The 144,179-nt window shown below is 40.2% G+C and overlaps 3 protein-coding genes and 2 long non-coding RNA genes across 6 annotated transcripts; 2 read left to right on the top strand and 3 right to left on the bottom strand.

Moving 5' to 3' along the window:
- Positions 1-16,985: 16,985 nt before the first annotated feature.
- Positions 16,986-18,967, bottom strand: LOC143124018 (uncharacterized). Of its 2 annotated transcripts, none has more exons than XM_076285271.1 (7): positions 18,835-18,967; positions 18,544-18,750; positions 18,379-18,450; positions 18,099-18,301; positions 17,784-17,943; positions 17,595-17,682; positions 16,986-17,442 (listed from the first exon to the last, which is right to left on the bottom strand). In XM_076285271.1, the coding sequence occupies exons 2-7, from the start codon at positions 18,635-18,637 to the stop codon at positions 17,427-17,429; spliced, it is 633 nt and encodes a 210-aa protein (XP_076141386.1). In that variant the 5' UTR covers positions 18,638-18,750; positions 18,835-18,967; the 3' UTR covers positions 16,986-17,426. The 2 variants fall into 2 exon arrangements, with proteins under 2 accessions (XP_076141386.1, XP_076141385.1); XM_076285270.1 differs by having other exon boundaries at positions 16,987-17,442; positions 18,379-18,453; positions 18,835-18,966.
- A 286-nt stretch (positions 18,968-19,253) lies between these two features.
- Positions 19,254-21,423, bottom strand: LOC143124019 (uncharacterized). Its single transcript, XR_012986974.1, has 3 exons — positions 20,933-21,423; positions 19,528-19,636; positions 19,254-19,438 (listed from the first exon to the last, which is right to left on the bottom strand). It is a non-coding gene; the product is annotated as an uncharacterized LOC143124019 (long non-coding RNA).
- Positions 21,424-30,559: 9,136 nt separating this feature from the next.
- Positions 30,560-104,001, top strand: eif3s10 (eukaryotic translation initiation factor 3, subunit 10 (theta)). The gene is made up of 22 exons (XM_076285268.1): positions 30,560-30,751; positions 39,059-39,249; positions 40,461-40,597; positions 47,170-47,333; positions 49,640-49,839; positions 52,779-52,987; positions 53,434-53,605; positions 55,327-55,431; positions 60,221-60,319; positions 61,135-61,251; positions 62,250-62,435; positions 62,663-63,010; positions 64,779-64,883; positions 65,600-65,713; positions 65,887-66,009; positions 83,871-84,024; positions 89,742-89,923; positions 90,020-90,105; positions 90,190-90,698; positions 90,786-90,921; positions 91,474-91,634; positions 103,368-104,001. Exons 1-22 carry the CDS (start codon positions 30,703-30,705, stop codon positions 103,544-103,546), a joined length of 3,726 nt encoding a protein of 1,241 aa, XP_076141383.1. The 5' UTR covers positions 30,560-30,702; the 3' UTR covers positions 103,547-104,001.
- LOC143124017 (uncharacterized) lies at positions 77,858-78,857 on the bottom strand. The gene is made up of 2 exons (XR_012986973.1): positions 78,754-78,857; positions 77,858-77,971 (listed from the first exon to the last, which is right to left on the bottom strand). It is a non-coding gene; the product is annotated as an uncharacterized LOC143124017 (long non-coding RNA).
- Positions 104,002-109,286: 5,285 nt separating the features above from the next.
- Positions 109,287-113,954, top strand: emx2 (empty spiracles homeobox 2). The gene is made up of 3 exons (XM_076286495.1): positions 109,287-109,958; positions 111,397-111,581; positions 112,939-113,954. Exons 1-3 carry the CDS (start codon positions 109,568-109,570, stop codon positions 113,104-113,106), a joined length of 744 nt encoding a protein of 247 aa, XP_076142610.1. The 5' UTR covers positions 109,287-109,567; the 3' UTR covers positions 113,107-113,954.
- Positions 113,955-144,179: the final 30,225 nt, after the last annotated feature.

The raw sequence follows: 144,179 nt of genomic DNA, 5'->3' as shown, positions 1-144,179 counted from the left end.
TAGAATAGAATGCTGTTGGGTTGTGGAGGTTAGCACACTATAACATTACAGCATTACAGCTACTTGTCAATATGGACTTGTAGTGCAAGGCAAGTATAACTGTATAATTATACGCTGTTTATCTTATTGACTCCGACACAGAACCCACCACCACAAATACAATTCAATTCTGTGGGAAACACTGCCTTCCATTATCAAACCCTTCATCTTATCCACAACAAATAAATAGTCCTGTAGAATCAAGTATTGTTAGAATACTGTTGGGTTGTGGAGGTTAGCACATTATAATGTTACAGCACAGGGTAATCCTAATTTTATGCATCAAATTTATTCCAATCCAACTCAAAAGTGTTGAACGACACAAAGTGAAGGTTTTATCCAGATCAAAACCAAGAATAGATTATGTGATCTAATCCAATTTCAGGATCCTTGTTTCCCTTTGAACAACCCATTTTTAAGATTTGATCCAATCCGATAGCTGAAATCCGGTAACTGAAATCCGATAACCGAAATCCGATCACGTTTCTTTTGAACAATTGTGCCCAAACAATCAAAGCATATGTAAAACTAAAAAGCTATGCCATCATGTTCGTTTTGCTCGGACCCCGTAAATCACCGCTTGCGGTTATATTTATTATTATTATTGTTATTCCACTTTTTTGCTTTCCTGTTTTTGAGGTGGTTAACATGGTCGAAAATTCTTGAAATTTGGCACACACGTCAGGTGTCACGCAACGCAGTTAGGTACAAGAGCTTGACCTCGGGTGTGGCCCAGAGACTCGCTAGCGCCCCCTTAGGTGACTGATCCCGTGGTTGGCATATATTTTGAGGTGGTTAACATGGTCGAAAACGCATGAAATTTAGCACACACATCAAGTGGTACAGTGAATAGACAGGGATAAAAGCTTGGCACCGGGCGTTGCCCAGGAACTCCATAGCGCCCCCTTACGTCACAGTGACTTGTGGTTGGCATATAGTTTTAGATACACACACCAAATTTGGTGGGTGTATGTAACTCCCAAAAACAAACAACTTTTGTATTAACATGCCATTAGCCACGCCCACAGGAAGTGAGGTAATTGAGATTTTGTGCATTGTGGATATGATCAATTTTAACATACTCCTCCTAGACGGTTGATCCGATTCATGTCAAAGTTGGTATACATGACGCCGAGATGTTCCTGATTATAAATTGTGAAGCCTTTTTTTGATATGTTGTAATTTGACGAAATGGCGAAATTATTAATTTTAATACCCTTCCACATAAAAAATAAATCTGTCATAATTCACCATGCATGGCTTGAAATGTTTTAAATTTTACAGGTCATTGAAGACCATGTTAATGATAACATTCACATGCCCATAATGCATGTTTGGCATAGCGCCACCAACTGGCAACAGAAAGAATGACAATTATACTGATGTCACATGATCAATTTGAACATACTCCTCCTAGACGGTTTGTCAGATTCATTTGAAATTTGGCAAACATTATGCCAAGATGTCGCTGATGTTAAATTGTGAAGGGATTTTTGATATGTTATATATTTGATATGATTTTAATATCTCACCACATGAAGAGGAAATGTGTCATAAATCACAGTTCATTGAATGAATGGTCTGAAACTTCTCAGGTTAATAGATATCATGATTATGATGATATTCAGACACCCAATGGGCCTGCCTGGCATAGCGCCACCACCTGGCCAAGCAGGAAATGTGTCAGAAATGCTCTATGCTTTGAATAAATGGTCTGAAACTTCTCAGGTTAATAGATATTATGATTATGATGATGTCCAGACACCCAATGGGCCTGCCTGGCATAGCGCCACCACCTGGTCAAGCAGGAAATGTGCCAGAAATGGACAATGCCTTAAGTGATTGATCTGAAAGTTTACACAAATTTTGGATATCATTATTGTGATGATATTCACATGTCTAATTTCCATGTCTAACATAGCGCCACCATCTGGCCAACCAAAAAGTGTATCAGAAATGTTCTTTGCTTAAAATGAATGGTCTGAAATTTCTCAGGTTAATATATATTATGATTATGATGACACCCAATGGGCCTGCCTTGCATTGCGCCCCCACCTGGCCAAGCAAGTACATGTGGCAGAAAATAAAATACAAAAACAAATAGCACATGCATCAAATATGTACATTTCACAAATGAACCACGTCGGTGCTTTGTTGGATTCCGACATGTCACGGCTTGCGGCCCGCAGGTGCTCGGGCCCGCCATTGCCGCTTGCGGCTATATTTATTATTATTATTAGGGCCCGAGCACCGAAGGGCTCAAGGCCCTATTGTTTTTGTAAGGATTATTAGGGGTCCGAGCAGCGTAGCTGCAGGAACCCTATTGTTTCTGTACCGTTCATTTTTTGGCCAAAATTCTGTAAAAGTCATACTGCAGCCTAAACCGTAACTCCAAAACTCTTGAAATTTTCAGGTATGGTTACCAGTACCCCCCTCTACCCATAACCCAAAATTTGGGGTACTGCACCCAAAGGTGGCGCTATTGAAAAAAAAAGTTAATTATGCTTATTTCTCCTTACCAGATTCACCTAGACTCAAAATTCCTTCAGAATATTAATCTCTAAATTCAGATGCATCTTTTTGGCCCTGGTCTTATGGTCTACAAATGTTTACTTTTTCCACAATTTCATGGAAAAGCCAAACATTATAAAAAGTTTCACACTCTTCAAAAATAATCGAATCTTCACCAAAATTCTCACAGACAATGTTTAGACCAAGCCTCACAAAAGTTATCGCTCAGAATTTTGATATTTTGTTCCATTTCAGAGATATAGGCCAATAAAGTTAGACCACTTAGGCCTTTTTTCCTAGATCACCTATATTCCTATAAACCGTAAGTCCTAGAAACTTGACATTTTCAAGTATTGTTACCAGTAACCCCCACTACCCATAACCCAAATTTGGGGTACTGCACCCAAAGGTGGCGCTCTTGTCAAAAACGCTTATTTCTCCTTACCAGATTCACCTAGACTCAAAATTCCTTCAGAATATTAATCTCTAAATTCAGATGCATCTTTTTGGCCCTGGTCTTATGGTCTACAAATGTTTACTTTTTCCACAATTTCATGGAAAAGCCAAACATTATAAAAAGTTTCACACTCTTCAAAAATAATCGAATCTTCACCAAAATTCTCACAGACAATGTTTAGACCAAGCCTCACAAAAGTTATCGCTCAGAATTTTGATATTTTGTTCCATTTCAGAGATATAGGCCAATAAAGTTAGACCACTTAGGCCTTTTTTCCTAGATCACCTATATTCCTATAAACCGTAAGTCCTAGAAACTTGACATTTTCAAGTATTGTTACCAGTAACCCCCACTACCCATAACCCAAATTTGGGGTACTGCACCCAAAGGTGGCGCTCTTGTCAAAAACGCTTATTTCTCCTTACCAGATTCACCTAGACTCAAAATTCTTTCATCATATTAATCTCTACATTCAGATGCATCTTTTTCACCCTGGTCTTATGCTCTAAAAATGTTTACTTTTGCCACAATTTCAGAGAAAAGCCAAACATCATAAAAAGTTTCACAGGCTTCAAAAATTATCAAATCTTCACCAAAATTCTCACAGACAATGTTTAGACTAAGCCTCACAAAAGTTATCAAAAGAATTTGGATACGTTGTTCCATTTCAGAGATATAGGCCAATAAAGTTCGACCACTCAGCCCATTTCTCCTATATCACCTATATTCCTATATGAGTAATTTTTTTTCTTGGATAACAACCATACAACCATCATTAGGTGGATACCATTAACAGTGCACATTTTCAGATATGTACTCTTTTTTATAAAGCCCTTAATTCTATTGTCAAATGTATGCTAGGAATTTTCTTGATGTTGTGTGTTTGCCAACACACATTTTCACCATTTGAATGTGACTGCTCAATGTGTATGATTGTCAGTGGCTGAGTGGGATAATGCCTAGTGCTGGTGTTTGTTAGGTTGAGAGTTCGAATCCTGCTAGAGCTTTAGGCTCAAGATGCACATGCTATTGGTTATTGAAGATTCACACTATTGAACAGCACCTGAATGACATCAGACAATTAACATTCACACTCATTAGTTGCCAAGAATCAGAATGCCGACACACTCTATGACATATAGGGGAACTTCTTTGTTTACTATTTTTCCTTCATCATTAAGTCTATCATATTTATATTTCATCCATTACTGTTCTTCTCTATAAATGTCTAATTGCCCCAGAATATCCAAAAGTTTTCAGGTGTACTCTTTCAGGAAAGCCCTTCATTTTATTGTCAAATGTATACTTGGAGTTTTTCTTGTGTGTTTACCAACACACATTTTCACCATGTGAATGTGACTGCCTAATATGTTGGATTGTTAGTGGCTCAGAGGGATAATGCCTAGTGCTGGTGTTTGTTAGGTTGAGAGTTCGAATCCTGCTAGAGCTTTAGGCTCAAGATGCACATGCTATTGGTTATTGAAGAGTCACACCATTGAACAGCACCTGAATGACATCAGGCAATCAACATTCACACTCATTAGTTGCCAAGAATCAGAATGCCGACACACTCTATGACATATAGGGGAACTTCTTTGTTTACTATTTTTCCTTCATCATTAAGTCTATCATATTTATATTTAATCAATTAGTGTTCATCTCTACAAATGTCTAATCGCCCCTCCATACTTGGAGTTTTTCTTGTGTGTTTACCAATACACATTTTCACCATGTGAATGTGACTGGCCAACATGTAGGATTGACAGTGGCTCAGTGGGATAATGCCTTGTACTGGTGATCCTTATGTTGAGTGTTCAAATCCCACCTGAAGCATTAGTGTTAACATACTGTTGGGTTGTGGAGGTTAGCATACTAGAATAGAATGCTGTTGGGTTGTGGAGGTTAGCACACTATAACATTACAGCATTACAGCTACTTGTCAATATGGACTTGTAGTGCAAGGCAAGTATAACTGTATAATTATACGCTGTTTATCTTATTGACTCCGACACAGAACCCACCACCACAAATACAATTCAATTCTGTGGGAAACACTGCCTTCCATTATCAAACCCTTCATCTTATCCACAACAAATAAATAGTCCTGTAGAATCAAGTATTGTTAGAATACTGTTGGGTTGTGGAGGTTAGCACACTATAATGTTATAGCACAGGGTAATCCTAATTTTATGCATCAAATTTATTCCAATCCAACTCAAAAGTTTTGAACGACACAAAGTGAAGGTTTTATCCAGATCAAAACCAAGAATAGATTATGTGATCTAATCCAATTTCAGGATCCTTGTTTCCCTTTGAACAACCCATTTTCAAGATTTGATCCAATCCGATAGCTGAAATCCGGTAACTGAAATCCGATAACCAAAATCCGATCACGTTTCTTTTGAACAATTGTGCCCAAACAATCAAAGCATATGTAAAACTAAAAAGCTATGCCATCATGTTCGTTTTGCTCGGACCCCGTAAATCACCGCTTGCGGTTATATTTATTATTATTCCGCCATGGAAGTCTATGGCAGCCCATAGAACCGTCTGGTCAAAAGTTGTGAAATTTGGCACACTGATTGAGGACAGTCCCATGTTTAATGTCACCAAGTTTCATAACGGCACCTCAAGCGCTCTAGCGCCACAAACAGGCCAAAGTTGGACATGCGTTCACGCACGTAACTTTTGACCCGTAGGATTGATTCTCAAAAATGAGGTATCATTGGAATCCTTGGATCAAGCCGAGTTCAACGCACCCTATGACGTCATTTTCCGCCATGATGGATTTTCCGCCATATTGGATTTTATCGAAAGTGAAACTAAAGTTTCACGCCTCACATAGTTTGTCCGATTTTCACGAAACTTAGTACATATGATCTTCAGACCAAGCCGCACAAAAGTTATCCAACAGATTCTTCAAATTCAAAACCGTTCGCCCGTAATATCCAATTGAAATTGGTGGCGAAGCCGCCAAACAGGAAGTGACCTCATATCTCAGCAACCCTTTCATCTATCATAACCAAACTTAGTAAATGAACTCATGACCCTATCAGGAGGAGGCTCAAAAAATCTGGTGACCTTTGACCTCTAGGGGGCGCTGTAATTAAGAAAAAAGCCTATTGGCCTGTAGCTGCTGTTGTGCTTAGAATTAAAACGCACTAGTGGTGTCTGACAATACTGTGGAAGGTCCTTAGGCCGACCCATGCCAACTTGTGATGTCATCGTAATTGATTTGGTCGCCATATTGGATTTAATCAAAAACATGAATAAGTATTCGCAAGTCACAAATTTCAGCTGATCCTCACCAAAATTGGCAGAGACCATCTTCAGACCATGCCTTATCAGTGTATTTTTTTCTGGAACAATTGACAGAAGCGTTCGCCTGTAACAGCCAATCAAAATTTGCGGCGAAGCCGCCAAACAGGAAGTGAGCTCATATCTCAGCAACGCTTTCATGTATCAAAACCAAACTTAGTACATGGCCCTCAGGACCAACCAGGAGGACGCTCAAGAAATGTGGTGACCTTTGACCTCTAGGGGGCTCTGTAATTGGCAAAAATGTATTTTGGCCTGTAGTTGCTGCATTATTCTGCAATGCAGGTCAATGCCAGCCCATAGAACCGTCTGGTTCATCCTGATGATGCACAAATAAGTTGGTGACCTTTGACCTCTATGGGGGCATTGAAATTACAGCAAGCATGATCATATCTCAATCGATCTTTTATTTTTGATGTGAAACTGATGATAGCGAGTTCCATCAAGTTCATTCTAATGCGTGCGTGCAAGGGTGGGGCGGGGTGGGACGGGCAGTGGCGGTGGGTTGGCTGGGTGAGGGGGCGGCGACACTCAGCCCTGGTTCAGCCCCACAAAATCAGTTATGTTTTGATGTGAAACTTGACCTTGTAACTCAGCCATTCTTGGGTTGTTTGACATGGAACTTGCTGTGACTGCTTAATGCTATATGCCTGATGCCACGGCATTGAGTTGCATGGCAAATCTGGCCTGCTGAACTGCCTGCTTGGCCCCCACATTGCTGCTTGCAGCTATATTTCAATCTGTACTTCAGTCCTTTTTTAAATTCAGGAATGTAAATTCCTATTTCACAATGACCATTTTGGTCTTTTGATCCATCAGTGAAAATTTTAATAAAACCATAAAATGAAGAGGATAGATATCTTTCACTATAATTTGCAAAACTCTGATCATCAGAGTATTCCCTCTTTTCTTTCAGTATTTTTCTATATTAAAGGAATTATCCGGAGTAAAATGCACTTTAGATCGATTTCCGGATGATTGGGGGTACATACGTTGAGTTGACATCAAAATTATGTCATTCGGATGTGTTTTGAGAAAGTTCGATTGTACCGTTTTCAGTCACAACTCGTAGCCTGGAAGTGAGCGGGGCATTTCAATTGCGCCGCTACAAAACGATATTTTTATACCTCTTCTACAGTTCCAAACAACATAACACTTACGTGGTAGTGAGTAGAGGGTCCCTAAAGCCAAACCGAAGTATCCCGAGGTCTTTATGTGGTCGAATAGAGAGTCCAGAATGAATTTCATCAAGCCAGTACCTTTCCGGAAATGTTGCCATCTTGAGGGGAAAGTCCGTAGGAGTCTTATTGCTGTGCTCTGGAAATTCACAATTTCGTCGCCGTTTTAAAAAAAAAAAAACATAGTCCAGTCCATACAACTTCATTTCAATTTCGAAAGAAATACTGGACTATGTTTTTTTTTTTTTTTTTAAACGGCGACGAAATTGTGAATTTCCAGAGCGTGTTACAACACACTCAGCAATAAGACTCATGTCGACTATAGATATCATGTCGACTTTAATCTCGACGTGTTGACATTAAACTCAACATTTTGAGAATAAGTTAGTTTGGAGAGAGAACGACCGCTCGGGACGATTGAAAGGGAGGACGAATGAAACAGTTTTCTTCGAGTGTAACAATGATTAGACATAGGCCTGTAGGCCTATCATGTGGACAAAACATAGAACATATTAACCTCCGTTGCTCAGCCAAATACTTTCCTGTTAGGTCCTTATCACGGAGTTACAGGCGATAAATGGTCAAAAGTAGCCTAAACGTCATTAGCGGCTCATTTATTTATTGTAGGCCTATTATTAAAGAGTTTTTCTCATCTAAAGGTTCAACTTCATGCTGATGCACTAGACTAGGCATACTTGGCGCTCTCCCTGATTCTTAGCCTTTCACATTGCTTGTAATGGATGCAAAACAGCCTATTGCTGAATGTCTATGGAGGGACGAATTAAGCTGTCCTCCCGACCACCCCATGTACTAGGCTAGTAGCCTACAGTAGGGGAGACCGGGGCTGGTTGGAACAAGGGCAGGTTGATACACTGTTAATATCCAGGCTACTAGAGGGAGCTGCAAAAAAATTCCAACACTAAACTGACGGCCTTATTGAGTAGAGTAAACTCACGTATGTAACTGGTCTCCAGGTCATTAACCCTTTAGGTGAGAACAACTTTTTGATTTTGTAGTGTCAAAACTTAGAATATGCACCTCCCACTAAATACATCCTAGAAGGGTAATAGTTAGGGATATATAAAAAATATTCATTATAATTGATTGCTAGGGGACTCATCTATAATTTAAAATGAAGTTTAAAAACCTGAGGTGACCGATATTAGCAGGCTAACAGCATTGGTGCAAAAAAGTTTGACCTAATGTGGGCGGGGCAGGTTGGCACACTGATTTTGGGGTTGGTTGGCACATACATTCTCTATGGCTATTTTGTGACAAATCTATAAACTTTGTATTTTACATATAAAAACATCATCAATCTTTATTTTAACATTGTTATTGTAATTACTGAACATAGTTTTACATTTGGAAGCATTTCAGACATTTTTAAACATTTGAAGTAAAAAAAAATCGGTAGGGACCAAATTGGTCTTGACGGTGGGCCCTACTGAAGAAAAACACACAGAAAAGAAATCAGCAAAGCCCTACAGGTAGTGATATAGATGAGCACTTCAAACAAAAGCAAAAGGAGTACTGCAAAGGACTATAACATAGGTGTTCCAACCAACCCCGACTACATGTGCCAACCAACCCCGTGCATGGGGCAGGTTGGAACACGTGCACAACACCACTTTAATCATATATAACTCAAAACAAGGGATCATTTGTTGACATTGAATGTATACATTTTGTAGCTGAGATCCCAAGCTTTCAGTTAATCACAATTTGACCATTTCAACGCATTGTAAGACGGAGAAATATAACCGAGAGTGAAAAGTGTTCCAACCAGCCCCGGTCTCCCCTACATGCACACATGCATAAATAAAGTATAAGCACACATATTCCCTCACGGGATCAAAATAGTATATATGCTTATGCTATAGGCTACCTGTGTTTATAGCCTCCTATATTTATTGCAGGTGAGACATGGAAAAGCAGTTTTAGAAAAATGAGTTTTGCCATGCTATGGAGAGTGGGTCATGAAGGGCAGTTATTTGGATGTGCGGTGGCCTTACCCACGTAAAACAGAGTGAAATAACATTTTGTACAGAAACATTATATCTTTGGATACATGTATTATTCTAGCTATATAGCCTAAACGGCATAGTGCATGGTATTTCCATAACCGCGAGATACAGCACTTCACGATGACGGCAATGAGTAGGCCTAGTTAACAGACAAGACGCAATCTATCTAATATCTGCAATCTAACAATCTATCTGAAATAACACCTATTTGAAGCCCATTATTCAAGTAACATATTTGTGTGTTAGTGTAGGCTACATAGCTTAAACTGTGTAGGCTATTTTTAAACTGTATTGTGAGTTTATGTCAGCATGTCGACTTTAAAGTCGACACGTCGAGATTAAAGTCGACATAACATTTCAAATTTATTCTCGAAATGTCGAGTTTAATGTCGACATGTCGACTTTAAAGTCAACATGTCGAGTTTAATCTCGCCATGGCAAAAATATTTGTTTTCTTCATGTGTGGCCCTAATACTCCGTCGTAGGTTCCACATGAGGGCGCTCACGAATAAGCGCAGAATTAATGGAGGTCTATGGAGCTGTACCCCTCAAATCCACTTTACTCGGGATATAATATTTTGCCCAGAAATTTGAATGTTGCATGCGAAAGAGGGGAGAGAGAAAATACACACCGCTGAGTATTATATTTTTTGAGTCACTTATTTGTTCTAAAAAGCCTTTCACAGTGTTTCCTCTATGTTGATTTGGTAGTGGCGGCCCGCCACGGTTTAATTTTCTTCCCCCACGGTATCAGAAATGGGACAGACGCACAATAGTCGCAGTTGCCTTTTAAATGATCCTGCCGACATTATGCACCCCCCGTTGGCAGCCGCTAACATTGCAATTTAACAACAAGCAGAACTATTCAGAGGTTTGGGGCTGTCCAGTTTACCTCCACATAGTGTGTGGATGTGCTTATTGTCCAAACGTTTGCTTTCTTCTGAGTGACTCACTATTAAACAACACCTCCACCAAAAAAGTCACCGCGGTGGGTCCGTTTTAATAAGACAACGTTCAACTTGTCAGTTCTGACAGCTCACGTCCTGATATCAAACATCTGTAAACATTAAAACGATAAGTGAGTCACTAATATAATACAAATTGGAAATAGTCTATAGATGTAGTAATAGATGTAATGATGTTAAAATAAATAGTTGTGTTGTATGACACGGAAAAGTTTATTTTTTAATAATTTGGGCTACACAGACGCACAAAGGCCGCACGACCTAAACGTTTGTTACCCTTGTTGCTAAATGTGAAAATTAGCAAAAAGAAGTGCAACCATTTTTTTAACTTTTCTTACGAATTAGGCTACAGAATGCTTAGCCTAGGCCAGGGGTGGGCAAACTGCGGCCCGCCGAGCATTTTCATCCGGCCCGCCGAGCATTTCATTTGGTTATCAGGCTGCTCGCTATTTTTTTCCTGCGATAGAGACGACGTTGGTTAGCCTTACTGCAAACTGCTTTTCACTCTCCTTAGAGAACGTTCGCAATGTCAATGTCAAAACATCATGTTAAATCGAGATAACATCATGTTAAACTAAGTTAACTCCTTTGCAGCAGATCTAACGTGAACATTATGTGATCCATTTAATTGGGAAAGCGTCTGCACTCACGAGAGGGAGAGAGCCGCAGGTTCCAGCTGGCTTGTCATTGTTGATAATTGATATATCCTTCTTATAAGAAACTTTTAAAAGGAAATCATGAAGGCAACAGTAGTTCCCACTACTGACCATTTAAAAACTGTGAGAGGGCCCAGCCGTAGGTACAGCACTAGCCATAGCGGAGCAGGCAGAAGATCGATCATTGAGAAATAAACGTGAATTAAAGCGACAGTGCACAATTTATACATTTGTTAAACTGCATAAAATTAGCAGTATTTTTAAGCAATTCATATTTTAAAAGAAATACTTTTCATACTAAATTATAGGCTATAAAAAAATATATTTTATATTTTTTTATGTATGTGTCGTGGGGGGGGGGGGGGGGTTGTTTTGGGGCCTGCCCCCACTGCTTAAAAAAATCCTAGAGGAAACACTGTTTCAAATGCGTCAATGACGTCATTCATTAGCAGAAAGCTAGTGTGTTGTGGGCAACAACGACCCAACCTGTAAGAAATCGAAAGGATGTAAGTACTCGTTCATTCAACTTTTGACCTATAATCCATAGTGAGCTTGCAGAAACCACAATCAAATCTTCGATTTTTCAACGACAACCAGGTGAAAGAGACAAATTTAGCCGTCTAGCTCCATAGACCCCCATTGTTTTTGCACTTATTCGTGATCGCCCCTAGCGGAACTGCAACAGATTGCAGGTACAATGGAGTTAATAGGGAGTGATCCGGCTCTCCGTGAACGGGCACTGGCCAGACGGTGTCTTCTTCTTCTTCTTCTTTCGGTTTAATGGCGGTTACAGGCGCATACCGCCACCTACAGATCAATATGTTGCCAATGCAGGTTAAGGCATCTCAGCAAAAATAACTAAATAAAGAAAATAAAAATAAAATAAAATAATGCCCGAAAAGGGTATAACTTTTGAACGACATTAGTTACAATACAAACTTGATATCTTTTTCAGCTTAATTGATCATGGGAAGCACATAGGAATGTTAATATTTATGACCTGGTGCATCTGGACCATGGAGGTATTATATATAACTGGAGAGAGTGACTAAGTCCCGCCCCCATTCATTTCAATGGACCATGCTAGGCTAACTACTTCAGCCAAAAAAGTTTGAAATTGACCGCAGCCATCTTTACAAAAATGGCGTTTCATGGCTTCATGGTTTCAATTTCCGGCACCAGCTAGAATTAGCCTATTAGATTCCACGTTACAGACGGAGACAACGTAAGGCACAACGGTATGTCGTTGATGAAGATTGGACATTCCCTCAGAGGAAAAGAAGTTGTTCGGGAACGCGCTTCACCTTGTTATAAGCGCAAATTTATTAAATTGGTTGGGATAACATTTTGGGAATGGTGGTAGAAGTTTGCCCTGTCTCTGAAGTCCTAGGTTATTTAATGTGATGTTCATATGTGATAATAAGTCAGTGAGGATAGGAGCAGGCTTCACTCAATTTGTCTATTTCTAAACTTTAAGAGTGCTGGCCTGGATAGTTATACATACAAGAAAAATAGGAGAGAGGCCGCACTATGCATACATACTCTTTTATTTGCACATACGCGTTTCGGCGTGTGCCTTCTTCAGTGTGCAGACTGAAGAAGGCACACGCCGAAACGCGTATGTGCAAATAAAAGAGTATGTATGCATAGTGCGGCCTCTCTCCTATTTTTCTCATATGTGATAATAAACAATGCGAATCAATATTGAGTCACTTTAGGCTACACAAATAATGAACCCTAAATGCTATATTTGGACAGGTTGTATTACGCAATAGGCTAGCCAACGAAAATTACTAAAATTAAGTAGACATATGGGATGTAAGAAACTTGTGGATAGCTGAAATATTTGCTGCACCCAGTGTCCATTTGCAGCTTGTTAAACCCGGTTAAACCTAGGCTACATTTGCAGGCAGACAAAATGAAGCCAACGCAAGTTGGACTTACCGATAAGCGCACATCCCTCGGGTATTGTGGTTCGCGCAGGCAAAGAGTCTGCAACTGTTGTTGGATATTTGGCTTTTGCCTCGACTGGCAGCCTGGTCATTTAAATCAAATGCATAGCCTAATCATGTCAATGTTGCAAGAAAGCAAACTAAACTAGAAATGCAATTACAAGGAATTACCAGTGCATGAAAATGCTAAAGTTGTGATGTAAAATATCATGTATAGTTAAAACAGATAATACAGAGATGGTTACTACGGTGATGCTAGGATAGACATGGTGGTTGCATAGCTTAATAAAAGTTAGACTGTAGATAGTTTAAAAGTTGTTGATAGACAGTAGATAGTTTAAAAGTTGTTGATAGACAGCTAGTTTAATAGATAGTTTAATGATAGTTTAAAAGTAGACCGTTTAAAAGTTGAAGGTAAATAGTTTAAAAGTTGTTGACAGACTGGAAGTTTAATGAATGTTGATATTCAAATAGTTTAATGGCTGTGTATAGGTAAATATTTGACGATAACTGAAAGTTGAAATGGCTCTAATGTTTGCTAGCAGTTATGCTAAGATTTTTAACTATGCTAACCATGCTACTTAGCTAATGTTTTATAGCAGTGCTAGCAATGCTAACCATGCTACTTAGCTAACGTTTTCTAGCAGTTTTGATAAACATGCTAACTATGTTAGCAATGCTAACTATGCTAACCATGCTACTTAGCTAACTTAACTAACGTTTTCTAGTAGTTTTGTTAAACATGCTAACTATGCTAGCAATGCTAACATGCTAACGATGCTAATTATGTGACTTAGCTAACCTAGCTAATCATTTTTAGTAGTTATGCTAACTAGCATGGTAACATGCTAACTATGCTAACCATATTACTTAGCTTACTTGGCTAATAATTTTTAGTAGTTTTGTTAAAAATGCTAACAATGCTAACTATGCTAACCATGCTAACTAGCTACAGTGGGTAGGAGTCATAGTTGATGACAAGTAACAGTTACAATGGCTGAACAGTTAAAAGGTTCAGTAGTTTAAAGGGTTAAATTGTTTAATAGTGAAATATTGTAGTGGGGACTTATTTTGAAACAGTTTTTGGCAGAGGAAGCAGTTGAACAGGATGTGTAGTCTTAATAGGGCCAGTTTGTATGCTTAAAGCCTGAGACTGGCAGTTGATCCAGGTGGCCTGAACACCTGCCATAGGATTCTAATTGCTTAACGGCCGTATTATGATGTCATAATCGGCAATGTTAAGTCTATGGGGATTTTTAAAAAGTTTTTCTTTAATAGTTTAAAAAGTATAAAAGTTTCAAAGTTGAAAAGACATACCAACCTGATCTGTTTGAAGACCTACGTTACAAAGTTTGAATGAAGTTTCTAAGTTAAACTGTTCAAGAGAAATTGCGTACGGAAAAAGTGGTAAGCGGAATAAGAAGAAGAAGAAGAAGAAGAAGAAGAAGAAGAAGTTGCCTAGGAAGAACAGTACAGTGCATTTTCATGCACTGTAATAAGTTGTTGCCTAGGAAGAACAGTACAGTGCATTTTCATGCACTGTAATAAGTCATTGACATTTGTTTAGTTTTAAATCACTTGGGGAGACATAGGTTACATCCAGATGTTGTGTTGTCATGGACTCCAGGTAGGAACTACAGCCTGTGCGTTTTAAAATAGTTTTCATGCACAACGGAAGTAGGCTAATAATTGGATATAGGTCATTGCATCTGCTAAAATGTATGGTCATAGTCAGCTACCTTGTCAACCCACACATAAGGCAAATAATAGCCTAATGTGACAACATTTACATTTTTCTTTTATTAACGACAAAGTCCGGTATAATACAGACTAAACCATGTAGGCATTAAGTCAAATATCAGTAGCTTAATCCAAGTAGTTAGTTGTTTTATTTGTCGTCTTCCAGAAATCCAAACCAACATGGACGTGCGAGGACGCTCGTGCCCAACACTAAACTCGTGCATGAGCTGTCATCTACCAATCAGCATGTGCAAACTGGTGCCGGAAGTTGCAACCATGTAACGCCTTGTTTTCAAAAATGTCGGCGGCCAAATGCCATGCTAACTGGCTGATGCTAACCCTTCAAATCCTGACCCCCTGACCTGATATTCCTCCTATTCCAATATGGCCGCTGTCCAAAAAAGCAGTTTTGGCTGTAGTATGGGGCTTTACACGCCATCCCATCTACAAGCACCAAAGATGGCTCAAAAGCTATAGCCGAATCCCTTTCAGGCGATGGCCATATTGGAATGGCCACCATCTTGGTCTCAGGCACCATTGGCTCGGGCGTCCTGCTAAATCATTCCAGCATGCCCTCAGCTGCATCCGTGCCAAAGTTGGTGCTTGTAGATAAATTGGCGAAAACAATGGGGTGTAAGGCCCAATACTACAGTCAAAACTGCTTTTTTGGAGAGCGCCCATATTGGAATTTGGATGATTAAGGCATATACTGGGTAGGGCTGGGACGGTATGGATGTTTTCTTGCCGCGGTCGGAAAACAAGAAATTACCGTGGTTTCGCGGTATAGGGGAGCGCGGGGCACAAAGTAACGCGGGGTTAAATGTAACACGGACTTTTTCCCTATTTGCAGGGGGTTGATCGAGGCATGCTATTGGTCAGTTAATCACATTGATATGAGACGGTGTTCCACAAATTTTCAGTCAGTATGGACGTGTTTCCACGTAGATCTGCAGCAAAACGCCTTTTGAAGACATCAACCTAAATGTCTAGGTGGTACTTGTCTTAACATTACTGAGTTGTGGGTGCAGCTCACTGACTCCAATCTTCTATCATCTTAATAACCGTCTTGTAGGCTAAAAATGAACACCGTTTTGAAACATATAGCCAACTCATAGCAGGAGCTAGTTTATCTTATAACAAACGTGACCCAGCGGGGTTAGTTGTAACGCGCTGTTACAACTAAGCCACTCATACTGTACAATGATGTTGCAATACAAAAATATGCGCGTATTAGTGTTAGTTTAGTTAGTTTTTGTGATGTTTTGCATTTTGCCTCATGTGTTTTCAGGTTTGAGGGCTTTTCTTGGCAGGATTGACCTTGGTTAGACTCTTTGCTTCCATTGGCGCATATTTCTCATGTTATTTCTCCGTATAGAAAATAAAGTCAATTTTCGACACACGTCTGTTGTTAATTCATGACTTATGTATCATAAATAGTCAGATCCTATTCTATCATACACATTCAGATACATTTATTGAATTCATTTAATTAAAAACAGCCGTTGGGATGAGTGTTACAACTAACCCCGCATATGGGGCAGGTTGTAACATTTCACCTATCGCCACTCTCGGTGGAATTGTAAAAGAACAGTAGCTCCTACCCAGCTAACAATTTATGGTTTCCAAAACGTTCTGGGAACCATAGTTTTTGGTTTCGGAAACGTTAGTTTTTGGTTCCCAAACGTTACCCTAAGGTTAGTTTTTGAGCAAGTTTTGGTTCCCATGGAAAGTTTGCTGAACGTTCCGGAAACGTTAGTTCTTGGTTATATAAAACGTTCCCTGAACGTTCCCCTAACGTTATCTAAAGGTTGCAAACTTTAGAGAACCTTCCCCTAACGTTCCCCAACCGTTGCAAACTTTAAAAAACCTTCCCCTAACGTTCCCTAACTGTTCCCATAACGTTCCCTAACATTTAGGGAACGTTCCCTTCCCTAAATATTGCAACCTTTAGGGAACCCTCCCCTAACATTGCAACCTTTGCATACCAATTACTTTAAACAGCACGAGCAGGAATGCATTATTATATATTAGCAGGAAAGAATGAACAGGCAAAATCGATGGAACTTATAACTTTAATATAAAATTATCAAAAGACAAAAAAAAAACAATATAAAAGGCCTCACTGTATATATATATATATATATATATATACACTGTACAATAGACAACAATATACATTGTGGCAGATACCAACACAATATACAAAGACATAATACCAATACAAGTACACATGGAGTGGGCTGTTGAGTGCAAAGTAATAGTGCAAATGTAGAGTGCAAGACGTATATTGGAATGATAAAGTAAGTAATGTGCAGGTGTGGTCAAAGTGGGGATGACTCCACTTATCCACAGAGTGATAACAGTGCGAAAGAAGCTGCTCCTGTGTGTGGTTGTTTTTGTGTGTAAAAAATACAATTGCTGTAATACAAAAAAATACTATAGCTTTGATAGACAATACTATAGCTTTAATTAAAGAAAAATACAAAAGGTTTAATACAACAACAAAAAAATACAAAAGCTTTAAAAATAATTAAAAAAAAATAGAGCTCCAGTCCTTCAAGTCCGAGTCGAGTCTCAACAAGATCAGTCCTCAGCTTGCCTAAAAAGAAAAAAAAAAGTTTGATGTCATACTAAGAATGAACATGTTGAAAAAAACAAGACAAAGTGCCTTACTAACAACCCTTTTTTTTCTGATCACAAAAAAAGTAGTTTTCCCATTCCTTTGATTGTTATGAACAAATTTCAATTTACCGTCTGTGTGGGGCAAACTTCAGTGCTAGCCCAATCAGGTCCTCCGCCTCTGCAGCATTTAGCGCAGGGAAGTTTTTCTGGGCCGCAGCTATAGTAGAAATCAACAAATGAGAAAAGTTAAGTCAAATTAAAACTTCTTATCAGCCAAGTTAAGCATAATACTGATGTGAACAATAAAATAACACCTGCCTGTTAAAACCCTGCAGAGGGTTAGGTCCTGAAAGGATTTCTTGGCCTTCCTGCCCCGCAGGCTGTACTCCTTTAGAACGTTGTTGGTTGCCACCCACCGTAGCATACGACGGATGGCAGCACCTGGAGTCAACCCTCCAAGGGACGCCAAGAAAAGTAGCTGTAAAACATAGAAATACAAATTATATAGAACAACATATAGAAAGTGGAGAGCTTATACAATCTCATATTGTAAGTCAGTTCAGTTATAATGATTTGAATTTATGCAATTACATAGTGTTTATCTTAAGGGCAGGACTATGGCCATTTAATTACCATTTTGTTCCTCCTCTCCTGGTTACCAAGACTCTGGTCCAAGTCTTGCAGCTCGGTGACTGTCGAGCAGGGGGACAGCAAAAGGTCTTCAACCGGAGCAGAGGGAAGTGACTGTGAGCCCCTTAAGAGGCTGAGCACCTCCTCGATCTTGCCCTCAATCAAGTCGATTCGCTGTGCCATGCGGACCATGGATGTCCTCACAGCTATGGAAAAGTTGATAGTGTTAGTTGTTATACATTATAAAATTACATATGTAAACAAATTAAGCGAGTCTTCTTACCTCTCATTTCCATCTCGATGGCTGAGTCACCTCCCTCTGTGCGAGGAGTCACCTCCCTCTGTGCGACGTGTTCTGCTATTTACAACCAAAAAAGTTAAGTTACACTCAAATCCCTTGTCATGAAATTGCATTTAATTGGAAATGGAAAATTCAAAGCCGCTGTACCTTCAACTGGCACCCAAGTCCTGGATGGAGGGCATTTTGTTCCTCCTCTCCTGCAGCTCAGTGACTGTCGAGCAGGACGACAGCAATATGTCATCGACTGGAGCAGAGGGAGGTGACTGGGAGCTCCTTAAGAGCATGAGCAGCTCATCCATCTTCTCCTCAAATGCGTCCATTCGCTGTGCCATGCGGTAATGGTTGTCCTTATTGCTATGGAAAATGGATGGTGTTAGTTTTAGTTGTTAAATACATTATATACCTGCATATGTGAACAAATTAAGTGAGTCTTCTTACCTCTTATTTCCGTCTCCATGGCCAAGCCACCTCCCTCTGTGTGATGAGTCACTTGTGCTGTTTACAACAACAAAAAAAGTTACTTACTCTCAAGTTCCTTGTCATGAAATTGTATTTACTTGGAAATGGAAAATTCAAAGACACTGTACCTTCAACTGGGTCCCAAGATGAAGTGGCAGGCGTTATAATAGACCCATCCAGCTCTGGGCAATGAGCTGGTTGCCTGTGTGGTGTTGACTCATCTAAAAAGAAAGTAAATATGAATATTGGTCAGTTAATTTATGGTAGGTTTCTTGCACATGACATTTGCAAAAGATAAACCTATGCTGTTACATTAAACAATCGCTAAAAAGAAAAACTCACATGCAGGTGGTGGAGGCAGTGACATCTGCTGACCTAATAAAAGGCAGGAAGAGACAAATACATCAGAACAGTAACATGATATGCACTAGGTTAATAAACATGAATGTCAGTAGTTCCATGGTAGGAAATATGACTCAACTGGTTTTCTTAAATAATACATGTATAAATGTTAACTTACAGACAGGGCTTCCAGGCACACGCACCATCCTGGAATGCTTTCTTGCTTGCGGAACGGATTCATCTGAAATAAAAGACCATACAATCTGCACTGATTGCAAAAAGAATATTTGAATTGTGCAAATAATGTAGTCTGTATTTAAGAGGTCTTACCATCACGTGACCATGCACTGCCTTTTGTGGACGCTCGCATCTTCTTCCGCCTCAATGCTAGAAGTGTCCATCAGCCGCTGACATTTTTCCATAGCTTTGGTGTATGAATCTACGTTAAGAGAACAACGTTTTTGTGAGCCAGTAGTAGAGCAAAGCAGTATTTCCATATAGAGAAAACTATTATTGATAGTATTGCAGCAATCAGTCATCTGTACACAACCAGATTTTCTTGACTGGATATTTGGCCCAGCTTTTGACTTGATTTTTGTATTGTAGCCCAGAGAATTTCTAATGGGGAGACACAGCATCCATAGAAATGCATGGGCTTAGTTTGTAAAGCCAGTATGGCAGCTGTGTATAGCCTACTACACACATTCCGCCCCTTCCTGTATGCTTCCCAACAGACCTCTGAAGTTTGCCTACAAAAAGGAACCAAAACTGCCATCTTTGCCTATAAGGAGATCAGGGTGTTAATTTAACCTAACTACCTATGACAAGTTACATTGCAAGTTAGGTCTGGGGTAGCAAAAATCTAAGTTGCTGTCTTAACGTAGGCCTGTTGAAGATCACAGTTAGCCTACCACTCGAAGGCAGAGGACAAACGTGTGTTGAGCAAAATGTCTGCATTTCAGACTTCTTCGTCCCCGGGAGAGTGCAATAATTCTCTCCCCATGTTATTTTCCCATAGCAAAAATTGCAAGATAGGCTACCGGATCTCAGCTTTTTGAAGGCAAAATTCAGAGGTCTATTCACTTGAATCGTCTATCCGATCAACTGTGTTACAAAATGGCCGCCGACAGTGTACTGTAGCCTATACATTATCAGAGCCCTTCTAAGGATTATTAGACATTCTCTGACATTATCTATAGCCATCTCTATGGCTCTAGTGTAGCCTACATATGCAGGACTGTTCAGTAGGTTATACCAACTTAAAAAGCATCACCATCTCAGTATACCCACTTAAAATAGACTAGGATACATTTGGGGTTGATCACAGTATAGCCTACCCACTACAGCTAACTAGCCTACATCACAGTAGCCTAGATCCAGCTACATACAGTAGGCCTATATCCACTAGCCTACACCACTGCTGCCGAGTGACTTGCCTAAAAGGACTGACTGTACACTAAAACTAATTAAAAGAAACGGTAGCCTAGTGCTATTATTTGTAACATCAACGCGAGCAGGTTAACACGATGACACAAAACATACAATGCTGCAAAACATAACACGTTGAGAACAGCTCAAACAAAGACGAACGAGCAATGTGCTCTGGTAAATTACAAACTTGGCAGAATCGGAATATAACAAAGCCCTACAAGTGAAAGGACTTAAGGTTAAACCTCAAACTCTTGCATTACAACCACTAGGCCTACATCATGAAACTGTAACATATTTCACTTACTTTCGTGAAATCGAATTCAAGACGAGTGTAATCCATTCCAAGACTTCTTCCAGCGGCGTTCAAGAATCACGGAATTCAAACAGAGCCCGTTTTTCGGAAGTCAGGACAAGACTTCAATCGATCACCTGAAAGCAGAGGCGCTGTCTTCCCCCTACTGGCGTGGGGGTAGGCCTACGTGTAAGGGAGAGCCTGTCTGATTGAACTGAAGTGAATTGTGAAATGAAAGAAGTGAATTTTCTTAGTTGTGAAAAGTGTTCTATTGATAGATTTTTGTTTAAAGTTCACCTAATACGTAAAAAAAAGCACAAAAGTATATATTTTTTATTTAGTAAAATTGATATTAGCCTAAAATAAATATTATCTTGATATGATGTTTACCTTACTTAGATTTTATAAGACCAATCATTTGAGTGGATCTAAATCAAGTGACTGCAAACATTTTGTATCTTACTTCAAAAACTGAAATGGAGCTTGTGTTAGTATCGACTATAGCTGTTATTGTCTCCAGTTTCTAAAGCTGATAGAGGCGCAATCAATCACACAATGCCAACACATTTAACACGGCATGGAATTGGAATGAATAGAGACGCATTACCATTGACGTCATTGCCACCTAATCAGAAGCCTCGAATGCAAATAATGTAAAATGTGTGAATGTAAAATGGTAATGGTAGGCTACAGGAACAAATGAAACATGTTCTGAATGTATTCTAGTGATAGCAGAAAACTATTATAAAAATATTTTATATTTTATTTACCGAAGTATTATTGTTTGTTTAATCCAACGTGAAACTGCAATCGGTTCTGAATGCAGACCAGGCGTCTTCCCCCTACTGGCGTGGGGGTGCACTCAGAACAACCAAAAACAACCAATAACAACTAAACGGGAACGTTGTGTGAAGGTACTGTGCAACCACAGGAAAACGTTTTGGTTGGTTGGTTCCCTTAACGTTTAGGAACGTTAAGAAACCCTTAGGTAACGTTCCCTAACCGTTAGTTTTTGGTTTGGTTCGAACTACCCTTTAGGGAACCATACACTAACGTTCCCGAACGTTCCCTTAACGTTTTGTGTTAGTGGGGTACAAACAAACTTCCAGTGCATATGTGTAACAGAGATATGCATGTTGCTTGTTAAAAAGTATAACTAGTGAAACTCAAATGATTTTAGAATTATTTAGCCATAACCAAAAAGTGTTACTTTGTGCCCCGCGCTCCCCTACCCGTGAAACAAAAAAAATATCTGATTGGGGGTTATGGATTATGAATTTTGTGCCGCCATCAGCCATCACAGCCAATTAAACTTTAGACAGCCACAGCAACTTTGCAGTTTATCAACAAGGCTATCACGATTTTAGAACTGCTACATTCACGATGCTTATGCTAATGTTACAATGATAGGCTACCGCACGTTTTAATGGCTGCATCAGGTTGTAACAAAGGTAGGTCCTAGGCTATTTTTTACAGTCTATGGTCCTAGGCTAACCTAGGCCTACATGTTGCTGTTAAGTTAAATTCTTAACAAACTAGAACATATTTTTTAATTCTTTCATGGAGTAAACATGTATGACTCCTTTCTGGCCAAATTTCACAGCTTTCACGTTTTTAACAGCTTTATGTAGGCTAAATCGAGTTTGAATGGAGAGAAAAGAAAAGTGTTACGACTGTGCCAGTTCTCCCCTACTCTCGCATAGTAAACAAATGGAATGTTGGAACATTGCGCTCCCCAACACAAACGTGAAAGGTCGGGTTTGCTTCATCTTTTGATGATAATTTTTGAAGTTTTGTTTTGCAAACGGAAGGTTAGCCTACTTAACGTAACTGTGGTTCTCTGAGAAATGTCATAAGATGGTTCATCACATTACACATCACAACATTACATGCTACGTGCACACATGTGCAGGCCAGACGTCTGCTGACTGCATAGTGTTTATTTCTGAGATTCTGCTACGTTTTCAACCCAGAATTGTGCATATGTCATGGTTGAAAACGTCAGAATCTCAGAAATAATCACGTGATGCAGCAGTGATGGACTGGGATTAAAAAACGGCCCTGGCATTTTCACCAACCAGCGGCCCACACGGGGACGCGCATGCACGGGTATATATGGATATATATTAATAAACAAAAACATGCGTGTGCAAGAGGCAGAAAGCACCATAGAACAGCATAGAGCAGTGCTCTCCATGAAAAGAACAAAATTAGTTTTTGTGCTGAAAACTGCACCAATTTGAAATCACGATGGTTAGAGAACGTTCAATATGTTCAATATCCCTAAAGAAATGCATGTCTTCACCAAAAATGACAAAATACGATGTTAATGCAAATGAACAGCAAACTCTGAAATTATAGCCTGAAATGAGATGTTATCATTGAGACAACAGGGGACCAGGGGTATATAAAAACATTCCGATTGTAGCTTAGCCTACAGCAGGCGACTATTTAAGTCAAGTTTATAACGTTGTGGCACCAAGCATCTTCTGTCCCGCGGCTGCGCGCGAATGTAGTTTTGTTGGTAAATGGGAAACCCATCAGAGCAGCCGCTCCACAAACGTGTCTTAGGCCTAGTCCACACGTACCAAACCGACCTTTTTTTTTCTCCGTCTTCCCTGGAACCGTATCAAGAATATTTGCGTCCAAACGGATCCATCTCAACACGACTCAACATGTTACTTCATATCCCAGGCCTATAGGTGGCACTGTTTGTTACAGAAATTGACCAAAGCTTGCCCGCTGTGTAGGCCATACAAGAGACAGAGTAGGCTACGACAAAACTGGCTAGTGCAAGGCAGTGACGGACTGGGATTAAAAAACGGCCCTGGCATTTTCACCAACCAGCGGCCCACACGGGGACGCGCATGCACGCGCATGCATGTGCTCGCAACACACAGATATAACTTCACATGCACGGACATAACAAGTTTGTAGCCCCATTGGTGATGAACTCTAACTTTAATAGGCTATGCATAAAGACTGAACCAAGAACATGGATATATCAATGCACAACTTGTAGGCCTTATAAGGCTGTGTATTGATTTTGTGACAAGCTATGTTGTTGTAAGAATGTGAAATGAATAAATATCAGAACAAGAGGCTTTTGCACAATAGCCAAAAGATAATGCGCTTTTACTGTAGCCTAGAGTTTGCGAGGTGGAAAACAAGAGGAAATAATAGCTTTTAAAATGTCAATTTAAATTGTAGCCTTATATAATGCACGGGTGTGCATTTTAAATCCGAAATAATAAGGAATGTGAGGAGGCTGCTATTAACTTTAAAGAGTGCATCTACAATTGAAACTATCAGCCTTTGACGCAAATTTAATAGCCATGCCCGGTACAGGATGTGTGCTTTAGTTGACAGCATGGTAACTAGATTTTAATCGGTCAACGGAAGTAGCTGTCCGTTAATGTTCATGCTGATTTTGCAACTGCGAGGTCCGTGGCAGGCGCCCCACAGAAATGTTTCATTTTGCGAGTGAGATGCACGCTGCCCCCTTTCATTTCAATTCAGATTCTAGGGCCGTGACTGTGGTAAACAAACTATACAACTATGCACAATTCTTGCAGGTAGCACATTTCTTGCTCACCAGGTTTATTTTTGTATCTTCCTATATCTCCGCGGCATCATCAAAGTCCGACGCTTTGACTGTCCTACTCGTTTAGAGACTTTTTCAGGCTGTCCCAGTGCGTGGCGAGATGTGTCAATTTCCGACTGTAGATTTTCAACCGTAGCACCTTAACTGAATTTAAGCAGACATTCTCTTATGTTTCGAAGTGCATTTGGGGGCAGTTTATTAGCTTTTATAAGGGGAAAATTCAGAGGATCAAGGCATACTAGATCGGCAATTCCCCGTGCTGAAGGAAGTAGGCTAGACGCATTCGGTTTTGAAATTCCCAGAAGTCATTGCTTCATGTAGCCTAACTTTTGTAAACCAATAATAAAATAAAAGATACAGGCAGCATATTTATTGTATTCCAATTTCAAACAATGAACTTTTAAATCATTTGATTGAATAAGGTTACAAAAGAATGTAGACTGATGTAAATATTGAGGGTCACCATGACTGTAGTGTAGAGACTCATGTCTGGTATAAATACTGATCAGTTTCCATCTATGACAGCGATAAAGGGAGTTAGAGATAAATGACTTATTTGTAAGCCATGTAACACTATTGACGCTTGATCCCATACAGAAAAATCAAGGGAAAAAATATATTCACATATATGCAGCTACATCCAGCTTATATTTAAATAGATGGCTACAATATATTTAATACATATATAGTACAAGAATGTATATATGCAAGTATATGTGGGACCCAGCAATGTAACATATATGTGGATATCTTACATGAACATATATGGTGAATATATTCAATGAACTTATTTGCACACAGGCAGTGATGGGTGGGGTTTACAAAAAAGGCTAGGACCTATCTTCAACTTCAAAATACGTCACTACAAACGTACTCTAAGGTCGTTGGAATAACGGTTAAAATGTTTGCAGCTTTTTCACTACATAAGCATAACTAACAGCTACTACTAGTCCAAATGTAAAACGTTTGCTTTGGTTAAGTGGATTGGCGGGGAGTATGAGGGCAAAACCAGCATTTTGCCGACTGACTGCATTAGTAAACTTTGCCTGGACTATAGTGCGGTCAACTAGCGTTAAGCAAGTTAAACAGCGGGGGAAAATTTAACTCTGCTCTCATGTCATCCGGAGAAATAATCTTTGGTCACCCCTATTGGCCGATTTCCGGCTCCCATTGACTTACATTGAACACATGTAAACAAAACGTCAATTATGTGCAAAAGGGTGGTTGACATGACATGGCCTTTTTTTGGTCCAATGTGTAAAAGATAGGTAAATTATAAAAAAATGTCAAAAACTATGGTGATATTGTTCAGAAAATGCTGTTTTATATGAACTTACGGAGCATTCATGGGATTAATCTTCCATTTTTTCACAATTTTCAGCCAAACCAGAAAAAGCTCATATGGCGTGACTGTCCCAAGCACATTTCACAAATTTTGATTTTGAATAAAAACAAGAAAATGAATTCATTTTCTGTTTATTCAATCATATATTCATAACCCAGATGCCTACTTGTGAGTCTGCTTGACTAAAAGTTCAGGCATAATATTGTAAAGCCACCCTTAACCCTTAGAACCCGATTGACGCAAAGTGCGTCAAAAAACACACCCTTTCTTCTCTGTTACATTGCTCTGGAACGGTTCATCGCAGTGAGATGAAACCTTTATTGCACAGAGCAGAAGTGGGGCTTTCCAACGAGACTACACACTTGTCTGTACGATCAAGTATGAAAATTAAAAAAAATCATGAAATTAAATCAAATTGCATCATATTTACAGTCTATACTTCTCTGCGTTCACCTGCACACACATTACTCTAGTTTGAATTACTCGCGAACCCGTGATCACATCGATATGGCAAGCATATCAGATGAAAGAGGGGGCACAGGGCTATCCATTGGTACCATGTTTATCAATCCTTCTGGCTTATAAAACCAGACGAAGTGACTGCAAAATAATAACGTCATGTACACAAACCAACGCTGCACACTCATTACTCTCGTTTGAATTACTCGCGGACCCGTGATCGCATAGATATGCCACGCATGTCAGATGAAAGAGGAGACTCAGAGCTATCATTTGATACCAAGTACATCCTTCTGGGTTATAAAACAGACGAAGTGACAGCAAAATAATAACTTCATATAGCTGGACTTACCCCACGTTTTGTCTGTTCTTGTGGCAAAGCATGTTTATAATCCAATGCTATCATGTGTTTCTCTATGGCAAAGCATGTTCATATTCCGGTTTTGAGATCCTAGCAAATTCCTGCATGGCATCCAATTCAAGGCTCACATTGCATCCCAATTTGTTCAACAAATAAACATCTTTTTTGCCTTTACTTTGTTCATGGCAATGCAGTAAAAAGTTGAGAATTATTATGACTGCATACACACAGGCACGCAGGCTAACACGCAACCTCGGGTCAAGTCAGGTCAGATCAGTTCGTGTCACAGATATGGAGCGCAGAAAGGTCATTTTTCATCACTAAATAAAAAATGGCATTTATTTCCGTAAATCACACAGCCAATATTTCTGTAAATTGCTCAGCCCCAGAGTATCCCTCCAACATGGCAATTATATTGCCCAATTCAGGACAGTCTGCCCTACACACACATGAAATGCCTGTAGAGCTGTGAGCTTGCTGTGGTAAGATACATGTCGAAATATAAGAATTTTTATAATACACTTTTTATATTTTAATTCTTTAAAAATCAAAATAAAATCAATGCTAGTATTAATACATGAAATGATGGCAGATCTGAATAGCCTAGACTCTCCTGAAAAAAACAATATATAATATATGTGTGTGGCACTTACAATGACCAGAATAAATCCTTATGAATAAAGGTAGTGAAAATGCCCTAAAAACAGCTTAGGGTTCTAAGGGTTAACTAAAACATTTTGTCCCAGAAATGGATATCATATGGTGTGACGCCATATTACTTTTTTTAAAGGGCAATTGTTTGGAGACCTTTGGGGAGTAGGGGTCCTCCTTCTTTCAGGAGGAAGAACAACACCTCAGAAGGACACTGAAAGTTACAAGGTGAGTTTTCTCTCTTCATGTTTTAAAAAAAATCAAGTATATCCGGCACTCCTGCTTCAGTTCCCTTTTGGTGTGACACATTTTATACAAAAATGCCCAAATGAAATTACTTTTCAGTCAATATTACCTTTAAAACTATATTGTCATATTGCAGTTAGCATGGTTTTAGGATGTTAGCATAAAAGCACATTGCTTAATGTCATGCTAAGTACATGACACCTCATATGGTGTGACCCCATATCATATAGTGTGACCGGGTTTTCTCGTCACACCATATAATTTATTTGTCACACTATATGATAGAAACAGCATTTTCCTACATAAATAATGTTTTTTCATACATATGTTTAACTCATAATTAAGTGTAATATATATTTTTACATATTTAACATGATTTAACATTTATTATTTAAGATGTGCAACTATTGCATGTATTGTGAATCACACACACATAAAACACAGAAATCACCCCCCCACACACTCACTCACTCACTCTACAGCCTTGGATACAAAAGATACATATTTGACATTCTAAATATCAATAGTAGTCTGAGAAAATAAATTCTAGACAATTCTAAATAAATTAAAGAAAACAGCAATATTAATGTTGTCTTTAGCACTATAAGTAATTGCAACAATTTAATCTGATTATAATGCCGGATATGTTTTTAAATTATCTGAATAAATTGTTGAATTTGTCTTTTAACAGATATAAGGAGAATAAACTCAAAGGGGAAGTACAAACATTCAGATTGAAGCCCACCATTGAGAAAACAAAAACTCAGGGAACCCAAGAGCTATACAATATTTGGTGGCATTCTGTTTTACATAGTTGTGATTTCTGAAAGTGAACTTTACATGATATACCTGTCTTAAACTGTCTTTTGTTGCTTGTGAAATACATATAATACACATTTTTGTATTAACAGATTGTTATGTGGTGTTATTTATCATATGGTGTGACACCATATAATTTGGTGTGACATCAAGAAATTATGAAAATAAAAAGGCTTTTGGGGTCTAAATCATACAAATCTCAATGGAAAAGATAGAAAATAGGATCAGCAAAAGTCACAAGCATTTTCTTTCTTTTATATCAATGTATGTCAAAATGAATATGACGTTTATTGAAAGATTGAGGACATATGCCTTACTCTGTGTATTGATGAAGAATTATACTGTAAAGTGTAATAAATTTGCAAGGAAATGCTAGATCTTGGTGAAGTAATGATAGAAGATTATAATACATTGACTCAAATTAAAAATAAAATACTCCATTATAATTTTACACACAATAACTTTCATGTCACATCATATGACAATTTTAGTCACTACCACAACTAATTAGTGAATAAATATGAATTTCAACACAAAATATAAAAGACCATACATATTTTTGGGAATGGAAGGGTCAGTACAACAGAACTAAGTGATTTCCATGCCTAATATCTAAAAAAAAAATTCTAAAACTTTTTTTCGGCCTAACGTCAACCACCCAAAAACTAACGCCGCTGACTTATGCCAGCAACCATTCCACTTTGATAAGAAACAAAATTTTCGTACAACATATATACAGCAAAAATAACAGAATTTGGATCAAGCAACGTGGAGAAATCTCAGGAGGAAGAAAATTGACGCTGCGTGACGGGGAGTGCTTTGCATTTCCCATTGTCCATGAGTCACGTATAACAGGTTACTCTGACGGCCGTTATCCCTCACTTGTCAGAGTAATTACATTCAAAAACATACCTTCATATTACATCACAATTTATAAATGAACTAAGTGTAAAAAGAAAAACACAATATATAAGAAGGATTACACGAATAATTCGTAAGAACAAACAAGATTTCTACTGTAATTTCCTGATAAATTAAATATTTCATGGCACTGCACGACCACCAGATGACGCCATTTATTCACTGCTTGCTTTTCCATCCAAAAAAGGGCCGAAGTGCAGTGAAATGCCGCCATCTGAAATATTGTGCCTGAAATATGTAATTTAGCCCATTACATTTATTAGAAAAGAAGCAACCGTCGAATAATCTTGTACTTCCTTGTCAATTATTCGTGTTATCCATCTGATATATTGTTTTTTTCTTTTTAAACTTCGTTCCTTTATAAATTGTGGAGTTTCATTAAGGTACGTTTTGGAATGTAATTACTCTGACATTCGACATTAAACGGCCACAAATTTAGGCAATGCTCGCATAAATAACGTACTAAATTGACGGTTCAGTAGTTCTAACCGACGTAAGTATGTACTGACTATTCGGAGGCACCCTATCCAAAGATCCTTGATTACTAGCTCCGCTTTAATCCTCTCTGCCCTACATCTACATTGCGGGACTTTTATCTTGATAAACCGCGACCGTAAGTCAATCCTGCTCATTTGTGACAGACACATTTGTGAGCAGCTAGCAAAAGTAAAAATAAGTCTGAACACAACAGATATACTGCAAATACATTATGGGGAACATTGTTTTAGATGCATGTTTTACTACTTGAAAACAACAGTTTTTTCCCCCCATAGAATTTAAAGTGATGGCTCTGGTGATGATGTATTATTCAGACCCACACTCCTATTCAGAAGGTGGCGGTAATGAACCTGAAAGCTGTCTGCCAACCGCCAAAGAAAAAATGAAGAAGCAGCTCACTAGTTTGCGTATCGTTGCTCACGAAACGCTGCTCATCCAATGTATAAAACTTCCAAAAACAAATACCACACACATCAGATATGTGCATTAAACACACATGCACACACCATATGTGAGTGCATTGTTGGATAACAAAATGTCTTGTGGCTAATTATGAAATACATTTGCAAAACTCTGTAGACTGATTTACTCTGTAGACTCAAAGCCACAAACAAATGGAATGTATTGAGTTGTACACCACAATCATTTTAAACATCCATCGATCCATAGTGTTAATTTTCTTTCTTCTTTTTTTAAGGTGAATAACCCGGAAGTATAGCGATCTCACATGACCACTGGAACTGCTACTGCTGCCGCCTTGGTCGGAACTCCTCAGGACGTGAGGGCTGAACACGCGGATGGGCTCGAGTGATTGTGTATTATAGTCTTCGAGTGCCTGTTAAGATATCAGTGTTTATTCTTGAGATCGATTTGCAACCATGCCGGCGTACTTTCAGAGACCCGAAAACGCTCTGAAAAGAGCAAATGGTGAGTGATTGCCTCTATAGTTGACGACGATAGCTGACGTTAGTGTTAACTAACCAGCATGGCGGTGTCAGCCATGTTGTAAAGTTCGGCTTTTCAGACCCTATGATCTGGCGTCGAAGTCGTTGTGAATCGATGTAGAACATGTAGGTCTTAAGGCTAGACATATACGACAAAATTCAACAGTAGCGTAACGCTTATTAATAATACATGTAATTTGTATTATTTGGCCTAGTCATTTGGATGATTTTAATGTTAGCTAACATTAGCTAGGTAGCTCAGACACTCCTTAAGTAAATGCAGTCCAATGTCTCAGATTTATTAAAAAGTTATGGGAAGGGAACATATTGTCGAACGCAACATATTTGTCAGAGGGAAATTATTTTCAACACAACGCTAACGTTACTCTGAAATGGCATTGACAAGTTTTGTGGAACAAAGCTGACCGACTCATGTTAACACCGTCAACATGCCCTGCTAATAAGTTAACAGCTCATTGAGTTATGATGTATACATATTTATATCTATATTTAAAAATCGTTAACATTAATGTATTCCGACTTTATACGTTATATTTGTTGTTATACTTTTTAGATTTTTGTGCGGTTTCTGGTCATAGTATCAACCGAGTAAGGGCTAAGCTAGCAGCTACACCAGGCAGGTAACTGAAGCGTTCTGTTCGCGTTGCGTCTGCTGCAACTATTAAAGGCTGTTTTAAGCTTATTTTATGCTTCTGCGTCGAATCGACGGCGTACCCCCGCAGACCCCTCTGCGTCGACGCGAACCCCTCTCCGACCCCTCCGCCGTAGCTCGACGTGCACCTTCAATAAATTCTAACTTCGCGACCAAGCGACGCAGACCGCAAGGACTGTGATTGGTCAACTCGTCTTGTGTGTTCATAGTCAGTCGGTGTTTCAAACAGCCTACTGTGGGGTTTAGCAACATGCTAGTTCACTGACATAAGCTTTGTAAATAATCTCAGACATGTTTTAGTTACAATGACGGGGTTATCCGTATGTAAAGTGTCTATATGTCTAACGTTTTGAAATTAGCACTTCGCCGGCAAGCAGTACTTCGTGGGCAGTTGTGCTAAAGTTTGCTTGCTAACATAACATAAACTGGCTGGCAGACACCTCGCAAATAAACTCGGATTATTTGCTGGTTGCAGTAACTAGGTCAATGGATTTTACTGTGTCTATTTCTCAATATTTTATACAAAATCTAAGCAAGAAAAGGCCAAACAAATAAAATTAATATTTTGGCACAACAGTCTACGGGGTTTGGTATATCAGTACCGTTTCGGTCATACAGTCTATTGCTTCGGTGGTGAGCGACGCAGACACAGGCAACACCGAGCGTTATGGCGGTGAAATGCACCGCAATGGAAAGCAATCCGACGCAGAACCATAAAAGGGTCACAACGCTGTAGGAGTGGCGGCGTAGCTACGCTGTGGAGTTGATGCAGAAGCATGTTGAGCCCTTTATGCTTCTACGTCGAATCGACAGTGTACCCCCGCAGACCCCTCTGTGTCGCGGCGAACCCCTCTCCGATCCCTCTGCCGTAGCTCGACGTGCACATATCCAAAAAATTGTGACTTTGCGTCGAGGCGACGCAGACCGCAAGGACTGTGATTGGTCAACTCGTACTGTGTGTTGATAGTCGGTGTTTCAAGCAGCCTACTGTGGGGAGTCTATGGGGTTTGCCATTCTGAGTACTGTTTCGGTCATACAGTTTATGGTTTCGGTGGTGAGCGATGCAGACACAGGCGACACCGAACTTCGAAGACACACCCCCTATCATTATGGCGGTGAAATGCACCGCGATGCAAAGCAACCTGACGCAGAACCATAAAAGGGTCACGACACCGTAGGAGTTACTGCGTAGCTAGGCCGTGGAGTTGACGCAGTAAGCACAGTGTTTCCTCTACATTGATTTTAGCATGGCGGCCCGCCACGGCAAAATGAATGCCACTATGGTATCAGAATCAGGGCAGGCGCACAATGTAGTTGCGGTTGACTTTTAAATAATCCTGCCCAGGTATCCTCCCCCGCTGGCTGCCGCTCACATTGCATTTTAACAATAAGTAAAACTAGTCAGGTTATTATGGCCTGTCCAGTTCAGGGTTCCCGCGGATCCTTAAAAAGTCTTAAATACAACTTTTGGTTTTTAACGACTAAAAAAGTCTTAAATTGTCTGGGATGTCTTGAATTTTCGAAAGGGAGGTATTAAATTTGCGTATGGGGCCGCTAGCGAGTGAAATGTCTCCATCAGGTTTCATGTATTGAAAAAGCTATTGTATAAGTGACTATGAGGCTTTGGGAGGAAGTGTAGTGGTTGCAGAGTGAAGATGTTTTTCACGGGTGTGGTTAAAGGTGTGAAAACGGTAATAGTACAGTAGGCTATGAGAGATACGCAGGTAGCCTACGTGAGCGGGAGAAAGAGTTGGTAAGCCAGTTAGTGATAGGTTGGCCATAAGTTCGAATTTAGGCCGGACATATGGATTTTAAAAGCCCTGTTCGGCGCAGCCTCAAGCCAGACGCTCATTTGTCCTCCGTTTTGGAGTTGCGCTGGGCATCTAGAATCTTTGCTCGGACGCAGCAACGTTTCACAAACTATGGACGCGAAGACTGCTGGTCAAATTATGCACAGTGCTTCGGTCACTCGTCTGATAATTTGCTGCGCAATTTATGAAGGAACCTAGCCTGGCTAGCGCCACCACTTCTCAATGAGACGTGGTCTGGGAACCAAGCGTTCATTTTCTCGTATTTGAAAAAAATGCCCAGATCCGTTTATTGGGTGCCACGGATGTCTATCAAATGCGTCTGTGCATAGCTCATCATCATCTTGCTTTCCCCCTTGTTCTGTGATTGGTCTCCTATCTCAGGCGAAAATTTGCTCCATGGTCTCCAGGCTGCCTTAGCAGCGTGAATCAAATCGCGCGCAAGGCAGCATGGGAACACCCAGGCTAGAAGGAACCACAGACTGACATAAAAAGAAGACAAACGTTTTTGCAGTCAGGAGGAAATACTGTAGATTAGTGCTGGGCGGTATACCGGTGTATATTTTCGTTATGATATGAATTTTTAATATACCGCCGTACCGGTGTATTTGATTATACAACGTTTGGAACTCTGCACCGCGCGACAGTCTTTCAGACGACACTTGTTTTACATGCACACATGGTGCGACCCACCGAACACAGTGACGTTTAATGTTATTTCATCTCACCTTAAGAATATTCGCTGAAATTATCCAGGTAGCAAGTAAATCATGTTATAGACATGAACTGAACAATACTAGCTGGCTAGTTAGAAATGATCCTGTCATCAGTGCACCAAAACAAACTTTTTTTGTTAATGTTTTGCCTAGCGAACCGAACCGAAGCTCATGACATCCACAACCACACAATAACAATAAGGCATGTTTCTGATAGGCCTATTTGACAGAGTAAGCACATTAGCAGAGAGGTTTCATTTTCAGTTGTATAATTTTCAAAAAGGTAGAATTATTGCATGTTGCACTACTTTTTGTATTGGTTTTATACAAGATATTTGTGAAATTTGCAGAACAAAATTTCTGTATTTTGACTGCAATTGTCTATGTTGTTTTGTGTGTGTGCATAGTGTGTGTCAGTCAATCGTAGCAGTCTGCATAATCTTTGCAACCAACGTTACAATGTATCTGTAAACATTGTTGCAATGCCTCTTCATATCTGCCTTGTTTTAACGGTTAGGCTACGCTACAACAATGTTGAAGAGAAAGTCATCATTCTCAAAATGGCTGTGAGTTAAATGTTTTCATGCATGTCTGAATAACGGGTGAGCAATGTTTAGGAGACAAACAAATGACTGCACTCGTGTTTAGGCATAGTACAGGCTCTTTTTCTTTGGCTGAAAGTGTGCAGAACTTGTGCATTTACATAACAATATTTAATAAAAAAAATTGTAGTTCTTCAGAGCCCTATTTTTACTACCCCTGCTGTCTGTACCACATCCATTATGGACACTCGTAACAATTACCACTGCCATCTCCAGCTATGTTGGGCAGAGGGTCAAAATAAACATTGTATGCTTAGTGGACCACTGGACACTGTCGTATACACTCAAAGACGCAGCTCCATTCACAGACACACAGTGATTATCAGGGCCCGTCCACACGGAGACGCTTTTTAGGTTAAACGCAGAGGTTTTGCTTCGTCTTGGCCGAGCGTCCAAACGAATCCTGTAAATGCACTGCCCGAAACCGCACTTTTCTGAAACCTGGTCCCAGAGTGGAGAAATCTGAAACCGTAGCCCATTTGAATTCGTTTAGACAGCGAAACCGCACATCCTGCTTGCGTATCGATGATGTCATCGCCACACCTCAGCTGTCCTGGACTTGCACTTATAGTATTGCCTAACAATACTAGTTTTCATACATGACATTACCTACGATTACACTCCGTAAGATGAATATCACAACTGGTGCTGCGCAGCGCCGATAGCTTATGGACTGAACACTGTTTTTTCGCGGTGTTTTTTAATGCATTCTAGCTACTGTCAGTGACGCGAGAGAACTTAAGTTATTAGGAAAGTGCGGTGTAAGTTTAGGCTACATTAATTTGTGCGTAGTGCCAGTGTGATTCATTTATTTTACATGTCTTATATATACATATATACATGCATTCACAGTCGAGTGAAATCAGATATAAGCATACAAAGACGCTTAGAACTCGCGTTAAGCCGATGGTAGCACACTGAATGCAAATGCGCGATTTGATTTGATGCAGGCAAACGTATTGACTGTTACTAACGAAGGTTTTATAGCAATATTATAAATGTGGCGACAGAATAGCCTAGAACTTGGGTAAGCCTTGCGTTTAGTAGCCTAATTGTGGTGATAGCCAAAACTAATGTGAATCACGGACTATCCTACAACCAAAGAAAGTAAAGGTGATTAGTAGGCTAGGCCTACCTGCGTTAGCCAAATAAAGGACGGGACTGCACCCTTCACAAACCGTAAAATAAAGTTTATTAGTTTTACAGTTGACTACAGTTGACAGTTCACCATCAGTCCACACAAACAATTCTGGTTTCCTTGCAGTAGCCATTTCGTCATAGCCTATTCTGTCTGTTTGTAAAGCACAAACTTTGGTCAGTTTCTGTAAAGAAACAGTGCCACCTATAGGCCTGGGGTATGAAGTAACGTGTTGAGTCGTGTTGAGATGGATCCGTTTGGACGCAAATATTCTTGATGCGGTTTCAGGGAAGACGGAGGAAAAAAAGATCGGTTTCGTACGTGTGGACTAGCCCTCAATGTTAGAGGATCGATCACAATCTCCAATAGGGAGGGACTTTTAAGCACATCATATATTCTCCTTCAGAATCAGAGTAGGTGAACTACCCAATACTTCATTACACATGAAGATTTTATTCAACATTTGGTCAATTTGTGCAAAACTATGGCCTGCATCGCTTCCGCGTCATTACAAACAAATGCACATCATCTTCGTGTTTCTCGCGTGTGATCCAAGTACTTCCTGAAAACTCTGTGCAGCGAATTTGGGCTTAAATCAAAGCTCTGGATGTCTGCCAACTAGTGGTAGAGAGTACAAATGAGATTTCACACCGTACTTGAATCTATTGTCTGTTGTAATCAGTGTCATTGTTTGTCGCAATTTTGCGACTTTGTTAACAACTGAATGCTTTTGGCTTATGTTGAATCATCGTTGGCATGCTGCTGTGGTACGCCAGTTCTGCTTTGCAGTAGACACGTTGCACCTTGTCATCTTTTCTAAGTTTCAGCTTCTATCCTTCAGCAATAAGACTCTTGAACACAACTAAACTGAAAGAAAATGCAAAAAAGCATTATTTATTTATTATAATCATTTTTGTTTTATTATTTCTTCACTGGATTGAGCTAAATCCTGTAACAAAATACCACAGACATTGTTGTGCCAATAAAAGTATCTATCTAAATGATCCCAAAACTTAGGACATTCTCTGCCTTTTATGAACGGTTTCTTGGCTTTGTCATTGCACCAACTTAATTTTGAAAGTGGTGTGCGCGTCGGTAGTAACAGTCCGTATGAAACAATGATCCCTGAGCTAAGCAGGCCAAAAAACACGAGCGATTTTTTTGAGCACGTCTATGGGAATGATAAATCAGCAAAGTTACATCTAACACTTTTAAATTGGTTAAGATGTAGTATACTATTGCAAAACAAGGGGAAAATCTGTCCTTCCAAGAGGGTAATACAGAATTTTTTTTACAGAAAAATCACTATTTAGACCAACTTTAAGAGCTGTTGATGGCAGCAGTAATATTGCTAGGACAGCTAGATCATACTGCTACTGTAAATTAACACTCGTAAGTATTTCTGGGATAGAATATTGCAAAGAGGTTTGGTCACTTTATTTGTCATGCTCTCATCAGTTGTAATAGTCAAATTGTTACGCATATCATATCAAAACATGAAATAAGTAAGGTTACTACTTACATCTCAATTTAAAGAATACTTGGAAGGGTATTATCAATTTGTATTCAGATCTTGCCATAGACTGACAAAGACTATGCCTAAGTGCTTGCTTGGTAAGTCTACCGTCCATCAGTCTCTAGCAACCTTGGCTGACGAGATAACCGTGCAATCGTGGTTGAAATACTCCCGAAACACAAAGAAAATGTAACAAAATATATCTATCAAACAAATGGATGTTTTATTTTAAACAATAAGACAAGAGTCGTGCAAGGTATGGTAAGGTAGGACAGACATTTTCACTCACACGTTATTACCTCAGTGTGCAAATTTTGGGCAAAAAATATGGTTTCATTGAGAGGGCAGAGGGATATTTTTTAAATTGTTACACATAAAATACTGGCATTGTTACCTGGATTTGGGACCCATTTATGATTTGACAAGGTTTTAACAAAATGGTGGTGGTGCTGTGAAAACCTTATCTGATTTCACACGGAATGACTTGACTTGAAATTGTATATTAACTAGGGGTGGCAAGGTTCACAAAACCCACGGTTCGGTTCGCACCACGGTTTTAAGGTCACAGTTTTCGGTTCTGTACACTTCAGAAATACCATACTTCAGCATATGATGTATAGCTTAATTATCCACCATTTAGGCTACAGTATTAGTATAGTTGTATCATGTAATCTTGCACAACTGAAAGAATTGACTTGACTTTTAAGCACATCATTAACACCATCTCTGAGGAAAGGTGAGATTTTGATACAGCAAGAGTGAAGACATTGATTTCAAATTGCTTTTCATTTATTTGGCAAGTAGAATGTGTTATTGCCATCTACAGATACTTCTGTGCCTTTGTAGTACACTAAGATTGACTGAAATATTTATTTTATTTCTACACATAGCTTCGCCTTCACGAGCTATGCAAGATGCAAATATGCTACCACATAACATTGACAAGCCCTGTAAATGCATACTTTCTCTCCTGTCTGCCGAATTTGAACGCTCCTCTAGTTTCTCTCAACAGGGCTATTTTCTCACTGAAACCGAATGTTAGATCTTCCATGTGAGGAGGACCCAACATACATTGTATTGATATTTTATTTTCGAGGGCTTTTGAGATCCAGGGTTATTACCTTTCAGTAAAATTAGTTATTAGCCTACTACACGTCTGCACATATGAGAGTTCGTCAGAGCCGTGCCACTGGAGGAGGGGCCGCTCATAATAGCCTCCTACTCCCCTTAATTATTGCAAATGTGTGAAAAACAATATCCTTATAGGACAATAAAGACTATATCTTATACTAAATATGAACATGGTTGCGATTTCCAAACAGTTTTTGTGAGGGCTACTTTGCTAATATTTGGGAAACTGCAAGTAAGGGCCTGCGACCACACAGGCTAAGCTGCTAAAATGCCGTGAGTGGGCAGCAAATGAACTTCAAACAATACATTTCAACTCACAATATTCAGACCGACCCATCCTCCCGATGCTCCCGATTAGCCACTCCGGGCCTGTACTAGCATAATTATGTGTTGCACAATGCTTGCACACAGTCGCAGTTCTATCTACCGTTTTCTAAATCCAAAATGTTCGCACACACCAGACTTATGCGACGCTGGTGCATCCTCCAACTCCGTGCTGCCTATGTTATCGCTCCCACTTGCCATTTCTACACGTGACGCGCAGCACTCCACACTTTTCACGCGAAAGGGCGAAAAACTGTCTGGGGTCACATATGGGCATGAGGCTACATTACGCATGCCATGAACCATTAACCATATTTGGTATGTTTTCATTAACCTCATTGTAACCATATTAACGCAGCATTTTTGTCTCCTTTGATTATAGAATTTTTGGAAGTGGGGAAGAAGCAACCAGCCTTGGATGTACTGTATGATGTCATTAAGAGCAAAAAGCACCGAACATGGCAGAAGATCCACGAGCCAATCATGCTCAAATATCTGGAGCTCTGTGTGGACCTTCGCAAGAGTCACCTGGCTAAGGAGGGGCTGTACCAGTACAAGAACATCTGTCAGCAGGTTAATATGTTCCCAATTTAACACATTCATTCTGGGCACTTGGCTCTGAATGTGGTATGGATGCTGTAGCCACTTGTGCCACAGCTACTTCCACGTTTTTTTTGTATTTATATGTTATTGAAATTGTACTTTGTTTATGGTACGTGTGTGAAGATGTGCTATAGATCTGGTAACTTGGTTAATGGTTGATACCATTAAAAATTTAAAGGGGTGGTTCATGATTTTGGACATAGGACCTCATTTCCAAGTTAGCAAGTGTGATATTGATCAGTGGAGACCATTTTCAACACATTTCCTCCCGTCCTTCTAGTTGCAGAGTTTGCAGGTGCTAAGCTAGCGCAAGTCATCGGTATGTGTTAGTCTGCAACTAAAAACAGTCTTACCCACTCCACAGTACACCCGAGGCAAATAAATTATAACACCAGACAGATCGATGTAAATGTCTGTGTTGATAGTTTTATTTCTAACATAATTCTATCCTTGCATTTCAATGATCGCAATACATTTTGAGGGACTAGTTTCTTAGCAGCGGCGGAATTATACTTGTTCCGGTTAGTAGTACTGCGCCAACAAGTAAACAGAGAAGCGCACTCCAATGGGGATACCTAGTAGTAGCCTTGGTAATATCAGTCCGCTGCTGCGTTGCTTAAATGCCTACTACCAACTTCACGGAACAAAGTATAACTATTGCAACGTGATGCGAGGGTAGTTTGTAATTTCTTACACTATTCTATCAACACAGACATTTACATCGATTGTCTGGAATTTGCTTCGGGTGTACTTTGGAGTGGGTAAGACTGTTTTTAGTGGCAGGCTAACACATACCGATGACTTGCGCTAGCCTAGCACCTGCGAACTCTTCAATTAGAAGGACTGGATGAAACATGTTGAAAACGGTCTCCACTGACAAATATCACACTTGCTAACTTGGAAATGAGGTCCTATGTCCAAAATCCTGAACCACCCCTTTAAGGATTACAAGAAGAACAATTAACAATAAAGTCTAAATAGGCACTTTTTTGATACTAATTATTTGTATATCCTTAGCCACATGTATGAGAAGAACATGTTGATTTAAGCTGTATTGTTGCAGTATGGAACACAAACAAAATCTACATATACATTCAATTATTCCAGATTCTTTACATGAACATTTTTAGTGGTCATTACTTCTGGCTAGAGTGACTCATCATGGTCATGCAATATCCTAGGTGAATATCAAGTCTCTTGAAGATGTGGTCCGGGCTTACTTGAAGTTGGCTGAAGAGAAGACGGAGACCGCCAAAGAGGAGTCTCAGCAGATGGTCTTGGACATTGAGGATTTAGACAATATTCAGACTCCTGAAAGGTACAAACATGTTTTTACCCCTCTAGTAGGCCTGGGATATACTTGCATTTACCAATGCGTATGCTTTAAGGCTGCTACGTGTATCCTGTGTCTTTGGTGTGCCAAAATCACCCAATCTGTCAAAAGGCCTTGAAAGGATCATCCAAGGTACCAAATTCAGGGTGTCTGCAGGGTTAGTAAATCAATGTAGCATAAATTAAGGCCATTAAAAGGGGTTGTGTTTTTATTGAAGGTCGACCGATATGGGTTTTTCTATGGCAGATGCCGATATTTAGAAATCAGGGTCAGCTGATGGCCGTTTTGCCCATTTGCCCATTGCAGGATAAAATGTAACACTAACTTAAAGTGGAATGCCAGCGAAAATTGACCCAAGGGTGTTTCTCTGCATTAAAACAAATAAGCTGTGGAGACCGAATTTTTCTGTTGATCAACCACTACAGAGCTTGCTCCGGTATATGCTATAGCCCCTAATAGCATACAGTGGATTAGCTAAGGGCCATGAGCGAAACGCTTCCCAAATAGCATTTTTTTAACCAGTAATATTGTTCAAAACAGCATCAAACCTCATCAGTATCTTGCTCAGGGTCCCTACACATAAAATGAAGCACCAACAACGTAGTTAGCGAACCCGGAGTTTATTACAGAAGCCTAAAAGAACGCTTACCAACTGGCCCCTACCAGCTCCTCCCGAAGGAAAGTCCGTATAAGGCATTACCTTCCGGCAAAAAATGTCATGCTCTGTGTGAGATCTCGGTCTTCTGTGATAAAATCTGGGTTCGTTGATAGCATGACTGCTTCAAATTCAGGCTTTGTCGTAACATTAAGCCCTATGCCTTGATAGTCGTGCAGATCGAAATTTCTTAGCTCTTATGCCCATGACCGATTTTTGGTTGTTCTCACTCACACTTAATGATTTAGTCCTAATATTATTAAGCCTTGCATCCGTGTGCTGATCATCACAATCGCTAGCAATGCAGTCTGTGGCGTAAACATAAACTAAATATGTTTTGGGACTGAATCCTCTTACCTGATTCGGCGCTGCCTTCCACCTTGACACCACCTCAAGCACCAGCAAACACTCGTTGGCCCTAGGGTAATGGTGAGGCCTGAAACCTGGCGCTAATAGCCCTGGAAGCGATTAAGGCGCGTTTACTCACGGGAAGTGCTAATTGAGACAGGATTAGCGCCGGCTCGTTCCTTTTTGCACGTCTTTGGCGCGACAGTGGGAAACCTGCTAATGAGTACACTGCAAAAACTGCTTATCTAATAAAATATCCCACCATTCCCACCACTGCCATTATCTTCTGATTTGCGAAGACCGAGCCTGTCCTTTGCGCCTCCGTGGCACTATTGAAAAGACGGTGCTGTGCTGAGCACATTAAAAATTGTGCCAGTAGCATCGCCAGTTCGAATCCGGCTGATGCTTCGGCTGCCATTACAGCCGTTGTCACGCGGTCTCCCGTTCTTTGGGGGGCAGCCATGGCCTACTGGTTAGTGCTTCGGACTTGGAACCGGAGGGTTGCCGGTTTGAACCCTGACCAGTAGGCACGGCTGAAGTGCCTTTGAGCAAGGCACCTAATCCCTCACTGCTCCCTGAGTGTGTTTCACTAATTCACGCATTGGGATAAATGCAGAGACCAAATTTCCCTCACGGGATCAAAAGAGTACATATACTTATATACTTACACTTACTTATAAATATAACCAAGTGTTCTTTTGTGAGCGCGCTAGGTTAGTCTCTTCATTTCTCTCAGATTTTATTTTCTTTATTTTCTTTATTCCAGTGTAACGGTAAGTTCATCATTTCGTCATTGGGGGCCAATGGAAGGAAGAAAGTGGTCAGTCAGAACTCTACATACTTTGCCAAGGTCATTTTCACACCGTCAGGGACCCTAAAGGGGCCTACCAGCTCTCTCCCCATGATTCCGGCCCAAAACATGCCACCTCCTTGCTGACGTCTCAGCCTTGTTGGGACATGGTGGCCATTCACCAACCATCCATTACTCCATCCATCTGGACCATCTACGGTTGCCCGGCACTCATCTGTAAACAAAACTATATGAAAATGTATTCCTGAGCCCACTGCAACCGTTTCTGCTTGTGTTATGCACACTTGCAAACTTCTTGAGGATCCTAGACCTTGCGGGTTCGCGGGACTCCAGAGGCACCAACGGCTTCCTTATTATGCCTTTGTCTGCACGAACCCGCCTGTGCTCTGAATCAGTGACAAATTTCTTCACAGTACGATGATGACGCATACGTTTTCGGGAAATATCGAATGTTTTCATACCTTGTCCAAGGTAGTGCACAATTTCACACTTTTCAGCAGCAGAGAAATCCTTTTTCTTTCCCATATGTGACCCTGCAAGGCGAAACCAGTCGCTTTGGTAAAATTTACAAAATGAAGTTATTGTGCTCACATGAACGGTCATTAACTAATCTTTCCAACGATATGTATAGTAGAGGTCTGCGCGGGACTGATTTTTCAGTCCTGCTCCCGCAATATTCTGTCCCGCTCCTGCCCGCTCCCGCATAAATGTGTCATTTTTAGTCCCGCTCCCGCCCGCTAAAGCCCACATGCAGGAGGGATAGCCTATTCAGTTTTTCTTTCTGTCTCACGAAAGGAGCACACACACCTGAGAGACTCCAGATGTCAGTTTCTTGGTTCTGAATGTAGGCTAACAACTGAAGTAGGCCTAGTCTGGTGCCCTCTTCCTCTGTCATGCTTTCGATTTTTGAGTTTTGAGCAGCAGGAACAAATTGAACCCACGTAAACGACAATATAGGCTATAGGCCTGCTATCCGTCAGTTGCTTAAACCCCTTTTTTTAATGCTGCCTAACAGAACATCCAGCTGAACTATAGTTATGAACAGCACTTTAATCATTTCCATATTTAATTTTACGCACATATTTAATTTGCGGGAGTGCAGTGAATCATCGGTTTGTCCTGCACCCGCGAACGCACCTCTCTCATCCCGCCCGCTCCCGCAAAGAGCTTTCAAAAGTTGTCCCGCGCCGCACTCTTTTGCGTCGGGACCCGCAGGTTTACCGCGGGGGTGCAGACCTCTAATGTATAGTATATCGAGGGTATTGCAAAAAGTATCGCTAAGATAACCGCATCTAAAGTTGGCATGGGTCACGATACGCCAGAAGAGGAGAAAATCACCTTTTTAATTAAATTGTCACCTGCGATAGTGTGAGGACACGCCTATTATTAGCCTTACAGTAGCGTGACTTTGAAGCGGATGACTGACTATGTCCAGTTTCATCCATAGACGTAATACATGGTAATCTATGGTTTCATCAACCGAGTGAGTGTCTCTTTCTGCCCCCTAGTTAATACCTGGGATGGTCATAAGGTGTCACTATAGAGCAGGGATTCCCAAACTGTGGTACGCGAGCTGCCACTAGGGGGTACGCGAGATGAAAAGGGCAATGGCGGAAAGGAGTTCAAAATTATTAATTAATTAATACTCTAATTAATTCGTAAATAATACATAATTTCGAATCAGGTTATAATGATATGGAAATGTGAAATTAAAGGAAATCATTTGTAAACTCTATAATAGGGTATGTTTTCATTAAAAAATAAGCTACACACAATAGGCTACACGTGATTTCCTGCGGGCAGCCAGAATATCTAGCGTGTTAGATTCGTTGACGTATAGGCTAGGTAGAAGGCTGTGTAAACATGGAAAACTGGCTAAAAACAGGGACACTGTCCAAAAGGCCTAATTAAAGCGATCGAAGAGGAGAAGCGAGAGAAACCGAGCAGGACACAGGTAACGATGGAATGGGATGGGGGGCAGACTAATGAAGGTGGAGATGGAGCGCAGGGGGATAAAAGAAAGAACGAGACAGAAAAGACTGCGCGAAGAAAACGAAAGTATGATGAGGCATATAGGCCTAGGCTTCACGTGGATTGGGAGACAGACTGCCCAAAGCCACAGTGCGTGGTCTGCAGTGAGATGCTACCTAACCATACTAATGTGGTTCTCCACACTGTTTTTTTTTTATGTGAGAGCACATTTTGATTATGTTATCATGTAGGGTGGCTAATTAAACAACGATGCCTGGAATGCGTCAATAGAATGAGTTACTTTTTTATGTGTTGGATGGTGGGGGTACGCGAGCCGAGTCAGGATGTAGAAGGTGGTCCGCGGGGAAAAAAGTTTGGGAACCGCTGCTATAGAGTATAATTAATGTATTTCGGGGGAAGTGAGGGGAGAGAAAGTTCTGTGTAGACAGATTGTGTATAGGCCTACTTTTAAAATGCGCTACATCAATGGGAAACTTCTCCTGGTCTGTAAAATGACGCCAGGATATTTCTAAAAGGCAAGATTTTCACATTCACATTCGGTTACATCTGCCCAGAACGATAGAGAGCTGACAGATTGAGTAACGAGTAATGAGTAAATTTTAGCTCTACTGTAAAACCTTATAACGGCGTGGACAAAGGAAATGACTGCTAATGTGTTGAATCTTCACCTAAATAAAGTCAGGGTTTAACAGTCAAAACGTGTTTATCCGTGAAATTTGTTTACAATATGAAAGTGTAGACTGTATACTGTTGAATTATGCGAAAACGTGAAATTCGACATTTTAACCCGTACGTTAGTTTATCGTGGATTTTCTCAAAATAGCACTGTGCGCAAAGCGACTAGTTTTGCCATGCAGGGTCACACATTGCTTGAAACCTGTGGCATGCTTAATAATGTGGAACATCCTTCTTATTAGTTTGCCAGGTGAGACCAATCAAAGGAAAACTACTTATCACAGGTGTCTGAGATTGATTTTAATAATCCAAAGAGCGCTGAGACACAATACCATCCATGAGTTTAATTGAAAAAAATAAATGTTCATGACACTTAAATCCAATTTGCATAATAATTTGGAACACCGTGTACAACAAACCCATGGTTAACTGACGTTAAATTAGCCTGGTCTCACTTGTCATTAGTTAGTTAGCCAGCCAACAAAAAAAATGTACAAGGCCATCCCCCTACGTCTAGGAAGAGCTACAATTTGTAGACAGCCCACAATGCCTGTTTTCCATAGATCTCCACTCGGACACCTTGCTTCCACTCATTTATACTGTAAAGCTGCTTTTTTAACTAAGTGTGATTGATCTTATATTAAGATCAAAAACTAGTTCGTATTGTTATTGACTTCGTGCTCTCTCATTTTGACTTCATTTAAGGCGTCTTCTAGCCTGCGAAAACCCAGACGAACTTCTGGCAAATTTTGGATTTGCTCTGCAGGTCCGCCTGGCCAAGAGCCCATTCAAACCCATTTCCAATGTCCCTAAAATCCAGGCACCAATCACAACCATTGAGACGGGCTTTACACAATGACGATATAGGGCCAATGTTGAAGCACTTTTTGTAAATAACAAAGATGGCTGCTGCCGAGGAACACCGCTTGTTTGAAGCTTCTATCGCATTGGTGTTTCCCATACTGCTTCCTTATGTTGGAATGTGCGAAAATGTACAAACATTTAAAGGATCCTTATGGTATTTAGCACTTTGAGTCCCTTTTCTGGTTTGTTTTGGATAAACTAGAGTTGTGAGTGAGGAGGAGGGCCACCAGTTGCCCATCCCTGCATTAGATCAAGACAAACTTGCAGAACAGGCTGCAGGGCAACAGTCTGATACCTGCATGAAAATAAGCATAAATGATCAGCACTTGTAAAAGAGTGCAATTACCAAAGGGCCCTTGAATTGTTCTTTTTAAAACCAAGGAGGATAACCTGTAGTGATGCTAGATGTCAGCTCTGCCATAAGCCGTGACCTCCAGTGTTTACCTTAGCACATTTTGAAAATGATGTTTTGCGCTTTTTTTTGCACTTCAGTGTTGTATAGTTTGTATAGTGTTTGTTAAAATTGCATTGCATTGATTCACTGTTCTCATTTCAGTTGTTATGATGTTTAGCACTTATCACAAATATTTGTAAATATTTGTATAGTGTTGTATAGTTTGTATGGTGTTTGTTAAAATTGCACATTGCAAAGGTTATTTTGATAAATAATTGTTATGTAATTTTATAAATAATTGTTAAAAGTAGTAGTCTTTAGTCTATTGCCGTTTCAACCTGAAACTCAGAAAATCAAAAAATGAAGCAAAGGCATTGCAACATCAAGAGTTTTTATGAGCAGAAAATGGCAGCTGTGCATTCATATTAGACAAGTGGTAAAAAAAGTTAAAACTCTCAAAAGTGTTGTCACTTATCCTACCCTATACATTTGGTAGAAGCTTGTCTGTGCGGGCAGTATGTTTCATCTTATCTAACTTATCTAATGTGAATAAGCTGTGAATAAGATGATGAATTTCCCAAAATGTTGGCATGTTCCTTTTAAGTCACAGTTTTGGTCAAATCATGTGTGAGGTGTTTATATGTGAAGGATCATTTTAAATTACCAATATAGAAGTTTTCACTTATTACACATTTTTTAACTATTCTACTTTCAATTTCAAGTAATGTATTACACTGATTCTCTTTATTAAGCATCATGGAATGTATGAAGTCAGCAACCAAAGCAGCCATTCCTAAAGGTTTATTTTTTGATTGTAGTGTATTGCTGAGTGCTGTGAGTGGAGAGGATACACAGGATCGTACTGACCGACTGTTACTCACACCCTGGGTCAAGTTTCTTTGGGAGTCTTACCGTCAGTGCTTGGACCTACTGCGGAATAATTCCAAAGTGGAACGTCTCTACCATGATATTGCCCAACAAGGTCAGTGATTTCTACATCCCTTAGGGCTTCCAGCTTAATGTGAAGTGGATACAGTGTTTACCATACATTGACTAATCTGTGGCGGGCCGCCACGAAATCAACCTGCCACTACACAATAATGTTCTATGTTGTACTATTTAAATTAGGGCTGTCAAAATAACTGATTAATTTCGATTAATTAATTTGTGAAAAAATAACTGATTAAAAAAATTAGTGCAGGTTAATCGATTCCGTATGACCTTTGACCCCGAGCCGTTCTAGTCAGTAAAAATTAGACTGTAAAATGAAGGAGAGAGAAGAAAACGTGCTGCCTGGATCATTGATTGGATTAAAATAAAGTGTTGAAAATAGTCCTCTGCAATGTCTGCAGCAAGGAATTTGCATATCACCGGAGTTCATCAACTCTATAGTCGCAAATCAATGCAAAGAAATAAGTGTTGATATTGAGGGTAGTGTTAATTTATTTTAATTGTGTCCCCTAGCCTAGGTTATATCTGTGGCCTGAAATGCCTTGTATGTGAAAAAAAAAAACTTCTTCCCGAAGCACTTTTGAATTGAATTTGAATTTATTAAAAATACTTTCACAGCAAAAATGATATATGCGATTAATTTAGATTAATTAATCAGAGTATGTAATTAATTAGATTAATTTTTTTAATCGATTGACAGCCCTAATTTAAATAATTAATATATTTTTTCCAATTCAATCATTTTCATTGAGCTGCGCTTTTTACACACGCAGCCTTTCCTTCCTCCTCCCCGCTTTCTCTCGTAAAGAACCCGCTGCTTCTCTGCTGCATGTGCATTTAGAAAAACCTTCAGGATTGTTGAAGGATGGGTGTTGCCACATAGAGGCATTGCATAGAAGACTGCGTGCTAAACTGCTATTAATTCTGCTTAGCATCGTGACCATGCTGTGAAAATTTGTTCAAAACTGCAGCATTCAAGTTAACTCTGCTAACGTCTTATCACAACATAGTAGTCTACATTAGGGAGACTAAACTAAGTTATGCAATCAAGCCATATATCTAAGCTAACGTTAGAATACTGTTTGAATGTTGAGTTTAGCATGCTTAGTTACAGCTGCTTGTCAATTTCGACTAGATAACTCGTGCATGCTCTTAATTTTATTGACTGACACTACATTTTTGCAAAATCCCGATGTAAATGGAAAAGATTTCCAAGACTCAAAAGTGTTTGTCTCAAGGAGAAGTACGAACCTTTAATTTAACTAACTACGCAGAAAACATCATGAACGGCATGATTCGCACATATATCAGCAGCCTTTTAACTGTGTTAAAATTGCAAGGGTTCCCTAACGCCTTAAAGTGACAGGTACTCAACACCCCCCTAGAATTGAACAGAATTGAGCCAGATATTGAGCACTATTGTAAAGCAGAAGAGCCTGATCAGCTGGAGACTTCGCTCACTGCCTTGCACCACAGACAGACTGAGGAAGTAATTTGTCCCCAGGGCCATTAAACTGTTCAATGCTTCACTTAAGGGAAGAGGAGAGAGAGACTTCTCCGCATAATCTGTCTGCCTCTTCACCCCCTCCATGTTTGGATACTGTCTGTCCACTAGCCACTTTTTTACCACTGTCTTTCTGCCTTGCCGTTTGTGTGCTATATTAGCACATATGCATAACGCTGCCGCCCCCCCCCCCCCCCCCCCCTCCATGCCACAGCTGAATTGTGGCCACACATACCTTTTATTAAGATAGACAGATAGATAGTTTTTTCTATAATTTTTTTTTTTATATATTACCTTACTCGCTGATATGTCCATATTTATTTTATGCTGGTCTCTAGACTTTATTCTTGCACTGTTGGACTTACTCATTTGCACCATCACCATGACACTCACTCACACAGAGCACCTTACCTTACTATGCACAGAGAATCACAGGCTCAGTCCCTGCCTCAGTCATTGCAAGCGCCTCTTGATTAATCACCCACTATGTGGATACTGTTTTTAGAATTGATTTAGATTGTGTTATTTAGTATAATTTGTATTTTAGTATATTTAGTATATTCTTCATCTTCTACTGTCCTTATTGCTTAGTTGTGTTTTTTATATTATATACTTTTAATTACTTTTTTCTGCTGTTAGTGAATGTGTGTGTGATGTCTGTATGCTACTGAGACCTTGAATTTCTCCTGGGGATCGATCAATAAAGTATCTATCTATCTATCTATCTATCTATCTATCTATGACCCTATGATTTGTAGTCATGCCTCTTTAAGCTCTAAATGTGAAGTTGTGAAATGTCTGTTTCATTGGTTCTACTATTCATTACTTTGTAGCTTTCAAGTTTTGCCTGCAGTACACTCGGAAGGCAGAATTTCGCAAACTCTGTGACAATCTGCGCATGCATTTGGGCCAGATTCAAAGACACCACAACCAGAGCACTGCCATCAACTTGAACAATCCTGAAAGCCAGTCAATGCACCTGGAGACACGTTTGGTTCAGCTGGACAGTGCCATTAGCATGGAACTCTGGCAGGTATGAACTTTGTTAATTCAGTGAAGATTAGATATTTGTATAATAACTAGGGGTTTGCACAGATAACTGGCTAACCATTCACTGCTATACTACACAAATATTTATGTATTTGGTTATTCTATTATGCACAGAATCATGTGATGTTATCGAAAAAAGAATGACGGCTGTTTTTTTTGGGGGGGGGTAGGGGGGTTGATCCAGATATTTTTCCCTTTTCTTTGGTCTGTTTGATATTGGGATTTGGGGGAAATATGTAATTGCATTTTTTTTTTCTGACAGATATTGCAATATGATTTTTGAATGTTAATGAATTGATTTAGTTCAATACTCCAAATGTCTCTTTAATTTGTGCCTCACCTGATTGGTGAGCACGCCCAGTGCACAAGAAGCACAGCACCTGCGAAGGACTGTAAAGCTCACCAATCAGAATTTCTGTGCCACTCGCACACCCACCAACCAGAAGTGGCATATAAAAGTCAGAAAGTTTTCTAAATTAACTGTGCGATTATTTGTAACTTTTGCGATTGGGTAATTGTGCTGGTTCATATTGCGATTGTGATAATTGTGCAGCCCTATTAATATACAGGTGCATCTCAAAAATTTGAATATTGTCCAACTATTTTTTTCCTGTAATTTAGTTAAAGTAAATCTTTCATATTTTCTAGTTTTATTACATATAAACTAGGGGTGGGCGATATGGACAAAAAATGTGTTTATACCGGATCTGTGTTTGCATATTTAATACGTTTCATACACGTGTTTCAACACTGCATTTCGGTCGTTGCTTTTACCTTACCATTACCTTACACATGCCAGTTAAATCCATCAGCTGCCTGCCTGCAGCCTACTTCCAAAACTCCAAAGGTGGATGTGGATGTCTTGTTAGCCTGCCATGAGGTTCGGTTCGGTTCGCTAGGCAAAACATTAACAAAACAGTTCGTTTTGGTGCACTGATGACAGTCAGGATCATTTCTAACTAGCCAGCTAGTATTGCTCAGTGCATGTCTATAACATGCTTTACTTGCTATCTGGATAATTTCAGCGAATATTCTTAAGGTGAGATGAATGATAAGAACATTAAACTTCACTGTGTTCGGTGGGTTGCTAACTAACGACATCACCTACTAGCCAGCTAGTTACAGCTGTTGAACAATCTCAATAGAATTTTCGTGACGGTAAATCCCTTTCAATGCAGTATCCATTAACGTTGTTCCTTAACTAAAGAAACAATTGAAACGCCCTTAAATAAACCCCCTACCTAAAGAGAAATTAAGCCTTAAGGGTCATACTTCAGGGGAAAAAGTAGGTGTTTTGTGTTTACCCTCACTATGCCTCGCAGTGGCACCATGCGTGCGTGTGAAAAAAGTCCCGTCTGAAACACTGTCGCGCGGCGCAGCGTTCCCAAACGATGTGTAATAAAATACACCAGTATGGCGGTATATTAAAAATTCATATCATAACGAAAATATACACCGGTATACGGTGTGAACCGGTATACCGCCCAGCACTACGTAGATTCAAGGCAGATACTTGAATATAGTATAGTAAAATAGTACTATTTTTTAAGAGTGAACTAGGCTACATGAAGGCATAGCGGCAGTTTCTTAAGAGCAGCACAAAGCTACTATGATTTAGGGGAAATGGTGTGATTAAGTGGTATCTACTGTAGAGACCTTTGTAAAATTGTTGTGGCTCCTTTAAGAACGTAGAGCGAGCGGCCATCTTGTGAGAGAGGAAAAGAGAGAAGATGCTTCTGCTGTCTGATTGCTTTGGCAAAGCAGAGTTGGTGAACGAGACTTATGCATTGTCTAAACTATTGGCCATTGAATAAAGCGGTGATTTCTCGCACACTATGTCTTGCATCTGCCTGTAGCTCATGACTACAGTAGAAGTGAATTGGGCGCTGACTTTTCCCTTGGAGCACATAATGATCCAACTAACGTGACGATCTGGACTGAAATAAAGGCAGGGAAGGTAACATTTCTCAGTATAAATGACCAAAATGTGTGCTAACAAAACACTATGCAAATCAGATTTATCTACTGAAACGGAAACTCCACCAAGTTTGTTTTGTATGCAAGGCTACTTATCCCCAACTAGTGTGAAGTACAGAGCTACACTAACACACCAGTGACGCACAACAACAAATAGGCTACACTCAACTAAGTGTATGCCACATGCATAGCTTAGCTGAGCTATAATTTAAACAGAAAACCATACCAGGGTATTAGCTGCATAGATTCAACGCAGATACATGAATCTAGCTAGTTGTATGTTTCTCACTAGTTGTAAGTGTAAGACTCAAATGACTGCTGCGAGTAGGCTTCAAAACGATTTAGGGGAAACTAGGCTAAGAATCGGTGGGTGGTATCGGTGGAATTTTTATGAGTATATGGGCCTAGTATTGGCCAGATGCCGGTATCGGGGCCATCACTGTTCTCAATTAAGACGAGACACGGCAGGTGAAAACAGTTTTTTCATGCACTGGTCAATTTCGAGATTTTGAGCTAGTTTGTTACCTTAGCGTATTCTATCACACTACTACAACAAAAAAGTCCGATTTACACATTTAGGTGTTTATTTCATTAATTGTGCCTACTTGCGCCTGTATATTTATCCTAAATTCAGCAAAAGTTAATATTCTAACCTTACGTGCACTCCTGCGACCATGATCCAAAACATATCATGTGTAGTACTGTTGGAAAGCTCTGTTTTTCCTGTATCACTCTATGTGATCCATATATAGACACTTCCTTTGTATCAGCAACCAAAGGTGAGTCTAGGCTGAGAACGGAATCTCATTGGCTGTCTTTCAAGGCTGTTTTCTCAAAATGAGTTTCATCTCCCACTCTGAGCTCAAACTCAAGCAAGTGGATTTTTTTTCATGAACCGTGCCACCCCTATTACCTATCTCTATCAATGTGTCTTGTCTTTTGCAGGAAGCCTTTAAGGCTGTAGAAGATATCCATGGCCTTTTTGCCCTGTCTAAAAAGCCCCCTAAGCCTCAACTTATGGCCAACTACTATAACAAGGTGTCCACTGTATTCTGGAAATCTGGCAACGCGCTTTTTCATGCCAGCACTTTGCACCGCCTGTATCATCTTTCAAGGGAGATGCGCAAGAACCTCACACAGGATGAGATGCAAAGGTAAAATTTATATTCATAATCCACATTGACTTGGGTCCTGTAATACCCAGCTGAGAGAAAAAAAGGTTGTCTGGTTACCCTAATGACAATGCCCACTTACATTTACATAAGAGGATTTAAGGGACTTAAATCAATGCCCCATTCTATTACACTTAGATTTGATGAAATGCTGTTGGGAGATCTATTGTCTCTATCCATCTTAGTCTTTACAATTGTCCTGAAAGATGATTATGGATGACTGTCATGTTACTAGCATCGTAATGTTTTTTGACGTTTTGTTGTCCTGCTGCTGTGTAGTGTTCGAACAGGAATGTCATTCCAAAGATGGCAATGGGATCTTTTGGCTAGAACTGCTGTAAACAATTATTTTATTGTTCAATGTCACTTGTCTTGCCTGGATAAAGACCTTGCAGATAATCTGTTGTAAACATTGGTTGTTACCTTAGAATGTCTACCAGAGTTCTCTTGGCCACCCTGTCTATCCCCATTACACCTGAGAGGACTGATATTGCACGATTGCTGGATATGGATGGTATTATAGTGGAGAAACACAGACGACTAGCCACACTTTTAGGCCTCCAGTCCCCTCCCACCCGCCAAAGTCTCATCAACGACATGGTGAGTATTATTTTACCACTTCAAACAGTTGTGACGGTGAGGGTTTTTAAGTGTATTCTGATTTTTATATATATAAATATATATATCTCAGAGGAGGCTCCTTCATTGAGGAAAGGGAGGAACACCCTCCCTAAAATTTCAGAGAAAAATAAAAAATATATAAAGTGAATTACTATTCTGATGAATTACTGTTAATATATTACTATTTGAACACTTTAAATGAACAAAATCGTTCCCCTAGGTCAAAAAGCCAACAGCACCCCCTATCGCAATTGAAAATTACTGTATGGAGGAGCTTCCTCCTCAAGCCCCTCATTGAAGTCCATTATAAACGCCTCGGACCCCAGCGGCTCGTGAATCACGTCGTTTTCAATGGCCAAGGGAGGTAGCTCCTCCGTACAGTAATTTTCAATTGCGATAGGGGGTGCTGTTTTTAGCGGCAACGGTGAACTAATGAGCAGCTAGCTGCTCTGCAAGCAAGAACGTTATCTGCAGTCATACAACTAAGAATCTTGTGTTGAACGGAAAGCTTGTTTTTTTGCTCCTGAAATAAACAGTACAATGGAATCAGAGGACAAAGTCCATCTTTTATACATTCAAATACAGTGCAAGGATCAAAGCAGGAAGACCAGATCCAAAAATGAAGGATGGTAAGGCTAGTGTAGGCTACTGAATGCTACGTAGGCAAGTATGACAAATAGCCTACTCGTGACTAGCTGGTAACGTTAGCACTGGTCTGTCACAAACATGGACAGTTCAGGGATTTGGTGATAAAAACATTTTCGGATAGTTATGCGTTGTTATAATCATCCAAGTTATGCCTCAACTAAACAATTGTTAAATGATGTTCTTGTTGTTAATATGCTCTTGTTTTCACCGTTCTAACTGTATCTTTGGATGGTTACATTGTTAATGAATGTTTCAGACCGTGATGCATTCCTTTAATGACGTTTTCAATAACATTTGCCTTTCGAGTATAAATTCCCACTTGGCTATTACAACCTGTCTTTAAATAATAGCAATTTGGCTTTAAAAACATTAGCATGTTACAAATAACCACTTTTAAGGTCTATTTTTAATGGTCAATAGTTACATGGTTTTAAGTGTCTATTTTTAGTATTATAGACTTTTTCATACATAGACCTATATATCTTCCTTGACTTCCTAGACCTAAATTTACATTTATTTACATTTACATTTATTAATTTAGCACTATTATCCAAAGTGACTTGTATATTTAAATTATATTACAAAGTCTATTGTCCCTGGAGGAGTTTGGGGTTAAGTGCCTTGCTCAAATGCACAATGGTGGAAGCCAAGAATTGAACCCACAACTTTTCTGGCTACTGCATGCTAGCCTAGCTCCTTAGGTCAGACCCCCCCCCCCCCCCCCTAAGAATGTCTGAACAGCATTGCACAGCATTGCCAGTTAAAATGCTACATAGTACATTCTGCTGCTATAAATGTGTCTGGGTAGGTGGCCTATATACTCGTTAACATATGCCACTATCACAAACATTGGCCACTAACACCAATCAAGCGGACATTTCTTCCTCCGTTATTTTTTTAACCACTGGCCGCCATATATATACATATATATATATATATATATATATATATATATATATATATATATATATATATATATGTAAAATCAGAATATATATGTTTGTGTTTGTGTGTGCATACATACATGCATACTTTTCCTTTTTTTCTCCCAGGTGAGGTTTAATCTTCTGCAGTATATCGTACCAGAAGTCAAAGAGCTGTACAACTGGCTAGAGGTGGACTTCCATCCACTGAAACTTTGTGGAAGGGTAACTAAGGTAAGTCATCTCAATTACAAATGTGATGCCCCAAAGGTGGTGGTGCTGAGCGCTAGTGCTGTCAAAATGGGCAAAAATAGCATTTCTAAAACCGATAGTTCTGGGCCGTGGTTATAATAAGTTGAGTAAAGGGGACAGATACAGGACAGTCTCGCTATTCAGCCCTTCAGCCGTTGTGTTTCCATAGCTTATAAGAACTACAGGACCTACCCATATGCAGCCTTTTTTGCTGCACGGTCGCGACGCTAATTAGCTGAACTGAAATGGTACTCCTTTGCTAAATCCTTTATCATTTTGCTTACGTGCAATTACAGTAACCTAAACATTCTTACTACCTAAATTGGTCCATCCACCTTGGATAATTTTTGCATCAGCTAAGCCTATTTTACCCAAATACCCAAAGTCCTTTTAGGCATGTCCCTCCACTCGGCGGCCATATTGTAACGTGGCCACTTATCGGGCATCTATTTAGGGCAGAACTGCGTGTGCGCCACATTTCACGAATCACGACACACCAACCTCGCTCCAGCTGTGAGATCACGACACATGGTTGGCACGATGTATTCACAACATACCACACGATTGGCACGATGTATTCACTTGTAAGGGTGTCACGATTTCGTTTTTATATCGAAATCGATCGAAATTATATCTCAATCTCGAACTTCGAACTGAAAAGTAGAATCGACGATGCAGCCACACCCCCAATGTCACATCCAGCATGTATGCCAAGACGCACAAATGCACACGCACGTGCTGAACTGCAGCATCAACACTCCTCTAATTTTAGGCTGCAGCCAGTTAAAATATACACATCAACCTACCAAAATCAAAGCCCCTCTTGCTACTTTGAAATCACCGGTGTGGAAGTATTCGTTCATTCACGTCAATTAAAACTAACTTAGTCTACTCAACTTAGCAAATTGAAAAGATGATCTAGTTACAGTACAAAGTTTCTTTAAGGCTTAAAATGCACATTGATTAGTACATATTACATGAACACTAACCTTTCGTCTCTTCGGAGTGTGCTGAAACGATCAAATTATCATTCTGTGTTTCATTTCACTATGTTCACGTCTCTGTTTTAGCCTAATGTTGGTTCTGTTTACATTACAACCTCGCAGTTGGAACGGTTTCAAAATAAAAAGCGGTTTCAAAATAAAAGCCCCCCGAAACAGAAAAGGAAAAGGCCAAAAAGAGTAAACATATAAGGAATGCATTAATACTAATATTAAAAAAAAGATCGCAAATCGAATCGAATCGTGACTTTAAAATCGAAAATTGCATCGAATCGAGGTTTTTGGAGAATCGTGACACCCCTATTCACTTGTCAACTTTTGTCGGCGGAAGGGGCAGGATATGTGTAGACGACTGCCATGTTTGCGTTACGAACCAACCCCATACATTTCTTTGAGTGCTGTGTCATCATTAGAAAGTTTTATAGGGGTGGGTAGAGTATAGAAAATCTATACTCAAGTAAAAGTACAATTACTCCCTTCAAAAATTACTTGAGTAAAAGTAAATATTCCCAACTGATAAATCTACTCAAGTAAAAAAGTACTTTGATAATAAATTACTCAAGTGACCAGTTACTTGATTTTTATATATTTGATGGCCCTTTAAAGGGATACAAAAGTGCTTTTTCTCCATCTCTGTAGGCTAGTCATATAGGCAGAAATATTTTAACAGCCCAATTCAAAATATTTGACACACTTTTGTAGACTGTCTTGTCATAGCCAGAATAAGCATTAAGTGGCTATGGATTGAAAAGCGGTCATTTCCAATCCATTGCCAGATGATTCTTCAGCTTTGCTTTGCTAGAAGTCTGGTTATAACTTCACCATACAGACAATGTAACCTAAAAACACTAGCTATATTATTGGTAGACCTAGGCTACATATAGCCTAGGCATGTCCACTCAGACAGAGCGACAGAGCAGGCTATCTGTTCATGAGACGGTCGACTGTCATGTCCTGCAACATTGAGGCTACATAAACGAATGCTAGGTTTTTTCTAACTTGTGTGCTCGATTTCCAGTGCATTTGCTTTGCTTGTAAATTAAGTTGTAGGCCTACTTTCCTTGTTCAATGTGATTGTTGAACGATGCTGGCCAGAAATTAATATAGGCGAAAGTTTCCGTCTCATGTCATACCTCATCTCATTGCTACTCTGGCAGTCTCACCAGAAGATGCAGCAGCTGTCATTGCGTTAACTGAGCTGTTCGATATATTTTTGAAAACGATATGTAGTTGAGACAATATCGTAATACCGGTATTATGTCAAATAATGGGCCATTTTATCAAAGCCACTTGCTCTTCTGTGTTCAGACCATTCAGATAGCCGCAGATCTGCTCAACTGCACCCCTTGCGTGTGCACGTTCTCCCTCGCAGCACTACAAACTTTAAAACATGACGGACACAGAGTCAGATTTTGTTTACCTTGATCAGAGGTTGGTGCTAATGCCTATTCCGTCGGCACATCAATGGCTAGACTGAGAATTCTCGTTGTGAAATCAAAATCGGTTTTGTACACGCAGATTTTAAGTTACAACACTGTTTACAGCTCTTCGACTCACGGTAAAATGTAATTTTTGGTACATAGCCTAGCTAATTTAAATACACTGATGAATGCTTGCTCGCGACTCGCGAGCAGTTAGGGGCATCATTTTTTATGATTTCTGAAACCCCATTCAATCGTGCATAGGGATTTTTCTTACGAACCGGAACATGCAAAAATTAACGCATACAAAACGACGGTAGCGTCTATCACACTCTTGATGAGTCACTCAGTTACGTTGTTTAAGTAGCCTAATTGTTTAAAACTATTTTTGTTGTTGATAGCAACATGTCTAGGCCATCATAGGCTACATTTGCTTGTCATCTAGGCCCTATCAAAGCCTTACGGGTAAAAAAAAACTGCATTGTGTGACAAAACTGCAGGTTTTTTCAATATTTTCGTGCCTAAAATATTGCATTGTGCAGTACAATGTAGGCCTGCGTTGTCAGTCAGGGTCAACTTTTGGTCTTGTTATTTGCACAGCTTTATCAGAGCAACTGTAGCCTATGCCTATTGTAGGCCTATGTTATTGTTTACACTTTTTTGCACAGCTCTGTTAGACCAGTCTGAAATGAATATAATTAAAACCGGCTGTGTTGTCATAATTGTTGTGTTGAGTGAATATATGAAGCACTTTGCTCTTTCTGTTTGAAATATCAATATTGTATCGATATCGTATATCGCCAATCAGCCCCAAAATATCGGGATATCAGTTTTGGTCCATATCGCCCAGCCCTACTTCTGTGTAGTAGGGTACATAGGCCAGTCATTACTTTTATAATCGAGGGAATTGTAGCAATGCATTCTGAAGCCCTGTTTCTTTTCTCCCACGCCGTTGTGCACTGAGGAAGAGGTGCGCTTTTCTCCCTTGAGATGCCTTCTCCAATAAACTCCAATGTACTTGAATAAGAGTAGCCTGGCTAGCGCCACCACTTCTCAATGAGACGTGGTCTGGGAACCAAACGTTAATTTTCTCGTATTTGAAAAAAATGCCCAGATCCGTTTATTGGGTGCCACGGATGTCTATCAAATGCGTCTGTGCATAGCTCATCATCGTCTTGCTTTCCCCCTTGTTCTGTGATTGGTCCCCTATCTCAGGCGAAAATTTGCTCCATGGTCTCCAGGCTGCCTTAGCAGCGTGAATCAAATCGCGCGCAAGGCAGCATGGGAACACCCAGGCTAGAATAAGAGTAGAAGTACCGTTTTGGAAAAGGAATATGGAAAGTTGCCATACCTTGAAAAAAATACTTTTTTACTCGTATGCGTTACTTGTAACGCATTACTACCCACCCCTGGTCTCTGAAATACTTTCAAATGTACGGTGTACATATTAGGACATCAGATGTCAAGAGTCAGGTGTCAGATATCAGATGAAAAAGCATATGAACAGGGTCCTTACATGACACCACTATGCGTTTTCAACCCAATAATTGTGAAAGAACAGTATAGATCCTGTGTTTGTAGCCTAGGCTATCAGCCTATCGGTTTCCCTCCGTTGCTTTCTGTAGCCTAAAGGCTGATTTATGCTTCTCCGTCAACTCCACGCCGTAGCTACGGCGTCGTGACCCTTTCGAAGTTCTGCGTCGGAGTGGTTTTGCATTGCGGTGCATTTCACCGCCATAACTCTAGGGGGTGTGAGTGGTTCTGAGTCACCTGTGTCTGTGTCGCTCACCACCGAAAACGGTAGTCAGAATGGCAAACCCCATAGACTGTCGTGCAGAAATATTGATCTTATTTGTTTGCCCTTTTCTTGCTTAGATTTTGTTCAAAATACACAGTAAAATCCAATGATATAGTTACTGTAACCAGAAAATAAGTCTGAGATTATTTGTGAAATGTCTGCCACTGCCCACAAAGTACTGCTTGCTGGCGAAGTGGTAATTTCACAACAATGGGGGGCGGGGCTTAACGGCAGGTCAATTGTGAGATTTCTGAAATGTGTCCGCTTATCCCAAATTAACAAGCCCCATTCTCTATGAATAACTTAATTCTCTACACCCATTAGTGTCTGCTGATGCTCATTTTATTTCATTGTAAAGGTGTTACTTCCTTTTACATTTATTGTGGTGGAGACCATGTGATGTGGTGTTATGAAGGACGTGAAGAGCATGCAACATGGCAACCAAGATTTATTGCAGTAGTGTTGTAATTGGGCAATATTGAGAATTAATTTACATTAATGGACCGCTCGATTATGTTTTGGCCCGCATTTACATATCTTGTCTTTCTTAGGTGTTAAACTGGATAAAGGACCAAGCAGAGAAAGAGTGTGATCTTCAACAGTATGTGCCCCACCTACAGAGCAATACCATCCTTAGACTTTTACAACAGGTGAGTCTTTTATTCTTTTCCTGTGTCATCAAAACAAGTTCAAATATATACACAGTACCAATAGCTTAATTCGAGTAAAAAGTTGCAACTTTAGTGTACATTAATTTCACGTCTTACTATTTCACATGCTCTTGTTTTGCTTTCAAGGCAGCTTGCTTTCAAGTGTCACAAGTTTGTGCAAAAACCTGATCTGTTTGTGTATAACATGATGTGTGCTCAATGTGCCAGAGAGCTCCTTGTGTTGTCTCATACTTTGTCATATTTCAAGTGTCCATAAATGTTCAGGGCTGTTGAGACAAGAGGACTGGAGGAAAAATCACAATTCAACATGTATTTGTTGTCTTTGGTCAAGTAGCTTATGTGGGTCATTGCGTCAGATTCTTCTCCTGCATTTTTCCATGTTTCAGTGAAGTTGGGAAAATCTATCCACCACACAATCTTAGAATTGGCTTATTTATTTTCCGTGAAGAATGCACAATTTTAAGAACAATAACCATGTAATCGTTGATGTAATGCCAAAAACACCTATGCTCCTCATCCAAACTTCATGTGAAATTTGTTTTTATTCTGAATGAAATGGCTCAATGAAATGGCGCCCCAAACATGGTTAGAATTTTGTTCCAAACTAAATTTAGAGGTATGGAAAGACAGGAAAATAAATGTGTACAGAGCTGATTTTTCCATTTTGAAGTATGTGCACTTTGTGTAATTCTAGATACCATTTATGGTGTTCATAAAGTATTTGTTTTGCTACAGTGTCTCGCCTAAATCTTCATAATGTATATTCTGAAATATTCTCCTTTATGGTTTATTAGGTTGCTCAGATCTACCAGAGCATCGAGTTCAGTCGTCTTGCCTCTCTTGTGCCATTTGTGGATGCCTTTCAGCTTGAACGTTCCATTGTGGATGCTGCTAGACACTGCGATCTGCAGGTATGATGGGACAGAATCTCAAAAGTAATTTTTTTTTAAAGAAAGTGGGTGTAAATGCCTTGGGACCCACAATTTCCTATGGTCAAAACCCAAATTAAATGACATTCAAATGAAGGAAGTGTATTACCAGTAAACACAAGGTCTTGTTCATATGTAAAGCAAATGTGCCATTATAGAGTGGAATATATGTTAGGGTTGGGCCAATGGACGATGTCATCATACATGGTGATCCGTCATCCGATTTCACGATGGGAAGCAACCATTGTGATGCCACGCCCCCACATGCCAGACACGCAGTAATTCTATAGACTGAGACTCTGCTTTAATATAGGCTAAAACAAAAACTTCCCTTGAAATTAAATTGAGCCTAGAACGGATGCATATGCATTATGCAGGGTACTTTAAAGCCACAATATGAAGTATTCAAATTACTAAATATGTTGAGCCACTAGCATTTATTCAGATTATAAAATACTATACATTATTAACTAAATACACTTTATATGAATTTCAATATATATGAAATAGAAACATATGACAAGCCATCATTTTCTGTGTGTGTGGAGAGAGTCGAGCAGAATCTAGGATGGCTACTGGTGTGAATGATCACACTACAGTATATTCAATTGTGTAAATCTCCCCTACATGAATTGCTATCCACTTTCATCAGGCCATATATTTATAATTTGCTGTTAACTATGTAATGTTATGTTTTATGTAGAAAATTATACATTTATTTCTGTACAGACATACATCATCGTCCATTGCGATGTTTTACTGTACACATTGTCAAATGCCAAATAAGCGGACATCGCCCAACCCTAGTATATGTCCATCAGATAGTATATGTCCATCACCCATTTTAAATGGAACATTATTCTTTCAGTACACACTCTCTGGCCCACAGTTTCACAACAGATATTTTCAGATGTCCCTATATGTACTTAATACAATAGAATTGATGGTAACGTTTAACTGAGTTTTTTGTCTTTTGTTAGGTGCGCATTGATCACACATCTCGTACTCTAAGTTTTGGGTCAGATCTGAACTATTCCACAAAAGAAGATGCGCCTGTTGGCCCTTTCCTCCAGAACATGCCCTCAGAGCAGATTAGGAACCAGCTCACCGCTATGTCTTCCTCTCTTGCCAAGGCCATCCAAGTCATCAGGCCAGCCTCCATACTGGTGAGAATACGTTGAGCTGTATAGACATTTGTTTCTTCAAGCATGATAAAAAGCATAGATATATTATTGATCCTGAATAAAATGCAGAACTTTCTTCACTGCTCATTACTCTTTTCTACTGGTCATCATTACTCTTTTTGCTTCTGGCAGATTGCATATTTTCAAATGTATCATACATGTACCATGAATATATTTGTACTAAAGTCAAACATACTATTTTCTGACAGCAAGAACGAGAGGAGCAGAGCCAACAAGCCATTGCAGCTTATCTGAAGAATTCTCGCAAAGAGCACCAGCGCATCCTGGCCCGCAGGCAAACCATTGAGGAGCGCAAGGAGCGTTTAGAGAGTCTAAACATTCAACGTGAAAAGGAGGAGCTTGAGCAACGGGAGGCTGAACTGCAAAAGGTGCGCAAAGCAGAGGAAGAACGTCTACGGTTGGAGGCCAAAGAACGAGAGAAAGAGCGCATAATGCAAGAGCATGAGCAGATCAAAAAGAAGACTGTACGAGAACGCCTGGAGCAAATCAAGAAGACTGAACTGGGGGCTAAGGCCTTTAAGGACATTGACATAGAGGTACATGAAGTCCATTTAATTTTTTTTACACATTTATAAACACATGTTTGCTGCTTAACCTGGTTTTTATAGATATCTGGATATGACTTCACTTCAGACATGACAAAAATTGGTCTTAAGTTTTAAGTTAAAAGGCTTAACGCAGGGTTCCATACAGAGTTACAACTAGGGCTGTCAGCATTAACACGCTAATTGCAATGCGATTAAAGACCAAGCATAATTTTTTTTAATTGCAACCCGCCAAAGATTTTTAATTTTACAGTCACTTGTTCTGTTATCAACGATTCTTTGACTGCTACTATTTTGACCCTTAGATGCACCAATTCTTGTTCTCAAACTGCCAGACACCTAGTAGGCTTCTGCCTGCCTTCCTCCTGTATTCATGAAGATAATAAACACCAACGCAGTTCTGAAAAAAAAAACCTCCCCCTCGGCTCAGTCGACATGGAATTAAAATATCACTAAAACACCAAGTTTAAGCTATAATCTATGACATGGGTCGGCAAAAGGCGGCCAAAGCTGGCCCGCCACTGGCAGTCTGATTTTTAAAAAAAAATCTTTTATTTTACAATATTGATTTACAAATAGCCTATTCACCAATCACACCATGGATGGGTGCTTAAACAAATGCTAGCCTACTCCGTGCATAGCCCTAGGCCAGCGCTTCAATATTGCGCTTTTGTGCCTCTGTTTGGAGCGGATAGGCCACCTTGAAGGTGCCACTCCGTTTCATAGTGCGGTATGGTATTCTTTTCAAACAGCGACAGCGTTGTTGCATATCAGATACAAGGGCTTTGCATTTATGAAACCGGGTAAGATGAACGCAAAATTTTCTTTCCATTCCTTTTTATAGGCCCAGCTATTTTTCTCCCAGCTAACTCCTGTAGTTCGCTACTCACTCTGCATGCTAATATTTCTTGTAGACAAACAATACACATTGTAACATTGTCATGAGATGTGTCAACCAAATAGCCTATTTAACAATAAAAGTAAGACTTTATCCAAAGAAGTAATTAGAATAAGTCAGGCTCCGTGCATCAATGCCAAAATTATTGTAGCCTAGGGCCTTGTGTAGTAGTGCCCACATTTAGAGTTCATCAAGTGAAATGAATTCCTCAAGTATACCATCAATGGGCCCATCCCATACATGGTTTATTTTTTTCACAAGTTATTTTTTATCCATTCTCCGATTGGATGCGTGTATGGACTAATAGACCATCCATCGGAGGTGCATTTAATAGCAGTCTATACTCTGGCCCACCAATTATTGGCTAAGAAAAATACTGGCCCGCGGAACATACTTAATGGAGATGGAGTAGGCGCCGATAATCGATCAACATATAGTTTCAAAGCAACCAAACTGCTCTTTCCAGCCTGGTGAACCAGCTTAAAGATTTTTTTAGAACAAAATGTTGGGAACCATTTTTATGAACAGCTACATTACAGTGGACTCATTTTAACTGATTTTTTAGGCAAGAAATCACATGACCTGGTGCGGCTCTAGCCTTCATAAAAAACAATCTGATAACTATCAAAAGACCTACTGACGGCTTGTGTGTGTTTTACATCCCATTTAAGCAAGGTATTTGAAAGCCCAGTAATCCAGTTGTAAAAAAACGTTTAATTAAACAAATTGGATCAAAAGCTCTGGAGACTACTGTACTTGGAACCTTGGAATCTTTCAGGAAAGAAAAGGAAATCCAGTTCTGAAACACAATTGAAGATATGATGGTACACAAGTGTTTACATGTGAACATTTTCTGCACAGGATCTGGAGGAACTAGACCCAGACTTCATTATGGCCAAACAGGTGGAACAGTTGGAGAAGGAGAAAAAGGAACTTCAAGAGCGTCTTAAAAACCAAGAGAAAAAAGTAAGAATGGTCATGTCACTGTTGCAGTTACTTATTATGGCCTATTAAGTTGAGCTTAATATGAGCTACTCTCAGAATATTTGATCCTTCATCAAACATTACCCCAGGATAGATACATAAGGAACAACCTTAAATTTAGCTTGTGTGTCAGACATGCTCTGAAGTAGGACTATTTTGCTTGAGTGGTAATTGCTATGCATATAGTGACTGAATGACTAAAGAGTTTGACTAAAGAGAATGACTATGAGAAAAAGGGATAATGTATTGCCCGACGTCATTGTCAGAAATGAAGGTCTCGTTTTATCCGATAATGACTAGCGAACAAAACATTATCCTGCTTTTACGGTCACTTGCCTAAATGAGAAAACACAATATGTTTGTCACTGTTTCGAGGTCTATTTGTGTGTAAAACATGAGTTTCAGATGTTCCATAGCAATGTGTATTGCTTGCTGACTTTCACTTTCAATGAAATTCCATTACTATAAGCAAAGAGACTATGTGAATCCAAAGCAAAGCAAAAAATAGATTGGACTTCTGAAGGCCCATTCAAGTTAATGGCACTTAATGCTGCATCTTGACAAGCCATATAGGTTATATATGTTGCTAGGTGACTGGTACGCTGGCGAGTCACGCTGCTCTGTCTGGCATCTTGTTTTTGTTTGATTTAATTTAATCTTTTATCTATTATTTAAATCTTATTTTTCTTTTGGTAAAGATTGACTATTTTGAGAGAGCTAAAAGGTTGGAGGAGATTCCCCTCATCAAAAAGGCTTATGAGGAACAGCGCGTCAAAGACATGGAACTCTGGGAGCTACAGGAGGACGAGAGGGTGAGAACATTTCAATTTTGAAAGATGCATGAAGGCAACAGAACACATTTTTTTAGAAAGTGTTGCCATGCTACTGAGCAACTTTAGCCAGCAGATATATTTAAAATGATCATAAGGTCAGGTATAAAAATCGTGTAATGGTAAATCCTTTTTGAATGATTGGTGTCCTCCAGATCAGCAACATGAAGATTGAGCGGGAAAAGGCCCTGGAGCACAAGCAGAGGATGTCTAGGATGCTGGAGGACAAGGAGAACTTTGTTTCGAAGATCACAGCTGCTCGAAGTTTCATCTATGAGGTAAAATGGCTGAATTTCAGCCCCCTCCCCATCTTGTTATGGCCTGAGCACAGGGGGTGCAGGGTTAAAGCCTGCACCAGAGGTGCAAACCCCTATTGTTTCTATTAGAGTTATTATTACGGTAATTTGTCTCCATCTGCCTTTTTTGAGGTGGTTCCCATGGGTGAAAAATTAAATTTGACAGGAGTCATATAACACTTCCTTACACTTACGGACAAAGACTAGGCCCTGCACGTGGCCCAAGGACCCCCTAGCGCCCCCTTATGTCACGGAGTCTCATGGTTGGCATATAGTTTCACGTACACACAAAAATTGGTAGGTGTCTTTAACTCGAGACGAACAACTTTCATATGCACACTGGATTAGCCACACCCAACAGGAAGTGAGGTAATTGGGATTTCATGCATTGTAACACACCACCAATTTTGAAATGCTTCTCCTAAACCAGTGATTCCCAACCTTTTTTACTAAGAGCCCCCCTTCACATCTAACTATGGATGCTCAAATTCAGTTCAAATAAAAGAAAAAAAAACTTTATATTTCACATTTTTCACACACTTTGACTCATTAGATTCATGCTAACTCTTTATTATGATCTTTTCTTTTGATAAACTAAGGGCTATGGGCTTGCATATTTTTGACCAGGGATGAGATCCCTATTGACAGCCAATCTAAAGTCTTGGGGCTGTATTCACAAAGAATTTTAAGGCTAAAAGTATCTCCTAACTGGCAACTCCTAAAAATAATGGGTGTGTCACTCATAAATTAAGAACTCCTAATTTATTTGACTAAGAGTAATTCACAAACCATTTTAGACCTAAAAGTAGCACCTAAGTCTGGGACAGTCAAGAGGACTCCTAATAGGCCGGGAGCCACGTATACCCCTCAGGATGTTTTTTGCTATGTTTTTTTCATATAATTTCCTGTTAGCCTATACCCTGGGCCATAACGAGTTCATAGGGACAACTCTCAACTCGGCCCCGTTTGGTCTCAGGGCCCAAAAAAACATCTTTTAAGGAAAATCTGCAGGCGAAATAATATAGCTGTAAATATTAAGGTACTGCAACTGCAAAAATGGTCCTAGAACCCTGTAAATTTACATGGATCACCCTGTCACATAGGGGAACCAACCTGAAAAATGTTTCAGGGCTTGGTGCTTTTCTTCTGTCAAATATCATCTTTAACCTACCCAAAAAGCCCAAAAAATGCTTGTCCGCCTGACAAATTGTCCACAAATTTGATCATTTTCAACTCTGTTATGATATGCATTAGTCCCTCAAATGTAAATAGAAAACTACCCAAGTTCATGAGCTTCAATTTAAGTCCAAGGTGACCTTTCTAGCTAGTGTACAACAGCTGCTATGTCCAAAGCTATTCACTGTAGCCTATCCGAAAATACTAGCCTCCTGGTTGGCATTCAGACACTTTCAGGCATTACCATTTCATATGGGATTATGAACATCAATTTCACATAAACCATATTTTTAAAGTGTTTGACCTTGACTTGAAAATGGCTATGAATGAAAGTATGAAGTGAATAGCATCAAAAATAACTAATGTTACCACCTATTGGTGGACTGTGAACAGGATGCAACACATGGTACTATCACACAAAAGGAATGTATCAAATGAGAAATGTATGTAAGGAATGGTTTGTATTGTACAGCAGTAGTGTAGAATGTGAATAAGAACTTTCAATCATCATTTAATAATCATCATTATCATCATCATCATCATCTTCCTCATCTTCATCCACATTTGTATGGATTTCATCAGTCATGTCATGTTCATCCGTGTCCTCCTCTGCCAAGACATCAATGAGAGCTTTTGGGATTACATCACCCTCAAACCATAGTGGTTCAAGCTTCCCAGTATCTGTGTTTATGTGAAACCCATGGTCAAGTGGACTTGGGATCTCTGGGTAATGCTCATGGGCCCTCTTCCAGATGCACACTTGAAAGTTCGTACGTTTGATGTGCTGTTTGAGGACCCTCTTGCATGGTGGGAAAGTTGATAGGTCAATTGAGAGACCCTGACGAACCTGAAGGTTTGACCCACACATCTTCTTTATTTTAATTTCTCTTGCTTCATCAACGCTTTTCACTCTGCGACTAAATCCATACAGGCGGCAGGTGAACTCCTCAACACCATTGAGGAGCTGTTCATCAAGATCCCATGAGTTTCCTACTTCTGCAAAGACTTGAATGAATTTTGATGTTTGATTCAGTATATTCATTGGTCGCACCTTTCCTTTGCCTTTGAATGCTGACGTGCAGTCAGCACCAGTGAAGGCATGTAGGGCCAGAAGAGCTGCAATGTGCTCCTGCGAATAATCTTCAGCCAGCAGGTTGATGTCAATTAGTCTATCTCCCATGTCAAAGATGATGTTGACAGTTGATGACTTGGCATAATACAGGAGAATGAAGAAAATGTCTGAGTCTTTTGCTCTGACTCTAACTGTCCTGTTGTGAGGCATTTTAGTCTGGATGTAGTGCATGTAAATAATCACCCTAACATCTGTTTCTTCATGTTTTGAGCAGATCTCCGGGAGAAGTTCCTTCGACACAACTCCAGCATTACATTCTACCCTGTAGGCTTGACCAGCCTCTATGAAAATGACAGGCCTTCGGAGGACATTTTCCATCATATCTTGGGACCTCCAGTGATCCAGTAGTAAATGAATGAGTGCCTTCTTGTTTTCATCGTTTGTGAGAAAGGCCTTCCAATCAGCGGGGCGATGAACATTCAGCCCATTCACAATAAAACGTTCACCACAGCCTCTGCGATCTCTCTCAGCTGATTTTGGTGAATGAAGACGGTTCACGTAAGTGTCTGTGCTGAATATTGTTTCAACTGATGCAGGTAGACTTGTGAATGTTGCTTATTTGTGCCTTTAGTTCTTGTGATACTGCACCAAAAAGGACGCTTGTGGCATCGAACCAGAAAGTGCTACAATACAAAGCTACAAGTGGGTTCCTTTTTCAGATCTTCATCAAATCACAAGAACTGAAGGCACAAATAAGCACTGCTGACCTTATGACCTATCCCCTAACCCTGACACCATACTCCAGCTCAACAATTGATGGCTTTTTTGCAAAAAACAACAAAGCAAAAGGCATGAACCACATGATCAAAGATGCTGAGAATGTGCAGCTTCCTCCTCCAGGCCAATGTGCTCTCATTCAGGATGGAAATTCCTCATTGTACATGCGTGATGTACCCCAGACAATGAAGGCAATATCAGAGAGAACAATAACAAGTCTACCTGCATCAGCTGAAACAATATTCAGCACAGACACTTACGTGAACCGTCTTCATTCACCAAAATCTGCTGAGAGAGATCGCAGAGGCTGTGGTGAACGTTTTATTGTGAATGGGCTGAATGTTCATCGCCCCGCTGATTGGAAGGCCTTTCTCACAAACGATGAAAACAAGAAGGCACTCATTCATTTACTACTGGATCACTGGAGGTCCCAAGATATGATGGAAAATGTCCTCCGAAGGCCTGTCATTTTCATAGAGGCTGGTCAAGCCTACAGGGTAGAATGTAATGCTGGAGTTGTGTCGAAGGAACTTCTCCCGGAGATCTGCTCAAAACATGAAGAAACAGATGTTAGGGTGATTATTTACATGCACTACATCCAGACTAAAATGCCTCACAACAGGACAGTTAGAGTCAGAGCAAAAGACTCAGACATTTTCTTCATTCTCCTGTATTATGCCAAGTCATCAACTGTCAACATCATCTTTGACATGGGAGATAGACTAATTGACATCAACCTGCTGGCTGAAGATTATTCGCAGGAGCACATTGCAGCTCTTCTGGCCCTACATGCCTTCACTGGTGCTGACTGCACGTCAGCATTCAAAGGCAAAGGAAAGGTGCGACCAATGAATATACTGAATCAAACATCAAAATTCATTCAAGTCTTTGCAGAAGTAGGAAACTCATGGGATCTTGATGAACAGCTCCTCAATGGTGTTGAGGAGTTCACCTGCCGCCTGTATGGATTTAGTCGCAGAGTGAAAAGCGTTGATGAAGCAAGAGAAATTAAAAATATAGCTGCAAGCAGCAATGAGGGGGCCAAGCAGAATAGGCTGGAGTAGCCACGGCGACAAGATAGAACTCAGCAGACATCCGCGATCAACACTTTCAACTAGTGTCACATCAAAACATAACTGATTTTGTAGGGCTGAAACAGGGCTGAGAATTGCCACCGCCTCCGCCAGCCAGCCCCCCATCTAATCACCCCTGCCCATCCCACCCCGTCCTGCCCCTCCCCGCCCTTGCACACACGCATTAGAATGAACTGGATGGAACATGTTGTCATCATTTTCACATCAAAAAATAAAGGATCGATGAAACACATCAGCAACTACAGATCAAAATGCAAAATTGCAAATTGCAGCAACCTCTACAGGTCAAAGGTCACCAAATGTTTTGTGCGTCCTCCTAATGGGGTCATGAATCTATGTAGTAAGTTTGGTTATGATACATGGCAGGGTTGCTGAGATATGAGCTCACTTCCTGTTTGGCGGCTTCGCCGCAAATTTTGATTGGCTGTTACGGGCGAATGCTTTTGTCAATTGTTCCAGAAAGCAAAATATTGATAGGTTATGGTCTGATGATGGTCTCCATCAATTTTGGTGAGGATCCACTTAAATTTGTGACCTGCGAGAACTTGTACGTGTTTTTGATTAAATCCAATATGGCGGCTGAATCAATCACGATGACATCACAAGTTGGCTTGGGTTGGCCTAAGGACCTCCAACAGTATTACCAGACACCACTAGTGTGTTTTAATTCTAAGCACAACAGCAGCTACAGGCCAAAAGGCATGTTTCTAAATTACAGTGCCCCCTAGAGGTCAAAGGTCACCAGATTTCTTGAGTGTCCCCCAGATCAGATCCTGAGTCCATGCACCAAGTTTGGCTTTGATACATGCAAGGGTTGCTGAGATATGAACTCACTTCCTGTTTGGCGGCTTCACCACCAATTTCGATTGGCTGTTACGGGCGAATGCTTTTGTCAATTGTTCCAGAAAGCAATATATTGATAGGTTATGGTCTGATGATGGTCTCCATCAATTTTGGTGAGGATCCACTGAAATTTGTGACCTGTGAAAACTTGTACGTGTTTTTGATTAAATCCAATATGGCGGCCGAATCAATTATGATGACATCACAAGTTGGCTTGGGTCAACCTAAGGACCTCCAACAGTATTGCCAGACACCACTAGTGCATTTTAATTCTAACTACAACAGCAGCTACAGGCCAAAAGGCATGTTTCTTAATTACAGCGCCCCCTAGAGGTCAAAGGTCACCAGATTTCTTGAGCGTCCCCCTAATTGGGTACTGAGTCCATGTACTAAGTTTGGTTATGATAGATTTATGGGTTGCTGAGATATGAGCTCACTTCCTGTTTGGCGGCTTTGCCGCAAATTTTGATTGGCTGGTACGCGCGAACGGTTTTAGTTCCGAAGACAAAAAGCAATGCGTTAATGAGGCATGGCCTGAAGATCATGTGTGTCTAGTTTGGTGACGATCGGACAAAATTTGTGACCTGTGAAAGATTAGTTTCACTTTCACTAAAATCCAATATGGCGGAAAATCCATCATGGCGGAAAATGACGTCATAGGGTGCGTTGAACTCGGCTTGGTCCAAGGATTCCAACGATACCTCATTTTTGACAATCGGGCATACGGGTCAAAAGTTACGTGCGTGAACGCATGTCTAACTTTGGCCTGTTGGTGGCGCTAGAGTGCTCAAGCTGCTGACATGAAACTTGGTGAACTTAAACATGGGACTGTCCCCAATCGGTGTGCCAAATTTCACAACTTTTTACCAGACGGTTCTATGGGCTGCCATAGACTCCCATTCGGGAAGAAAGATGTTAAATAATAATAAGAAATCATAGAAACACAATGGGTGCCTTCGCAGCTTCGCTGCTTGGCCCCCAATAAAGAAGATGTGTGGGTCAAACCTTCAGGTTCTTCAGGGTCTCTCAATTGACCTATCAACTTTCCCACCATGCAAGAGGGTCCTCAAACAGCACATCAAACGTACGAACTTTCAAGTGTGCATCTGGAAGAGGGCCCATGAGCATTACCCAGAGATCCCAAGTCTACTTGACCATGGGTTTCACATAAACACAGATACTGGGAAGCTTGAACCACTATGGTTTGAGGGGGATGTAATCCCAAAAGCTCTCATTGATGTCTTGGCAGAGGAGGACACGGATGAACATGACATGACTGATGAAATCCATACAAATGTGGATGAAGATGAGGAAGATGATGATGATAAGTAAGGGATAATGTATAGAACGCCGGTCATTATTGGGAAAATGAGTCCCGACAGGGCGAACCGGACCCCGACGCGCAGCGGAGGGGTCTTTTTCCGCCCTGAAGGGACTTATTTTCCCAATAATGACCGGCGTTCTATACTTTATCCCACTTATTACACGGCTACTTGCCAAAACTAAATAATAACCTCCCCACAATATGAATTTAGCCTACATAGCCTAGCCTATGTGTTACCGTTCATCGTGGCATTTGCTGAAATAGTTCGCAACAACAAGCTGAACTTGAATCAAACATTCTTTAGAACACAGCTGATCAACCTTTCACTTTTGAGTGAAGTTCCAGTCCTTGCGTAGGGATATGAAATACCTGAATTAGAAGCACAAACTCCGTTGCCATTGACAGCGGTCATTATTTTTTTTCAGAGGTCATTTCCCAAGAAATAATGACCGCTAGAACTTTGGGAAATCCCATTCTAGTCAATGGAGCGTTATACTTGCCTTGTGAAGAGCCGTGTAATAATGATGATTATTAAATGATGATTGAAAGTTCTTATTCACATTCTACACTACTGCTGTACAATACAAACCATTCCTTACATACATTTCTCATTTGATACATTCCTTTTGTGTGATAGTACCATGTGTTGCATCCTGTTCACAGTCCACCAATAGGTGGTAACATTAGTTATTTTTGATGCTATTCACTTCATACTTTCCTTCATAGCCATTTTCAAGTCAAGGTCAAACACTTTAAAAATATGGTTTATGTGAAATTGATGTTCATAATCCCATATGAAATGGTAATGCCTGAAAGTGTCTAAATGCCGACCAGGAGGCTAGTATTTTCGGATAGGCTACAGTGAATAGCTTTGGACATAGCAGCTGTTGTACTCTAGCTAGAAAGGTCACCTTGGACTTAAATTTAAGCTCATGAACTTGGGTAGTTTTCTATTTACATTTGAGGGACTAATGCATATCATAACAGAGTTGAAAATGATCAAATTTGAGGACAATTTGTCAGGCGGACAAGCATTCTTTGGGCTTTTTGGGTATGTTAAAGATGATATTTGACAGAAGAAAAGCACCAAGCCCTGAAACATTTTTCAGGTTGGTTCCCCTATGTGACAGGGTGATCCATGTAAATTTACAGGGTTCTAGGACCATTTTTGCAGTTGCAGTACCTTAATATTTACAGCTATATAATTTCGCCTGCAGATTTTCCTTAAAAGATGTTTTTTTGGGCCCTGAGACCAAACGGGGCCGAGTTGGGAGTTGTCCCTATGAACTCGTTATGGCCCAGGGTATAGGCTAACAGGAAATCATAGTGAAAAAAACATAGCAAAAAACATCCTGAGGGGTATACGCGGCTCCCGGCCTATAAGTCCCTAAGACCTATTCACAAACAATTATTGCTGCTTTTTGTGGCATTTCATGTTGCAATGTTTTGAAATGCGGCTACAGCTCTCAATCAAGAGGGAATAATTGTGCGTTGTAACTAAGGGATGCAATAACGCCACCAATAACGACTAAAACCATTCATTGTCAACATGTAAAATAAATAACGTTTCATTGTAAATCAAATTAAATTGTTTCTCCTATTTACAAATGTGGGCTATGTATCTTCATACAGATTATGTAAAACATGTTGCAAAGATACCTCATCAATCCGCAGTGTATTTCATTATGCTACTAGGCTATTTGCTCTTTATTAATTTAGGCTATTTATTAATAATCGTCCATCCTTCACGGTACTTGTAGCGCACACATGCTCACCAGCAAAGACCGGTCACTTGTCACTCATAGTCGTAGGGGAGGTTTTTGGCATCATTCCTGCGTTATAATCATCAGCCAATCAAGGTGGTCGCTTCGATCAAGCTTGTGCATGAGTAACAACTTTTAGTTTAGGAGTTGTCATTTTTCCTTACTAAGAGTAGGTCTAAGAGGCTTTGTGAATGACTTAAGAGAATACTCCTAGCTAAATTATTTTAGTGCAATTTAGGAGTACTCCTAGTGGTTAGATAAAATGCTTTGTGAATATGGGCCCTGGTGGACATCGAGCCCTTCTTGGTTTGGGTTATGGGTTTTTGTTTTTATTAGCTGTCTCGGATAGATAAGTGGATGTGGACACAATTTTAACAACTTGAAAGCAGTCAAAGTCGGACCCCAGGTGGGAACCACTGTCCTAGACGACTGAAAGAAAGAAACGAGTGCATGCGCATCTCTTTGGAAAATATAGGGAGATCACCAATGTCTCTGGTCATGTCTCAAAATTAAGCTGCTAAGAATTCTGCATAGTCAGCAATCTCTTAATTTGCATCATTCAGCAGTTAGTAATTGAACATTGAATGCAGTTTTATAACAATGATTATGTATTGTCATGGTCATAGTCAAGTTTATTATATAGCACAATTTAAAACAACCTGTGGTTGACCAAAGTGCTCAAATAAATATATGTATAAATAGATAATAGAAGACAAAATGTAAAGACACAAAAAAGCACAATAGGAAAATAAAACTAAAATAATATGCACACACACACACACACACACACATATATATATATATATATATATATATATATATATATATATATATATATATATATATATATATATATATATATATATATATATATATATATATATATATATGGTTTATTCCACACTTCATTTAAAAGCCATTGATGGCATATGTTATTTTAACTTGGCTTTAAAAGCACCATTACATTAATACACAGGATTAGATGTTAAAATCACTTGTGCCAAAATCCAAGGTAAAAACACATTCAGAAGCCCCTGCTCAAGTTTAACTTTAACTTTAAAAAGCACACTACCCACAAACCCACAGTATAGTATGCGGCATGTCATTGGGGTTATCAAGTGGGCACCCTCATTCACTGATGTTTCGTTAAGTTAGGCCCACGACACCTCATGAAGGCTTAACAGTGAAACCAGCGTCCTGGAGACACTCCCCAATACCCAAAATACTCTTAACCAGCCCAGGCATGGTCAAGGTTGGCTAGGTCGGTCCGTCCCGTTGATGTGGACTGAACCATAGCCATAAAAACCCTGGCCAACCAACCATCAACCTAGGCACAGCCCATCACAAACACAAATTAGCCAGTTAGCTAAGCCAGTTAGCTTACGCCCCATGTTGCCACCACATTACCACAATAAACAAATACCCTTAACCAAACTAGGCATGGTCTAGGTTGGCTAGGTTGGTCCGTCCCGTTGATGCGGACTGAACCATAACCATAAAAACCCTGGCCAATCAACCTAGGCACAGCCCATCACAAACACAAAACAAATTAGCCAGTTAGCTTACACCCCATGTTGCCACCACATTACCACAATAAACAAATACCCTTAACCAAACTAGTCAAGTCAAGTCAGTTTTATTTTTAAAGCGCATTTAACATGCACATATTGCAACTCAAAGCGCTCCAACAAACAAGACACATAACAAGACAAACGATGCCGGATGGAGCGGCGTAGTTGCCAGCTTGCCCATGACATCAAGACATGACGAATACATTTAAAAAATAACAAATTAAAAAAATGCTGGACGGAGCAGTGTAGTCGCCAGCGTACCCGTGACACCAAGACATAGCCTATAAGACAGACAACAAAACAAATAAACAAATAAAAAGTGGGAAAAAAAAAAAGAAAATATATTTAAAAAGGGGAAAGGTGATGTTAAAATTAGTCCAATTTCCAAACCAGCTGAAAATGTCCAAGGGCAATGATCCGTGAAAACTGCACAGAGTGTCTTCACAACCGATATGCCAACAAAGTTCTTTAACGTTAGCAAATGATCAACCCGGTGAATTCACTGGCAGTCTGGAGATCACGTTAACGTTAGGCCTTGTAGACTGCAGTCTGGAGATCACTGGAAGCACAGTCTGAAGTAGTGGGCGATTGTGTAGATCCGCAACTCGGTGGACTTCTAACAGCGACCGTCTGTTACTCCGTGAGACTGCAGCTCCTCACCGCTAGGCTAACGTTAGTCTGCAGTTGGCATGGCAGCTCTCAGGTCAGCAACAGCTCGGCGGCCACGGCAGATCTTTCGCAGAGTAGCTAGCCTAGGTCCAGCTGTCTTGAGAGATCCCCTCGACCAGACAGTGAAGTGCACCGTTCACGGATGGATGGATGTCAGAGGTCCAGTTAGTCTGCAGTTGGCATGGCAGCTCGCAGGTCAGCAACAGCTCGGCGGCCACGGCAGATCTCCCGCAGAGTAGCCCAGGTCTAGCTGTCCCGAGAGATCCCCTCGACCAGACAGTGAAGTGCAGCACCTCTCACGGATGGATGGAAGGATGTCCGATGCCCAGCTAGGGCAAAAGCTAGCCATAGCAAGCTCCCAATGGACAAACGTCAATGACGTTTCAGCTGACTTAGAAGCAGTAAAAAGGACTAAGAATAACACAAAAACTATCAAAAATAACGTAAATAAATAGCGAAAACATTTAACCAGTGGTGGGTAGAGTACTGAAAATCTATACTCAAGTACAAGTACATTTACTTTCTTCAAAATCTACTTGAGTAAAAGTAAATTTTCCAATTGGACAATCCTACTCGAGTAAAGGTAAAAAAGTACTTTGTTATGAAACTACTCAAATTACAAGTTACTTTTCATTTTTGTATTGATGTGCTTGGATCAGTGAAAAAGACATAACAGGCCCTATTTTGGTGATCTAAAACACATGGTCACTTGCGGATAGCTAAAATACATTTAGGGGTTTGTCCAGTCCACACTCGGGGTGGTTTTGTTATCAAACGTCAGGCCCCTGGTGCTTAAACCAATCAGAATGACACCTGTCATTCCCTTTAGAAGCAAGCACTGCAACTTCAAACAGCACATCTGTATTTTGATGAGAGAGAGAGAGAGAGAGAGAGAGAGAGAGAGAGAGAGAGAGAGAGAGAGAGAGAGAGAGAGAGAGAGAGAGAGAGAGAGAGAGAGAGAGAGAGAGAGAGAGAGAGAGAGAGAGAGAGAGAGAGAGAGAGAGAGAGAGAGAGAGAGAGAGAGAGAGAGAGAGAGAGAGAGAGAGAGAGAGAGAGAGAGAGAGAGAGAGACATTTTGGTTAAGCAATCTACAAAATCCCATACAATAATTGCTGCATATAATCAGCAAGTTACATTGTGTTGTCAACCCTTCCTGAAGCATACATTCTACACTGTAAAAAGTTTAACGTAAAATTTACAGCAACTTGCTGGCAGCAAATAACCAGCAAGTTGCTGTATTTCACTCTACAGTACACCTACTGTATATGAAATCACAGTACCTATGCCTGATACTGTAAATGCAAACTACAGTAGTACTACCAGTGCTGTAATGTATACAGCATTGAATTGTCTACCGTATTTTTAATCACAGTACTTATGGATCATACTGTAACTAAGTACAGTAGTAATACCAGTGCTGTAATATTATATACAGTAATTTTGGGAAATTCATATCCTGCTTTATCTACAGCCAGGATAAATTTGGCTAGGCCTAGGTATGGTTTAGGCTACACAAACTTGCATAAATAACCATTGACAACTTGTTATCAGTTTGAAAAGCAAGTACATTTATTCACTTTTTTCCGTTTAGAAATTCTCGTGTGCTGCATCCTAACGTTAGACCAACGGTTGCAGTCAGCAGAGTGAAGCAGCACCTAGCAGAAATAGAAGAAGAAAAGATAAATAGTGTTAGATAACAATGTTCAACTGAAACTGAAGGCTACTTACAAGTGAAACTTTAGAATAATCATTTATATATATATACTGTATGTTTTTTGAGTTTACTGTCAAAATGCCAGGCTGAAGATGGTGTTAGCATAACTCAGTTTCGCAAGGTATATTTAACGTTAGCCAGCTGGGTGAGCTCATTGATGAAGTTTGCTTGCAGCAACAGCCATTCGCGCTGTTCGTCCGAACAACGGTTAATGATAGTCAGATGTGACTTAAAGTTAACTTATATCAATATTGCTAAAGTTCGCCTATTAAACTCACAAAACCGTACATGATTACGGGGAGTTAACGTTACATAAGTCAGCTAAACCTCCACGTTAACGTTAACCAGCAGCACATCATCTTCAGCCTAACATTTGTGACAGTAACGTTAACATACTAGGCCTAGCACTACTAGTGAATGTTTTATATAAATGATATGAATATAATAAACTGTAACTTACTGAGAACTAAGGTAGGCCTAATATAAATGAGACTGCCATAACGTTAACGTAACATAAAACATTAACGTTAATGCCACCGTCACAGCAACAGCAACTATGATAGCTAGCCTAACGTTAGCTGCTACTTACTTAGTTGATCCAACAAGCATGGATGAGTTCTAAGTTAGACAGTACAACGTACATAGACTGTACACATGCCCGAATTTAATGTAGTACACTTTCACAATGAAACATTAACGTTACATAAATAAATGCTTGCTTACCATTAAGGTGGAGCTGCGAACTTGTCAGAGTGCTGAACACCGTTGGTCTGACTGACTGAACTGTTGCTCAAAAATGATCTCCCGCCGGACAGTTCAAACGTCGTCGCGCGGTGCATGTTTCAATCACCACGTCAAAATTTCCCAGTAAACCATAAATCCATGACTTTTCAATATCTTTTCAAAATGATGATTTGGATGGAAAATCAACATAATATCAATGTCACCTTGCTATCTGGGAGCTTAACTTTGTATTTATGTGCAAAAAGAAAACAGAAAACCCCAACTGATTTTCCGCCATGTTTTTTCAAAATTTTCAAAAAGCTGACAAGTGAGGGAGGAGTCAGATTTATTACTGTGTTATGATTCGCAGCAAATTTTTATTACTGTAGTTTGACCATTTTTGACCATAATTCATAGCGAAACCACAGCAACATACTGTATTCACAAATACAGTACACATTTTCCCCCAAAACAGCAGTGATGCTGTGAAAATCACGGAATCTTGTTACAGTGTACTAGTTATACCAGGGTCTCCAACCTTTTTGGGATTGAGGGCTACCTGAAGAATCCAAAATCATAGGGCTACTCATTTGAAACAAACAGACCCTCACTCCTTTTTTGCGAGGGTGATCCTCCTAAATAATAGACCTATGTGATTTTTACATTTAAGTTATCAATATTATGTAGGCCTATGAGCCTTTATATATTAAGCAACTGTATTTTCGTCTGTTTCTTCAATACATTAATATCAATATGCAACACTGACCGTTTTTGTTCAGTTAGTTCAATTCAAAGTTTCCATGAGGTATCTGATCTAATTTTTTAAACGAAAAAAGCCATCTTTAATGCAATTAATAATGTAGATTACAAATAGCATGCCCACCATTCATAATTCAGAGGTTGTTTAAGTTCTGCTTTCATTGACAATTCGGTTTTAACATTCAATAGCAATCACCAACACCAGACTAACTTATGAAGACGCCTTATTGCACATCTGAAATCTCTCCATGATCTGACAGTCCTATTGGTATGCATGCCACAAGATTTTAAACGCTATTGATACACCAGTAGGCTACGGAGGAGAAAGGGCCCGTGACCTAAAGCAATTGTTTTTCAGTCCTTGAACAATCATGCACGAACCGTACGGACACGGAATAGCAACAGAACCTTTGCAGAGATATGCTTGCATTGGCTACACCAGATGAGCAAGCTAATTTAGCCAATATTACAGATGTATGGTCTACAATTAAATATCTATTTAAAAATCCACAATGGAGGATGTTTTAGAGCGTGATCTGCAGGCACCTGTTGGCTATTTTTAGAAAGTGCGCTGTGGGCGCCGTGAAGGCATCCCGCAGGCTACATGGTGCCCGCGGGCACCGTTTTTGGAGACCCTGACTTATGTCAAGAAATAGCCTTTGTTTCAGTCGAATAGCTGCTACAGCTAGGACTAGCTCGCTAAGTAGCACTACGAGAACCACTGATAGAAAATAATGATGATTTACCTCAACATTTTGAAGGCTGATATTGTTATGCTTAGGCTGACACATTCCTTTCATTATACGGTTGTCTCCCTTCCTTCGCATGGGACGGAACAGTGTTGCAGATGTGGCCAGACATTGACCATGGGAGTGGGGGCTGCTTTTGGTAGTAGGCTACTAACGTTCATCTCTGCATCCATGGCGTTTCTAGTCCTCAGTACCAACGTAACGGCCGACTCGTCTCCTTTGCTGTGTAATCGCAACAATGTTGCAACCTAGGGAGGGCGCGTTGCTAACGTGTATGCTTGTATTCCAGGCAACAAAGATATGTGTAGCCTACTAATATCAAATACTCATTTTAATGAAGGCCCAATGGGAAATGTAATTGAGTAAAGAGTACAATTCTAGTTCAAATATTTACTCGAGTAAGAGTAAAATCACAACCTTAAAAAAGGAACGTGGAAAGTATTCATTACCCGAAATTGCATTTAACTAGACAAACCAATACAAAAAATAAACATGACATTACATAAAATTACGAACATTTACGAAACAAACAAAAACATGATGCCAGACGGAGCGCCGTGTCTCGCCAGCGTCCCCGTAACCTAGCAACTGAAACTAGGCATGGTCTAGGTTGGCTAGGTTGGTCCGTCCCGTTGATGCGGACTGAACCATAACCATAAAAAACGCTAGCCAACCGCCATCAACCCAGGCACAGCCCATCACAAACACAAAACAAATTAGCCAGTTAGCTTATGCCCCATGCTGCCACCATATTACAACAACAAACATCCAAATACCCTTAACCAACCTAGGCATGGTCTAAGTTGGCTAGGTTGGTCCGTCCCGTTGATACGGACTGAACCATAAACCATAAAAAACCTTAACCAAGTACCATCAACCTAGGCACAGTCCATCATAAACACAAAACAAATGAGCCAAACCTTAGCTTGCGCCCCAGGAAGGGTAACTTCTCCTTACCCACAACCATTCGCTTACCCGTTCTGCTGCTAAAGACATGTTACTAACCACCTGCCTTAGACTTCGACCACAAATGCCCAATTCAGACAGCAAGCCAGTAGCAGATCTGACCACAAACCCACGTGCACTGATTTCAATAGGCCTTAATCGTGCACTCCAACCTCGCTTGGCTGCCTCCTCTGCTATTACAGTGTATTTAGCGCTCTTCAGCTCATTGGCCTCTTCCACTCTGTATCCCCAAGGAACAGTGAGTTCAATGAAGTAAACTATCTTCTCTGAATCCGACCATAGAATTACGTCGGGTTGTAGTTTAGTACTCACTATATGTGGAGGGTACCATCTGCTGGCCAAGATCAACCTTCATTTCCCAGCCCGCCCCATTTTTCAACTGGCCGGTTTTACACCTGGCCTTCGCGGAACAAGGTTTATCCCCCTGACGTACAAAGTTAATTTTTTTCTTTTTATTCACCACATGTGAGGAAGGGCAGTGTGTCCCGAAACGTCACATGTGGTGAATAAAAAGAAAAAAATTAATGGAGCTCTAGTGTGCGGACTTCTTTGTAATTTTTATTGGCAGATAAGATCTTCCCTCTAAGAAGCAAGCAAACCATTTCAGTGCAGTACCTGAAATTCCAACCCAGTGCTCAAGGCGCTCTAAAAGAATGCAGTGATCTACAGTGTCAAAGGCGGCGCTAAGATTTAGCAGCATAAGTAATGCACAGTTCTTTGCTTCCACTGATAGTAACAGGTAACAAGTCATTAGTGACCTTAATTAAAGCAGATTCCGTGCTGTGTTTAGGTCGGAATCCAGACTGGAAGATGTCTAACATCTCCTTCTCTGTTAGAAAGGATTGGAGTTGTTGAAAGACAACCTTTTCTAGGATTTTAGAAAGAAAGGGCGATTTTCAGATGGGTCTATAATTGTTTAAGTCAGTGTCTTCAAGCTCTGTGAAGTGAATTACTCTTACAACTTGAATTTCCCCTTGGGGATCAATAAAGTAACTATCTATCTATCTATCTATCTACAACAACAAATGTTACATTTACAACAGCAAATGACCATATTCTAGCGTGTTAAGGAAATATGGAATTATATAGAAAATAAGTAATAATATAATAAATACAGTCTTCTGCTCTTCTGCAGACGGTGACAGCCGGGAATTGAACCCATGACTTTTGTGGCTATTGCATATTAGCCAAGTTCCTCAGCCACTATACTAACTCCGCCTCTGCACTCTGCATCTTTTAGGTGTAGTTAGGGTTGGGCACCAAAAAAAAGCAGACGCAAACGGTAGTAACTGCATCGAATAACAATGTGGATTTTGGTGCCTCATTTCGGTGCTTAAATCACGTTTTTTTGTTTGTTTTTTGTACGAGGCATACTGCATGTCATGCGCCATCTCTAACGTCTTGCTCTGATAGCAACACATCCAGATACAGTTAGCTAACATAAACACTGGATGTATAAACCAGAGGGGTCACCACTATAGGCGAGTGGACAGTGTTTGACAGCTTGCGGGAGCCCAAGTAGCTTTAAAGCGATATCACGAGCTCCTGTCAAAATCTAGCAAATCTAACAAAAGGCTATGAAACAACATCAACAGTATACGTTACACAATATCCTTGCTAATTTATTTGAAATGTTATCAGCAAAGTTGTAACATAAATATGTAGGTTACATACCTAATGTCACTGAGCTGTCAAAGAGGCTACGGAACCCTCTACGTACTTTATCACTAATTAAACTCAGCTGACTGGTATAGTGCATAGCCATAGTTGCTGTTAAAATGCCTAGCGCTGGGAATCTAAACATTTCAACACCGACATGTAGCTTAACATGTTCAAAACTTGTTGCGTGTTATGGGGGAAGACATGCAATTTCTTGAAGCATTTGTGAACACGCTAAATTAATTGGAAAGTAATTCAGAAAGAGTCCCTGTTAGATTAGCTTCCTTGCAAATGCCGTTGTCCATGACCTGGCAGTTCTATATGGCAAGCGGTTTTAACACTGGGTAAGCTTGAAAGCAGAGCTTACCATTGTGTGTGCATCCATGGCGAGCTGTTTTAACCTTTAAATGTAGGCTATTATGCGTAGAAGCAATGAGATATTGATAGTAAATTAAATATAACAGTTCAATTTCCTGTTCAAATTTGTCTTATCAATAATTCATGCAATTCATGCTTTAGACCATTTTAATTTAAATACAAAGTACCGGTTCAGGCACCGTTACGGCACCGTTTTAAAAGTATCGATTTAGCACCAGTACCGGATAAAACCCAAACGATACCCAACCCTAGGTGTAGTAGAGTATGATGAAAGTGATGGTGGCATCATGCCCACATCATAAGGACTTTTTCAAGAATGATTTGGAATACTGTAAATTTAAGAATGACTGGGCCCAAAAAAAGACTGATAGCTTGACACCGGTGGCCACTTGGAATTTAGTTGGATTACACAATAACAATTAATATTTAATAAACTGTGGTTATATGGTGCAGTCTATACACGGTTGAGTTTTTTTTTGCTTTTTTCCCCCCTGCTTTTTTCACTGCTCTTTATTCTTATATATTCCAAATCAATTGTGGTTGATTAAGTGAAATGTATGAATTTTTCTTTCCTTATCATCTTACTTTCCTTTTCAATGCCTTTAGGAGAAACTTAAACAGTTCCAACAGCGCCTGGTTGAGGAGCGAAAGAAGCGCCTTGAGGAAAGGAAAAGGCAGCGCAAAGAGGACCGACGTAATGCCTACTACCGTCAGAAAGAAGAGGAGGCCCAGAGAATTCATGAGGAGCAACTAAAGAAAGGTAACATTGACCTCGCCTTCAATGCAGTGTTCAATACTAGCACATACAGTATTATCTACACCAGGGGTTTTCAACTGATTGTAAACCAGGGAACACCTTCCATCTAATTAAAACTTAAAGGAAACAAATGAATGCAACGAGGAAAGACGTATCAAGGATTAGGGATGTATACACTTCTATCACAAATACCATCACACAAACGATCACAATATGTCATGATATTTTTGACAATAACATTATAAATGACTACTGGTTTCAGGTCCCTAACAACCGTAGTCAAGAACGAACTCGGAGGACAAGCACTAGTTTATTTACACGGACAGCGCATAGAAAGCAAGCTGGCTGAACTTGATGAAAGATGAAGACAAAGCATATTGCCTAAATAGTTAAATGTAGCCGAGTCTGGATTGTTTTCATCTAGAGGTGTAGCGGGTTTACCTATGAAAAAGAAACTGATGTTTTACGGAAGGTAGGCTAAACATTTGGCCAGGGCTTCAATTGCACAAACAATTAGTTTAGATTTGGATTAAAGTGAAAACATTACCTACTCAAAGGCTACATAATGGCAGGGGTGGGAATCATTTCCCCCAGAGGTCAAGGATAATTACTTTGATAAAGAAGCCTATGCTTCTGGCCACACATTGAACGATTGACTGAAATACAATGCACAAAATGCATTGTGCTGGATGTTAACTGACAGGAAAGTAGCCTATAGATACATGACAGATTTGCTAAGAGAGGCTACCTATGCAATAATGTTAGTTGCAAGCCCATGTCTACTTTCTTTAAACAATCTACTCAAATGCAGTGTCAACTTTAACTTTAGGCTACCCTGCATCTTGTAATTTTCTTGAAAAGTAGGCTAACGGAAAAGTAACGTAACGAGTCTCTGTTAAAAGATATGCTGAGAAATAAGATGAAACACATTGTTAACGTTACTATTCTATTTTACTTAGCCTACATAATTTCATTTTTTCCACTTGAGCATGAAGATAACATTTGTGGCATAACTTCGTAACTTCAATAATGCATGCTTCGTATCCAAATGTCTAGCCTATTAATACTTAGGCCCAGGCTTGGAATTTCACCATTTTAGGGGCAAGGCCACTTGGCCTTCAGTTGGGCATATTTGGTGGGGGGCACAAAGACCACAAGTCAGGGAACTAAGGCCAAAGTTAACTATACAGTAGTAAGCTATTGTTGTATTAAAGTTGTAAAGTTGTATTTAGCCTATTCACAGCAGTAGACCTGCATCACTGTATGAAATATCACAAAAACATGAAACATGTCATATAACAACTGTAAATCATCTGATCATCTAATATTTACAGATATCTAATTAAACACATTGTAAAACTTAAAGCCCAAATTTGGAGACGACATGCATGTCGAAATCTGCTGCAAATTCAAAACTGGATTACTCTGGAACAGCTAACTGTACAGGGGACTGCTTTACACCTTTGTATTCGGTAAGGTCTGCTGTTTATTCTGATATATGGTTTGTCATTTGTTGAACGAAGGGTTCAAAGTGAAGTATTCCACTGAGATGAATGGGTAGGGAGGGAGGTGGGCGCAGAACCTTCAGTAGAATTTATGATTAAATTGAATTCTCGCGAACTGTTCACCACAGCAATTAGCAGCTAACATCTTTTAAAAGCTGAGAAAAAGCTCTTTCATGTGATGTGATACTTGTGATGTCTGTGTGATGAGTAGGCTACTTCGCGAGTAGTTCAACTGAGAAGAATGGGTGAATTTGGATTAGGGCTGTCACTTTTGTGAAAAAATCCTGTTCGATTTTTGAGACGTAAGTGTTCATTGAATCGATTGTAAAATCGATTTTTTATGTCTAAAGACGCTTCCATTTTCAACGCGAAATATAGGCCAATCCACAAACGACTAACAGGCATTAGGACGAACGTAAAGAGGGCGCTTGAAGACGCAAGCCAGCAATAATTCTGATTTATTGGCGTTTAGTTTCGTGCACAATGACAAACAGATGTGCAACATTCTCGAAAACCAGTAAGCCGAGTGGACTGCCATTACATCAGTGACATGGCTGCAGGCTTCAACGTAGCTGTGTCTGTGTTTACGATTAGAAATGTCAAACAAATTTCGCCTACGTAGAACTCGATTGCACAGTTTGCGTAGCCTACCGCTTTGTTCTTCTCCATAGTTTGATATTAGAGATGTCCGATAATATCGGCCCACCGATATTATCGGCCCGATATTAGCATAAAAATGTAATATCTGTTAATATCGTTATCGGATTTTTTTTGCCTTAAAACCGATAAAATAATGCTTGCGTTACACCCAAATAGTGCCTATGCGCTCCTGAAGCGTTTACCGGCGCACAGATGATGACCTCATTAAGCTGCGTCTTGAAGCATACAAACAAGCGTGGATGGCTGCAGTAACAAACTTGCTCGCTCTGTTTCAACATTATGTCTGTGGTTTGGAATTGGCCATGGCCGTCGTAGCCCCTTGAGTTGGCCGTGACGCCAATTTGAAAATCAGAGGTTTACAGGCCACGGTGGCCTTGGTGCCCCCTTCTTTAAATATTCTGCTTTGCGTCCTACTAATAGCGATATATATTTAGTCTATGGCCAAATTACGCAGTGGAGAAAGTGACAGCGCAAGAAAGTGCGTCCAAATTAACCCATTCTTCTCAGTTGAACTACTCGCGAAGTAGCCTACTCATCACACAGACATCACAAGTATCACATGAAAGAGCTTTTTCTCAGCTTTTAAACGATGTTAGCCGCTAATTGCTGTGGTGAACGGTTCGCGAGAAAAGTAAATAATATCATTCAATCATAAATTCTACTGAAGGTTTTGCGTCCATCTCCCTACCCATTCATCTCGGTGGAATACTTCAGAACCCTTCGTTTAACATATGACAAACCATATATCAGAATAAACAGCAGACCTTACCGAACAGAAAGGTGTAAATCAGTCCCCTGTACAGTTAGCCGTTCCAGACTAATCCCGTTTTGAATTTGCAGTAAATTTCAACATACATGGATGTCTCCAAATTTGGGATTTAAGTTTTACACTGTGTTTAAATTGTTCCACATTATTTCATAACGGGCCAAATACAAAACAAATATTACAAATGTCGCCTAGATATCGGTAAATCAGAGGACAGCTGACTGTAAGAGTTTGTGAAAGTAGCCTTAATGATCACAAAATGCTAAGCATGCATCTAGGCTATTTGAGTTTCTTGCTGAGCTGTGCTTAAATTGTTCAATACATGATTTCATAACAGGCCAAATATAAAATAAATGTTAAATACAGCCTAGATATCTGAAAATATTAGATGATCAGATGATTTACAGTTATATGTAATATGTCATGTTTTATGTTTTTGTATACAGTGATGCAGGTCTACTGCAGTGAATACAACTTTGATCATTTTTATAGCCTACTACTGTATAGTTAACTTTGGCCTTGGTGCCCTGACATGTGGCCTTTGTGCCCCCCACCAAATATGCCCAACTGAAGGCCAAGTTGCCTTGCCCCTAAAATGGTGAAATTCCAAGCCTGATTGTGGGTATGGCCTGTTATGTACTTCACCTCAAGCCTGAAGTATTTTTTGTAGCTCAAACAAATGTTTTCAAAATTGTGCAGTATAGTTGCTTGCCACATTGTAATTGACTCATATTTGTGCATTCATTTAATTAAGGTGATTGAGTTTTAGTTAAAGAAACAGTTCATGAAGCATCCTACAAATGCAGGCTCATTTAACACAGAAAAAGGGTAGCCTGTCATACACTATGCCTGTTATTTTAGTTGGCTTTACATTCTGCTATGTTGCACATAGTTGTTCAGGTACAATGTTTTATCATTTGTGAAGTCAAATTTGCCCTATTTGTTGTGGGCATTGTCAAGATTATCTCAGGGAGAGTGTAATCCAAACTGTTGTTTGAGACAATTAAAAAAAAAAAAAATAAACATGGCATTTTTTCCCTAAATTAAGTTGAAGTATTTTTCTTATTTTGCACAGACAATGTTAACATTTGGAAAGCCTTGTCGCATTCAAGAATGCATCCAGTGGGGCATCACAATAACATTAAGCATGTTGTGTTAATTCCACAACAGGAGATATGTGATGTTACCTAAATTAGTTTTGAGGAAAAATAACCCACATATCGACATCGGTATCGGCTGATATCGGAATCGAAATTTGAGAGTTGGACAATATCGGCATATCGGATATCGGCAAAAAAGCCAATATCGGACATCCCTATTTGATATACCAAAAATCCGAAGTACTTCCACATCTCCAAGTTATTAGGGCCTATCACTCGTCTCTCTACATGTCGCACAGGTTGATCGCGTTGTCCTCCATTTTTTGGCAAAACACGAGCAGCACAGCAGTTGATTGAAACAGCTGTTCCCGGTGCGTAAAATTGGTGGGAATTTTCTTTTTAGCTTTCGCAATGCTTACTGCACTTCGGAATTCTTTTATATTCTTATATTCTTGTTTGTGAATTTTGTTACATCTATCTTTTTTATTTGTTTATTTCGTTTAAAATTAATAGTGTAAATATTTGGTTAAAATCGATTCCCCATTTTAGTTTTCGAAACTTGTGTTTGGTCCAATCGATTGTGCAATCGATTTTCGAACGTAAAGTGACAGCACTAATTTGGATGCACTTCATTTCTTGCCGTGCGCTGTCACTTTCTCTGCTGTGTAAAAGACTAAATTAATTTGCGCTGTGAATGCTAAGATTATTTTGACTGGCCATAGGCTATTAGTCGGACGCAAAGCAGAATATTGAAAGAAGGGGCCACCAAGGCCACCGTGGCCTGTAAACCTCTGATTTTCAAAAATTCCTACCCTGCTTAGGCCTATTTGAAGACAGAGCAATAACCTACTTTATTGACGTTGTAAACATTTTTAGCTTTGAACTGACATCACAAAAAAATGAGATGCAGTACTGCACAAAGGAAATTCAGTCTGCTCTTCTCTGCCAAAAGTTAACAATTCAAGCACCTTGCGTCTTTCTTTCAATGTCTTGTGATAAGGCTCCAAGTTTGCTTGTCCTCTGAGTTAGTTCTTAACCACGGTTGTTAGGGACCTGAAACCGGTTTATATGAAAATAGTGCTATTTACCACAGGTTCCTCAGTCACCTGTACCAGGTGAAGACATGAAAACCTTTTTTACAGGGATGGTTCATGACTGCACACATTGGGCAAAGCTTTAGCCAGTTACTTGACATGAGCAAGATTTAAAGTGCAGTCAGCGAATGCTTAAATTTATTAACAGATGCTTTTGTCCAAAACAACGTAGTGGTAGCTCACCCCTTCAGTATTCCCAGAGAGTTGTTTTGTTTTTGTTTGTTTCCCGTTTTTGGAACCTGGGCTGCCTACAAAGACTTTTTTTTTACATTGTACTCCCGGAATGGGCAGCTAGCGCATTGTGAGGAGATGATTTGTGAATGTGATACAATTATGGCAGTGATACAGTTATGGCCTTGAAATTGCGTACAATTGCTAACTGCACCTATAAATTGATGAGGTCAAAATGTCTGTTTCAATTGCCCAGCCCTAATGAGATTGGTTTGATGCTATTGCTTGGGTTTCAGGTTAAGAATAGTTAAAGTCTAGACCAGCAGTGTAAACTTGCTCAAGGTGTGAGTTGGAGTACCAGGTTTGGCAGGCTAATATTTGTGGAAAGATACAAAGATGTATGGCTTTTGTTGTTTTTTTGCAGAACGTGAGGAGCGTGAGCGCCTGGAGCAAGAGCAGAGGGAGGAGGAGGAGAGAGAGTACCAGGAACGTTTACGAAAGCTTGAGGAACAGGAGAGAAAACAGCGAGCCCGCCAACAGGAGATAGAGGAACGTGAGCGTCGCAAGGAAGAGGAAAGGAAAATGCCAGAGGAGAAACCCACCAAGGTAAACAATCTTCTGTTATTTACACATGCTCACACAACATTTCTTGTATACCTCACATGGTAAATTTGCTTAATTGCTCCTTTCCCCTTTCTACAGGACTGGGCAGAGAGAGAAGATGGTGGAGGATGGCGAAAACGTGGTGAACCAGGAGAGTCAGAATGGCGTCGGCCTGTACCTGATCGGTTAGTGGTTTAAAGCACATCTCTGTCTTCAGGCAATATGTAGCTGTGTGATCCATATTTGATGCAAAATATTTAACTTTTTAGTGACTGGAGACAGGAAGGCCGTGATGACACTGAGGAGCGTGAACAAGAGCCAGCTGTCAAGAGACCAAGCGATGTACCCCGTCGCATGGGCTCAGATGACCGCCCTCCCCGTCGTGGCTTTGATGATGATAGAGGGCCCCGTCGTGGCACTGATGAAGACCGTGGACCTCGAAGGGGCCTGGACGAAGAACGTGGACCCAGGAGGGTCTTTGATGATGATCGTAGTCAGAGGAGGGGAGATGATGACCGTGGTCCTAGGCGTGGCCTAGACGATGAACGAAGCCTTCGCAGGGGAATGGAAGAGGAGCGAGGGCCACGCCGGGGCTTTGATGATGACCGAGGACCTCGTAGAATTATGGATGAGCCCAGGGGCCTCAGGCGTGGGGCTGATGATGACTGGGGTTCAAGAAGGGGTGGAGATGATGAAAGGGGAGGCCGCAGAGGCATGGATGATGCTGGGCCACGTCGTGGTGATGATCCTAAGCCATGGAAACCTTCAGGCAGGCCAGGTACAGGATCCGTCTGCAATGGAGGTGTTATTTTGCCTCACATTTTATCTGTATTTTCACCTATTAAAGTCCTTCTGTGTTTGTCAGGTGGGTGGAGAGAAAGAGAAAAGGCCCGTGAAGAGAGTTGGGGACCCCCTCGGGATGAAGCTGGTCAAGATGAAGAGGAGCCTGATCTGGAAGAACGCCAGGAGAGTGAGCGTACTAGAGAGCGTCGACCACCCAGGTTTGCGTAATTTAAATCAAAAGTCCCCTGACTGACTACCGTATTTTCCGGACTATAAGTCACACTTTTTTTCATAGTTTTGGTCTTGCTTATTGGTTTAATATTGTTGCCAATGAAAAGTCATTGTCATACACCATGAGTCTCCAACACGTCGCTCTCAAGCTACCAGTAGCTTGCCAGAGGCTGAAGTAGTAACCTACATTTAAACACAATTGTTGCTGCCAGGCATCAGCCTACGAATTTTATAAAAAAGTAAATCATGCATAATAAAAAAAAAACTCCATTAAGGCTATTGTAGAGCTCTTTGGCTTGTATTCCTTTAAGTGGAAGACCATATGTCAGAATTGTAGGCTTGCAGTACCTACAGGCTTACCATACTGACAATGAACTGAACAGACTTCTAAACCGTGGTACACACCAAATCGTGATTTGTGTGTACTGTTACACCCCTAATGAACTGCCTAGTCGTTTTATATTAGATTCAGGTCCTCAAGTGGGTACTGAAGTAAAAGATTGTTGACTGAACAATGTGTGTTTTGTATGCTCATGTAGGGAGGAGGGTGGAGTTTGGAGGCGTGGAGGTACCTCAGAGGAAACCAGCAGCTGGAGAGATTCTCGCCGCGAGGATCGCGAGGAGCGCCAAGATCGTCGTGATGTCAGAGACCCAAGGGATGAGCGTGAACAAAGAGCCCCTCAAAGAGAAAATGAAGAAGGTGAGACTTAAGCACTGCCTCACAAGACATTTCATGGTGCTGTAGCTTCCATAACATTACCAAATCTACAAGGCTAAGCTACACCAGGCGCATAACTGAAGCGCTCCGTTCGCGACGCCTAAAATCCATTTTAAATTAATGGTCTATTTTTTTCAAACGTACGCACCGCTATCACATCTGGTGTAGCTACTTCCATTGATTATAGTGGCCGCTAATTGTTGCAGCAGACGCTACGCGAACGGAACGCTTCAGTTACACGCCTGGTGTAGCTCATAACTAAGCAAGCAGCATTTAACATTCAATGTTGTCTCATAATGGTAAAATGCCAACTGCTACATTTGTGCTGATTCAATGTTTTACAAAGATTTTTCTTGCCCTTGTTGCCCCCTTGTTATCCACAATACGTCGGTGCCACTGCTTTAAAGAAGAATTCTGGCTATCACTTAGATCTGTTTCTGGAGGTCACCGATGAAAAAAACAGTTCTACCTTGCTCGAGTTGCTGCAGCCAACAACTATAACTGCCAGGAAGCTACAGTGCTACACGCTGATGCCCCCAGCGTGTAGCACTGTAGCTTCCTGGTTGCTCTAGCTGTTGGCTGCAACAGACTATGTTTTGCATGGATTTGTGCATATTTCTAAATTTTTCAAGTTCCTTATTTTCAACTGAACTCAAACATAATGAAGATATGGCATATTTTGTTGTTGTTATGCACTAATTAATGATATGTGTACATGTGGTACATGAAATTCTGCTGTAGCATTTATTTAAATTTAAAGCAAGTTATATTTCTGAAGAAAACATTGTGTTGCCTCAAGCTCATTGTACATTGTCAAGCTAATTGTACATAGCTCTATAATCTTTCATATATTCTAGATTCAATAGATATAAAGTGGAATATTTCAAGTATATTTTTGTTGTAATCTTGACGATTACGGCTTACAGGTCATGAAAACCAAAAATGAGTATCTCAAAATATTAGAATTAAGAGGTTCTAATACAGAAATGTTGGTTTCCTGAGCCTTTAAACTCTTAGTGTGGTTCAGTAAACACAACCACAATCATGGGAAAGACTGCAGACTTGATAGTTGTCCAGAAGGCACTCAAAGAGTGCTGTATGAAAGCGTATTCATGGAAAGTTGGCTGGAATGAAAAAGGTGTGCAAGCAACAAAGGATGACTGCATCCTTGAGAATTGTCAAGCAAAGTCGATTAAAAAATTTGGGGGAACTTCACAAGGAGTGGACTGAGGCTGGAGTCTGCATCAAGAGCCACCATGCACAGACGTGTCCAGGAAATGGGCTACAAGTAGCATATTCCTAGTGTCAAGCCACTCCTGAATCAGAGACCAGGTTGGAGCATCTTACCTGTAGCCTTGTGAGACCATCCTGATCTTGCGAGCTTCAGGTTTCCACTTGCAGATCAGTCTGGCATTTTTCCGATAGAGAAAATTTGGAGCAGTTCACCAAAGCTATCAAAGCATAGCTATCGCGCAAGTTTTATTCAAATTAGAAAGTATTCCTGGGGAAGCTGTGAAGCTATGAGTCTTAGCCATACAGCTGGGAGGAATGAACGACACAGAAATCCTCCAAGGCCGATTCCAGTTAATAATGGAGGAATATACTTTCTTCAGAAGTGTAGGGCCTACCGTGAAAACTTGATGGAAATTGTCGTTGATTAGGTTCATGTCACATACAAATGGTAAGTTAAATTTTTTTAACATTACGTTACCTAACTTAATTGTATGTTAAACGAAGGCATTAGAAGAACACTTCATTCATCTAATCAATTGGTTGATTTGGCCCGTCGATAACCAACATAGGTGGTGATAGACAGATGGTTTATCCAATCAGCTAACCAGTATTTCCGCTCCTTTCCAAAAGTTCTCCAACGGAAAGTTCCCAGATGGACATGCAGAGCAAATGGGAAGCATCCATCTGGTGGAGTCAGGTTATCTTACCTGGGCTAAGAAGACAGAACTGGACTTAATTGCTCAGTGTTCCAAACTCCTCTTGTAACATAAAAACAGAATTTGCATTTCATTTGGAAATCAGGGTTCAATCAATGTCCCAAGAGTCTGGAGGAAGAGTGGAGAGGCACAGAGTCCAAGTCGCTTAAAGTCCAGTTTGATGTTTCCACAGTCAATGGTGATTTGGGGCAATCTAATTTGCTGGTGTTGGACCACTGTGTTTTATCAAGTCCAGAGTTAAAGGAAAATTCCGGTTTTTAGCACTTTAACTCTTTCCCGACAGCCCATAGAGAAATCAGTACGTACGTACTGATGACGGAAATTAATAAAAGTATCATTTTTCTTCACTGAAACCCCGCGAAAACGTCTTTGTATGTCAATGAGTGTCTTAGCCAATCAAATAAATGGGTTTTCCTTGGATATGTGTTGAATTTTTGCTATTGGTAAGATTTTATATTTTGTGATTGGTTGTTAAGCGCCGATCGCGATATTTCAACATGGCGAGTAATGACAATCGACCGAGGTTCAGTGGTAGTAATGACATACTTTTCATCTGTTTTTAAAAGTACATACGCCCATGTTGTCTAGTGATATGAAACTGTGTGGTGTGAGAGGGTAGGGGCCAAATCTGTAGTGTAACTCCGTGTGGGAGGTATCTGAATCTGTTGGGTCATTTTCAGCAACACTGACTCTGTTGGGTCATTTTAACTGTTCATCTGTTTTAACAGTCTAAAATGTGTTAAGATGATTATTACACATTGACCAAAAAAAAAACATGATTATTAACCAAAATAATATGTATGAGATGAAATTGTAAGTTATTTTTTTGATACAAATGTGATATTGCAACTAATTTTGATAATAAAACTATATAATGGTTATTTAGGCTCGTCTGTATACATAATTTCAAAATTAGTTATTTAAAGTTCCTTTCACCCAATTGATACCAAACTTGGTATTTATTTAGCCAACAGGTAAATGCAACTTTCTGCTATTTCACTTTTTTTATAACGTGCTGTGTTGAAGCTGTAGAGCTTCACAAACTCAAACAATTTGCCTGGAATATGCACATTTTATGCTAATTGATGCTAATTAGCATATATAAATAATACATAATTGTCATGTCAAACATATATTTGTGTAGCCTAACTATCTGGCTTCAAGAGAAAATGGATGGTTTCTTTAAGATATGCTTAGGTCACCCACAGCAGAATGAAATATCAAAGGAGTCATTTTTGGCCTATTTTGGCCCTTTCTTCTCTGTTACATTGCTCCGGGACTGTTCATCGCAGCGAGATGAAAACTTTACTGCATGACAGAGCAGAAGTGGGGCTTTCCAAAGAGACTACATACTTGTCTGTACGATCATTTATTTCCGTAAATCACACGATGGCATTTATTTCCGTAAATCACACACCACATAATTCTGTAAATTGCTCAGCCCCAGAGTATCCCTCCAACATGGCAATTATATTGCCTGATTCAGGACAGTCTGCCCTACACACACATGAAACACATGTAGAGCTATGAGCTTGCTGTGGTGAGATACATGTCCAAAATAAAATCAATGCTAGTACTAATACATGAAATTATGGCAGATCTGGATAGCCTAGACTCTGCTGAAAAAAAACAATATATAATATGTGTGTGTGGCACTTACAATGACCATAATAAATCCTTATGAATAAAGGTAGTGAAAATGCCCTAAAAACAGCTTAGGGTTCTAAGGGTTAAGGTCGCTATCGAAGCAACCTGGGCTCCCATAACACCTTAGCAGTGCCAGAGGCAGATTGCCTCCATACCATGCCACATTTATGTAGTAATTTGTGCAAAAGCAGACAGAACACGTATTGAGTGTAGGGCTGTCAATCGATTAAAAAAATGTATCTAATTAATTACATAATCTGAATTAATCGCATATATAATTTTTGCTGTGAAGGTATTTTAAATATTTAAATTCAAATGAATCATTGAATAATCAGCATCAGTGACATTGAAGTTCAAAAACGTATTATTTTCACTGTTCAAATAATTGCCATAATAATCTATGATATGACCTAATATGCTGAGGAAATAAATTCAAATGTGCTTCGGGAAGTTTTTTTTTCACATACAAGGCATTTCAGTCCACAGATATAACCTAGGGGACACAATGAAAATTAGTTAACACTCCCCTCAATGTCAACACTTATTTCTTTGCATTGATGTGCGACTATAGAGTTGATGAACTCCGGTGATATGCAAATTCCTTGCTGCAGACATTGCAGAGGACTTTATTATCAACACTTTATTTTGTATCAACACCATCAGGCCATTTTTTAAAAGTAAATGTTCCAATCAATGATCCAGGCAGCACGTTTTCTTCTTCTCTCCTTCATTTTACAGTCTAATTTTTACTGACTAGAACGGCTCTGGGTCAAAGGTCATACGGAATCGATTAATATTCACAAATTTTTTTAATCAGTTATTTTTTCTCAAATTAATTAATCAAAATTAATCAGTTATTTTGACAGCCCTAATTGAGTGTATTAACTATTTAAGATTAGTCAGATTAGTTCATTTATTTTCAAAAGGTCAACATTTCTAGATTATAACCTCCTTATTCTAATATTTTGAGATACTCATTTTTGGTTTTCATGAGCTATAAGCCGTAATCAAGATTACAACCAAAAATGGCTCGACATATTTCACTTTATATCTAATGAATCTAGAATATATGAAAGATCCACTTTTGTTTTCCCAATCAATATACACTGCTACAATTGCTTTCCATTGTAACTATGGGCGTTGCAAAAGAATTTTTAATCATATACCGTATTTTCCGCACTATAGAGTGCACTGGATTATAAGGCGCACTGTCAATGAATGGTCTATTTTCGAATATATATAAAGCGCACCGGCCTACAAGGTGCATTAAGCGAAGCAAAACAGTCAGATAAGTCAGTCAGTCAAACTTTATTAACATGTTCACAATAACTCTCAACATTGTTCAAATGTTAATGAGCGTATAGTAGGCTATTCACAATAACTCCCAATCTTGTTCAGTTGTAGCCTAACACCTAAAAAAAACACATCGCTAAATCAAACGTTAGCGTATTCACACAATAACTCTCAAAATTATTCAGTTATAACACGTAAAATACATCACAATACGCTCAGTTTTTCAGTTCATTCCTCGTCCACAAATCCCTCATTCTTCATCTTCAGTGTCCGAGTTTAACAGTTGGACGATTACGGCATCCAGCATGCCCGGATCCCTCTCGTCATTATCCAGTCAGTGTCGCCGCTGTTACCTGGCAGTTCAGTGATGATTCCGGCCTTCGTGAAAGCTCGGACCACAGTTGAGACTGATACCTTAGCCCAGGCATCCACGATCCATTGGCAGATAGTGGCGTAGGTCGCCCGGCGCTGTCTCCCTGTCTTGGTGAATGTGTGTTCGCCTTCTGTCATCCACTGCTCCCATGAAGCTCGCAGTTTAGCTTTGAACGACCTGTTGACACCAATATCTAGCGGCTGGAGTTCTTTAGTTAATCCACCCGGAATGACGGCAAGCACCGTATTATTTTGCTTCACTTGGTTTTTGACAGCATCGGTGAGATGGGCGCGCATGGAGTCGTAGATCAATAGGGACGGTTGTGAAAAAAGCCATCCGGTCTCTTGACGTAAATTTCTCTCAACCATTCACTCATCTTTTCCTCGTCCATCCAGCCCTTTGGGTTAGCTTTGATGATGACGCCGGCTGGAAACTTTTCTTTAGGCAAAGTCTTCCTCTTGAAAATGACCATGGGTGGAAGTTTCTGGCCATTAGCCTGGCAACTGAGAACTACAGTGAGGGATGACTTCTCGTTCCCTGTGGTGCGTATAGACACCGTTCTGGTCCCTGTTGTCTCCACAGTGCGGTTCACGGGGATATCAAAGGTGAGAGGAACCTCGTCCATGTTGGTGATGTGCTCTGGCTGGATCTTCTTTTCAGTGATTTTGTTTTTGCAGTATGCGCGGAAAGTGGCCAGCTTTTCTTCGTAATCTTTTGGCAGTTGCTGCGAGACTGTAGTTTGTGTGCGGATGGAGAGATTACGTCTTTTCATAAAACGAAAGCACCAAGAAGGCCCGCTACGAAAGGCATCGATATTCATGTCCCGTGCTAACGGTGTTGCCTTCAGTCGAATAGAGACCGTAGAGACGCTTCTACCTGCTGCTCTCTGTTCAATAACCCACTGTTCAATTTTGTCCTTTAACTGTGGCCATCTCGCTTAGTTCCCTCGGAAACTCTGTGTGGTCTTCTTTACTTGACGCAGCTCATCTTCTTGCTTCCTCCACTTCCGTACCATTGATTCATTAATGTTGAATTCTCTCGCAGCTGCTCTATTCCCATGTTCTACTGCGTGACTGATGGCCTTGAATTTGAATTCTGCGTTGTAAGCGTGTCTCTTGACAGGTGCCATTTTGGGGTCTTTATACCAAAGATTCTAGAACAGAGCTCTGTTCTAGAATCTTTGCTTTATACACACACTGTAATGTTATGGTGAAGCACGTGTATTAGGCCTACTCCGCGACGCCCCTGACTACGGTAGCCATAACAACCATAATTAATCCATATATAAGGCGCTCCGGATTATAAAGCGCACTGTCGTTTTTTGAGACAAAGGCTTTTAAGTGCGCCTTATAGTGCGGAAAATACGGTAATAAAATGTGATTAATTCTGATTAAAGGTGCAATTGGCAAGTCTGACAGATTGAGGGGAGTTAGCCAAATTGTTTAATCTTTACAACTCTCATGCCCCTCCCCCACTACCACCCAGCACCCTCTCATCGAGTTTGTGCTCGTCAGTGCGCACCAGACTGCAATTGACAATCAGATCTCACAGCCCTGCTCTGATTGGACCAGTAGAACCAGGAGCTGTGGATTTTTGCAAAACAAATAACAGGCTCTAGGTGGAGGTAGAAGTAGGCCTGTCGCGATATTCAATAAATCAATTAATCGCATGATAATTAAAATTAGCTCGATAATTTTTCTGGCCGCGATAAATGCCATTTGCATGCTTGTTTGTTTTCCTCGTCTCTCTCTCCCTCTCTCTCTCTCGGGTCCTTAGAGTAACGATGAGTGAACCCTCATGTCAGTCACTTGTCAGTCGCATGGTGTGTGGGGAGGCGGGACTACTGGCGTAGCCTACCACAGAGTGCAGCTAAAGAGCCGCTTGAGAAGTATACCGGTAGGTACTAGGCAGAGAGAAAGCTAGTTGCGAGTTCGAGTAGGCTACGCCTAATAAAGACAAAAAAGATGTGGTGAACCACTGAACGTGTGCGAGTCGGTGTGTCGCATTTGTTGGAAAACAGTCGCAATTAAAAGCGGCAACACAACAAACATGCATATGCATCTAAAACACAATCATCCGCTGCAGTTTTCCCAGTTGGGGAAAAAAAAACACAACAAGTGGGCCGTCTTCCTCTTCCCGAGGAAAATTCTCAGAACGACAATATTATCGCTTATCGCAATAATTTCTGAGACAATTTATCGTCCAGCAAAATTTGTTATCGTGACAGGCCTAGGTAGAAGTGCTGATTTATGTTGTTCTGTCGAAGCATAGTGTCGGTGTCAGTGAATATCAAAATAAATCTTGCCAACTGCAGCTTTAACTATTGAAATTCAGCGATTAAGTGAAAATTAATCGTTTGACAGCCCTAATAATGATAATAATCCAAATTCACAGGAATATGAAATTGGAATGGGAATGCTGGATTAAATTCATTGCTGCATTTCCAGCATGCACACAGGCAAATGTATTAATAGCACAGTTGTTTTGAGAGGGGAAAGACTGTATCGGATTGGTATCGGCTGATACTCAATGTTGTCATATCTGTATCGTATCTTGCATGAAAAAGTGGTATCGTGCCATCCCAAGATGTATCTTCAGGATACTGGCACGGACAATGGCATTAGTGCCTAAAACCAAGCTTGCTAGCTGCTAATGCTGAACTGGTGTGAGCCACAGTTTAGTATAAATTCAGTTAAAGAGTGAAAAAACTAAAGGCCAGTTCGTAGTGTAGTCATAATACCAAAATTATTGTTTTGATGCAAAGTAAAGAATTTCATTTTTTCACCCAACACCCCCACCCCACCACCTTGGCGCCATCAGTAATATTGAATATTGTGTGATCATTCACACCAGTGGCAATCCTAGACTCGAGGGATGTAAAGGTACTAGGGGTGTAAATCGGAGCCTTCATGACTATTTGATATGATATCGATTTCTTAAGCCAATTATTTTAATTATTTTCGATACTTCAGAATTCCCCACGATACGATTCAATACTCAATATTTTTACATGATATCTATTAAGTTTCAAATGAATCAATTAATAAATAATTTGCCTTTTATTGAGAATACAGAAACAGTATTCTATTCACATAATGTATATGTTACACTATAGCAGTTGTGCTCAATGCACTGCAAATAGAACAATTACTGCATCTACAGTTAGGTAAAAAGAGTAAAATAATGTGCAATCAGATAAATTGTAATAAGAAAAAATAAAATAATAAAGTCTAATGCTTACTGTGCAGGTCTAGTATGGCCAATTAGCCTATTGACTGTTAAAAAAAGACAACAAAACAAAGACTGACCTCGGAAGTTATGGCTACTCGCTCTGCACTCATCACACCCTGAATAACTTCATTACAAACTATCGTGTAGAAGTTAGGAATGTAGGACTGAAATGTTGCCATGAGGGGATGTTGTACCTTAGCTCAAGAACTTTAATTCGAACTTTGATATCTAAAGCCTTCGTTCTCTATGACACAATAGGGCCTCTTGTCTTTGCATGTAAAAAAAATGCTATGGCCTTGGTTATTTTTTTTGCTCCTTTTGAAGTGCTTGACAACTTTTGAGGAGAAAAATGTTGTCAGTGGCGGGCTTGAAAGCCTGTGCTCTTTCTTGACAGTTACCATCAATACCATAGCGCCTTTTCAGATTGTAGTCTTATGAGTAAAGCTTGAATGGGGGCATTAGTTAAAAGACTACAATCTTTCAAGAATCTTTCCCAAATCTTGTCAAAGTTGTTTGGTATAAGGAGGCCATTAGCTTGCGTTGCTTCAGTCCAACGTTGTGCAACATGAGCTGAATTGTCAGGTGACTGTTTTCCCAAGATTGCGCCAACCTGTATATGTGAACGGTATGGTTTCTAAGCTATCTTTTTAATAAACTGTCTGTACACTTACAAAGTTCTCAATGCTTCGGTTTACATGTAGGGCCCCTCATTATGCTACCATGGAAGTGTGGTGCCATTTTGAGCCTTGTTAGTGGTATAGAAAATGCGATTTCTTTTCACTTTGCGTGTGCCCCGAAGACTAGTGTTAAACGCTTATTAGCGGTTTGTGATCAAACTGGTCACGTTTGATTAGCATGAAAACATATCCCAGAGAATGGACAAACTCAGTACTCATGTGTTATTAACCCCTAGTTTCATTTTGCGCTGGAATTGTCCTTTAAATTTGGGACCTAGCAGTTTGAATAAACAAACAATTCAACTGCACTGTCCCGCATTGAAACAAGCGACAATTCTAAGTCCACAGACGGTCCAAAGTGGTGTTGCACGGTGCACTAATACTACAAAAGTATCACAATACCCTGAAATGAAAAATGTCACAATACCTAATTTTATTAGTATCGATACTTTTAAGAATGACCGTGTTCTTTTGAAGCAACATGCGTACGTTCTAGTGCCTCTTCCCCTAGCCTGTGGCTGTGCGTCTTTTCTCCACACACGTATGCACAGCTGTCGTGCCATAAACAGCGAGACATGGCTGCTAGTTTAAGTGATGCTACGGTAACACACAATTATAGGCTAATATCAAGTTGATTTGCTCACTTCCATCTCAAGTTTGTGTTGCTAACCTACCTAGGCTATGGGATTTAGGGCATTTAGGCCTACTATTGGTTTAATGTAATTTAGAAATAGGCTACGCAACCTTGGCAAACTTAGAGAGCTCCTTGCTAACTGTTCCGCTAACTCAGGTCATGTGTCATTCGTGTTGTACTCACTAAAATCATTAATGAATATTGCACACTTATCTCTTCTATGATCCAGAAAGATTTTCTTCGACTTGTTCGTTTTTTGAACATTTATTTTATCTAATGACAGAGAAAACATAATGAATTGCATCCACATATCCTTATGCACTATGCGCAACTATTAAGCACTAGCCTAAAACCGTGTGACTGAAGGCTAATCACTCACATATTTCTTAAAGTGACAGGCACTCAATTACACCTACACACCACCAATGTGCACTCAGTTAGCCCAAAGTCCTTTTAGGCAAGTCCCTCCACTCGGCGGCCATATGGCAACGCTTTTAGGGCACTCATTGGGCATCCATCTCGGCAGAAATGAGCGTGCGCAAGGCTTCACGACACCAATCTACTGCAATCTTGCTTCAGCGGCGAGATCACAACACATGATTGGCACGATGTCTTCATAACACACCATATTATTGGCTCAATGTATTCACATCACACCACATGATTGGCTCAATGTATTCACATGTCAACGTTTTGCCGCGGAATGGGTGTGATATGCGTAGACAACTGCCATATTGGCGTTACAAACTAAGCCTATGCATTTCTATGGAGGATTTTTTGAGTGCTGTGTCTCCTCATTACAAAGTCTCTGGTTAGCCCTACACCACATTAATGATATGCCTAAGTGTAATAGTTTAAAAATCAATGTTAAGTATTCAAATTACTAAATATTTTTAGCTATTAGTAATTATGGAGATAATAAAATACTATAAATTATTAACAAAATATATACACTTAATATGAATTGGAAACATATGACATAAGCCATCATTTTCTGTGTGTGTTTGTGTGTGTCTGTGGAGAGAGTGTCAAGCAGAATCTAGGATGGCCACTGGTGTGAATATTCAAACTATATTCAATATTACTGACAAGGTGGTGGCGGAGTATCGAAATCGCAATTCTTGACTTGGTATCGGTCTCAAAACAATGATTTTGGTATCATGACAGCACTAGTCCAAAGTATTCAAAGTGTTTGTAGCAGTTTATGAATGTATAATTTTTTATGTTGCTTTAAATAGGCACTGCATGTTTATGTGGTAGGTATGTTGCAAAATAATTTTATACAAGCAAACTGCAGCTAGAGGCAGTCTCTGTATTGTTGAGATGTGATGTGCTTTAATTTTTCGTGTTTCACATCCAAACATCTTTCTCAACACAGCAGTCACTTGTATGACTTTCTACTCATGTGCTCTGATTCAGTGCTGCACTGTGTGAGATGGGGAGTAGCCACAGTGGCTAGAGCAACAAAAGCCAGTGTGTGCTTCTTTTAACTAATATATTTTGCATTTCTTATCCAAACACTGTCAAACTTGGCACTGCACTCACTCGTGCCCTTAGCAAGACACCTGTCAAGTTTGGACAAACCGCTCGAGAGATATGCAAATATGAGACACACAGACAGGCAGATGTTCCTGTCATTAATAGATAGATGGTGGATTGTGTCATTTGATGATAATTCTTATTTTAGATCTAATTATATAGATCAGGAGATTTCTTATCTGTATGTTTTTTTGGGGGCATTTCAAATATTTATCAGTCTTCTGTTTTTGACTTCTCAGGAATATGGTGCATTACTGCAGAATTGTATGGGTGTCTTAAGCAATATTTAGATGAAACAATCTTTTAATTTCCAAATTAGAATTGTACCCAGACAGTGCTATAGATTTTCATATAATTTACTTTTACATATAGGTGGCTCCTGGAGAAGAGGTGGGGATGACAAGCGTGAGGAACGTGAGGCTCCAGCCAGACCACGAGAGCGTGATCGTGATGTGGAAAAGAGCACTTGGCGATCAGACAAGGAGAAAGACAACCAGCGTCGTACTAAGAATGAGATAGATGATGATGGATGGACCACAGTTCGTCGTTAGGCCAACACCACCACTGTTGCTTACCATCCTTAGTGTGGCTTCAGTGTCAGGAGTTTTCCTCAATCTTTAATTTTTCACTGCTGTTGCTGTGGCACTCATTTACAAATTAACAGTATAGATTTGCTTAACTCTGCATGGAAACTTAATGTAGTAACTTCTTTTCCAGAAAGGTTTTTATGCAGCTTAGTGTTGAATTTAAATCATTCCTATCTTGTGCATGTTTAAAGTGTTAAATTGCTCTCGTTCAATATACCGTTTGTGATGCATTTAATTTGGGAGTAATGCATTTTGAAATTGAAATAATAATCCAGATCCAAGTTGTTCTTGATTGACTACAGAAATATTGTTTCAAGATCTTTCCTTTAGATATTACATCTCATTTCTAGCTCGCTGCCCTTGCAATTGCATATCCTGTTGCATTTTAAAGGGGGGAAAAATAAACTCATTGAAGTCTGCCCTCTCGTTTCTGTCTGTTTACTATGAGGAGCTAGGCCCCTATAATAATAGGGCTTTCTTATGTCTTAATTTGTATGTCTAGCTATGGAAATATGAGAAACCAGAATGTTTGGGGAATATGGAAATTTTCAAGACTAGGCTACTTGAAAGTATTGTGTGAAAGTATTTTGTTTAGTTAGAAGTTCAATGTTTGAAAGACAAGTTTGCAAGTCCATGTAGGTCATTAGAAAGACTAGTGTGCATGCAGGTAAACTCCTTTGGGAAACAGAAATGTGTTATTTGCGAAATGTTCATACAATCCGATTGTTACCAAAAATTAACTTAACGGAAAATTGATGGTACTCCACAGAATTACAAATATCGCCATATTTCTAGTAGATGTCAACTATAGATTGGAAAAATGGGATGCCTTTCATGGGGGGGGGGGGGGGGGTTGGCTACATCTTTAGCCAACTGCCAGAAAATGGGTAGATGGCGTAATGAGCTATTGTGTTAAATATTCTTCCCTAGTCCATTACTCATTCAGCATTGTGGCTGAGGCCTAGTCTACTGTGAGTGGGACTTTTTTGTCCACCGTAGTTAGAACATTCAAGGTATAAACCTGGACAGTGGACTAACATAAAGCTTTACCATAAAACGCTTTTTACGAAATGGCTTAATAGAAATCAATGTCTAAGAAAAGTCTTGCCTTGACTCCCAACTGGATTAGCCTACGCCTTTGCCATGGATTTGTAAAGGCCTATGCGTAAAACCATAGGTTACACATTACCAACATCAGTTTGAATTTATCTTGCACGATCTGCACAAAGAAAAAAAATAACACATTGCATATCAAAATAACCTATTGATAGGCTACGAGCCCAAGAAGGCTAATTCACGTTCTTTAACTGATATTCTGCAATGACAAATTGCAAAAGTGAGAGTGTCGGCCATTAGGCCTACCTGGTAGCCTGCTATTCGGTAGGCTATTGTGCCCAATTTGCCAGTTTATGGAGGGGACGCGAGGCGCACGTCTTTCAACTTGCCTTCTTGAGGTTATAACCTTTATAAAGCCTGCCCATATCTCAGACACATTTTAGTGAACCTGACGAAGCAACAGCGAAACGCGTCGTTCACGCCAATAACATAAAATAATCAGTTAATACTTCTTCGTGACTACACACAAATCGAATGGATAGCAGGTGGTCTACACAGCAAATGTATTAACTTCACCCTACACGAATGCTATATAGGCTATCGTCCATTTATTTGTACCAGATTAGCCAATCGGGTATAATTCCGTAGTCGGATAGGCTCTGGCGTAGGCTACATCATCAGCCCACTGAGGTATAGGCTGTTTCGCATAATAGACTAGCCTGTGTCCTTATAATAAAAACCTAGTGTCCAGGCCAAGTGACTTTGCAGCCTATGAGTTGTGTAGAACACACACCATTTCTACTGACTAAGCCCCATTACGAAAAAGAACAGGAATGTTAAAGTATTTTAGGACATAATGTTAGGAATACTATAGCATAGATTATGAATCTTATAGCATTTTGGGACAGTTAGTCTAGGCCTACCATAGAATAGGCTAAGCCTTCTAGAAGACTGTAAGCCTAGGAACGTTATGGAGGATAAGGGTATAGGCTAATAAAAGCATTATACATTAGGCCTACCATAGAAAACTTAAAGTATTAGGTTAAGCTATTATAGTTATTTTTCATAGGATCCATGCCTGAACATACAATGAACATGACTGTGTTAATTAGATGTGGAAGCTTGTTGGGGAGGACAGAAAAGACATGTCTACTATTTGCATCCTAAGGTAACCTAGGCATGTTCATTCGCAAGATTAACATTAGTCAGGTCAGGCTAGTATTATCAGAGGAAGAGAGAAATGGAAGCACTTGGATGAAAAAAGAACTAGGAATTTTATTGTATGGAACAAAATATGATAGTTTTATACTATAGGAATTGTGCACTAGGCTACTATAGAACTACTAGGCCTATAGAAATCTTACAGTATTAGGTCTAGCCTACTATAGATATTTTACGTGAAGGTTCGGAGATATAGGGGCCTGAATAGTGGCCTGATTTTGATTTATGTATTTTTTTTATATTTTTTTATTTCTTTATTTAAGTACTTTGGATGCCTTGTTGGTAGGCCTGTTAACTATGCAGCAGAGCGTGATCAGTCTGTAGCCTAAAACAATTTTCCGAAATCATTGGCCTAATAAAATAGGTTTATTTAACAACTTTGGGTGAAAATGCCATGTGGGAATCTTTTTTGAGGAGCCATATCGCACAATAAATCGTCATGAATTAGCTCTGGCAGGCTATTTGTTTGAAATGAATTGTGAATTTTTAGTTTGAGTAGGCCTATTTAAACTGGCGGTGGAAGATTGTGGTTAGAGGGAGTTAAAATGAATATAACAGATCTATCTTCTAAAAAGGATTCAAAAATTGGGAAAATTGCATATAGGCCTAGGTCACAAAAGCACTGGAGCGGTGAGATACAGGCCTAGTACTCCCCAATTTATTCTTTTGATGTAAGCCTAGTCAAAGGATTTTTATTTCCAAACGAATGAAGATTGCCAAGTTGTTTCAAAACTAGCCTAGACTCCCTTAGTGAAAGCGATGAGAGAGTGGGAAATACAATTAAAATGTATATTTAAGCTTAAGTAGCCTATATTCTGCGAAGAACGGGCGAAACTTCTGTGTAGGGTTGTGCTCATATCAACATGGATCATCTGTGATTTGTACTTTTGCCAGCAGGTGACGCACTGGTATCGACTACAGAAACAATGACCTTGACAAGACGGCGCTGCACATGCTACCCTATCACCCAACGATCTCGCAACAGTGCAGCTGGACTAGGCCAAACTACGCATCATGATAGGCTGTTAATTAGGGTTTTTAAATTTTAGACTATAGACTTGCATAATGTGAATAGACCTATGCGCAAGAACTATAATATAGGCTACTTTTAGGGAAACTAAGTTCCATGATCAAATTACAAATTGTAACCTCTTCTCAGGGATTGTCCGGGAATGATGTGCCAGTTGTTCCTGTTCTTGGTGCGCTCTCTGAATCAAGGAGATTCATGCGTCCTTGTTGATTGCAGAACACAGATTTGTGCATTAATTTTGTCAATAGGGTTATTAGCCTAGCAGCCTAAAATTCAGTGTTTTGTCGGCAGATAAAATATGTTATGGGATAATCTATGAGGCACACTAAAGGTTCTGTGGCTTTATGTTTAAGGAAATGTAGGATATTTAACCGAAGAGCTTGTTCCAAGTTGTTTTGATGTTGTGAACCACTGTTCTTGAAGTCCTGGCTCTGTGGCCAATCGCCTAATGATTGTTTCATCTAACTTAACGTTAACCCAATGGCCCACCTTACATTAAATGCTAATAATAGCCTAGGTTAGGTAAATAGTAACCCGGCCTACCGATGGATAACGCAAAGGTTTCATAGTAAACATGCAAAAAACAACCGATAAACATTGGCTAAAATATGCCATAGCTATAATTTTGTATCATCAGCCTATGAATAATTATATTAGATTATTGTAGGCTTATAAATAGCCTCTGCTTTGGTCGTAAGTATTAGGCCACCAGGTCAAATAGCCTAGGTAGGTTACTGGATTTTGTGGCTTATATATATGGCTTTATATTATTGGTCATTATAGGCTATTGCATTGACATTATTGTTTATTATTGTTACTCTTAATGTAGTATTACCAACTTTTTAAAACTGTTCACTGTTAATTTAACTATTGTATTGTTATGTAAGTCGCAATACAATATAATAGGCCTGCAGTTGGACAAAAGCGTCTGCCAAATCCCATAACCATATTATTATTACTATCATTAGGCCTATTATTAATAATACTGATATTAATCAGTGTTATTGTTATTATTATTATTATTATTATTATTATTATTATTAGGCCTATTGTCATTATTGTTATTGTTGTTCCTAGGCCTAGTATTCTAGTAACCTAGTAGTCATGTGCCTATGTCTAGACTGTTTTTGCTAAGACGTAAGTAAGTTGTGGTTTCAATGAGTGAGAGCAAAGAACAAGTAGACCTAAGCAAAATAATTACCCTATATCATATATACGTATTGAAGAGGAATTGACAAAATCGTATATTTAATTGGTCGCTATTATGACTATGGTAAGTATGGTTCATCTCAGACCTTTTTTCTCCAAAGGCTACGGGCTCGCACGTTTCCCCCGTTGGAGCTGCTCCACGGCGCATGCAGTAGGCTAGCCTAAGGATTTTAAATTTAGACTGATTCTGAAATTCTTTAAGTGTCCGTGACAATGTAGACTGCTTTTTGCACATGTTACATTTTCATTGCCTGTTCATTATGAGGGAGGGAAATTACATCACTGCGAAAACTGTGCACATGGCTATTTCTGATGGTCCGCATATCCATTATCTTGCAAATTATTATTGCAAATGCATAACCACTCCTTCAAAAATATTATTATTTAGTACCTGTTAATAACGGCCTATTCAAAATTACTTGTTAATGGAAGCAAATATGTAAAAAAGTAACACTTTTGACGTTACCAACAACACATTGTATTTCACTGGCGCTACAGTATGTGCCAAGTTTTCCCAATTCCACGAGTAAGCTATTTGTGGAAAAAATAACCCTATTCTTCTTCATAAGACAAACATCAGAAAATATCGATCATTTGGTGTCTCCAGAAAGAGAAAATTAAAACTATAGGCCTACCTAGACTACTAGCCTACTAATCGCAGACTAAATGGTCTCAAAACGAGAAAGCAAGAGAAATAACGCGACGCAAAATACCGAAGAAAGACAGAAGATGGATACTTTTGTGCCATTCACATGAGTTTTAATACGATACAAATACTTATATTGCGGTACTTAGGCTATACTTTTCATAATCCAAATATAATTATCTCACAGTAGCCTAGAACATTTAGAGCAAGCAACAATAGCCTAAAACAAAACATTGACAAACAATCTAGTCATTTAAATTATGATGTGATCTGCAACATTTAAACAAATGCTTTAGCCAAATCCCATAATAGAATTTGTCTTGAGGGTCTGTCGTCGGACATAAATAGCCTTCATGGTACCTTGAGCTCCTCGATGTGCTAATGTAAATGCCCCCGCAGCTCCAGTCCTGGACGAATCCGTTCCGTTGAGCTTGAATCCGCCTCTCTGCTCGTTTCTGTTGACGCACTTAAAGACTCTACCCTCAAGCTTAAGGCGAGTTGCAACGACCAATCACCAAGCCATTACAGGCTTCAGAGGAAGCTGTTTATATGACTCTGGCGCTAATTAGGCTCATGAACTAACAAATCTCTAACACAACTGGCTGGGAACCGATCGCATCCATGGATTGTCTGGAGACGTCGACTACTTTTTTTAGTTGACAAGTCGCGGTTTTGTCTTCTTTTCAAGGGGTTTCAAAGGGCTGCGTCCACCATTTTAAAGTTATTTATTGTTGTAAGAACTTCACTTTAGTGTGTGGAGTATTTCTGAGCGGGAACCCCAGCACGGCTTTCACTAAACTGGAGAATATTGACTGGTTTCACTATGTTTCAACCCACACCGAAGAGGTGTTTTACTATAGAATCATTGGTGGCAAAGGATAATCCTTTGCCGTCGTCGAGATCCGAGGAGCCCATACGACCAGCGGCTCTCAGTTACGCAAACTCGAGTCAGATAAACCCTTTTTTAAACGGCTTTCACTCCGGCGGCCGGGGCGTCTACTCGAATCCGGACCTGGTATTTACTGAAGCGGTTTCCCATCCTCCAAACTCCGCTGTCTCAGTTCATCCCGTTCCTCCTCCACATGCTTTAGCAGCACATCCGCTTTCATCTTCGCATGGCCCGCATCCTCTTTTTGCCAGCCAGCAAAGGGATCCCTCAACTTTCTATCCGTGGTTGATACATAGATACAGATATTTGGGTCACAGATTCCAAGGTAGGTTTGCGATTTATATTAATGTCTGCGCACAATGGACACATATTTTCTTTTCATAAAGCCTAATTTTAGCTGTTGAAAAATAATTGACTTAAAAAGGGTTGATGAATGCTTGTTTTCCTTTTGGTAGCCTATGTTCTACCACAAACCTTAGGCCATGGCGACAGGAACATTAGTTTTTAATCTCTAATTTTAAATGGTAGTTCTATGCCATATGCTACAAATAACTTTAACAGGATTTTGAGATGTCGATTTGTTCTGTTTGGACTTTAGGCTAATATAGCCTCGAATGTAAGTGCCTTATTGGTTTTAATTTTAATAGTAAAATAGTTAAGATCGAAAAGATTGTCATGTTTGTTTTAAAATATTTTAAAATAGAATTTCAAATAGGATATCAGTAAATATTTAATGTAGCCTAGCCCATGCCTACAGTCACACGCTGAACATAATTTATATTCAGCGATGTGCATGCAACTATTAGGCTTAGGCTACTCCGCACGCTTTAGGTCAACATCGACATAGAAATAATTGTGACAATGCTGATGACCTATTTGTCTGGATTCTGTGCACTAGGTCCAATAAAAACAATTCGGCTAAGATCATATAGCCTGCATATTAGGCTATCATATGGCTACATAAATTGTGAGAGTTTGACATTAGGCTAATTTGAGATTAAATTGTAATTGCAGGATAATCTAGCCTATCTCCAATTGATCTTGTGTTTTTCGTGAAATTTCGTTTTACATTTAACTGGAGAGTTAAATAATATGAAAATAATTAAATTGATAATAATTCATTTTAAGGATTTTTTTTATAATTCATTAAAACCTCGGCAGTTGACTTTGCAAGGCGTTCAGTCAATGTTAAAGTAGGCTACTGGATTCAGAATAGTACAATATAGCCTAGGCTACATCCCTATGTTCTTGTAACCAATGTAGGCCTAGCTGTACAGCCTGAAATAGGCTACCTATCACAAAGGCCTCGACATGAGAAAGTTTCGAGGGTCGTTTTAAAAATCTGTCAAGGCTATGGCCTAGTATAGGCTGAATTCTGCCTATAGGTATATAGGTTAGTCTATGGGCCTAGACGGTGTTATTAATTATTAGTTATACATTAATAGGCTGACAAATGAAATAATGTGTTGCAATTGCAGACTTTTTTTAATCACGCGTTTATCGTGGTTCTTTTCGCTTGACTATCAGCTATAGGCTAAAATATTTGAAGCTATGCCTATAGCTTATAACATAGGCTATTGTGTCTTTAGGCCCACGATTAACTGTTGGCAACTTAGGTTATAGACCATTGCTCATTGCAGTTAGCCTACTTGATTAGGCTACTTAAAGTTGCTCCGATAGTGTCCTTCTTTCTCTTGTGAACGCACGTTAGATTTTGAGAATGCCACGACTGATCATATACTGAACCCCGTCTTTATTTGCAGGCAATGAAACGAGTCCGGAAAGCTTTCTCTTGCACAACGCATTGGCCAGAAAACCCAAAAGAATTCGCACAGCGTTCTCTCCATCACAGCTCTTGCGACTCGAACACGCCTTTGAAAAAAACCATTACGTGGTCGGTGCTGAACGAAAACAGCTTGCGCACAGCCTTAGCCTCACAGAAACTCAGGTAAGACAGTGTCTTGTTTTATTTTTACAAACTTAGGCTAGACATTTTGTTAGGCTACACATCAGTAGGCCTACCACGAAGGGGAGAGCATGATCTTGGCATTGGCTGCAAGATCGACACAGCCAACGTGTAATGCATGTGGTCCTTCGATTTAGGCTGTAGCATTTTGATTACAAACGAAGGTGCCTATAAAAATAAATTACATTTTCTACTTCATCTGGGTCAACAGGCTGTAATATTTTAGACTATTTAGGCTAACGTTTAGGCCTAGCCTACATAGGCTAAGAAAAATAATAACATAAATCGCCTTGGCCTATAGAAAAAGGTTTAATGATTTCGGCTTTCAGTCTAATTTACTTAAATTCTCCCATAGGCCTATTCTTAAATGGAAACTATGGGGGAAACCCTTCCAGGAAATGTCCAGGGCACTGAATAAGGTTGTGACACCCATGTCACCAATGAGTCCTGGGTTATAGCCTAGGCTATGCGAGCAACCATCAGCAATATATGTCCTGAAATATACCATTTAGGCCGTGTTTTACATTATTATGCCTATGCCAATTTGAAACACAACGGTGAATAAGGCTCTTCTTAAATGGGATTGGATCAAATCCAAGTTCAAGGTCCTCTACGTCGGTGATCTCAATAGCCGGCTGAGGTAGGCCTATAGAGATTATTTAAACACAAAACCCTTAAGCATTTACTTGTTGAATAGCTCACATCTCTCGGCAGTATGAAGCGCGTTTCTCGCTAACACTTATAATTGTCGTAGTTTTGTGAAATTGCGTCGGGTCAATGTTGACTTGATCATAAACGTTTTGTTTCAAGAGGTCATTAGGCATAGCTTACCGTGAAAACCAACTGACACAACGCAAACGTAGACCTATTAAATCCTTCAGTCATTCTGCGAGATAGCATGTACTAGGCTACTGATTTGAGTTTAACCTAAATGCAGCGAATGATCGGATACCGAAAGAGAAATGTAGGAAAGCGATAGGGCATATTTATTATCCTATTCTATATTGTTGGTTCTTTTAAATGGTTTGCTTGAAGGTCGTTTGTGTTTTATTTTAGCCTATCGTTAATGCCTGTGGATAGCATTAGTACGCTGATGTGCAAGACATGAGTGATTGCCTTCACATTGCCTAGGCCTATAAGTCAATTTAATGGGCTACAATCTCTCATAACGGATAAGCATCCGCTAATTATATATTTCTATGCTTGCAAATTATTATATTAGTTATTATTTCAAAACTGTTACAATTGCGTGTCTCAAAACTAACTGATTGTTGCAAGTTTTCTTTTGTGTTTGTTATATCTATTTAATAGTGTATACATATATATATATATATTATAGGTGAAAGTTTGGTTCCAGAATAGAAGAACTAAATTCAAACGACAGAAACTGGAGGAGGAGGGTTCGGATTCACAGCAGAAAAAGAAGGGAACGCATCATATTAACCGATGGAGACTGGCAACTAAACAAGGGAGCCCGGAGGAAATTGATGTCACATCAGACGATTGAGAGACTTTAAATATTTGAATCCGGGACAGCAGCGTGGCGTAAAGGATGACACGGATAAGGATTCTGTGAGAAAGAAACTGAAAGAGGGTAAAGGCAATGTTCACCTTTCGCTTTTCGGAGATTGGCAGCTTGAGTGTTTGAGATGTAATTGGTGACTGTCATTGCTACGAAACTGTTAATAGCCTATTCTACTTTGCAAGGGTAAGGTGTTCGAGAGGTAGCCTAGGCTATCGCATTCTCCCTCCCCAGCATCAATGACCACTATTCCACAACACAAAACATAGCTCCAGTTGGCCGTAAACATTTGCAATAGGAATGTTCATGGCCTGTATGCACACAAAGACTAAGTTCCCACACCAAAATACCAAAATACTTTTTTGTAAAACTTGAATTGCATGGTAGACGAAAGTATTTTGGTAGATAATTTAACTTGACACTTTCTTTCCATAAACAGATCTTTGCTTTTACAAATTTTCATTTCAAAGATGTTGTTTCTTCCTTATTTTAAATGTGACGTCTTGAATTTTGATCCTCGTGTTAAAGTGATTGTGAGACGAAGTAGCAGTGCTGCATTAGTGTTGTCAAGATGTAACGGATGAACTAAATTTAAGGTTTACTATCTCACAGATAAAGTTACCTAGCCTACAATTAACCAATCCAGGACATTCCTTTAACCGAAAGATTGATTGAATGTGTGCAGAATCTCCGAGCGTAATGGTAGCAAAAATTGCCACATAAGAGCTGAAATAAGAACGCCTGGGCAGTACAACTAAAGCACTGAGCATAATCCGTGTATAAAGACACTAAGAATAATGTTTCTGTTGAATCTTATTTTAGCAGAATGTAAATAATTTGTGTTTGTGTTATATTTGCTACAATTTTATCAAAGACTATACTTCCAAGAAGTATGTAATTGTCAATATTTTGTCAATAAAGTTTTATCAGTATGATTCCCAGACCCTAAGAGAAATGCGATAAAACGCTAATTTCGGATGCCTCTTTTAATTCTGAATTTTAGTTTTGTGGATAGTTCTGGCCGAACATTGCATAAAGAGCACGGTGTATTAAAATTGAATGGGTTGGCTGAGGTTGTTTCTTCAAAGATATTGTCCCTTGCTTTGGGAAATAGGCTCCTTACCGTGCATTTGAAATAATTTTTATGACATGAGTGGACAGTAGGCATACATTTGATGTTTTGTTTATTGTGAGGAAGTGTTGATGTAGGTTAAACGTGAATAATCTTGTTTTAAAATAGCCTATATCGGGAATTTTTCCGACAGGAAGTCGCTATTTTCCCGAATCTGTATTTGCCTCATAGTCTGCATTAATCAGTTTGTCAATTGATAGAAGAGCTGCGTCTGGCCTGTTCGTGCTACAAAGAGACCAATGAGCTTTTGTGAGAGTGCAAATCAGTTTAGGCAATTATCATACGAGTAATATGAGGGGAAAGGGGATGCATTGCCCAGTGGTCCACTTTAATCTCATAATCCGTGGATCCAAAGGGGTCTGGTTGGACATAATTTTGCACAATCTGACTACCGTTCACAACGTGATAAGGGAAGGTTGCAATGTGCCGCAAAATAGGAGCTTTGTCTAAAGCCTTGTCTCCAGCAGCTACGGTTCGGATGTGTATTCACTGATAGTACGCGCGCACGCGCGTGTGTGTATGCGGGCGTGCGTGCCCACATAAGGGAATTAGCGTGTGCGAATATTGTCTTAAATTCTGTGCCGAAGATTGTCATGGCCCATTGAAAGGGGCACATTTTAATAGTAAAATTTCTCATAAATTTAAATTAGAATCGGCTAGCCCACTGTTTTGCAAAAACTAAAGAAAAACCTCCCGACCAAGCACTAAACCGGCCTAGAAATGTGAAGGAGACAAACATATGATTTGATAGCTTAGGGCTGTGACTTAGGCTATTCATTAAAACATAACTCAGACATTTAAGGTGAAACGTGTGTAATTTTATATACTCTCTGTAAGCTTCATGGTGCTTTCTATGCATAGGTCTGTAGACCCACTCGGATAGGGAATTTTTAAACGGTCAAGACTAACAGCAATGAAAAAAAATCCTTAGAGAATACCATTAGCTTTGAAAACCCCCTAAAAGCTTTATTACAAACCCAGCTTTGAAAAGGGGGGATTAGAAGGCTGAAAGGGTCCCACAATAGTTAGAAGAAAAGGTTTCATGCTAATGAGGTTAATGCCCTTTGTATCTCCGGACTCCACAACTTCATTACTCCTATCTCGGGCAACACCGAGCGGCTCAGAGCCCGCAATCCACTCGAGCTTTTCCCTATCCAGCCTAAAGAAGGATTTGATAGCAGTCCTGTTCAAACTAGATAATTATATCTTTTCAAGTTGGAATTTAGATAAAGAAAGTGCAGTGAAGGCGGTGAGCCTTGATCCGCTGCAAACAAATTTGGCGCACTTTCTCCCTCGGTCGTGGCTCGAAATATGCCTGCCCCTTCATTAGCGCAATCCCCTTTCATTAATTTAACACTTCAAATTTTAGCACATGTATTTTCTTTTAATGACAGATAATGTGATTGAATTAGCCGAAATAAAAATATTTGTTTCACTCGAACCTACAATTCTATTCATGACAACATTGAAAAGGATAGCCTAGCCCTAGAACAGTCTTGTCTGACCGCTTCATTTTGACATAATTCGCTATCAGAAATATGCTGTTGTCAGGTTATCATTTTCCCATTTTGTATTGTTAAAAGAACACACTAGGCTACACAGCCTGTGGGAATTTATAGACATGTTTCAGGTTGATTTTCAAATCACAGGTCTTACACGTTCTTTTCTGATTAGTAGCCTACTATTGACATAGGCCTATAGCCTTGCCAAATAATTAACATAGCCTAGGCTATTTAGCCTACTGGTGGATGAGGAGACATCTATTTTTACTGATAAGATGAACGAAACTTATGTATAGGAGCTACCGACTCTGGCGAGCATTCAATCTCTCCTGAGAGGCTCATTGCGACGGTGTGTCGACCTATGCTGTGAGTTCCCTGTCGTCAAGTGCTGAAACTGTTTCCTTCGTTCAAGGTCGTGGCGGTGAGTGGTGCTCTGGTGAGTTCGACCCCATATATCAATCGATTTATTTTTTTAGACAAGCATGCTGCGCTTTGAAAATTGAGTGACCTACTGAAGAACTTTTGACCTGCTCAAGTGACCCCATGCTGTGATAACTTGTTCAAGGCCTACGTGTAATACAAACATTTTACTATACGACACTGAAGGAGTGAGAAAGTGATCAATCACTATCTTGAAAATCGGATAGGCTAATCCTTAAATCGGTTTCTAAAACCCATTGAAACCTTATATTTTAGCATAGGCTATATTTAGGCCTTGCCTAAATGTGCTTAACATCTAGTCCTCTTTTACTGTGTTGAATTATTATGCTAAGATAGGCGTACCTTTGATTTAAAATGTCATCGTATCAAATAACCCAATTGACCCGAACCCCCTAATCTGCCATTACGCTCTTTAATTACGCCCCACGATTCCATTAATGTGAGGTTTCACAGAATGCGGACCAACCATGAGATGGACATCGTGACGCATTATCACTACAAAGACTGTAGACTCACACCTGCTCGAATGAACCTGCTCGTAGACTACTCCCCCGACCGCTGATTTTGGGCATGGTCTGCTTTCTTAAGAAATTACTCCATGGGCATAATTATAAAATCAACAATAGCCTATGAAACCTAGGCTAATTGTTCATTGCTTAACCGGGGTCGAAACTTTAACAGCTGGGGTTCAGCCCTGTGCCTTTGTAATGCCCAAATATGTAGGTCATTTTACAGCCTACTAGAATACTCTCCATGAAAATGTATAGCGGCATTTAATTTCTGCATAGAAGCCTAGAGTAGGCTACTTCCAATACCAGGTGGTTACTGTTGTCTTTACCAACTAAGCTAGTTGACTTGAGCGCTGGCCAATCTGACGTCACAACAAACTTGATCTATCCTATTACACAAATTACTTCTGAAACTGATCTTGGAAACGAGAGAATGAGCTTAACACAGCTCCCGTGCTTTTGACATAAGGAAAAGCGATAAATACACAGGACTAATGAGCAATTATCATATAATGAACCACTAAATGGCTTACAATGATGAATTAAACATTCCATTGTCTCAACCAAACGGATGCATTTCCTTGTGTCGATTGTTGCTTACGCCACCACAAAATATGAAAATATAATGAGATCATCTGTATGATTCTGTCGGCACAAGGAGTCGTTTTATGTTGAAATATAGGCTTTAATATTGTTTAAGCTTTAGTCTAATTGAAATAATGGCGACTGAATTATGAGGGAAAACGTCAAAATAATACTAGCCTGTTGTTAGACTACTTAATCTTGTAGGCATCCTGATTCATGTCTATGGCGTATGCCTATGCCGAAGATCTCTGCGATTAGCCTAATAGACCAACATGTTTAGGCTTTGGCATGGTTGCTTTTTCGCACTTTTCGCCTTAATATTGAGTAGCTAATAGGCTACCTTAATATTAAATCATGTAGATTTCATATTCGCAAAATAACAACTCACGTCTTTTAACAGAATGTTCCTCAATTTATTACTTAAACTGGGCAACGTCCCAGTATATAACTCAGTATATAACTCGTTTGAGACTGTGGGAAATAACTGCAATTAAACCTCTCTAGACGAATTATTGTAAGGTAATTAAAAGTGGTGGTTGTTGAATTTGTAGGCTAATTGGTCTGCCTATTAGATCATTGTTTTATTGGAAAAAAGTGACCTTGCGTGATGCCTGGACCGAGGAAGTAATAGACACTCCTGGATAACTGTAAATCAAGAAAGCTCAAGGATGACCAAAGGCTGCAGCCAAGTCAATTTTTTGCACCGGCATTGTCAAGGTAGGAATGTTCAATCCCAATCCCTCTTGTTGTCGTGTGTTACGCGGCATTAAAGTCCTACCTAATTAACTAGTTTGGTCGGTTGTCTTGTCACACAATATTGATTGCACACATCACTAGGCCTGTTTCATGTTTGGGTGTCACATTTCCATTTTATCAACATATAGCCTACGCTATCAATTAGAGTAATAGGCTATACTAATTTTATGACGTTCTTGCTTTTTTCTCAAATCATTGGCTACTGGTCTTGCCATCATCATCAACAACAACAAACAACAAACAAAATGGCTAAATATATTTTAGCCTACATCATGAAAAAGATATGCTAAATTCATCTAATATTTTCAATCGAAGAGCAAGGCCTAAGATAGGACACATGCGCTTCAGCTTGTATAGCCTAGGCTACACTCATTAGTAGGCCTAGTCTAAGCTAGACATTTACAGTGTTACTTGTAGCTTTAATGTATACAGACAATTTTATATTCTATTAATAGGCTACATTTTGTTTGCAGTGGCACAAACAGCCAAGGCCATTAATCAATCTAACACCATTTATAGGCTATAGGCTATTAAGCTACTTTCCATTTATTAACAGTTTGAATAGGCTACTGTGCGAGGAGCACCACGCTCTATTAGCCTATATGAGGAAAATGCAAAATACAAATAATTATCAGGATATACTGTATACCGATCCATTTTCACTGGTTTTCTAAACGACAGTCCTTCTAAACGACACTTTGGACAGTTCAACTGCTGCATGACGCAATATGAGCAAATACAGTTGGTCTAAATTATATGGTGGATTACTACTAAAGGTAGGCCTTATATGTTAGGCCTCCTTCTAAATATAATGCCGTTTTTTGGATATGCTAGCTGGACACTACATGCTGTATGATACTTTGACATATAGTCTATTTTCTTTACATCACGTATGATATTTCAAGTCAAGGAAAGGTCAGGAGAACAACATGATGAAAGCAAACTCAGAATCACTTGGGGTCTTGGGGGTAGTCCTTTATGGGGCCATTATGTACATCCCGTTGGTGAAAATGCATGACTGTAGCCTATGTGGTCTGCAACTTTTGGTACCAGAGAAGTACTCCTCTTTTCCTTGTTTGCACTGGGTCTCTTGTCCCTTAATGATTAAGATCATAATTCTACACCTGGCATTGTAGTACATGCAAACAAGCAATCACCTGCTTGAAAGTGGCTCTTACCAAATATCCATTGTAAGCACTGACAGAATAATAGTCAACCATACTCAGTCCCAAACAGCAAGTTCATTATGGCCAACGACAGAGGCTTCCTCTTCACCTGCACTGCGCTCTCCCTAATCACAGGAAAGCTCTACAGACCCTGGAATCACTTAGGAAATGTGTTCCTATACACAGAACTTTTAAAACTTATTTATTTGTATTTTGTTTAGCTTAGTTTAGCATCACTTTATGTATTGTTTTGTCTGTTACAAGAATATTATCATATTATATCTAGATAATGATGAAGCTGTCAAATTAAATATATGAACACACACACAAAATGCATATAAAGGCACAGTCAGTTATTTAAATCCAATACACATATAGTCAAAGTCCTCATGCCTGAATTCCTCTTCATGTTTAGCTGCCCATTTAGTGTATAGCCTACTCTCAAAAAATCTGGTGTTCCTAATGGTGAACAAACGCTCAGACCAAGCCATAAACAATTCCAGCCTTCAGGAGCAAAGGGTGTGATATATTTGGCAGTTGAGTCCAAATATCAAGAACCTTTTTACCAGAATTCTACCTTTATGTCTGGTGTTAAATGTAAAAAATATGAATTAGTTATTTGTGAAGATTTTGCCATGGTTTCAAACAAGGTGAAACAAACTAGAAGAAAACCACCAAGAAAACAATAAACCAAACCAAGGTAAACAATATATTTTTGTCAGAACTGAACCATTCGACTTGTACATATAAAGAAAGTATGCTATTACCACCCCAACCTCATGTAGTATGGACTGAAATTGCCTCAAAAATATTTAATTTCTCATCAATCTTCTCTCCAAAGATAATTATCACTCCAGTAGTTTTAACTGCACAAGAGAAGTGTACATGTCATTTCATGAATTTAAATTTGTGCTCTATTGTATGTTGTTTCACTTGCTTCTGAATGTTTGTTGAAGCTTCAATGGAAGTTATCTGTGTAACTTACAGAATAGGCCTATTCAACATTGCAATCAACATGAATATTTATGGGAGTGCAGCAATTCCTACATTTGAGTGTCGATACTTCCTCAAATAATGGTCAGTGATGACAGCATTCCAGATCTTCATTTTTACTCAGCAAACTGATAAATGGTGTGTGCATTGGTTTCATCTTAGACAGCAGACTGAAAATGGTTGTTATATTGGTGTTCAAGTTGTTATATTTGAAGGCAAATACCAAGCAAAGCAGGTCATTTCTCACATGAAAGCTAGTGTGTTTATGCTCATGTGTGAGTGAGTGTGTAAGTGTTTGATACGCTCTTGCTCTCCAACCTCGCAACTCGCTGTCCTTTTACAGGGCTCCAGAGGCTTGTTAAAAAGTGTCTGATTCACACCGTGAGCCTAATTAGATTGCAGACTGAGGTCTTAACATTTTCCTGTAGAGAAGGGAGCGAAAACGAGGAATAAGATTGCATACAGAGAAAAAGGTGCTAAAATATCAACTACTTTTTTATCCTCTCAATGGAACACCATCCCCCAGCCCAGCCACCCTTTTCAAAAGAAAAACAAGGACCAATGAGCTAATGAAGTTTGTAATTAAGGGGATTCTGTCAGGCACAATGGAGTAATTAGGACAAGGCCTCCCTTGGGTGTTAAGCAGTCCAGGCTCATCAGTGCAGCAGGCCATGCCAATGACCAGGGAGAATGCCCTTTAGGAAATTGCCGAAGAATAACGAATAATGCATTTTTCATCTTTCATGGAAAGAGGCCTGTAGTAGCTCTGCAGAAGAGATATCAAGATTTTTTGGCTTTTGTGCTGGATTTCTCATAATGTATAGGCTTATAGCCTATACTTGTTTTGTCTACTACCGCTCCCTCCACAACCAACATCATGACTTTTAAGGGTGATGAGAAAGTGATGTTTAAAGAAGAAGCATGATATTACTTTCAAAACAGCTGTGAAATTCTACAGTAACCACCTGTATAGCTCTAGTACATTTCTGGCTTATATGGTGTATAGCACTCAGGGTGTCAGAGGATAGTGCTAAATATGAATGGATATATTCATTAGGTGGATAGGATATGCCATCTGACTTCATACCGTACCGAATAGTAGGCCTGAGTAACATCATTCTACCGAAATTTATTTAGGCTTTCAGAGATTTTAATCAAAAATGAATGACCTGATAATGTGCTTTAATAGAATGGTGCGTGTTAGGCTGATCTCTCGCCCAGCATGACACACCACTCAAAATTCACTGGGGAAGACAGCTCCATTCTAATTATCTCATTTACTTTACATTTGTTGACTGTAGTGCTGATAAAGAAAGTTCACTTGGCCTCAATTAGGCATATTTATCTCATTATCCCGCATTGAGATTTCTGCTCAGGCACAGAGATGATGTTATACAGAGATTGTGATGCTATGCAGAAAATGACATTTCTCCATTATGTTCCATTTGTTAGAAAAGGGAAATAATGAAATAAGAGAAATGAAAGACATGGAAATTAAATTAAAAACATCAAGAATGTTGGGGCATGATATACAATAGATCTCAATTCACAAAACCTGTCTGCATACTGATGTGTGCCTATGAACAGTGTCTTTGCTTATGTTGAAGAATTAAATAATTGTCCTTTAATAACTTTAGTCACACACATTCATTTACACACAGAAATTACACATATTATTTTACTTCAGAGTTAGTGAAATCTGTTTCAAAAATCAAATCCTTCAAAATTACAAGTAGTGACACTTTTCTACAGGTAAAATCTACTGTAGGTCTATACTATACCCATTATGCATTATATGGTCTGTGTAGTTTTAACATCAAAACATCTCTGTGTATTTTTCAACATCAAAAACAGCAAACAGCACCTTTACATGTACAAGCAGCACAAGATTACTGTTTCTGAATGTCACTGCAAATACTCCAATACTAAAAAAGTAATGATATCAATAAAGAACAGTGATTAAATGGGTATACTGACAAGTTGGATGACCCTACTGAGTTAGCAGACAGGTAGCTGTCTTTTGATCTGGGGTGCAAGTTTGCATTCCTGAAAGTCATTTACACTGTTTAGACTGGAAGTGCCCTGCTGCAGGGCACAGCACCTGGGATTTGAACCTGTGACCCCGTCTCTGAGGGCAGCTGGAGGGCCATACCCTCCCTCAAACCTCGATAGGATCAAGCTGGACAGACAGGCCTAGGACTCTTCATTTCCTGTTTTGCCTCAAACGATCAACACACCCTTTAGGAAATGTCACCTCAGCTCAGGTGAAGAGTAAGCTGGAGGGATGATGCCCACAACCAATCAATCACAGCTGCATGGTTTATATACAAATGAAAAAAATAAGTCTTTTGTAGTGGTCTGAATTAGCTTAACTGTGGAAACTGGAAAACAAAGGACTCAGAGCAAGTATTAATTTGACTTTTCCCCCCCTTATTTTTATGTAAGATGCCTTGCCTTTAGCAAGTAAAATGGAATAACCAAGGGAATTCTGATACAAAATGTTACATCCTTGAAATGGATACCTTTGCATGTCATATTGAATGAGATAAAAAAGACAACCAGCAAGGGGAGCTGTTAACTGAACTAGAAGTTGCATAAAGTCTGAGGAACAGCTCCTCCATTCCTGATATGTTTTACTGCTTTCTGGCCAAGACATTTATGGACATTGAAGTGTTTGTATAAAACTGAAAATATAGAGTTTTAGAAATGTTAAACATTTGTCCAATAAGGTTATAGGACATTTTCCAATACTACCATTCCTAGAGGGCAGGGTTTTGAAACAGCTGCCAGTAACTTGTGCATGGCTTACATCATAAAAATGACACAATTTTAGGCTGTGGAAGTTGTAGAACTTAATGATCTTTGTTCCCATCTACAGCAATTCTGTGAACATTCTATGAAGTGCCATTCTAAATAGAAGTTCTTGTGTGATGAATGTACCCCTTGCCTCCTAAACCTAAAAAACATAATGCTTATGATCAGGGTGCTGCTAGAAAATGTGGGCCCTATGAAAGACAATAATTCTGCCCCCCGCCAATAATCTATAATATTATATAATATAATATAATATAATGACCTATTACTACTACTATTACTACTATTACTACTACTACTACTACGATTACTACTACTAATGACAGATCTCACAGTTAACTGACAGAATAAAATGAAATGGCACAGACCAGAATGAACGTTCAATTCAAATTATAGTGGTGGAATGTGTAACAATGTTTGGGCAGTACCCTTATTACTCGATTATGGACTTGACAAAATGCATGAATACAGCTCTGCATACAAATAATCTCTTAACATTTGGGTGTTGCAGTATTAGACTTACTAAATGTCAACAATGGTTTTGACTGAAAGATAAAAACAATCTTGACTAAATCAGGTCACAGAAGTAAGAAGTTGTCAAGCACATCAGCCTTTTAAGTTGATGCACAGACTTTTATGCATAATTCTAAAGATTTCTGTCAATTTAAACTGGCTGAAACCATTTCAATGTCATTGAATTGCATGTAAACCTGAAGGTAAACATTTGTGACGTAGCACATTTTTTTCATCATAGAAGCGTCAAATAACAAAAGACTATGCCGCAAAATCATGTAACAACTTCATAGTTTTTATATGTACTGTATAGCTTAAAATAATTAAGATGATGATAATAGGTATTTGACACTTTTGCATCTTACAAAACTTTACAAAAATATTAATAACAGCAAATAAAGCAGAATAACACACAGCAATATTATCATCAGATTTTGGTAAAATATCTCAGCATTTATCACAAAATCATTGGGCAATTAAAATATTTGTGTTTTTTGTCCAATTTTAATGGTATTTGGAACCAATTAGCTGCATTGCACTAGTTACTGTCACTGAATTAAAGATAGTCTTTGATTAGGACACTTGAAAATGTATATTATATTAAATAGCATATTAATACTGTGATTTCAGAATCACTTTGGTCACCATTCAGACTTTGTTTCTTATGAGTTAGCTATCTTGTTTTGGAATTATACTGACCATATGGCCCCTTCCTCTGATGGCTCTCACTTTGTTAATAAGCTAACATTTTGAAACAGTCAAAATATCTTCTGATTGGGTAGCCTGCACACAAAGCTGAATGCCATTCATGAGAATGGCTTGCTTTGATCAGCTGTGGTTGAGCAGTTTTTCTCTCAGTGAGACAGAAGACGCAACATAGCATAACCTGTTACACTGTGTTATTGTTTATAAAAGCTTTAGTTTTTCTTCCTTTTCTCAATATTTTTTGGTCAGTGATACATAGACTTCACCAACTCACATAAAACTTGGTATGTTTTTTTGAGAAATGGCTTCAGAACTATTTTGTAAAATAAATCAAATAAAAAATGATGGCATGCTGGCCTCTAGGAGGGGCGTTATCTTAGCTCATTACAATTCATTTGTCAAGTGGCACCATGATGGGGAAAAAAATGTAAGTGCTAAGTATGCCTCCTCCCACTTTAGCCTTGTATGCCCTCAAGTGGACTAGACCTTGACCTCTGAGCAGGGGTCATGTATGCCACCAGCTGTGTGAGTATAAGCAGAGAGTATACAATCTGTTGACAGGTAATGTGTTATTGGAAGTGGTATGTGCCTAGAATGTGATTGTAGAAATAGGCACTGTATGTGAGCTTGACCCTAGCCATAATGCCCTTCAGTTCATGAAGTCTTTACATAGATGAACTATGCCACAATCAATGAAAAATCTCCTAGCTGCTTGATGTTGTGATATCATGCTCACTTAATTACATGTCGGACCTCATGTGATCTGAACCTTTGCCCCTGTGAGATTGAATACCCATCTAGTCCATCCTATTGTGTGACCAACTGAAATCCTTCAAGCAACTTTAGATATACAGAAAAACTGCATTACATGTAGGCCTCATGTGTCCTTGACTTTTGAAAGATTATGGAGGAGAGATGTAACGCACACCAAGATGAGGTGCTGGCTACCGGTGTGTATAACTTAAGTCAGAGAAGGAAGGTGCCGCACACTCCGAGTAAATGAAAAAAACGTTTAATAGGCGATAATGTTTCGGCCTACAAGGCCTTCATCAGATCGCATGTATGACTCTTGACTTTTGAACCCATGAGTTCCTAATCTAGCTTTTATTTTTTATCATTTTGAAAAATGGCCAAGAATGTGCCCAAAGTCAAGTGAATGCTTTATTGCCAGTATGATGGAACATTGCCTGGGAATTGTTTTATTGTAGGGCTCAGCACAAAAGACAGAACATACAGCAAGACAGTACAGACAGTACAACATACACAATGCAAGACATACACAGAAGACAGTACAAAAAGGAAGAACAGTCACCGGCCCATTGGTTCATTTTCTATACTGACACTAGACTGGCCCAATAACAACTCCCATCCCTCCCACTTTAGCTCAGACCCAAAATTATGTCAGTGCGTCAAAATTGATAAACAAAGTGCTTGTCGAAGTTGTGGCAAGTATGCTTAAGAGGGGTGGTGCCAATTGTGCAAAGTAACACACATGTTACTTTAGTAGCTTTACCAGTACCCAACACTGCAAGTAGCCTATGTCAGCATCCAGTCCGCTCCTTTGCTCCTTAACATGGTCACAATTCCAGCTGACCCCTCCACATTAAAGGCACCCTTAACAGTATTTTTTACCTTAACATAACGTATCCAAAATCCTTTTGATGGCACATAACCTCATAACATGATGAACGGCACTTCTGCCATTGTCTGAGCGGCCCTCAGTAGGCAATTACCAACCTAGTAACTTTCTAGTTTCGGGTAGGAAACTGCACCCCCCCCATCCCCCCTCCAAAATTGAAACGGAAAGGAGCTGCTAGGCAACAAGAAATTCTGTGATCTTTTTCTACAGGCTGCTGTTGGTGCATTCCATGGAGGTATTATATATAACTGGAGAGAGTGACTAAGTTCCGCCCCATTCATTTCAATGGCCCATGCTAGGCTAGCCACTTCAGCCTAAAAAGTTAAAGACCGCAGCCATCTTTATGAAAATGACGTTTCATGGGTGCTCGTTTCCGGCACCAGCTAGAATTAGCCTATTAGGTTCCATGTTACAGACGGAGACAACACAAGGTACATCGGTGTGTCGTTGATGAAGATAACATTTTAGGGATGCTGGTGTAGAAGTTTGCCCCTTGTCTCGAAATCCTGTAATGTGATGTTCATATGTGATAATATAATAAACATGGTGAGTCAATATTGAGTAGCCTAAGGATTCACTTTAGGCTATACAAATAATGATCCCTAAATGCTTTGGACTGGCTGTATTAGCCCTAGGCTATAAGGGCGCAACATGTAGTCTATCCAACGAAAATGACTATACTTAGGTAGGCATGGGATGTAAGAAACTTGTGGATAGCTGGATTTTTTGCTGCACCCAGTGTGACTGTGCAGCTTGTTAAACCTAGGCTACATTTGCAGACAGACGAAATGAAGCCAACGCAAATTAAATTTACCGATAGAAGCGCACATCCCTCAGGTGTATTGTGGTTCGAGCAACCAGGCATTTCAAGAGTCTGCAACTGTTGTTGGATACTTGGCTTTTGCCTCGACTGGCAGCCTGACCATTTAAATCAAATGCATCTAATCATGTCAATGTTGCAAGAAAGCAAACTAAAGTCATAGACATTTATTTAGTTTTAAATCACTTGGAGAGACATGCTTATACCTACATGATCCTGACGCTGCGTTATCGTGGACTACAGGTAGGAACTACAGTCTATGTGTTTTGCATTGAGTAGGCTAATAATTGGATATAGGTCATTGCTGTGCATCTGCTAAAATGTATTGCCATAGTCAATTACCTTGTCAACCCACAAATATGGCAAATAGTAGCCTAATATGACATTTACTTTTTTATTTTATTTACCACAAATCTGATAATACAGCCTAAACCATGTAGGCATTAAGTCAAGTATCAGTAGTTTATTCCAAGTAGGCAGTCGTTTTATTTGTCGTCATGGACAACGCGGCCAACATAGACCTCTGAAGTTCGCCTACAAAAAAGCTGCCATCTTTGACATCCGGTATCTGGCGATTTTTCCTATGGGAAAATAACATGGGGATTTTGAATAATCGCACCTGTTAAAGTCTCGTGGGGATGAAAAAGTCTGAAATACAGACGTTTCCTTGAACACACTTTTGTCCTCTGCCTTCGAGTGGATACTGTTATCTCAGGTAAGTGAAGGCGGCACACTTAGATTTTTGCTACCCCAGAGCTAACTTGCAATGCAATTTGCCATAGGTAGTTAGCTTCAATTAACAACCCGATCTCCTTATATGGGAAAATATTTTTTGTAGGCGAACTTCAGAGGTCTATGGACGCGCTAGGATGCTCATGCCCAACACTAAACTCGTGCATGAGCTGTCATCTACCAATCATTATGTATAAACTGGTGCCGGAAGTTGCAATCATGTAACGCCATGTTTTGAAATGTCGGCGGCCAAATGCCATGCTAATTGGCTGAAGCTAACCCTCCAAATCCTGACCCCCTGGTGCATTCCCTCTGTATTATATTGGAGTTATGTTCATACTTTGTTGCAAAAGACACATATTTAGTTTTTTTTATTATTGCGCTTCTCAACTGTAGGGGGACCCTTTAAGGGTGCCTTTAACATGACATTTTTGTCAGCATAGCTTTGGCTAGAGCCACCACATCAAGTTCAAGTTTCAAGTTCAAGTTTATTGTCATGCAGGGCTCGAATTACGTGGGAGCTAGAGGGAGCCGAGCTCCCATAGAGTGAGGACTGGCTCCCATGAAAGCAACATAGTCAAAAACCTGAGGGGGTCTCTCATATCTGAAGGTGTCTGGCATTGTAATTTAATCTTAAACAACCGCTCATTATCCATCCCTGTGCGATCTCTTACCATTAAAGACGTTAAATTAAAATATAGGCTACTACGGGACGTAGACCTACACTACGCTCTTGAACGCAGCATGACACTTCACCACCACACCACTAGACTATATGAGCAAACCGTATCGATTTGACAGCACTCGCAAATCTGAAGAAGTCACCCTGCTTTGATGTGAGTGTTTTGTCTATTTGCATAGGCGTTCATTGGGCTAGCCTACGTGGTTTAATACATGCTGAAAAGTCTTGTTTGCTGTTGAACTTGCGCTTCACCTATTCTATGTTGATTGACAAAGCCATAAATTATGGCCCATAATGCAGCCTACAATGATTGTGTTGTCTGATGATCTAGCTATCCATTCAGAGCTCCGGAAAGTTCCCAGCTATTTTGAAACACCTGTTAGCAATCTCTGATGTCGGAATATTCAATGGCTACCCGACAATATCTCAGTGCAAACTCCAAAATTGTTCGTCTATTAATTTTCCACGGTTCAACACATTAGCATACTAGAACATAGTTTGGCTGGCTTTATTCATTTCTGCCAGTTAGTGCTTTTTCCCCTGTGTATAAGTTACACTACATGCATTATTGTGTTTGACACTGAGGATAGCCTATCTGAGACGGTGGTCTGGTTTAAACGAGTTACGTTGACAAATTGAGAATGGCACAGACTAAATCGTTTAGTCTATTTATTTGTATTGTGAAATTGAAATGAGATATGGACTATCATAATCAATAATATGTTGAAATTAATTAAAACTGTTGTGTGCGTGTGTCAAGGTAAAGCCTAGGCCTACCGTGCGCATACTGTACTGCGCAAAAGCACCACTTGCGCCTAGGCTATTTCATTGTATCGCCTTGTTAGGCTATGCGCGGGGTGTGCCAACTTTTTATGAGATAGAGACCCCCCTTAAAAACAAAAAGATAATTCGAGCCCTGTTGTCATGTATTTATCAGTAATGAAATGTATTGTGCTCAAGAGCCAGCTTAGCTAGAGAATAAATGAAATAGTAATTCATTTTTTTTTCAATTAATCATTAATATCACTTATAGTGCGCCAAAACATTGCACATGTCTCATGGCGCTTTACAGTGTTAAACAATCAGGGAAGACCCATGGGTAACAGGAGCGAGGAAAAACTCCCTAGAATTGGAGATACGTGCAAGAAGAAATCTCAAGCAGATCCACGACTCAAGGGCCTGACCCATCTGCCTAGGGTCAGTACAGAACAGTAAGGTTTGCTTACATGATATTAAAGCCACCTGAGGCGTATGTTACAAAGAGGTGGGATGGTTACATATCCAGTATGATAATGCATGAATCTTATTTAGTTTTAGAAAGTTCAAATAGTCCAGAGTAGGAATGAATTGTCCAAGAGGATTAGGAGTTGTCATAGGGCAAGTAGTGGGTCGTTAGGCTGTACGGGCCAGGAATCCGGGCAGGGGGACTGCAATAGGCAATGATAGGGCAGTCGTAGGGATGGGATTTCAGGTGAGATGAGTGAGATGAGGGCCAAATACAAGGATGGCTGATGACTGGTAATAATATACCTCACAAGTGAGGTAGAGGGGAAGAGAGAGAGATATAGAGTGGGTTAGTATTACTATAAATCATCTCAACTCAACTCATAACGGCTAATATCAATAAGTATATCATTGGTACTATATAGTGTTATACCATAGTGAAAATAGGCAGAGTGAGAGTTGAGAGAGAGAGGGAAGGGGAGAGAGGGGAGAGGAGGGGTTGTACGGCATGGCACATGAAAAGTCCATGACAGCACTATGCTAAAGCAGCATTACTAAGGCATGGTGAAGGGTAGTCAACACCAGCGCAGGTATGGTCAGTGACCACCATCCCATGCATGACTGGGGTGCCAGTCACACAAGAACACAGCAGGGTGGTCCATTCCACCAAAAACCTTGAGGTGGTTGAAGTTCCACACTGCACCATAACTAACAGGCACTAAAGAGGTATGTTTTAAGTCTAGACCTAAAAATAGGGTGTCTGCTAATCGAATAGAGGGAGGTAGATTATGCCAGAGGAGTGATGCACGGTAGCAGAAAGCTCTGCCTCCTACTGTAGTTTTTGAGATTCTTGGGATTACAAAAAGTCCAGTATTCTGTGATCGTAGGGGTCTAGGTGGGTTGTATAGGACTAGGAGATCTTTAATATATTCAGGTGCCTGGCCATTTATGGCTTTGTAAGTTAGAAGTAATATTAATAAAGTCAATGTGACTTTTAACAGGTAGCCAGTGTAAAGATGCTAGGATGGGGGAAATATGTTAATATTTTTTGGTCCTAGTGAGTGTGTGAGCAGCTGCATTTTGTATAAGCTGTAAGCTCTTTAGACAGGTATTATTGCAGCCAGTGTATAGAGCATTGCAATAGTCTATCCTTGAGGTGACAAAAGCATGGATTAATTTCTCTGCATCTGGTAAGGATAAGGACTTCCTTATCTTTGAAATGTTCCTTAAATGGTAAAATGAAGTTTTGGTGATCTGTTTTATGTCATTATTTAGTGATAGGTCCTGGTCAATTATAACCCTTAGATTTTTAACACTTGTGGATTGAGGTCAATGGAAGATCACTATATGTAGCCTGTGATGAGGATAGGATATCCCTCATCTTTTTAGGACCTAAAACCATGACTTCTGTTTTATATGAGTTCAAAAGCAGGAAATTGTTTGTCATCCATGTCTTTATATCTCTTATACATGTGTCAAGTTTGGCTAACAGGATTAATTCATCAGGTTTTATGGAGATGTATAGTTGTGCATAGGGTTGCAAAATTCAAAGTTGGAAACTTTCCATAGGAATTAACGGGAATATATGGAAATTAACAGGAATAAACGGGAATTAATGGGAATAAACTGGGAATTTTTAATATGGCAAGTTAGTCTATAACAGGGAACTTAAATGTAGTGGACAAAACCCCATCTTGCAGCATAATATTAGTTAAAACAACCTGATTTAATGCAATTTCAGTCAAATTTCTACCCTGCACATATGTCAATCACATGCACACAGCAATCGGCATAGGCTGCTAGACATAAAGGAAATCTATGGTGCGTTCATATGCATGGGGAAAAAATGTTCCAACCAATCAGATTTTGTTGTTGAGTGGTGTAGTGTATCTTGGGCAGTTCAGTGTTGCTAGTTTAGCACACTAGTAAACCATAGGCAGAGAATGGGATTCCGCTAGCATGCTAGCTAGCTTTATATGCAAAGCTAAGCAAAAATCCGAACATACAAATCATATTGCTTATTACGAAACAAAATGTTAATGTTTGTATATGAAACAGTTTGTATGAATTACCCAAAATTCCATGTTAAGGGACCGTTCGTTATTTATAAACGGGGTCACCGGAGGAAAATAGGGGAGGGTCATGTCTTTTTATTCTTGTTGAGGGGAGGGTCACCTAACTTTTTTTTGTCTAGGAGGGAGGGTCACCCATTTTTGTATTAATTAAAACAGCAAAAAATCAAAGTGGCTTGTTTGATTGTTGATTTCTGTCGCCATATAACGTTCTCTTTCGTTCCATAGCCGTCAACATTGAACAATGAAAATGAGGGAGATTTCCCGGGTTTCTCACGCAAAATACGGAAAATGTCAACATTCGTCCCCATTAACGTTGGAAGGGTTGGAGCAACAAAGTAGCCTACTTTATTCACGCCTAACAGCCTATATCCATTTGGTCAACTTTATCCAGCCCTAAAAAAGCTAAATGTAACTTTGGTTTACTTGTAGTTTACCGTGTAGCCTAACTTTAAACAGTGTGCATGCTTAACACAAAGCATACTTGTGTTTCATTCATCCACACATCCAGCTCCTAACGTTTTGACAAGCATTTCTACCAAATGACCTTGTTCCTGTCCATCTCTAGCTGTGCTGTCTCCATTCTTTCTGTTTTTGTTGTTTGCAAAAAAATATATAGTATTTATTGGTAACCAGCAACAAGTGCAATTTCTTAATCGCTGTCATTCTCTCTCCTGCCAACAAAAATGTGTTAGGCCTACGTTCCAAGTAGCAGTGCGTAATTCTGCTTCATAAAGTTGAACAAATACATTTGGTCATATAAATAGCCAGTTTATGGTCTACAGTGTAGTTGGTAAGTTATGGTAGGCCAACTTGGAGTGAATACAGGGGGAATTCTTTGTCTAGCTGAGTAGCCTGGCAGGTGCGCACGTAGGCATAGCCTACGGCCGAACACCGCAAGCGCTAATGAATCTTGCTCTCACGACAACCACGTCGTTAACTTAAATAGGCCTAGGTTAACATCACTCTGAGTTCGCATTCAAGCAAGCAAAACGATGATTTGAATACATCTGTTTCACTGGAAGGGCAAGGGGTAACAACAGGACAACACAGACAGGCCAGAATGCAGGACTAATGTTATGAGTATTACAGTAATATGGGATATTCTACGGGAAAATATTAAAACGGCAAGACAGCAGGGAAACGTTAAAATGATAAACCCGGAAAAAGTTGGCATGTTAGATATTTTTCGGTCCCTGTGATTATTTGTGAAATTGTGCAAACGGCCTTTTCAAGTCATTTGAGATGGAAGGAGTGTAGCAAGCTCCCAAATTGACGCTCGTCTGAGAGCGCCTAGAGACGAGTCCATAGCAACAAGTTCATGTGTTGAATTTGTTATTACCCAGTGTGCTTTGTTGAATGGTCTCAATGCTTTATTGTTTTATTTCATGTGAATACTTACTAGAGGAGTAACTTTTCAAGTAGGCTAATGCAGTTGCAGGAAGTGTGCATTTAGTTTCCATGCTTATTGTGTTTCCACAACAATGTTAGGGAGTAAATCTACTGAAATGGCCACCATCTTGGTGAAGTGTGATGTGTAAGATCAGAAAGCAGAGGTTGATTTTAGGACTGTAGCATATGTCGATGTGTTATCATGCCGCGTAAGAGCGTGGGCGGACGACATCGACAATAGACAGGGGAGGGTCATGTCATTTTTGAAAATGCTGCTGGAGGGTCGTTGAAAATTATATTGCAGGCAGGGGAGGGTCATGCAACTTTTGATCGAAGCACTCAAAATCCCTCCGGTGATCCCGTTTATAAATAACGAACGGTCCCTAATTTCCGTACATTCCCATAATTTCCTTTAATTCCATGAAAGTTTCCAATTTGGAATATTTCCAAAATTCCCCAGCTTAACTTCCCATGGTAAGTTTCCGGAAAGTTTGCAGGAATTTTTCCGCCCCTTTGCAACCCTAGTTGTGCATCATCTGCATAAGAATGGAAATTAATGCCATGTTTCCTAATTTTAGAGCCTAGGGAAAGCATATAAAGAGAAAATTACAGGGGCCCCAGTACTGAGCCTTGAGGCACTCCCTATTTTACCATAGTCTGGGTAGATGGTTTATTATGGACCTGTACAAATTGTTGACGGTTAAAAAAAGGTATGATCTAAACCAAGCGAGTGCTGAGTCTTTGATGCCCATCAAATTTTTAAGCCTATGAAGTAGTATGTCATGGTCTATGGTGTCAAAGGCAGCGCTGAGGTCTAGGAGGACCAGTATTGATACATATCCATTATCAGCGGCAATGAGAAGTTCATTAAAAACGTAACTAAGGCTGATTCAGTACTGTGGTGAGCTTTGAAGCCAGACTGATATAATTCCTGGATTTTGTTCATATGTAAGAAGGCACCAATTCGTTTGGACACTATTTTTTCTAGTATTTTTGACATGAAAGGGAGATTAGATATAGGCCTAGTTGGCCTGCATTGGAGAAGAATCCAGTGCGGGGCGGACTAAACCATTTTGCACCTTTTGTGCCCAAACCGAAATCAAACATTTTATTCCGAGCTTTGGGTCCCTGGTAAGTCAGCCTCCCCCTTCCCCAATACAACACCCATGCCAGGGAGCCCTCTGCTGTCCAAAAAGAAACTGATGGTCTGATCAGATACTGGTGGACCTCGACCTTGAAGTTCTATCAGAAAGATTCAGGGAGGTACAATGAAAGTTAACACACATTTTAATCCATCAAAGGATATACAAAAGGCATAAGCAACAATAAGACAGTCTTTGGCATAGGCCCCGTCCTCGGTCCAGGTCATAGAGTGTGCAGACCCTTGCAGATCCTGCCGGTATGAGACGGCAGGGGCGGAGCCTACCCCCAAAGAATAAGAAATAAAGATACCCACCAGAATGCTTAGATGGTCATCCAGGGTTTCCGTTGTCCGGTAATTACCGGACATTGGCCGGAAAAAAAATGAAATGTCCGACAAAATTAAATCTCTCCGGTCAAATTGTCCGATTGAAATTTGCTAATAATCCCGTCCCCTAACGCAATCTGAATTTGAGAATAAGCCTTAATATGTAAGCCTATATTATACGTCCTCTGGCTATGTTTTTAAATGAACAGGCTCTACCGTTTTAAAAGTAAGCTATTAAACAACACGCATAGCCTATGCTGCATTTCAAAAATAGGATGCGCACGCTTAAAACGTCCAACAACGAACAAATGAGTGAGGCGGTTCAAACATGGCCAGGCCCAGGCAGACTAGCCTTAAAAGTTTTTTCAGAGGCCAGACGCGATGGATGATGATAAATTGGTAACGTCTGAAGCCTCAGATGTCCGGTCAACTCCACCACCACCAGATAAAAAGCAGAAGTGTCGGGCGTATCTGTCGGAATCAGTGACATTGGAAGTGGAGTTGCGGGGGGTGCGGCCGCTCCAAGACACTGTCATTCTCCGTGTACACTGGACATAAAGTGTTCTTTACCCAAAGCATACAGTAGGCCTATGCGTTCTCTGTCTATGATCATCTGCAGGGTTAGGGCCTCCTCGACGAGGCGATTACTGGTCCACGGATAATTTCTGGCACAATTAAACGGTATCATTGAACCGCGGCCGAAAGAAAAAGAACCTAAACATTTCCCAGAATAGGAAACATTTCTTAATGTATTGTTATCAAATAAAGAGGCATAGCATTAGGTGGTGTGGTGTAGTGGTGTGAGCGCTCATTCTTGTGTGTGCGCATCTGTGTAAGTTAAACAGTCACCACTGGAGATAACGTGGGTAGCAGCAACAAACAACGTAGCCTTTTTAAAACAACGAACGAATCGGACTCTTCTATACAGCCTGATTATACCATTCTTTAAGCTACATAGCCTGTCTCCAGTTTTCCTCAATTTGACTAATTAAGAAAGGATAATAGGATATTTGACCGGCATATCATCAAAATGTCCGGAAAACGTAACCTCTGCCGGTCACTTTGACCGGCACCATTTTTTTCTAGCGGAAACTCTGTGGTCATCCTCTCTGAAATAGAGCATAACAATATTAAACAGTGCATGTTGTATTATCCGGTTGAACTCGGGAGATGAATTAAGAGAAAGCAAGACAGACAGCAGAGACACATATATAAGAATATACTATTAATAAAATAAACTGATGATTTGATGAGGAGGATGATGATGATAGAATTTGAGTCACAGGTGGTTGAATCTATGATTGATTAAAGGTAATGGAAGGGAATTAAGCTTGCAGATGTTCAACCCATTGAACAAGACTGCTCGAGTGACTAGTGCTTGCAGAAGCTTAGCTTAAGGGTTAACTAACAATGTGCAGGGCGATGAGCTTGCAATTACAGATGCTCAGGGTCAGTGTAGGGGATAGAGCCTGCAGTTGCAGATGCTCAGGGTCAGTGCAGGGGATAGAGCCTACAGTTGCAGATGCTCAGGGTCAGTGCAGGGGATAGAGCCTGCAGTTGCAGATGCTCAGGGTCAGTGCAGGGGATAGAGCCTGCAGTTGCAGATGCTCAGGATCAGTGGAGCAGAATAGAGCTCGCAGTTGCAGATGCTCAGGGTTAGTGCAGCGGGATAGAGCTTGCAGTTGCAAATGCTCGGGGGACAATGAGCTCGCAGTTGCAGAAGCTCAGGTTAGTGCAGAAGAAATAGCGCTTGCAGTTAAAGAAGATTATGACCTGCACAAATGCGACCAAGCCAGTACGGGCACCAGAAACGAAGAGATGAGTAATATGATTAAGTTTAGATAACCACCACCAGACATTTGCAAGAGGAAGTACATTGATTACAAAATGCTCATTACTGCTGAGTGAGTCTTTAGTAATTAAGAACTCTGTAACCGTACAGTCCATAGATTCTTGTGAGCCTTGTGACAAGCAAATGGAGTAGCTAACTCTTAATTGATAAGCAAGTTGATGCAAAATATTACAGTTTGTGAACTCCATTTGTTACGGTTCAATGGTGAACAGAAGCTGCAAGGACAAGATGTACAGCAGATGAAGTTAACAGATACTACTGTCCATCCGGCAGAGGTAAAGCCATGTTAAAGAAAGCTAAATAGCACAACGTACAGGCCCACTATTAGGATAGAAATGTAAACAAAGCAAGGTTTAGATTAATTAATGAATTAATTATGTTGACTTACCCAAAATAACAGCACGGTGTAGTGTCCATGACAGATTATATCGGATTTAAATACGACCCCTAAATGTGATGACTGTTTCTGTAAGCAAGCCGCATCCTGCAACGGAATGGAGCTAAAGCAGATCCAAGGGCAAGATGAAAAGAGTGAGGCCATGCTTTTGCACCTTGCTCTTGGAAAGGCCCCCCAAAATAAGATGAGCAGCATAGGTAACGTTAGCTAAACAAGACAGGAAAACATGAAATAGACATTGTCCATGGGTAGGGTTGGGCACCGAAACATGGTTATAACGGCACCAGTGCCGACACAAACGGTAGTAACTGCTTTGAATAACAACATGGATTTCGGTGCCTGATTTCGGTGCTTAAATAGCGTTTTTTTTATTTTTTATACGAGGCATCACTGCATGTCATGCGCCATCTGTAACGTCTTGCTCTGATAGCTAACTGTATCTGGATGTGTTGCTAACATATTGTAACGTCGGCGCACAAGACAGTGTTAGCGTTCTCCCACGCAGGGCATGCTGGGATACGGGAGTGAACATTTGGGGGTTTATGTCTGTATTTCTCCTAAGTTATAAGTCTAATGTTAGCGTCTTTATTGTAACATGTTTCCCTTTTAGTTCTCCCTTGTGTGTGATCCTTTTTGTGTGGGGGGCTGCATCCTCCCCTGTATGTGTAGTGTGTGTGTGTACTTGACCTGCTCCGTGTGTATTGTGTTCCGTGTCTGTGTCCCTGCTCTCGTTCTCGTTGTCGCTATCAAATCGTTACATTGGTGTCAGAAGCGACTTTCGAACATGGCCTCCACCCAGCGAGAGAAGCTGGGAATGGAAGACCATACCACTGAGTGGAGGCCCACGCAAGAGGATCCAGAGAGAGCCCTTGTAAGGGCTGCTAAAAAGCTCGGAGCCTTCTATCGCTACTGCCGACGGAGGAGAGGTGCTGTCGTCTGGACCTGCCTGCTGCCATTGGAGGAGATCTTGCCGGAAGAGGGGCCTGAAGAAGCGTTCGCGGAGAAGACGACGCTGGGCAGTCACTCCGCGCCGGGCAGTTCGAGGCTGGAGCTGGCGGTGGCCGCGACGCGTGAGCAGAGCCGAGGGAGAGCGGCGAGGAAGAGGTTCCTGGACGACGGACGGTTGGCAGAGACGCTGGGGGCAGCGAACTCACGACGGTGGGGCAGCTTTGATGGAAAGGCCCTCTGAACTCTGAACTTAAAAACTTTTGGGTGCGTGTAAGAGGCACCATGCTGTGTGGGCGCCCGTTCTAGTTGGCCTGTTGGCCGGCGCCTTTAAAAAAGTTTGTTGTGTGGAGTTCGTTAGCATGGCCACCTCGGGGGTCGTGCCTTCGCTGAGGCCACGAGGGAGTGGAACGGGCCGCGAGCAGAGCAGGACGGCTCTGCGAGGAGGCAACACGAGGAGGGACGCCGAAGACGGTAGCTGCAGCGGGAGAGCTCAGCGCGGTCCGGTTGCTGCGGAGTCGGTGCCTGTCTGTCCTGGTCGGTGAATCGACGGAGCGGAGTGGCGTTGGTGCAGCTTCATCTGACCCCCCTCGAACCCCGGTGCTCCCCAGGAGAGGAAGAGTGCCGCGGTGACACGGCGCGGAAAGTACAGCCTGAGGGCGGCTGCTGAGAGGGAGCTGGTGACAAGCGGGACGGCCACGTGGCTGCTAGCACGCCCGTACTGGATTGCTAGCAGCGTGGCGCCCCGTTGAGTGCACCCCACGTAAGTTGGCGGTACTGTCGCACTGAACTGAGTGGCGGGCGACGCGCGCCGACGTTAGCATGTGGCTACCTCGTGGGCATTGCCGAGGACGGCAATGGCTTGTTGGGGGAGCTATGTAATGTCGGCGTACAAGACAGTGTTAGCGTTCTCCCACGCAGGGCATGCTGGGATACGGGAGCGAACATTTGGGGGTTTATGTCTGTATTTCTCCTAAGTTATAAGTCTAATGTTAGCGTCTTTATTGTAACATGTTTCCCTTTTAGTTCTCCCTCGTGTGTGATCCTTTTTGTGTGGGGGGCTGCGTCCTCCCCTGTATGTGTAGTGTGTGTGTGTACTTGACCTGCTCCGTGTGTATTGTGTTCCGTGTCTGTGTCCCTGCTCTCGTTCTTAGCTAATAAACCTTTTGATTGGACAACTGTGTGTGTCGCTATCAAATCGTTACAATATGATAAACACTGGATGTATAAACCAGAGGGGTGCACCACATGAGTGGACAGTGTTTGACAGCTTGCGTGAGCCCAAGTAGCTTACTTTAAAGCGATATCGCGAGCTCCTGTCAAAATCTAGCAGTGGGCCTAACTACACACAAGCAAAAGGCTATGAAACAACATCAACAGTAGGCTAGCCTAGCCTATACGTTACACAATATGCTAATGCGCTAACTGACATTTATTTGAAATGTTATCAGCAAAGTTGTAAGGTGAAAACTTTATTTCACGGTGTGTTAAACAACATAATGGCATGATATTAATCTTTCATGTGCATGAGGTCCATATAGCATCACAATGAATATGAAGATCATGTTAAAAGTTAGCTGGCAAAAACAAATATGTAGGTTACATACCTGATGTCACTGAGCTGTCAAAGAGGCTACGAAACCATCTCTGTACGTTATCGCCAATTAAACTCAGCTGACTGGTGTTAGCGCATAGCCATAGTTGCTGTTAAAATGCCTACTTGGCTAGCGCTGGGAATCTTAACACTTCAACACCGACATGTAGCCTAATATGTTCAAAACTACTGCGTGTTATGGGTTAAGACATACAATTTCTTGAAGCATTTGGCAACACACTGAATTAACTGGAAAGTAGAGTCCCTGTTAGATTAGCTTGCTTGCAAATGCCGTTGTCCATGACCTGGCAGTTTTATGGCAAGCGGTTTTAACATACCTTATGGCAAACCGCCTACACTGGGTAAACTTGAAAGCAGAGCTTACCATTGTGTGTGCATGCGTGCAACAATTTCATGTTCAAATTTGTCTCATCAATAAAAAAAGCAATTCATGCTTTAGACCATTTTAATTTAAAATATTTTAAAAACATACCGGTTCAGGCACCGTTTCGGCACCGGCACCGTTTTAAAAGTATCGATTTAGCACCGGTATCAGATAAAACCCAAACAATACCCAACCCTATCCATGGGTAATAAGTTCAGAGAGAAAAGGTATAGAGAAACAGATAGAAAGCTTGAGCACTCTCTGGTGAAAAGAAAATGACCAGCATTGGTTTATGCAGCGGTTGCAGCGAAGTCGAGGAGCTTGCGTAAGCTTGGTTCTTGCACGGCAAGAATGTAATGCAATGTGGTGCAAATCCCCATGGAAAAGTGCTTAATGATCGTTCGGTTCAATAACGATCGAGCGTTGATGATGATTGCGATTTCAGTTGACTGCCGAGTCGCGTATGTATATGATGAGTGAAGTGTTGTGATGGTAGGATATAAAAGACATTAACTGTTGTGATGTGAGATTACCCGAGGTTTTGCTTGCAGAAGCTTAACCAAGGGCGGCGGTGCGAAGTGTCTAAAATGTATTAACACTTTATTCAGTGCCTAAGGTGCCGGCTGTGCGTAGTGACTGGAGAAGAGTGGCTCGGTTCCATCATAATTAAAATAATGCTTTAGCTGAGCTGAATAACCACCACCAGACCTTTGCAAGGTAGCTTACCTTAATTGATACTTGCGAGAGCTATTTGCGCATTTAGAAGGGCTTGATCCAGAGGTCTTACATAGCACTCGTAAGCGGATGAAGACCAACTTCCGAGCAACTTGATTGAGGATGCAGGTAATCCTAGAGCGGCTGCTGACGTTGCAGCACCTATGTGAAAGGAATGGCCAGTATAGTGGTAGGTTGAGAGCCCACAACTACCAACCAACTGTAGACAAGTGGATTCTGAACCATTGTTTAGACATAGATAACCCAGTGGGTAGAAGAAAGAGAGGTGCATTAGGAGAAGTGTGTGGGCGAAGTCTAAGATAGTTTATCATAGAAGTATAGGGACAGAAGAGATATTTACTTTAGAAACTCTGATAATGACACCAGAACCTGAGGTGTCCATTTTAGAATGTTTCAGAAATACACTACAGCAGTGGGAGGAGAAGAGGATGGCTGAGCAAGCCAGATCCTGAGAAGGGTTAAAAACCTGGCTGTCAGAGCAAAATTCCCCAGAGCGCATGAACCCATAGAAAGCCATGAGGAACACAGCTTCAAGGAGTGAATTGATAGGGAATGAAAATAGAGACAGGGTTAACTAACCAGCAGCAGACCTAAGGACACAACAGGACAAGACGGAATACAATCAACAGATACATAGCTGGAGTACACTAGGACTTATGGATGGTCGCTGAGGATGGTTTAGCATATAACTAAAATAAAGACAAGAGATGGAAGAGTAATCCTCATCATGCTGACTGGGTGAAATAAGATTAAATGTGAAACAAAGCACTGCTCCAGAGCCAAGAGTAAGTGGGTGTTTAGAATATGTGAACCAGCAACACAGACATTGTCAAGTAAATAGTTAGAGTGAATTGGTGATTTAGCCTAATAATTGCTGATCGAGAATTGATTGACTGATTTGATTATATGACGATTGAGAATTATGTGATTGAGATTCTAGGACATATGGATATTCGATAGTGAATTGCAAAATCTAATGATTTTACAATGCAAGTTCACTATTCTGCTGCTCCTACTGTGGTGGGATAAAGACATGAAGGGTTAGGGTAAGGGTAAGTTGACATCACAGGACCTGGATGAAGATTAAATATGAACCAAAGCACTGTCCCTCGATGAACGTTTTGGCTATAGGCCTACGTGAACCAGCCCCGCATCCCTGCATGAAGTAGGTAGTTACGGAGGCATTTACATTAAACGAAGAGGAGCTGCTCGATTACGAATGACGACAAGCAAAGTGCATTGTGCTTGGAAAAAGTTAATGAGTGAGTGCAGTATTGGCCTGAAGGAGAGTTTGTGCCTGCTAGAGGTGTTGCTCTTTTGGCAGAGAAGAGTTTGAGGAAAGATCTTGTTCTAGTCCCTACATGAAGACCTGCAAGGAGGAATGGAGTGGTTTGAGAGGAGACATAGCAGTTTCAAAAGGACCTAGCACGCAGGCTAATAAACAGCCATGATGCATTTACGTTGCCATTAGTTAAATCAACAAACACAATGTATGGGCCTACATATTATGTAGACACATTAATAATGACAGTAACAGACAATAATGATCAGCCAGACATGAGATGATGAAAATAACATTAATATGGCCTTCAGGTGCATCGGAAATATTATGGGTTAATGATATTAGTAGCCTACCGCCCTGCAGACAATACCAACAGCATCTCTGCGACTAACACTGCAGCCAAGAAGGAAGAGTAGCCTACTTTTGTCCCTGTTGGCCTTCCATACACAACAGCCTGACCAGCGAGACAATTTGCCTAGGATGTGGACCTAGCAAAGCTGTATCATGGCAACTTTGGCAAGGAAACCATCGCGAGTGTCGATAACTGGAGTAGCCTAACTGAGTTTTTAAGAGGTTCCGTACATGTATGTTAACAGCTTAGCCTGAAAAGTCTGAAGGTTTTCGTCAGAAAAGTTTAGCAACCATATTTACGTTGTTAGCGATACGACGTTAACCTCATTAAGCAACTAGGATCTAACACGATACTAGGGTGAAAGAGAAACCTTCAAGCCGCGGAACTTGTCTCTTTCCTAAGATAAGGCCGGGCGGACAACCCGAACACTGGCAACAATGTGGCCTACCTTATCTCCGACGTTTACGAGCTACTATGCTACATTAATGGAAACCCCCGAGACTTTGGTGAGATGCGTCCAACTCAGTTGAAGCGAACGTAAGGTAGGCTAAGCTACTGTTCTGTGACTGCATCACATGTTAAAGTTGTGGCGAAGTGAATAGGCTTGTTCGTCTTGCCTGAGTCTGACTTTCGTCTGGCTTTCTACGTAAACGTGATCTTCAGAGGCTATCCGGGAGGAGCTACAACAGAGGGCAGCTCATCCCGGACAGAAAGGCTACAGTCTGCCTGACGTGACTCGCGGGAGACATCGCGGGAGATATCGCGGAATGTTGTTTGCAATAAACACAGCAGAACTTTCATTCTTACTCATTAAAATGAGCATGATGACTGACGAAATAAATTCTTATGATGTAGTTTAAATAAACCACTGTTGTCATACATTTAACAGGCCTGCATTGTAGCACATAAATTCAATATCAAGTGTTTTCCCTATATGTGTGTCTATCTATTTAGCCAACAGCAGAAAATAACAGAATATCCAAACGTTTTCAGTAGGCTAGCCTACCATTGTTGCAGAAATCACGTATAAGAAGGTATCCCTTCGATTTCTGTTTATTTTCGCATATTCCAACATAAGAAGCAGCATGAGCCTCTAGTCATAATCGTCATGAGGACATTCCTCCCAAATGGCCCTATCACGTCTTTGAACTGACGTCATGAGGGCGTGTTTCAGCTCGTGCAGCTCGTGGAAGGCAACTGCAAGATCTGTCTGCAGGCTAAGACTCCCGCGATATTTTAAGGCCATGTGACATGGTGTCACGGTGGTAAGTCCCTCCCCGGCTGACAGAAGTCGGACAGAATTTCTAACCAGTATGCATTGCGTCCATCCCAGTATGCATTGTGTTCAACCCAGCATGCATCACATCAAGTCAGATCTGCACAGATCTGCCGCAAGTCGAACTCCCCTATTGACTAGCTACCCGTGCATGGATACGGAACATCGAAAATCGGCACCTGAAAGCAACAGGCAGGTGCAAAGTAAAGTGATTATAAAGGCTGATGCAGACTGGTGATTGGTCGGAAGTAATGAATGAATGAGTGACGCATGCATTGAGTCTTCCTGACAGAACTTAACGCTAAAGCTTCCATTTCATGTTGGAAATTTGATTTGTTTTTTGCAAAATTATTAGTTTTGAAAGTTTTTATTTTGATTTAGTCTCTCAGCTTGGTTTCTGATTTCAGTTTAGATTTAGCCCATTTAAGCCCAAATTTGTCCCAGACATGCAAATATGCAAATCATGTGTTATTAGCAACCCTTTGAAATAATCAAGAAATATATATTTTTTAAATGTAGAGAAGTAGATTAAAAAGTGTGTTTTTTTTACCGGTCACAGGTGGGATAATATGTGTATTCTTAATTAAAGGAATACGCCACCCCTAGGTGAAATTGGGTTTCTCCCCGCAGTCCCTAGAGTTGGATGAGTGAGCCAAAGCGTTTTATAGCCGACCCAGCCATTGTCCTAATCTAGAAACGGCCCGGTTAGCTTTAGTTTAGCGTAGTCGCTGTAATCCGGCGCTGCCAGCTAGCATGTCGTTGCAAAAGTGAATCAAATAACTCAAGATTTTTTATAATTATTTCTCGTAACCTGTACATTCACATCTAGTACAAATATCAATGCAAATTAACACGAAGGGATTTACTAGACCAATTTAGATTTGGAACTATTTTCGGGCATAGCACCGGCAAAGCACCGCTGCCAGACGCAAAGACATCACGCAGCATCTGTAAACCCTCAACTTCCGGCAATACACCAGCGTGACTACCAAGTTCTCTGCTACTAGGCTGGCTGACACTGACAGGTGGGCTTTCTCTAAGAGTTCTAATGGCGATAAATATGGAAGATTACACGATAGACGAAGATGATGACTT

Source organism: Alosa pseudoharengus, unplaced genomic scaffold (genome assembly GCF_046254945.1).
Source record: "Alosa pseudoharengus isolate Yale_2024_CS ecotype anadromous, Long Island Sound unplaced genomic scaffold, YU_APseudo_1.1 YU_APseudo_1.1_scf_15, whole genome shotgun sequence".
Classification (NCBI taxonomy): domain Eukaryota; kingdom Metazoa; phylum Chordata; class Actinopteri; order Clupeiformes; family Clupeidae; genus Alosa; species Alosa pseudoharengus.
Note: the sequence above shows the minus strand (reverse complement) of the source record. Positions and strands in the feature narration are given on the sequence as shown.

Bases quoted from the DNA above. Each gene is read 5' to 3' on its own strand.
- eif3s10 (XM_076285268.1), top strand. From the start codon at position 30,703: ATGCCGGCGTACTTTCAGAGACCCGAAAACGCTCTGAAAAGAGCAAAT. The intron at 39,250-40,460 runs GTTAATATGTTC...GCAATATCCTAG, and splicing joins ACAAGAACATCTGTCAGCAG to GTGAATATCAAGTCTCTTGA. The intron at 89,924-90,019 runs GTAAACAATCTT...CCCTTTCTACAG, and splicing joins CAGAGGAGAAACCCACCAAG to GACTGGGCAGAGAGAGAAGA.
- LOC143124018 (XM_076285270.1), bottom strand. From the start codon at position 18,637: ATGACATATTGCTGTCGTCCTGCTCGACAGTCACTGAGCTGCAGGAGA. The intron at 18,454-18,543 runs GTACAGCGGCTT...GGTTGTAAATAG, and splicing joins GACTTGGGTGCCAGTTGAAG to CAGAACACGTCGCACAGAGG. The intron at 17,683-17,783 runs GCAGGTGTTATT...TTTCTACTATAG, and splicing joins CCTCTGCAGGGTTTTAACAG to CTGCGGCCCAGAAAAACTTC.
- emx2 (XM_076286495.1), top strand. From the start codon at position 109,568: ATGTTTCAACCCACACCGAAGAGGTGTTTTACTATAGAATCATTGGTG. The intron at 109,959-111,396 runs GTAGGTTTGCGA...CTTTATTTGCAG, and splicing joins TTTGGGTCACAGATTCCAAG to GCAATGAAACGAGTCCGGAA. The intron at 111,582-112,938 runs GTAAGACAGTGT...TATATATTATAG, and splicing joins TTAGCCTCACAGAAACTCAG to GTGAAAGTTTGGTTCCAGAA.